Source organism: Sturnira hondurensis, unplaced genomic scaffold (assembly GCF_014824575.4).
Source record: "Sturnira hondurensis isolate 20B ecotype Veracruz unplaced genomic scaffold, ASM1482457v3 Scaffold0003693, whole genome shotgun sequence".
In the NCBI taxonomy this organism is placed as follows: Eukaryota; Metazoa; Chordata; class Mammalia; order Chiroptera; family Phyllostomidae; genus Sturnira; species Sturnira hondurensis.
Window position 1 is genome coordinate 10,223,910 of NW_028076324.1, and position 141,506 is coordinate 10,365,415.

Consider the following 141,506-nt stretch of genomic DNA (forward strand, 5'->3'; position numbering starts at 1 on the left):
TGGGGCAGAGTCTCCAGGGATCTCCAGGGCTGGGCAAACTGTATTAGCCAGGTCAATGGAGTCTCAAATGCGGCACCAGCTTGCCAGCTCTGTGGGGGAGGGCTCAGAAAGGAACAATGAATGACTTCTGCTTGCCTTGATGCCGGACACTTCGGTTTCTCCCTGTTTACCACTGGGGCCTTTCAGGCCGCCACCCCAGTGCTGGAGCTCAGAGGGAGTGAGTCTGAGTAGGTGACTCCCTGCGTGGGTTCTGTAAGAGGAACTGCTTGGGGCTTCAGGAGTTTCTTCTACTGATTGAATCTCCGCTGGTTTTTGCAGCCAGAAGTTGTGGGGACTTATCTTCCTGGCCCTGGAACCCTGGGCTGGGGGGCCTGGTGTGGGGTTGGGGTTCCTCACTCCCAACATATCCCTCCCAAATTTTCATCCACCACACGTGGGTGTGGGACCAGCCCATCTCACATCTGAGCTTCTCCTCCCTGTCTGGATGGATGTGGTTTCTTTAATGTTGACATTGTCACACTTTGATTCAGCTCGATTTGTGACAGTTCTGAGTGATGGCTGTTCTGTATTTTAGTTGTAATTTTGATGTGGTTGTGGGGGAGGTGAGCCGTGTCTGCCTATGCTGACAGCTTGGTCGGAAGTCCCATTGTGTTTCGATTACCACTCGTTTTGAAATTGGGAAGTGTGAGTCCTCCAAAGTTACTGTTCAATTTCAAGATTGTGCCATCTATTCTGGGTCCCTTGCAATGTCATCTGAACTTGAGGATAGGCTTGGCCATTTCTGGAAAAAAAGACAGTTGTGACTTTGACAGGGTTTGCATTGAATCTGTAGATTGCTTCTGGTAATGTTGCTGTATAGATGAGATTTTAAAAAATATATAATTTTATTGATTATGCCATTTACAGTTGTCCTATTTCCCCCCCTTAATTACCCTCCATCCTGCACACCCCTCCCCCACCATTCCCCCCTCTAGTTTGTGTCCACGTGTCTCAAGTTCTTTAGATTCTATATTTCCCACATTATTCTTGCCCTCCCCCCATCTATTTTCTACCTACCGACTATGCTACTTATTCTCTGTACCTTCTCCTCCTCCCACTCCCCTGTTGCTAACCCTCCATGTGATCTTCATTTCTATGGTTCCGCTCCTGATCTAGCTGTCCTCTTAGTTTGCTTTTGTTTTAGGTGTGGTTGTTAATAACTGTGTGTTTGCTGTCCTTTCACTGTTCATATTTTTCATCTTCTTTTTCTTATATAAGTCCCTTTAGCATTTCATATAATAAGGGCTTGGTGATGATGAACTCCTTGAACTTGACCTTATCTGAGAAGCACTTTATCTGTCCTTCCATTCTAAATGAAAGTTTTGCTGGATAAAGCAATCTTGGCTGTAGGTCTTTGGATTTCATGACTTGGAATACTTCTTTCCAGCCCCTTCTTGCCTGTAAGGTCTCTTTTGAGAAATCCGCTGACAGTCTGATGGGTACTCCTTTGTAGGTGACTGTCCCCTTATCTCTTGCTGCTTCTAGGATTCTCTCCTTCATTTTAGTCTTGGCTAATGTAATTATGATGTGCCTTGGTGTGTTCCTTCTTGGGTCCAACTTCTTTGGGACTCTCTGAGCGTCCTGGATTTCCTGGAAGTCTGTTTCCTTTGCCAGACTGGGGAAGTTCTCCCTTATTATTTGTTCAAATAAGTTTTCCACTTGTGGCTGTTTCTTTCCCCCTTCTGGTACCCCTATAATTCGGATGTTGGAATGTTTAAAGATGTCTTGGAGGTTCCTAAGCCTTTCCTCATTTTTTAGAATTCTTGTTTCTTCATGTTTTTCTGTTTGGTCATTTTATTTCTTCCTTCTGGTCCACTCCCTTGATTTGAGTCCCAATTTCCTTTCCATCACTGTTGGTTTCCTGTGCATTTCCCTTCATTTCACTCAGTTGATCCTTCATTTGTTCCTCTAATTTATGAGTAAAATCAACCAGTTCTGTGAGCATCCTGATCACCAGTGTTTTGAACTGTGCATCTGATAGGTTGGCTATCTCTTGGTCGCTTAGAGTTATTGGCTCTGGGGCTTTGAGTTGTTCTTGAGCCATAATGTTTTGGTCTGTTTGCACCTGTTCCATATGAGGGGCAGAGCCTTAGGTGTTCACCAGGGCAGGGCAACTCAATTGCTGGGTTGTGATGCTATATGTGTGGGCGGGGTCACAGAGGGGCAATGGCGGTCCCCTCTGCTGCTTCCCCCCCCGGGACCTGCACAGTCTGTCTCACTGCTCATTCCTTCACCTGGTTTATCTGCGTGCGCGAATGTGTGACTGCGGTCATCCAGCTGCCTTAAGCCCTCACTGGGTCCGCCCATTGCCACCTAACTTCTGGGATCTGCCAACGGCTACCTGCTCACCTTGGTGGGTCCGTGGATTTTTTCTGCGCAACCCGCTCCACCAGCCGCTGGCTCCACCCTTCTTACCGGTCTGGCTGAACGGTTCGTTGTTGGACTTCCGTATAGTTCAATTTTTTTGTTTTGGTTGTGTTTTTGTTACTAAAACTTTGTTGTCTTTAAACTTTGTTGTGGAAGGAAGCACAGTGTTTCCACCTACGCCTCCATCTTGGCCAGAAGCTAGATGAGATTTTATGTATTTGCTCCTTATCTGTTTATTCCTAACTATTATATATTTGCTTTATGCGTTTATATATTTTATAATGCAAGTACATGACTTTTTCTTTTTGCCACCTACCTGGTTTGGTCAGTGTTTTTGAGATTCACTCATGCTGTGGGGCAGAGTTCTAACACTCCATGTTCACTGCTGTATAATATTCCACTGTGTGGTCTCACAGAATTCTTCATACATTTTCCTGCTGGTTCCATTTTTTTATAAAATAAAAAACTGGTTCCAATTAAATTTGTTTATAATAAAAATGTATTATACTTGGTGCTTTCTTTTTCTTTCTCTCTTTCTTTTATTCTCTTTTACCCCCCACGAATACTCCCTCTCTAGATTAGTGTGTACATCTCCTTGGGCACATCTGCGAGAGTCAAAATTGTATCTCAGACTGGAAGTGAGTCAAAAAGTTAGGGACATCTCCCACCAGCCCGTGTGGCTCAGTTGATGGGGTATTATCACACAATGGGACAGGTGGCCGGTTTGATACCTGGGCAGGGCACAGGCATGGGTTGCGGCCTTGGCCCTGTCCGGGCATGTACACAAGGCAACTGGTAGATGTTTCTCTCTTGCGTCCATGTTTCTCTCCCTCTTTCTCCCTGCCTTATCCTCTCAAAAAAAAAAAAAAAAAGCTTATGTGTATCTTCACCTTACTGGATACTCTCAACTTGCTCTTCAAAGTAGCAATTTATTCCTCTAATTTGAGTAGATTTTCTAACGTTCTTGCATCACCTAACTCTGTCCCCATTGTGTTATCCTATCCTTTTAATGCCAATTTGCACTGTTGGTATTTTGTCAGTCTTTCTGCATCTAGACACGAAGCGCGGTGTGCAGAGCACCTCAGACTGTCCCACACAGTTTGGGTAGCGTCTGTGTTCCTCTGTGAGCCGACATAGTTTATGAAAGACACAAACCACCTCTTCCTTGAAGATTTGGCAAAACTCACCTGAAAAACCATCTGGGAAGGTGTCTCGTTGGGGGATAGATCCTCGTCCATCGTTTTGGTGATTTCTAAGGTGAAATCACTTTTGAAGGGCTCAGTTTAATTGTATTCATTTACAGACTCAGTAGTAGAACTTGCACACCCCCCGAGGCCTCTCCTCCTTATGGGTAGTTGGTTCCCTATCATCCCTAATGGCGTTTGTGCTTCTGTCTTCCTACCAAAGGTCTGCCTCTATTATGGGTGTTTCTGAAGATCCACCTTAAAAAAAAATTCTTATCTGAGGATATGTTCGTTGACTTCAGAGAGAGGAGGGGAGAGAGAGAAAAAAACCATCAAAACCACAACCAGGTGTGTGCCCCGACTGGGGATTGAACCTGCGAACTTTTGGTGTATAGGCCGATGCTCCAACCAGAGCTGCCCGGCCAGGGCTGAAAAGCCAGTTTCCTACAGGGTTGTTATTTTCCTGGTGCTGCCGCAGTTTTCCGCTGATTAATTTCTGACAGTCTCACCGTTTTCCTTGGACTTACCTGTGTTCGTTCTTTCTGTAATAGATGCTTAGTTGAAAGCTTTTAACTAGTCTGAGTTTCAGTCATACAAAGCTACATATTTGCCTCTAAGTAGTTCTTTGGCTGTTTCATTTATATTCGACGATTTTCCTCCCCCAAAACGTGCACTTGACCTTAAATTGACCTCTGAGCACATCTTCAGTTACATCCTGCTGGTCTTTACCTGCGGTGGTTTCACCATTCAGTTCCAAATACTTTGTACCTTCACACAACTCACCTTTCATTCATTATTTAGCGCCTCCAATCACAGGGACTATGGGAGCTGGATGTCATTGGTTTACACAATTTCATCACACTGTGGCTAGTGAGACTGACTGCTGGGCTTTCCTTTACAACCTAACAGGGCTTCTGTTCCCGAGAGCTGTGTTTGGACAGGCGTGCATCCTCTGTTTGCTGGGCTGAAGGCCTGTGCGTGTCTGTTTGGTCCAGTTGGCAGTATTCATCTATCTCCCCAAGGTCCTTCCTTTGATGACGTGCTCCTTCTGTTGTTGACGTAGGTTCCATCTCTGGCACCACTGTGTGTCTTTCCACTCCTCCTCATGGGTGTTTGCTTTAAACACATGTAAGTGATGCTGTTAGAGACGAAGTGTGGATGTAGGGCATTTGCACTGAACAGAACCACTTGCTTTGGTGATGGCAGGGACTCTACCCTCAGCCCCGTCCTTCCCAGCCTGAGGCTGTGGTGTGTGACTGATCCTGGCCACAGGCAGGCAGAGCCCACAGACACCTTGCACCATCTCGCTGTGGCCATGGGAAGCAGGTAGGTGCCATGACTTACCATCTGTGCCATGTTGGGTGGGAGACCTAACCTCTCGGAGTCTGTCCTTTTGGTCTGCTGTCAGAGGGACCGAGACGGTGGGAGGCAAGCACACACAAGTGCTCAGTAAACCAGGATGGTGGTGCTGTCCCGTGTTAGGCCAAGGCCCCTGGAGACAGTGTCTTGGGGGCCATGGCTGTAGGTTAAGACAATTCCTTAAGGCCCTCCTCTTCCAGGAAGTCCTCAGATAAATCCCTGCCTGCCACCACCCACTCCCAACCAGGCCAGGAGCATCTCAGTTCTGAGCCACAGAACTGAGGGTCACACATACTAACTGTACCCGAAAGTCCTGTTCACCGTTTCCAGTAAGGAGGGCACGGTGCGTCCTGGTTGGACACTTCGGCCTCGTGGGCTTAAGGAGCCCGGGGGGATGTGGGGACAGAGCGGGCGTTCTCTAGGCAGAGCAGTCACCTTGGATGACTCTGTGTGGATCACGGTCAGGTTGGACGCGGCAGGGGCGTCCAGCCCATGGCCCAGGATGGCCGTGAACGCAGCTCAACATGAACTCGCCCATTTACTTAAAACCTGAGACGTTTTCATCTTGTTGGCGTGTGTGTTTAACGTGTGGCCCAGAGATGCCAAAGGCATCTGAGAGTCAGCCCCTTAGAGTCTGACTTTCTGTCCATTTAGACTCACGGTCTGTCAGTGAAAGGACGCCGCTCCCGTTTTCACTGACTTCAGAAGTCAGGCGCGAAATGCTTTTAATTTTGTTCATGCAAAGGAATCTCAAAAATGCCGTTAGTTTCCACTTTCATCTTTATGTTTCTTTTTTTTTCCTAGGGTTTAGTCTATTATGTTCTAGTTATTTGAACTGGAAGTTTGGTTCATTTGTCTTAAGTTCACTGAATTTCTGAATTGTTTTCCGATCAGTGTGGTCAAGGTTCCATCTCTTCCTCGGGCGCCTCTTGGGCTGTGACCCACAGGCTTCATGACAAGACACGGGTCTTCGCGTTTCCCCCTTAAACCCGCGCCGTGTCCGGAAGTGCGTTCCAACAGTCTCCACTGTAGGCCTTTTTGGGGTGGTAGGCTTGATCGCAGAATCTTCGCCTCGGTGCCGAGACTGGCTTATTTTATCTGATTTGTTGCGTGGAATTTGAAAAACACGTCTGCTGCTGGAGTTTCTAAATGCTGACTTTTTACATAAATGGTCCGTATGTGTTTGAGAATTTGGGGGTTGGGGAATATAGGGTTTGATCGATTTATTTGACTAAGTTTATTAATGGTATTAGTCTCAGCTCAGACTAATATGCATTTCCGACTACTGGACCTGATGGTTTCGGAAAGGGGTCCCTCACCCTCTCCTAGGATGTCCTAAGACCACCCTTCTCTCTGCCCCCGGAGCCTCTGTGTGACCATGGGGTGGGGGATCTTTCATCCCATCCCACCTTCGGGGGAAACGGGAGAGACAGGGTAGAGACAGGAAATGGCTCGCCCTCCACCCGCCAGGGTCTGACTCTGGCTTTGAGCAGGGGTCCACCCCCCAGGTGGGAACAGTGCCCTTAACCCAATGCTTCGCCCAGTAAACTCAGCACCCTCGCTGGCCCTTCCCAAGAGGGTGGCATGGCCGTGGCTGAGACTGACCAGGGTGTGAATCCCAGCTCCATTCCAAAGTGTGTGTGTCTTGGAGTTAGTTCTGACCCCTCTCTGAGCCTTAGTTTCCTCCTCTGTAAATTGGGCTGATGATGTCCATCTCAGAGAGCTGGCTCCTGGTAGATGCTCAGTGGTGGTCCCAGTGTAATCAACAGTAATAACTATTATCAATGAGGCAGCCCCTGTAAGACCAGAAGTTGGGTTCAAATCCCAGCAGGGCCCTCAGACACTGAGTGCCCTTGGACCAGCAGCACCACCTCTCTGGGCCCCCCATCACCACCAGACTGTTACAGGACAGACTGAGAGCTCGCCGGGTCCCTGCCAGGCATGGGACAGGCAGGGGCATGACAAAGACGTCACTGACGACCGGGTTCAGACCATCTTCCTTTAATACAAAGTTGATATATCTACATACACAGAGGTGGGAAAACCACCCAGCTGCTTCCGTTTGAATAAACAGTGTCTAGAGCAAAGGCAGATCTGCTCTGGCACAAAGAGAGAAACTCGCCTGCTCGGGGGTGGGGGTGCCGTGCTTTCTGCGTTTGCCCCGCAGTCCCCGGGGAAGGGCCCCTGACCGGGGCCAGCACCCAGCCGCTCTTCCCTGCCGAGGCGAATCTCCCGTTCTGTCCCTTCGCTCGGGCTGCAGGGAGGCAGACGCCGCCCCACCCTCGGAACCACACTTGATATGTCTGAGAATTTAATCATTAAAAAGAGAAAAGAAAAAAAGAAACCAGGAGCAAAAGGACGTCCTGTTCTTGAGTGAGGCACGGCTTCCAATGGCAGGAAAAGAAAAAGCCGGCCACAGGGACAGCTGTCGGAGCGGACATGGCCAACCACGCAAGAACGCTCTGCGGTGAAAAAATAGACTGTGAAGAGAACAGGAATAAGCAACATTTTTCTTTTTAAGTTCGTTGACTGGTAAGTCACTTTTTTTGTTTCTTCTTTTAAAAAATTTGGAAAAAAATACGCTATTTAAAAAAAAAAGGAAATGTCACTGGATACAGTTACACAGAGTTTGAAAAACAAAAAGCTGAATTCTGGCCCCCTCCAGCCTGGTGCTGATGCAGGGCTGGAAACACCCGGGGGGGGGGGAGGGGGGGTGTCGAGGGGCCACGGCCCCGCCCTCCTCTGGTTGTGGGGGAAACCCCCGTTTGCTCTCCACCCCCCCACCCCCCACCCCAGAACTGCTCGTTTTGGAATTGGAAGGGAACGAGGAATGTGGCAAGTATTTCAAGGCGGCGGCTGGAGCTGGGGAGGTTGCCGGTGGCCACGTCATCCCAGAGACCGTGCAGAAATGCTGCCACCGCCGCTGGGGGTCCAGGGCTCCAGGGGCCCCCAGGCCGGGCAGAGAGAGGCGTCCGGAGCAGGTGGAGTTGGGCCAGGTGACCATGGCTTTAGGTTGCATAGTGGTCGAAGCTTCCCAGGTACTCCAGAGCTGCCTGGTAGCAGAACTGGTACTCGTCCTGCGGGAAGGGTGGGGATGGGCTGTCGGTGACTCGGCTCTGCAGCCCAGGGTGTCCACTGCACGGACTCAACCCCAAGTGCCCTGCCCTCTCTCTGCCTGTACACAAAGACATGGCTGCTCAGTCGTCCCCGTCACACGCCCCTCCAGGCCAGGAGTCTGTGACGCCAGCTCTGTCTCTCCAGAGACAGCAGAGGGAGGGCCCTGTTCAAAGGCCCAACGTGAATGTGACTGAGGGGAAGACCCTCCCCGCCCTGGGCCCCACGTCCATGCCTGGACAGCAGTGGGACCTCGAATCTGGGGCCTATGTCAGGGTCTCGGCTGAGCCACGAACTTGCTGTGACTTTGGGACTAGAATGGACCCCTCTCCGTCTGGTTCGAGGGACACTTCTCAGCTCTGGACTTAATCTCCTCTTGTGTCGAGAACTGACTAATCTTCCAGCCCAGAGCAGGAGGCACTGACGACCACCTACTCACAACACAGAGCCCACATCACAGAGGGGAGACTGAGGCCCAGGTGACACCTCTCTCTGTCCCCTCCTCACCTCCGTCTGCACCATGGCTGGCCTCTGGGTCCGCAGCATCTTCACCGTCTGGAAGATGTCCACCACGCCTTCGTACCGCATCCTCTCCAGCACAATGCTGAGTGTGATGAAGACACCGGTCCTGCCCACACCGGCACTGTGGGAGGGAGGTGGCAGCTCAGGCACAGGGTGTCTGGAACCCCCACTCCCCAGGCATGAAAAGGCCTGACTCTGATGGTTATCCTCCTGGGGCCTCAGTTTCCCCAGCCAGGAAACGGCCTGGGGAGCAACTCACCTGCAGTGGACAGAGATGGGGCCGTCCTGGCCAAACTGTTCCTTGGTCTTGTGCACTTGGCCGATGAAGTCGATGAAGCCCTCCCCTGACTTTGGCACGCCCTGCTCCGGCCAGTCCGTGAACTGGAACTGCCGAACAGTCCGGGACTGGCCATCCTGGAAAGAAGAGCCCAGTCTTGCTCACGAGGTCAGCGATGGTGATGGCTGGGCCCCGTTCCTGCCAGGACGCAATCCCATCCTCCAGCCCAGCCAACACCACCCAATGACACCGTCTCACACAGCCACCGCGCACCCCCCACTACCCAGTGGTGCTCTCTGCACATCTCCAATCCCACCCACCACAACCCACACCCAACATCCCCATTCTCTGCCGCCCTCCACCCTGCACCGCCCCGCCCCATGTCCTCGGGCAGCCTGCGCTGTCTCAGAGCACAGCCCGAACCACCCAATGGTGCCACGAGCCGATCCCCAGAGCTGCCACCGCCCCCCCCCGCTCTGTCTCATCACCTTCCCCCACCTAACAGCCCCACCCCTCCCGCCACCCACTGCTGACCAGGCCGTCCCCACCATCCACAGTTTCGCTTTCCGTGGTTTCAATTCCCCCAGTCAACCACAGTCTGAAATGTGAACTATTTCTGGAATTTTCCATGTGCTAAATTCTAAATGGTGGCGTGACGTTCTGAACAATGGGATGAAATCCCACACCACCCTGATCCATCCCGCCCAACACATGCGTCAGCCTCTGTCTGGTGTATCCACGCTGTAGAAGTCCCCCCCGCGTTGGTCACCGCCGTGGTGGCCGAATCAGTGTGCATGTCCCGGTGACCCTGGTCTTCCTTCACAGCGGCCCCCAAACTGCTCACGGAGCTTCCACAGCGGCGCACTGCTGCAGCTGCTCTGACAGACGCACACGCCCAGGAAGAGGCGGAGGATACGCCGGCCTCCGCTGGGTGGTGGGGACACCTGGATTCACCGGCCTCCCCACCCAAGGGCACCACCCAACACCATCAGCTCCTATCTCACCACCCCCGCCAGCGCATAGTCCTCACCCTCCCGCGACATCACCTGCCACTGACCGTCTCCAGCCGCCCACCCTTGTCTTCCCACGGCCCAGCTGCACCACCGCATCAGACTTCACCACCTTCCATTCTTCACGACCCAGTGGCACTGGCCCCCATGACCCTTCACTAGTAACGCATCACCCTTAACCCCCAGGAGAGCATCGCCCGCTGCTGCCTCTACAGCTCTGTGGCGCCACCCAGTGGTGCCACCCCGCCCTGACGGCCTCTGCCCTCCACCACCCAGCACTTCCCTTCTCAGCCCCACCTTCCCGCCTGTACCAGCTTCAGCGCTGCCTACTCCCCGGACGCTCACCACACTGCATTTCCGAAGTCATTTTCCATCGACTTTCTCCCCCCACCCTACTGGCTCCTCTCTAAGCTGTCCTTCCCCCACCTGCCATGGACAAACACCACACTCACCGGCCGGCAGGGCCAGCCTTCGCCAGCCCATCACCCACGCAGTCCCTCTCCGACCCGCCTTCCTCCCACCCGGCGCTGCGCTGGCTCACAACCCCTCTGCCGCCCCATCTTGTGCTGATCCTCGGCCCCATGTCCCAGCAATCCAATGGCGGCATCTCATACCCCGACGCTCAGGCCCTGGTGACACTCTTCCCCCAGCCACTGGCAGCACCTCGACAGCCTTCTCCTGCCCTCTTCTTCCACCAGCTTGGATCCTCTGTCACCCGACAGGGCCACCTTCCAGGGTCAGTCGCCATCTAAGAGCTACCGACCCCACCCACGCTGTCCTCCCCTCTCCCTGCCCACGGCGCCCATTCCCACCACCCGACCCCCACTGCATGGCACCCTCTCCACTCCCCGGCTCCAGCCTCCACCACCACCAACCCACTAAACTCCCCCCCACCCCCACAGCCCGCTAACACGACCCTCCATAGGCTGTGGCTTCCAGGGGACACCCTGCTCACTCCCTTTATAGGAGCCCTTGGGCCACATGCTCCAGTGGGGACACCAAGGGGTCAGCACAGGGACACGGTCTTCTTTTCCACCCACTGGTGATAGGTCAACTCACTCTTTTCTCCCCAGGCTTATTCCTGCCCCAGGGCCTTTGCTTCTGCCCCCAGCTAACAAAGCCATCTTCCGGTCACCAGGGAAACACAGAGACCCGTCTGGGTCCCAGCCCTGCTGCCGATCGGTCCCCACACTCACCCGGGCATCTGTGACCTTGAACTCGCGCAGAATGTACTGAGGCATGTTGTATTCTGCCATCGGGTCCACAACGAAGTACTGATAGCGGGCGGATCGCTCAGCTGGCCAGTACTGGTGACATTTTTCCTGCCAAGGGGACGGGGCTGTGGTCAGCCCTGCCCAAGCCCCCAGGGCCCGGCCCAGCCCCGTCCCCCGTGGGCCCCGCGTACTCGGCCCAGCTCCCGCAGCTTGGTCAGCATCACCACGATGGTCGAGTTGTTCTCCCACAGCATGCGCCAGAAGTCCTCCGTGGTCTCCGCCAGCGGCCCCTGCGTGGCGATGTAGGCCTTCTGCTGCCTGCGGGTGGGGTGAGTGAGTGCCGGGGGGCGGGGCGGCCGTGGCCGGGCCCGGAGTGGGCTCCACACTCCCAGAGGGTCAGGCGCAGCCAGGCAGCCACGCCTGCCTCACTCCCTGTCCCTCTCGGCCTTCCCAACAGCACGAGAGGGGCCCTCCCCCTGGGCAGCGCCGGGGCAGCCATCAGCCCCGGATGTGTTCCAGCGCCCGCCCTCTAACTCTCCGCCTCCCTCAAGGGCCAGTGAGCGACTCTCAGTAGTTGGCGTGGGCGGCACCTCGGCCTGGACGCCCCCTCCCCGGCTGTGGTTTCTCAACACCAGCATGGCTGGCACCCACCACTGGGTCGCCCTTTGTGGTGATGCACTGTTCTGGGCAATGCCCTGGCCTCCACCCACCATGCCCAGTAGTAGCCCCTGCCCAACAGGCTGAAATCACGACAATCAAACACGCCCCTAGACACTGACAAATGCCCCCCAGGGTGGGAGGACGCTGACTGACAGCCGCAGACACACAGGGAAGGCGGAGCCCCACTGTACATGGCAGCCCTCAGGGAAGCACACCCCGACTGCGCCCACACGGGACTGGCAGAGGCTGTGCCCCTTTGTCTCCCCAGCAAGAATGAAGCCGCCTGGGGACCTTCGGGGGCCCCGGTCCCGCCAGGGGGAGGTGCGGTACCTGTAGCCGTCGATAGAGCTGGCGTTGATGTAGTCGGAGCCCTCCACACCCCGGATGGGCTGCAGGCAGACCCGCGTGCTCTCATAGGGCATGATGTTCACCAGGCGGTTCTTGAACTTGTTACAAGGCAGATTGGCACTGATGAAGCGGGACGTGTGGGCTTTGGAGTTGGCCAGCCGCTGTGGGGATGAGGAGCAGGGGCTGCCATCCGAACAGCCTCCAGCCAGGGCGCACACGGCGGGGCAGGGGGACGCTGCCCCCAACTCCTGGGCCCCAGCGTCAGAGGGGCCCTCAGCCTCCTGCGCCTCCGCCCCACCCCCACCCATGCCCCCACAGCAGCCTCCGCACCCTTTCCCACCTTGAACTCGAGTTCCATGCCCGTGACGTGCTCGCCGGGCTCCACCTGGGCCAGCTTCTGGATGTAGGCGTACAGGCTGCGGGCGGGCACCTCAGTGTTGCCACAGCCCACGGCCTCCAGCAGCGCTTCATGGATGAAGCTGTACTGGTCCTCTGTCTGCACCATGTAGTTGCGCTGGGACCGCATGAGCGTCACGTGGCCGTACACGTCCACCGTCTTCTCCGGTTTGATGCGCTCCAGCATGGCGTCAATGACGATGAAACAGCCCGTGCGGCCCACGCCAGCGCTGCGGGGACAGGCATGGCGATCAGACGCCCCTCAGGAGAGGGACGTGGAGAGCGGGGTGCGGGCGGGAGCCAGGAGCAGGGGCTGGGGCCGGCATACCTGCAGTGGACCACGACGGGGCCCGCATCGGGGGGGTTGCAGGTCTTGACTCTCCGCAGGAAAGCCAGGAACGGGGTCGGGTACTCGGGCACCCCATGGTCCGGCCACGCCGTGAACTGGAACTGGCGGACCTCACGCTTCTCGCTGGAGCCGTTCTGGGGGAGCCGCAGGGAGACCGCCTGGCACCACAGCCCGTGCAGGGGACACCCGGCGCCCACCCCGAGACCAGCCTGCCCCTGAGTGTCTGATGCGGGTGTCCACCTGCCCCCTGGACACACAGGGGTCTGCACGCGAAGGTGTCACATCTGTCTCACACAAAGTGGCCAGTGTCGTGCCCCAGCTTCCTTCCCTCCAGGTGTTCTTAACAGAACTTAACTGTCACCCCCGACTCGACTCCTACACATCCAACACACCAGCCAACACTGCGGACAGCCTTCAAAGTCTGTCCCAGCCCTGACCAGACAGCTCAGCTGGTTAGAGCGTCGTCTCAATACACCAAGGTTGCAGAGTTCAATTCCTGGCCAGGGGGCATGTGACAAGAATCAACCAATAAATGTATAAGTAGGTGGAACAACAAATTGGTGTCTCTCTCACTCTTCCTCTCGCTCTTGAAACTCAATTAAAAAAAAAAAACCACCAACCAACCAACCTGAAACAAAGTAAAAAAAAGCACAAAGTTGATCTCAAACCTGCCCACTTCCCACCCTCCTCACGGTGGTCACCATGATCCATGTCATTATCGCCCTGGGACCACATGAACGTCACTTCTGCCTTGGTCCTTCCAGTCCGCTGGTGCTCCCCCACCCCCCACCGCGCTATCCTCCCCACGGCAGCCAGAGAGTGCCCATGAGCAAGCATCAGGTCCCATGCCTCCCGTGCCTACGCGACTACAGCCCTCCAGGGCTCCCACCTCCCTCCAGGAAAAAAAACTCAAGTCCTCCCAGTGGCCCACAAGCCCCACACAATCAGCCCTCAGCTGCTCCCCCTCCCCCCAGTGTTCACTCAGCCCCAGCCACGTGGTCCTTCTCTCTGCCCCAGGGCCTTTGCACATGCTGTGCCCCCTGCCTGGAATGCTCTTTCCCCGTATCTCCTCATGGCCCCCTTCCTCTCCTCCTCCAGTTCCCCCAGCACAAATTCTATTCTTCTCCTCAGCTTTATTTTAATCCTCAGCTTTATTTTAATCCTGCACGTAAGACTTCTTATCACATTTGGACCCTGGCCTCAGAGAAGTTTTTGTGAACTTCACCTCCCTCCCCAAAGGGGAGAGAAGAAAAAATAAATGGGACTGCATCAATCTAAAAAGCCTCCACACAGCAAGAAACCATCAACAAAACAGAAAAGGCAACCCACCGAATGAGAGAAGGTATCTGCGAGCGGTAACTCCACTGAAGGGCTCCTACCCAAAATACACGAACTCACACAACTCGCCAGCTGCAAAACATCTGGTTCAAGTACGGGCAGAGGACCCGAACCACTGCCCAAAGGCACACAGATGGCCACAGCTACACGGAAGGACGCTCAGTGCCACCAGCTACAGGGGAACCGCGGTCGGAACCACAACGAGGTGCTGCCCACACCGGTTGGAATGGCTGTTACCACCAGGCAGAAGCCACAGGTGCTGGAGAGGCAGCGGAGGGAAGGGCCCTGGCACACCGCCGCTGGGGACGCAGACTGTGGCAGCCACTGTGGAAAAGTGTGCGGGTCCCTCAAACAATTAAGAACGAGCTGCCACACGACCCAGCCAGTCCTCTTCAGGGTGTCTATCTCCCTGAAAACATGAATGCTCAGGCACGCAAAGATACACAGATCCTGTGTTCACTGCCACGTTATTCACCGTGGCCAAGACACAGCCACCATCCGCGTCCTCTGAAGGATGACTGGGTAGAGATGACATGGCCCCACGGCACACCACTCAGCCACGAGAAAAGGCACAAAACCGCCACTTGTGTCCACACGGGTGGGTCTTGAGAACACTGTGCTGAGTGCACTAAGTCAGGCAGAAAAGGACACGAACTGTGTGAAGCAACAGACAAACCCCCAGGCACAGACGACAGACGACAGAGTGGCGGTTACGAGGGGAGGGGGCTGGGGGAAGATGTTCAGACGGAGAGGGCTGAGCATGCCGTGACGGAGGGGACTGGGCTGCGGGTGGTGCCCACGATGGAACACGGCGAGATCAGGTCATAAACACCTGCACCTGCAACTTGCATAATGTTATTATTGACCGATGCCACCCTAATAAATTTAATTTAAAGGGATTGGCTGTTTTCACGCCTTTTGCCTGTGTCTTGCCCGCTGCATGAGCCCAGAACACTTTGCTCCCTGCTGCATCCCGGTGCCCAGGTCACGGCCGGACACATGCGTGTGCTGGGTCCGTGTGAATGACCCACGGACTGTACTCCCCCCATGCGATGACCCGGTGTTCTGGCGCTGGGCCTGGTGCGGGCTGGATGTTGAGAGGCCTGACAAGGTCCCTTCCCATCACGACAGTGAAAAACGCCCCCTGGGTCGCACACGCTGCACCCAAGGACCACTGGGTGGGAGGTGGACGGAGCCCTGTGACAGGTAGGACGCCGCTGCCTGAGGCCAGCAGGGTCTCTCCAGCCCTGTGCCCCCTCAGTGCGTGAGGCTCCTTCGGGGGGGGCTCGGACTGCCAGCACCCGGGCAGAGGGCGAGAGGGCAGGTGACACCCGGGATGTGACTGATGACAGAGGACAGCAGAGGCACCGCTAGGTCGGCTCTGCGGGCTTCGTCCTACTGCTGTGCTGGGAGACGAGAGGTGCCTACCCTGAGCCTCAGCTTCCCCGCCATAAAGCAGGCTTCCCGTGAATGCAGTCAGCCTGGGTCAGTGCGACGTTTTCTGTGTCTGACAGGGAGCCCCCAGGGCAGCGGGGGGCCCTGCCTTCCTCCTCCGCCCCGACGACCCCCACAGCCCCTGGCCCAGCCTGGGCCCCACCTTGTGCAGGGAGAGTGTCCGCACGCAGAACGTGGCCAGCTCGATGGTGTCCAGCAGTGTCACCTGGATGAAGCCGTAGGTCTCCGTGCCCCTGTTGGGCCAGTACTGGTCGCACTTGATCTGTGCGAGCGAAAGGATGGAAGTGAGTGTGAGCAGGGCGGGGCAGGGGCTCGGGGGCGGTGGGTTCCGGGCTCACCCGCGACTTTTCCTCCAGCCGCGTCATCATGACGATGGTGGCCGAGCGCTGCTCCCACACCATGCGCCAGAAGTCGCCGAAGGTCTCGGGCAGTGGCCCCTGTGTGGCGATGTACGCGTTCTGCCGCCGGTAGCCGTCCACATAGTTGGCGTTGATGTAATCACTGCCCACGATGCCTGTGTCAGGGAGGGAAACCAGAGGTTGGTGGGGGTGCTCGGGGCTGGCTCCCCGCAGCCCACCCAGAAGCCCTCCTGGAGTGCGCCCATCTGCCCCCAGGGAAATCATGGGGCGTGGACCTCGGGCACTTCCACCGCGGCACCACTGCCACTGGGGCCAACCGCTCTCCACACTGGGCCGTCCTGTGAGCTGCAGGCGTTGGGTGGCCTCCCTGGCCTCCACCCTCTACATGTCACCAGCGGCCCCTTCCTCCAACTTGTGGCCACAAAAATGTCCCCAGACACTGGCAATCGCCCCTGGGTGGCAGAACTGCCCCCAACTGAGGACCAGTGACGTAGAAGACAAATGGAAATGCGTCACGCACAGTAGCCACCAGTTAAGCACACGTCTAAAAGTCCCCAGTGGCCTCCGCCTGGTGCTGGACATGGCCTGAGTCAGGCTTCAGTTTCCCCCCAGTCCCCGAGCTTGTCCACACCAGCCCTGCCCTGTGGCCGGGAAGGTGGCGTTGGGCCTGGGGCTGCCTGGGGAGTGAGGAAGGGCAGGAGGGAGCCCGGGGCCCCACGCGCTACCTTCGATGGGCTGGAGTATGACGCGGGAGTGGTCGTAGGCGATGACGTTGGCGTAGCGGTTCTTGGGTTTGTTCACCTCCAGGTTGGAGTGCTCCCACGTGAACTGCTGGCCTGGGTCAATGGACTGCGGGGAGAAGGGGGGGTAGGAGGTCACAGCAGGTGCCGGGGCGTCAGAGGGCCCAGGAAGACGAGAGGCGGGGCCGGCTCACCTCGTACTCCTGGGAGAGCTTGAGGCTGTCGTTGGCCTTGAGGCGCTCCGTGTGCTCTGCCATGTCCGAGATGGGGACGGGCGGGTGGCTGAGCATGCCTGCGGGGAGAGCAGACCCCGCCGGTGCGGGCCGGTCACTGGGGGCCAGCCCAGAGGCTGGGAAGGGATGGGGGTGCTCTACGGTGTGAGTCTGCGATGGGTGAGCTGCTGTTAGAGGGTGGGGGTGAGGGTGGGGACCCCAGGTCTGCAGGTCTGGAAGTGGGGCACCAGAGGCTCAGATCCTGGCCAAGCCGATGCCATCCTCCCGCCCTGTCCCCAACCCAGCTGGCAGGGGGTGCCCTGGTGGACAGACTCCAAGCTCCTAGTGCCTCGTGGCAGAAAGCAGGCGGGTGACACAGAAATGAAGAAGCAGAAATGAAGGAACATTATCCCCAGGGTGGGGGGCAAACACGCCTATCTGCCCCTCTGGGATCACAGGGCCTGCCAAGTCCTGCCAGGGAGACTTGAGGGGCTGCAGGGGGGACTTGGCGTGTCCCCGTCTATCAGGGCGCCAGCTGGGGCAGGTGCATTCAGCCCATTTCCTATCTGGGACGGGGAGCGGTGACAGCCCCGAACTGCAGAACCCCCGGGGTGGCTGGGTCTGGTTCTCTGTCCTTGACGCCCAGGTTTGCCCGACCTCTGTCCGCTGCCAGACCGGCGCCGCACGTGCCCGCGTCTGCACACCACAGCCATGCGCCACCACAGAGCACAGCCTAGGCGGCATCAGCACCACCGGGCCAGCTGATACACAGCTGATGCTCTGAGTGGAGCCCCCGGGCGACCCCCAAGAGCCCGCCTCTACAGGTCTGAAGCTGGTGTCCATCTGCCCAGTGGTTCTCCCAGTCCATCACACAGGTGAACTCCTGTTCTTATGTACGTATGCCTGTGTCTCACCTATGTCCCTGTCCCCACCCCCAACACAGTCACAACCAGCACCCTAAGGGCACAGTGGACCTGACACCCCCCCACCCAGAAGCCAGCACAGGACAGGTGGGCAGAGGGAGGTGGCAGGATGGAGAAACCAAAGATGAAAACAAACGAGGGGTGGGGGGAGGGAGCCGAGAACAGAAAGACACAGGAACTAACTTTCAAAGTGAAACCCCGGCTCCCTGAGGGGGCTGCTGAGGCCTGAATCTGCAGAAACAGCAAACAATAAATAAATGAAAACACGTGGGTGGCCCCATCTCCCCCACCCCTGCTGGGTGCACGCACAACAGCTGGCCGACAGACGCGAAGGGCAGAGTGACTTCCACAGTGAGGGGCACACGGCTGCCCCCACCCCCCACCCTGACCCAGGGCCTGGGGCAGCTGCTGTGTTTCCTCTGCCTGGTGTTTGGCCATGACTTTAAGGCTCTCCTGTCAACGTGTCACCCCACGCCACTCTGGGCTTGGGTCCCCTGCCCGGGTCACTGGGGGGGGGCATGGAGGAGGGTGCAGGATGGTGAGGGAGAAACCTGAGGGCAGGGGAAGGACATGAGGACCAGTGCCGTGAACTTGAGGGAGGGAAGCAGCCATCATGAAACACGTGCTTAATCCTCATTTGGGTGGGAAGAACTGACGTAGACAGGAAGGAGAAAGGCACACGTCACAGGTGCCATGTGAGGCCTTCGGGACCCCTGACAGGGCTGCGGCCAACAGGTAAACCCGAACACTCAAAACCCTCGTCGGGGTGAAAACAGAACTGAGGCGAGACGGCCCAGCAGCGCGCAGGGGAAGGCGTCCGCGGGGAGTGGCATGGCAGCCCTCGGTTCATCACGACCGCTGAGAACCTCCACTGGGTTGGAGAGGTAACATGGCCGGTTCGCATACAGGGGGCGGAGCCCAGAGTGTGGGCGGAGGGGCAGTGCAACCACGCTGGGCTCCCCAGCGGAAGAGGGGCCCCGGCCCCATGAAACTTGTCTAGTTAGCAGCAGCCGGCAGGAGCCCATTCAGGGGGAGGAGCGGGCAGGATGTGCTCACGCACACGAAGACGACGGCGGACAAGGCCCTGCCTCAGTGTCCTACCAGCGACTGGGCTGCACCCCATCTATCTGTGGGGTGCTGTTTAGAGGCAGGAGGAGTGGAGCATCTGTGGCCATGGAGGACGAGACAGGGCGTGTGGGAGGCATGATGATTTCTCTGCCTTGCTGGGAGCACACCCCAGGGGGCGGGGGGAAAGCCCAGCAGCCTGAGGACGGGAGGTGTGCACAGCAGCACAGCTCTCCCGGCAGCAGGAACAGGTGGGGCGGGGGCTACTTCCTCACAGGAGACGGCAGCCACCAGTTAGACGCAGCTTCCGAGTCTCGTGTGGCCGTGAGCAGAACCAGCCCTGGAGAGGCCCCGGCCGAGACCCACGCAGGAGAGCGGGAGTCAGCACTCGAGCCGCACCGAGCTCGGCCTGACGGGCAGATGAGGGTCGCCAGGACGCAGCTTCCTGCTCCCCACCAGTGTCGTCCCTGGCACCCAGGATAAGCACACACCTGGTGTCTGGAAGTTAATGCGTCTCATTTCCACGGGGTCCTTGGGGTGGTGGGGGGCGAGGTCCGCGTTGTTCAGTAGGCATTTGGTGCGGGGCTCTGAGTCCTTGCGTTTGCTTCGTGGGCGGGAGGGGGAAGAATCCGTGAGTGAACACACTCCAGGCACCAAGAGCGTCTAACCCAGCCGGTGGGAAAGGGACCATTTGTGTGCCCAACTGGGGTTCCCAGGATCACCCATGCATACGTGTGCAGTCTCCAGGGGCAGCCAGGCCCCTCCCCAAAGGCTCAGCACCACCCCATTCTCCCTCCTGCCTCAGGCCTCTCTGGGGCGGGGCCGGCTCTCACCTGTCAGGTTTGCTGCTCCCAAACACAGACACGGTGAGGAGGAAAGAAAAGACAGGTGAGGGAGTGCCAGCCACAAGGGGCCTGCTCTGTGATGGTGGGTGGCTCTCGGAACCTCTCTGAGCCTGGTCTCATCCAGAAAATAGGGCCGATCCTTTCTGCCGGGCCCACCCTCCTCCCTCTCCATGCTGGGACAGGCCCCACGTGGCCACTACACCCACCTCCTGCAGTAAACTGGGCAGAGACACCTTCTACCCCGCCTTCTTGCTGAGGAGTGTGGGGCTCAGGAGTCACACCGCTGGCCTGGTGTGAATCCCGGTCCTGCCACTTCCCAGGCCGGGGGACCGGGCTCACCCTCTGGGCCTCAGTTCCCCTCTACCTTGGGGAGCTTCCCCGACGATCTTCGGAGGTGACGCCTCCCTAGACCTTTCCACAGCACCCTCCTTTCTGGGAAACCCTCTCCTCTCAGGCAGGGGAGGGCCGGGGACTCACTTCTTATAGAGCAAGATGGCAATAACGATGCAGATGATGAAGACCACAGCCAGCACGGGCCCGATCACCCAGATGAGGCCCTCCTCCCCATCCACGATGGGCTGCGGGTCTGGGTTATCCAGCTGGAAGGGGTCTGAGAAGGGGCTGGCAGCGAACGTCTGCACAGGCGGGGCAGGGAGGCGCTCCGTCAGTGTCCACCCTCCCCTGCGGGGCCACATGCGGCCACGTCTCTCCCCTACTCTGGGCACTCTGTGGCTCCCAGGAAAACGAACCCTGGGGGTGGTCTGCATGGAGTGGCCCTGGCCAGTGGGGCATTCTCTCTGTTCCCCCTCTGCTTCAGCCGCTCTGACATCCCTTCTGTTCCTATTGGACTTCCAAGCCTTTGTACGTGCAAATCCAGGGGGGCTGTCTTCTGTTGAACTCCTACGTACCCAGTCAGAGCCCCAGTTCCCAAGTCCCTGCCTCTACAACACCTTCCCCCTGCAATGGCCCCAGCTTCTGTCTGCCCAGGAAGCAAGATCTGTGTCTGGCTCCGAGGTCAGGGCCCTGGGGGCCGAGGCCATTCTGGGGCCGACCTCACTCAGAGGGTGGGGCTGGACGTGGGCAGACGTCACCTAGGACTTACGGGCTCATTCTTCTGCAGCACCGCAAGCACAAAGAGAACGTATCGGTGGCCCGGCTCCAAGCCCCTGTTGTCAAAGCCACCGTACTGCTTCTGGTCACCAGGCTGGAAGGTGGACGGCAACATGGAGAAGCGGGCTGCGATGTAGGGCCGGGGCACCTCGAGCTGCCGTGAATGCCGAAGGCTGCGCCGCTGCAGCCGCGAGATGTCCTGGATGAGCTATGGGGACAGAAGTGTGGGCTGCTCAGAGCCCAGCTGGGAGCAACCGGGCTCACGACAGCTGGGAAAGGTCTGCCCCTTGCAGGTTGGGCCCTAGCCCTCACCTCCTCCAGGTCCATGTCCTCCGGGCTGCCCAGCGGCATCACAAACTGGCTGCGAGACTTGTGCAGCGGCACCATCACAATGAAGTAGCTCCTGTCACAAGACGAAGAGCCACAGGGCTTGTCTACAGGCGTGACCAGACGGATGCTGCCTGAGGTGCGTGGGGGCCTCCCTTTCTGAATCTTCCCTTCTACCCATGCAGCGGGTCCCTTCCCTGTAGCCCCAGCCATGCTCCAACCTCCAGGCCTTTGATTGCAGTGTGCCTCTACCCGGGAGGGAAGCCTATCCCATACAATTATACTTCTTGAATTCCTACACACCCTTAAGAGCCCCTGCTTCCACACCCACACGCTTTTGTAGCCCTTAATTCTTCTCTGCCTCTTGCTGCCACACCAAGAGGCTGACAGTATGCTCGGCTGTCTCCCCACCAATCTGGGAGCCCAAACCAGTAGAAGGGCAGGCACCCAGGGTGTCAGAAAACGTCGGGGAAGCAGACGCACAGCCACATGTGGCAACTATTCCCACGGGAAGCACAGGAACTGCCCGAGATGGGGCTGCCGTGTCACCCATTTTATGGCCGGAGAGAGGGAGGACTGAGGCACGGAAAGGTCAAGGGGCCGTTCACACGTCCGCTGGCTACGGGGTGTGCGCGGGATTCTGGGGGTCAGGGGCGCCGAACGTACTGGACAGGCACGGGGCTCTGGCCGTCAGGCAGGTGCACCATGATGAAGCCGTCGTTGTTGGGCCTGGTGGCTACGCTGGGCTTGCCGTTGAGCAGATTGAAGGCTGTCCAGGCAGTGACCGTCTGCTGGAGGCCACCTAGGCTGCTGCCGCGGTTGGTCAGCACGAAGTTGTAGAAGGTGTTGGGCTTGAGATGTGTGATGAGCCTTTTGGTGGTGCGGCCATCCACATTCAGAGTGATCCCACTGTACTGGATCTGCGGGCCAGGGCCAGCTCAGTGCGGCTCTGGGCTGACCACCGACCCAGACTGGATCCCAGACGCAGCCTTGACCCTGCTCAACTGACCCCAGATGGAGCCTCAATCCCAGCTGAGCTCTGACCCAAGGCTGAACCCCAACTCTGAGTCCCAACTCTGAGCCCTGATCCCAGAATGAACCCCAACCCAATTGATTCTTAACCCCAATTGAGTCTCAACTCTGGCTTAGCTCTAACCCTAAAACACAACCCCAACCCTAGAAAGAGCTTCAGTCCCTGCTCAGCCCCAATTTTGAGCCCTAATCCCAAGCCGGGCCCTGGCCCCAGGCTACCTAAGCCCCAGCTCTGAGTCACGCAATCCTGCCTGCGCCCTAATCCCAACAAAGCCCCAGCCCAGACTGCGCCTCGGTCTTCGGGAAGCCCAGCTCTCCTCAGCCCTGAGCCCATCTGAACCCCAACACCACCCCAACAAGCCTGGACCCCAGACCAAACCCCAAATCCAGGCCCCACCCACTGGCCTGCCAGGGGGCCACACCTTGTAGGGTGTTGGTGAGTTGTAGTTGTCGGGGAACTCCCAGCTGAGCAGGACTGACGTCTTCGTGATCATCTTCACCTTAAAGTTCTTGGGAGAGACTGCCAGGTAGCAGCCGAGCGGGAAAGAGAGAAGAGAAGCCCCATGAGAGCCAGGTGTGGGCTGGGAGGAAGGGGTTGGGGCGGGGCGGCCCAGGCATTCCCTGTCGTCCGCTGTGCCCGTGGCCTTCCTGCCTGGCCCTGGCCCGGCCCTGCCTGGCCCTGTCCCAAGACCCTGCTGGGGGAGACGGCGCGGCTGCAGAGAGAAGGCAGAGGAGGAAGGGGGTGGGGGGATGGTGGTGCCACTGAGGCACGTCCCACCTTTGCCAACGCCAGAGCCTCAGGGTCCAGACTCGCCTCGAACATCCACGAGGAAGCAGAAAAGTGACCACTTACCTGGGCGGGGGAGAGGGAGGGGCTGGGGCAGGGGTGGGCACAAGGCCCAGTCCGGCTCTGGTGCGGGGGTTGCCGCGCCTACCTTGGTCCCGCAGGAACGTCCGGTAGCGGACAGGGGGGCTGTAGGGGCCGGGGCCCCGGCGCGTGTGGGCGCGCACTTGGAGGTCATAGGCCGTGTCGGGCTTGAGGCCCTGCAGCGTGAGCATGTTCTCAGCGCCGGGCTCAGCCGCTGCTGGCAGCTCGGTCTCTCGGGCGGGGCCCAGGGCACCGGCCTCCCGGACTGCCACTGTGTACTTGACAATGGCCCCGTTGCGCTCGGCGGGCACCGGTGGCAGCCAGCGCAGCAGGACAGTGCCAGCCGAGGCGTTCCCAGCCGCCTCGAGGATCTGCGGGTGGCCACGGGGTGTGTCCTCTGGGATGCTCAGAACCGCCACCGCCTCCTCGCCCAGGCCGCCTCGGCTCCGGGCTGCCAGCCGGAACACGTATGTGGTCCCCTTGTGCACTCCTGATGCCGTGTAGTGGTCCTCAGTGGGCGGGAACTCGAGCGTGGCCAGGGGTGACGAGTCTTCGCGGCCGAACTGCAGGCGGTAGCCCAGGACCTGGTCCTCGGTGGTGCTGGCTGGGGGCTCCCAGCGTGCCAGCAGGCTGCCCTCAGGGGACTGCTGCACCGACAGGGTGGGGCGGCCCAGCACTGTGGGGACACAGGGCCGGCATCAGTGACTGCCTCCCAGTCACTGATGGGGGCACAGGGTAGGGTTGGTGTTTTTAAAAGTGGGTCTCAGAGAGGCCTCCCGCAGAAGCAGAGACCTGAAGGAGGTGAGGGAGGAGGCCGCAGGGAGGTCTAGGAAGGACACGGTTCCAGGCAGAGGGAACAGCCAGTGCAAAGGGCCTGAGGTAGGACTGTGCTGGGTGAGTCTAAGGCACAAGGAGGCGGCCAGGGACTCAGAGACCCCAGTAAGGGAGAACGTCCCCTGATTTCCGAGCAGGCCTCGCCTGTCTCTTCCTCTGGTCAGTAAGCCACGCGTGTCCTGCGTTGTTCATTTGCCCATTGCTGGCACCTGGTTAATATCCATGGGACACAAAAGTGTTCAAATCCTGCCCGTGTCCCACGGTTCTCCCAGGCTGAGTGGTAATGAATGTGCCAAAAGGGGTTTCGGGGTCTGGTTAAGGAGGGGGAAAGCAAGTTTCTCCACTGCAGGTCTCACCAGGCCCTTGGAGGGGTGGTGCTGTGAGGGGTCGCTGTGTGTGCAGTGGGTTGCACTCGGCAAGCATGGCTCTAACGCTACGTCCCTCAAACGTAGCGTCCCTCTAACGCTACGTCCCTCAAAGAGGAGAAGAGAGGAGGTGGCAGGGGCACTGGGCACTGCAGGGTACACAGCTTAGCCAGACTCAGGAAACACACGGGCACGACGGGCGGCAGTGTAGACAGGGCCTGTGTCGAGCCTAAGTGTCAGGCTGTGAGGTCAGAGGTGTGGCGCCAAGGGTCCCAGAGGGAGCAGTACGTGTGGGAAGTGGGACGGAGGCCTTTCTGTGGTTTCTCGGACACACTAAGCCTGTTCCCCTCTCTGAGTCTGCCTGGGCTGTGCTCTCTTGGAACACCCCTCCCTTATGTCTGCACAGTTGTCCCTGCCCCTTGCCCCCTCTCCAAGACTTTGTGGCTGGGGAGAAAGCAGACCCTTGGCACTGACAGGAAGAGCCAGAAAGGGAAAATGAGGAAGGGCTGCTGGGAGGTGGGGCTTGAAGGTGTGGCTGGGAAGACAGGCACAGCGCCCCAAGTGACAACCCACCCAGGGTGGTCAGAGCGCACAGAGGAACAACCCGGTGCTGGGCATGCCCAGAAGGAGCGTCAAACCAAGACTGCGGCATGGACGGGGGTGGGAAGCCTCCCCCAACGAGGGAGAAACAAAGTAAAGACCTAAAGTATGGGGAGGAGACAGCCAGGCCAGAGAGGGTGTCCAGGCAGCCGGGCAAAGCCAGGAGGATGCGGGGTTAGAGTCAGCCCTTAGCTATCTGCATCTGGCTGGAGCCAAGTGGCTACTAAGGAAGAGAGTGAGGAGGATGAGATGGGGTTGGACCTGGCTGGGCCCCAGATGCCCCCCTGAGCAGCGCCCACCCCTTTGCCCTGGAGGTTCCCCCTGCCCATTCCACCCTCTCCCCACACAGGCACAATAACTCTGTGGGAACACTGTGAGGGCCGAGGAGCTGTCGGAGGAGGGGTTCTCATACCTGCTCCCTTGGTCACCACCACCTTGGGTTTGCTGCGAGCGCCATCGCCTTTCATGGTGTAGGCGGCTACAGTGATGGAGTAGGTGGTCTCGGGCTTCAGGTTTGTGATGACCATCTCCTGAAGGCAGGGGTGGGGTCAGCGATGCAATCGAAGCCGAGACCAGCTCCATCCACCCTCCTTCCAGGGCTGGGTGCAAACAGGTGGGTGTGGGACCTGGTCCCTGGGCAGAGACGTGCACCCGACCGCATGCACAGACCCCGACAGGTGCAGGTCCATGCTGATATGGGCGCACGCAGCCTGACTGCACGGAGTAGGGCAGTTGCCTTTGTCCCAGTAATCTCGCTCCTATCCCCTTCCCCTAAGTCCGTGCTTGCAGCAGCCACCAGAGGGTACCTGTGCCGGTCCTCTGCCCACAGCCCTCCAGGGCTCCCACCTCCCTCAGGGTAAAAGGCCAAGTCTTCCTCATGGCTTACAAGGCCCTGCAACACCCGCCAGGTCCCCTCCCTGCTCTCTTCTCCTCCTCTTCCCCTCACTCATTCTGCTCCAGCTACAAGGACCACCTCACTGTTCCTCCAACACGCCAGGCATGGTCCTGCCCCAGGACCTTTGCCCAAGCTGTTCCCTCTGCCTCCATTATGTTCATTGGTGTGCTAAAATTTCCTATACCAGCTCACAAGGGCCAGCAGTTTTCAGGAATTTTGTGAGTCAGTTATTAAAGCCATTATTAAAAAATAAATTATATAAACTTATAATTAAATAAAAATGAAATAACTCAAAGATATTATATATGCAACCCCCCCCATTTATTCTACTACGTTTACCACCATCTATGCTATCAAAGTTATCTTGTCTCTTGTACCTTGTGGTGCAAACCTATAGCCAGCAGCTGGAAACTGACCTGGTGGGAGCACTCTCACCACTGGCAAAGGCTACATGCAGACCAGGGCTGCCCCCACCCGCCCATCTGGAAAGCTGACATTTACACCACTGTCCACACCCTGCCTCCCCAAGAGCTGTAACTAGACATAAATCTGTGTCTCTTTCCTGTCAATGCCCCTCTCTCACACTGAACTGTGACCCCAGGAAGGGCCGGCGGGGCTCTGTCTTGGTCAGGCTGTAGCCTGCAGTAGGTGCTCAGGAAATGACTGCTCATTCAAGGAACGCCACACACCTCCATGTGCACCACTACGCTCGTGCCCGTTCCCCACACATGCACATCGCAAACAAGGCCCAGCATGCCCGGGGCTGAGGGGTGCCCCCAGGTCAAGAGCATGAGGAGGGGGGGACAGGGATGCATGGACAGAGGGTCTCCTGCCCCTGAGCCTCGAATTTCCTCCCTCTCAGGGGCCAGGTGGCTGGGACGGGCTGAAACTTCCCTATGGGAGGGGTAGGGCTGGTGTCACTTTAACATCAGACCTGGGACTCTCAGAAGATCCTGTGGCCTCCATGTTGAAGGCAGAGAGACAGCCCAGTGAGGCAGTGACTTGCCCAAATTCGCACAGCAATCCCAACTCCGGTTCAGAGCCTCTGGGGAAAGTCTGAAAGGATGTGGTGCCACCTCCTTCCACTCCCCCCCGGGTCCACTGACCCCTCTCATTACGCAAGGGCCTAGATGAAGCGGACACTTTGGATAGAGAGAATTTCGAGGTCAGGGAGGGCTGAGGCAGGTGGTGAAACGGTCAGGCCGAGTTGGAGAGTGGCCCAGCTCTGGCCTGGGTACGGCAGGGGACATAGTGGAGTTGGGGAGAGGCTTGCCCCTGCAGGGAAGGCATTCCAGGAACAGCCTGAGCAAAGGTATGACAGTGAAGACCACAAGTGAGGCAGGGGGCTTGTGTAGCTGGGAGCCTAGGGGCCATCCAGGTAAGAACATGGATGGCCTCTGCCTTGTGTCCAGGGCCTCCTTCCAGGGTCCCCAGCAGGTGCCTCCTGGGGCTGCTGGGCCCACTTGCTGGCTGATGTGAAGACCAAGACTACAAGCTCCAAGAGGTAAGGGGATGTGCATTTGGGACCCAGGGCAGGAGACCCTCTGACACAGGGTGTGCGGGAGCGGGGGTGTCACAGCACGGCAAGGCATGGCCGGAACACAGCACACCAGCGGCCGGAGAGCGCTACTTACATATTCAGCCGTGTCATCCGTCTCCCACTGAGCGTGGGAGGAGGCGGCAGGGGAGAGAGGAGGAGATGAGCAGGGTGGCCAGAGAGAGAAGCAGCAAGAGGGCAGGAGCACAAGGTGGGGCGCATCCCTGCCCACCTGGAACCCCGCCCACCCAGGCCCCTCCCCAAGCCCCGCCCACCTGGGCATCAGCCAGCATGATGTCCTTTATGCGTGGCGGCCCCCGGGCCTCAGCACCCTCCATGCGCACGTAGTGGACCTGGTAGCCTCGAATCTGGCCGTGCTGCCGGCCTGGCGCCGGTGAGCGCCACAGCACGCGGATGGCTGTGGCGTTGAGCGCCTCCGCCTCCACCTTCCGCGGAGGCGCGCTGGGCACTGGTGAGGGGAGGGGAGCAGGAAGCGGAGGGGGAGGGTGGGGGGCACCGTTACTGGGGTGTCCAGTCCTGCCCCGGGCGGCTGCCCGATGCCAGAGTGCCAAGTGGCTGCTAGTTAACAGGGCGCCTGCTCTAAGTGCACACCACAGCCAGGAGAGCATGCCTCCACCACGCCTACCCCAGCCCAGGGAGGGGCCCTGGTGGGGCAACTGAGCAGACCGGAGCCTGTGGCCACCGCCCAGGGTCACATAACTTTAGGTGTGACATCCTCACATAACATCCTCACAGCAGGCCTTCCAGACAGGGGCTCTTTTCCCCATTTACAGAGAGGAAAACTGAGGCCCAGGGCGTAATCACAGGGCTAGAAACAGGCACAACGGGGGACAGAACCCAGGCAGCCAGCTGCCTGTTTTTACAGCCCCGGGTACGCAGCTGGCCCGCTTGGAGCAGCCCCCAGACCAGAGGCCTCTCCACCCACCTGCCCCTCCCCAAAAAGCTGCTTCATTTCCTCCCCATGCTAAAGACACAACATGGGGCTGCCAATAGAACCTTCCAGCTCAATGGCTCAAAAAGCAAACCAGGTTCAAAGGGGCTTGGTTTTATTGAGGAAGCTGTTCACTTCAAGTTGACCCAGGCCCTCAGCTTTCCCAAGGTGAGTGCCCACATCACTTTGCATCTTAAAACTTTCTTTCTTGCAATTGGCTCGGGCGGGAATATCAACACCGCAGAAACTGACTAACGGTCCAAATCCACCTCCGTCTCCCAGAGAGCTGCTGGTTTAATGTTATCGGCCCACAGTCGACATGCTTTTAGGTAGGATGGTTTATAGCCAGGAAGCTGTGGATGCTGGTTCATCCTAGGATAAATCTAAAAGCTAGGTTTCTGGGGTTAGAGACCATAAATTTTTTGCAAATGCTACTTGTTACTTCTTACACTTTGCTTCCACAGTTTCCACCACTGGAGCAAACTATAGGGCTGCCAGCTCAACTTTACAGGCACAAGGCTCAGGGAGCCAACGGTGCCCAGAAGTCTAGGGCAGAGAATTCCAAGGCAAGGAGCCCGGGATTTCTTGGGCAGAGTGCTTGCTTCCTGTCTCCCTCTCATGACTGTGGTTTCTACCTTTTGGCCACCAGCCAGCCCAGTTTTCCAGGTGGGAGTCTCCAAGGCGGGACAGATGATGGACTGGGGCCTGCGGGGGATCCCCAGGTCAGGGTGGTGCTTACCGTCCTCGTCGGTGCGGATGACCACGGGCGAGCTCTCGGGCCCTGGTCCCACCTCTGTGTGAGCGACAGTCGTGATGCGGTACTCCGTCCACTTGTCCAGTGACTCCAGCAGGATCTGAGTGGTGGTCGGGGGGATGCCGTTCACCTCCTTGGGTTGCGGGTCCTCCGAGCCCAGCGGTCGGTAGCGGACGCTATAGCTCACCAGGGCCCCGTTGTGCGTTTCCGGCGGCGGCGGGCGCCAACTTACCAAAATGGCCGTGGAGCGTGTGCTGACACACTTAACATCTTGAGGGGGGGCAGACGGTTCTATTGGGGGGGGGAGAACGTGGGAGTGGGGAAGGGAGGCGGGATGGGCAGGAGGGGGTGGGGAAACAAAAGATGGGAAAGAGAAAATAAAAAAGAAGATGATAACAAACAAAACAGGACCAAAGCAAAGAGAAGTCGAACCCAAAAGAAGCGGGTGTCAACCGAAGGTGAGATGGGCGGGTGGGGGCGGGGCTGGGAGGGCTGGCCAAGAACACTGCTCTCACTCATGTGGCTGCACCTACCTGACACATAGTAGGTCATGGGCAGTGAGCAGCCACAGCCCCTGTGGAGCACACCAGTGTGTGCCAGGCATTGTGATGAGGAACAGCAATAAAAGACCCATTCATTGGGCACCCACTATGGGCCATGCACCATGCCAAGCAGAACAGCAATAAAAGCCCTGTTTACTAGGCACCTACTATGTGCCAGGCATGATGCCAAGGACTTCAAAGAATAACAGCAAAAGCATCTATTTGGTAAAACTCCCACTATATGTCAAGCGCTATGCCAAGTGCTTCACAGAATAGTACATGTACTTATTTACTGAACATCTCACTATGTGCTAAACCTTCTGCCAGAAGAATAGCAATAAAAGCCCCACGTATGGGGCACCTACTATGTGCCAGCCACCATGCCAAAGTGGAAAAGCAATAAAGCCCCATTTGTTAGGTAACTACTATGTGCCAGGCACTGTGCCAGGAAAAAGGTCCATTTACTGGGCACCTACTATGTGCCAGGGATGGGTAACAGTAAATACATTAATCTACTGGACATCTACTGTATGCTAGAGGATTGGCAGTAAAAGCTCCATTTATTAGGCACCCAGAGCTTCACAAAGTGACAGTAAAATATTTATTTACTGAACACCTACTGTGTGCCAGGGATTATGCTAGGTAATAGCAGTAAAAGCCACATTTATTGGGCATCCACTGTGTGCTAGGCATCGTACTACAGCTGCCCAGGGTAGCAATAAATGCATTTACTTACCAAACACCTACTGTGTGCCAGGGGAATAGAACATTAGGGGAACAATCGTAAAAGTCCCTATTGTGTGCTTGGCATGGTCCTAAGTTAACAGTAAAAGCACCTATTTCCCGAACGCCTCCTCTACAAGAGACCCAGAGGCTACCCCATGGCTATGTCAACCAGGACCCAGTCTAGGCCTCGCTGAAACTGACGCTGATGTCTTAAGCACCTACTATGTACCAGTTAGCACGCCAGAGGCTGTACAGAGTAATACCACAAGTGCCTGCTTATTGCATACCTACTATGTTGGTCCTAGGCTCAGAGCTTTATAGAGAGCACACCCCATATTTAGTATGTACTGTGCGCCAAGTTCTCAATAGATCAGAGTTGTTTTGAGCCCCTACTCTGCACCTGGCACCACACTAAGCATTAAAGATCAACAGCAAGTCTTATTTATTGAGGACCTACTATGGGCTGGGCATCATAATGGCCCTCTAAAGATAAAAACAGCAGTTGCCTTTCACGCAGCCCCTACATGTGCCACCAGGCACTGTGCTGAAGACTTTACCAGGTAACAGTAATAGTCTCCACATTCTAAAAAGCATGCGCTGTGTGCTAGGCACTGTACTAGGGGGTTAACTGAAAAACAGTAACGGTTCCCACATATAAAGCACCTAGTATGTGTTAGGCACTGTACTAAGGGCCTTGTAGAACATTGATAGTTCTCACTTCTTAAGCACCTACTATATGCCAAGAACTGTATTACTGGATAACAGTAGTAGTCCCCATACATTAAGCACCTACTGTATGCCAGGCATTATACTAAGGACTTTATTGGATAACAGCAATAGTTTCCTATATTAAGCACCTACTGTATGCCAGGCACTATGCTAAGGGCCTTATATACAAATGGTACTAGTTCTTATTGAGCACCAGTTACTTGGTGCCCGGGGCTTTGCAGGTAATAAGCTCCGTATTCTGAGCAAAAACCAAGTCCCGGCACCGTGTCAGGCCCTTTCAGGCTGACAGCGGCTCCCGCCCGCACACCTACTTCGTGCCCAGCACCACGCTGACTTCTTTAAAGAAAGCACCACTTGTTGTATGCCAGGCATTGTACCAAGGACTTTGCAGACCAATAATAGTAGCCCTCGTGTTTTGGGTACCTACTGTGTGACTGGAATGAGGTTAACTTTGCGACAAACTGCTAACAGCTTCGATTCATTGAGTGTCAATGATATGCTCAGGTCACAATGATATGCACTGTGACCATCTATGTTCGGATTTAAAACAGCAGCTACATATCTAGAACACCTACTGTGCACTAGGCATCATTCTAACAGTGATAGTTTCCACATATTAAGCACCTACTGTGTGCGCTGAAGGCTTTATGAAACAGTCTCCATGTGTTGAGCACCCACTAGGGACCAGACCCTGTGTTAAGGGCATTAATAAACACCCTTGAGGTTAATAAACCTCAAATTCTATGCACCTTGTGTACACCCATCACCCTAAGCACTTTACAGACTCAAAATGGATCCCACTGATCATGCCTCATTTAATATTCACGGCCACCCTGGGGAGCCCCTCCAGCCCTGCCCCATGTTACAGGTAGGGAATCAGGTTCAAAACCCCACCTGCCTGGGTTTCCTGTTATCACTGATTGAGTACCTACTGGGCGCTCTTCATATAGCACCACCCACTTTATAGAGGAGGAAACTGAGGCCAGGAAGTGGCAAGCTGCCAGCCAAGGGCATGTGGCAAGAGGCAGGATGGGAACCTGGGCTCAGCCGCTCTCCAAGGGTGACCTCGGCGTGTGGCTGGGAATTCTGACCTCAGCCTGTACCGTCTGTGAGCTCTGGGCAGTTGAGGATGGCTGGGACCACACTGCCCCTGCCGCCCAGGACACGAGTCCACCCTTGCCTAGAGGGTGACACCTTGCTGGATGTCAAGGCACAGAGAGCCCTCCCCACTGTGCCAGCCCCATGTGTTCTCTGAATATGTGTTTGCAGGGTGCTCATTACATGCCCACCCTGAGCCAGACCCTGGATCCAGAGAGGGTCGGAAGCCTCTGTCTCCAAACCCAGGCTACAAGAGACCCCAGAGGCTATCCCGCCGACCCACTTTAACTGGAGTGACCCTGCAGCCTCACTCGAGGTGAAATACCAGAGTGCCCCCTCCCACATTTCTTGACCAGCCGCCCCAATCAAAAGTGCCCAGGGGAATCAGGCAGGAGCGAAAAAACCAACCAAGGAATGTGCCAGAAGAAATGAATTCGCTGAGAAAGGGGGAGGAAAAATAGAACCAAAACCATAATAAAATATGAAACAACAGTGATGGTGATGATGATGAGGAAAACCATAATAAAAGAAAGACGCCTTCCAGGAAACTCCCAGTCTGGTTACCTACCTTCCGCTCTTCAACTGCTAACTTATATGACTTTCTTACGAGGGAGGGAATGGCGAATACTGAGCTACAAGGCCAGACCGAGCCCTGGGTGGGTCTCCAGACGCAAGCGGGCCTACAGCCCTGCTCCGGACACACTGGGGCAGTGTGGCCACGCTGCGGTTCCAGACTGGTGCCGATGAGGCGGGGAGGGGGGATGGTGTCAGGGGAGACCCACGGCTGAGTGGTCTGGCTTCCACCTACCCTTGAGTTCAGCCTAAGAAGCCCACAGCCCCGGGGGAGACACGCCTGGCCCTGAGTCTCGGTTGCCAGTTTTCTCAGACCCCACCCGTCTTGGAGTGAGAAGTGAAGAGTCCCTTCTCGCCTGGTCCCTGTCCTGGGCCGCCCCGAGGTCCGCATGGCTGGGCCAAAGCCACTTTCTCGACGGCCCCGGAGGCCGCCTCCTTCACAATCCGGCCCAACCTGCATGGCATCTCAGGAGGGGGCAGGTGTGGATGGCAATCAGGCAGGTGTGTGCAGCATCCTGTGACTCCAGATTCCCCATGTCTGGGCAGGCCACCCTCTTGGCAGTGGGGCAGGAGATTTGGGGGGCTGAATTTAGGCTCTGGACTGTCCATGCAGCCCAGAGCTGCAGGGGCTGGTAAGGGGCATGCAGGGTGGGCCGTCTTTGTGAACCTGCTTGAGACCAGCGCGTACTCACCTGGGTGGCACCTGTGCCAGTCTCTCACGTGGCTGCCCAAGCCACAGGACACCCTCACTGATCGCCTCACGCACAAGAACGCCCAGACACCTGTGACCTGCAGAGCGCTGGGCTCGGCATGGAGAAGCGTGGAGGGAGGAAGGGGCTGGGGGTGGCAGGGTGCTGTGTCTCCGAGGCCCCTGACCCCAGCAGTTCAGACACCCTGACCCGAGTTGCTGTCATTCTCGACTGACCAGTGATGCCCCACCAGGTGCACACACCCGGTGGGGGGTTGGGGAGGGGCAGCTCGAATGTTTGCACACTGAGGCTGCTTCCGGTACAAGGCCTGGATGGCTACGCGTGACTGACTGAGAAGTGGGAGGGGAGGAGGGCCACAACGACGAAGGCCACGGCAGTGGAGACCACGGCGGTGGAGGCCACACCAGCGGCCACTCGGGGCTAGGCTGAGCAGAGAGAGAGAGCAGAGGGAGGAGAGGGAGGCAGCACCAGAGCGGGAAGAGGGGCCTTCACATGCTCTCTGAGCTCAGAGCAGGCCGGGAGGGTGGTGGCGGGGGCCACAGTGTGGCCCAGAGCCAGCTCCCAGCTGCAGTGTCCTGGCCACAAGGTAGCTTGTTTGTGACAGGGAGGCCAGGCGGGCACAGCACAGAACTCTAGGAATTTGAGAGCCCTGTACTGAGCCCTGCAGTACCCCTAAAACCCAGTGTCAGCTCTGGCCCCATCACCCCTGCCCTTGGCCATGGGGACCCTGTGGTGGGGGGAGAAAGGGGTGCCAGGGGGAGCTGAGATGGTCTCCGCACCCTTTTCTCTCCCTGGGGTGCAAGATGCGACAGCCTTGTGTACCCTTCCAATCAGCCCCAAACCGGGGAGGAAGAGAAGTGCAGTTAGCAACTCCTCCCAAACTGAGGGCAAACCCGCAAAACCAGCCCCCAGGAAGACAGAGAGCAGAGCCTGCGGAACCCCGCTGCCCTGGCGGGAAGAGAGAGGACAGCCCTGGTGGATGGGCCTGAGGTCCAGGAGTGAGCAGGGGATGGGCCAGAGGCACCCCCACCCACTATGGCAGGCTCAGCCTAGGTCAATGAGCACAGAGGACATCTGCAATGGCCAAGGGTGTCCCCCCCCCCAAAGATGAGGGCGGGGTCCGAGAGACACCTACTGGACTGCAGCGTGCGCTGCCGCACCACCGAGGTGAAGGCGCCCAGGCCTTGGGGAGAGTGTGCCGCCAGGCGGAAGGCATACTCTGTGTTGGGCTTGAGGTCATCCACCACGAACATCGTGGCTGGGTCGAAGGTCCTCCTGACCTGGGAGCAGAAACAGGGGCGGCGAGAGAGACACAGAGACAGAGAAACAGAGATTTAGAGATGACAACCAAGACAGAAATGGACACAGAGGGAAGGAGATGCAAACGGGCATAAACGGAGAGATCACGGAGGAGACAAACACAAAGACACAGAGAAAAGAAATGGAAAGACACACAGAGACAGAGACACCAATGAATTAGAAACAGCGAGAGAGGGTGAGACACAGGAGAGAAGAGGGAGAAAGAAGTGGGCAGAGGAAAGAGAGACAGACAGAGACACGGAGAGATGGGAAAATCAGCAACACGGGGCAGAGAGAGGAGGGGAGAGGTGTTGGACGGAGCCAGCAGGATGGCAGCAGCAGCCCCTCAGAGTGGGTGAGGGAGGCCCTGGCAAGCGCCTCCCAACCCCGCCTGGCCCCCCAGGTACCTCTCTGCCATGCTCGCCTTCCCGGAACAGGAGCTCATACATGACGATGCTCTCTTGCCTTGGGGGGCTCCACGAGAGTCCGATGCTCGTCTCTGACTTGGCCTCGGCCCGGAAATTCATGGGCTGGCCAGGCACTGGGGTAAGGGACAAAGAAACAGAAATGGGGAGAGGACAGAGAGGGGTCCACCCCTGGCACGCTTAACCTGCCAGGTGTCTGCATTCTCCTCACAGAGCCCCATGGAGCTCAGGCTGTTTGTCTCCAGATACTTCCAGAATGCTCTCCTACTCTTCTTACTACTCTTTGCTTTCCAGGGGGACTCTCTGGTGTCAGGTGTCCACCTCAATCCCCCCATTCTGCTTCCAAATCCCCTCATCAAATCACCGCACCGCCTCCCCGCCCCCCATCCAAGTTCAGTGACAGAGAAACTGGTGGGGACCATGTTTGGAGACGAGGATCTCCACCCGCTCTGCTACGTGGAGGCCGAGTCCCGACCCCCGTGTCACTTCGCTTGGGTTGCCTGAGTCGCCCTAGATTGGAGGTTTGGGAAGCCTGCACCCGTGAGGGAAGGACCAGAAACCTGCAGAGAGCGGGGTCCCACCCACCAAGATGCCCCCCACCCAACGACCCCGGTCCTTCAGCTTGAGTGCTGCCTCTGGTCACGCGTGTTCCATTGGTTACTTCAAAATGGGCAGCGTGAATCTCTTCAACAAGAGCAGCCAAGAGCGGTGCTCAACCCAGATGCCAGCGGGCCGGGCAGCTAATGGGAAACGGCGGCAACGGGAAAGGGCACGCCTTCATTCAGATGCAGCCAAGGGGACCTATCTGCATGCCTGGTTACAGCCCCATGGGCTTGCCAAATCAGAGTCCCAAAGGGAAGCCAGAAATCTGGGTTTTCTGGGACAACTTCCTGCTTTGAAACACTAGTGTGAAAATGTTTTAAAGTGGGACAAATAAACCACTTTGTCACTTCCAGGCAGGATCAGCCAGTCGCCTGAGAGGGGCAGGCACACCACCGTGCCTGTGCCTGTGCCTCTCCCTCTGCCGGGCGGCCCCAGACCCTGCGGCCCCTCACCTCCTGGCTGTGTCTTGACCTGGATGGGGTCTGAGAGGGGCCCGTCGCCCACGGAGGTGAAGGCAAGCACGCGCACGGTGTAGGTCTCGTCCTCCAGCAGGCTGCCCACGGTGGTCAGCAGGCTGTCGTCCACGTTGTGCTTCTGCCAGTTGCCCACGGGGTGCTCGGGCTCCATGGTGTAGTAGATCCTGTAGCCCCGGATCAGGCCATTGGGCTCCACGGGCTCCTCCCACTGGATGATCATGGTGGTGGCGCTGAGCATGCGGGCCTGCACGTTCCGCGGCGCGCTGGCCGGGGCCTGCTCGCCCGTGCGGGTCACCACGGACTCGCTGGGGGGGCCCTGGCCGATAGAGTTGACCGCCGACACCCAGATTTCATACTCCGAGTTGGGGCTCAGGCCACCGATGCTGTACCGTGTGGTGGTGATGTCCTCTTTGATCTGGTACGGCCCGTCCTGGCTCTTGGACTTGTACTCGATGACGTAGTAGGACACAGGGTCTGGGTTACCTGAGTCCCAGGTGATGGTGATGCTTGTGGCTGTGTTCTCTGTCACCACGGGCGTCCCGGGCGCTTTGGGAAGAGCTGTTGGGGGAGGGGCATCGGCACGGTCACATGGTGGCCTGTGTGCCCTGAAAGCTGTGTGACTGTCAGCTATACAACTGCCCTCTCTGAGCCTTGATTTCCCTGGCAGTGACCAATGACTCCCATCCCATCACCTATAGCAGGGGTCAGCAAACTGTGGTCCAAAGTCTGGCACTTGTTTTTGTGAATCGAGTTTTATTGGAATACAGCAGCGCTTATTTACTTACTGCTGGTGGCTACCACCCCATCACAGCAGAGATGAGGAGGCCTGGAGAGCTGAGAACATTTACTTAAAGAAAAATTTGCTATTTAAGAAAAATACGGTTGAAGGAAACGTTGGCCCACAGCTCTCTCTGTGGCTCACTCTGCTTGGCCAGAGGGCCCTTCTGTGTTCCCACTCCACACTCGCTGTTCCGGTGCCTCAGACGCTCCCACGGCTACGGGGCCAGCTCTGGCCGACACGGTTCCTTAAGGCCTCATTCACCACCGAGGCCAGAGGTCCCCTGGCCCAGTTCTTGTCGCTGCCTACGGTTCCCTCATTTTCACATTCTCCCCAGCAGCAAGGCCCCATTTTGTCTATAGCCATGTCCCAGCACCTGGATAATTAGGATTTTCTTTCCTGCTTGCCCCCAAAGTCTCATCCAGGCCCCTGGAAGCGTTCATCAGTTCAGCCCCTCAGTAAACAGCCAGCAAACCAGCTGACACGGACACTCCCACAGCCCTGGGGCGGGGCTCCTCACGCTTCCCCTGGAAAAGCCCAGACACTACACACTTGCAGCTCTCCAGGCCTCTGCTGAGACTACTTAGCTCTGCCTTTGTAGCCAGAAGGCTTCCACTGACGAGCCGTGAACAAACGAGTGTGTGCCAACAAAACTTTATTTATAAAAACAAGTGGAAGGCCAGATTCGGCCCGAGGGCTGTAGTTTGCTGCCTCCTGTTTTAAAGCTGGAGAAAACCTTTGTGGCCACCTCCCTCTGAACCTCACGACCCACTTGAGACATAGGGAGACTCTGTAGTCCCCACGCCTACCCTCCCAATCCCTCCGAGTCCTGGCACTGGCTATTCTTTTTTCTTAGAACTGTGCCCCATCTTCTTCAGCTTGAATTCCCTCTTGACTTTTAGTCTTTCCCTGGCCTCACTTTCTTGGGAGGTGGGGCCTTTCCTCCAGGAGTGTAAATGGTGCTGCACGGCCCCCTTTGAGGCCCTGGTCGGCCCATGTCACAGCTCCGGGGCTACACAGGCGCCTCTCACTTTGGACTGTGGGATCCACAGAGCAAGACTGTGTCTCATTCCATGGGGCCCAGAATAATTTGTAACCAATAAATATAGATCCACAGAAAGGTGCCCCTTCAAAGCCACAAGTGTCCACAGCCAAAACTCAGGGGGTCTGCACCTGTACTTCCGCGCCTGCATCTGGGGGGTCAAGGACCACCCGCCTCCCCTGCGCCCCCTGCTTACATTTCACTGTGATCTGGGCCACAGCCTCGATGACGCCCAGGCTGGACATGGCTACACATGTGTAGTTGGCAGAGTCTTTGACGTCCGTGAGCTCCAGCACGTTCCGACCCACGGGCATGTCATCTTCAGGTGTCAGGTCCTCAGCGCCCTGCATCCACTTGACGTACGGCATGGGCGAGCCCACGGCTACACAGGTGATGTTCACGTTGCCGCCTGGCATGATCTCATGGCTCATAGGCAAGATGGAGAATCGAGGAGCCACGCGGCGGACTGGGGGTCACGAGGGAGAAGCACGAGGTTCGGGGTGGGAGTTGGGGGGAGAGAGAATGCAGAGGCAGGAAGGAAGGAAGGAAGGAAGCAGGAAGAAAGAAAAGAAAGACAGAAAGAAAAAGAAGGGGGAAAAAGTGGAAGACAATTTAAATATAAACAAGGCTGTTTCCTTCCCCCAGTTAAAAATTTTTTTTATTCCAAATGAAAAGAAAACAAAGAAACCAAATTAAAAAAAAAACAAATTCCAACACAAAGAAACCAAAACTTCAAAGGAAGGTACTTCACAAACAATAGAGATATATCGATATATAATCAGAGACATGAAGCATTATTTCATAGCAACAGGGTTTCAGAGACCAGAGGGGCTGGTCACAGCACAGTTACGAACACAAAAATTTATCAGCTGTTTCTCATCTTTGATGACAGACGTGGCTTCAGGGGGCAGACCCTCCGGCCTCGCTCCCAAGTGGGGGGGGCTTTGGAAAGTCCCGGCTGCATGTGGGGGCAGAATGGAGCTCGGAGCTCAGGGGAAGAGCTGGAACCAGGAGGCAGAGGGGGCCGGAATCTGGGCCCTCCGCCCTTTGCCCCCTCTGGTGACCCAGGGACCCCGCCCATTTCCCCGGGAGCCCTCCAGGAAAAGATGAGAAACTCTAATGAAATTTTTGTGGTTTTTGGGTATAGAAACCCTTCTAAAAGCTTCTGTCGGATCTCACAAGTTTCCATTGATAAATGCAGCTCTCAGAGTCACAAACAGCATGCAAGAGAGACTGGTGGAGAAAGACAGAGAGACAGAGAGACAGAGAGACAGAGAGAGAGAGAGAGAAGAACAGAGAGAGAGAGAGAAGAACAGAGAGAGAGAGAGAGACGGAGAGAAGGAGAGGGAGGAGAACAGAGAGCGCTAATGCATCGAAGAGGCCCGGATCTCAGGGGCCTTAGTGCACACTCACGGGGGTGCCAGAGAGGAGAGATAGGAGAGGCGAGAGAGAGAGAGAGAGAGAGAGAGAGAGAGAGAGAGAGAGAGAGAGAGAGAGAGAGAACACAGGGAGAGGGACAGAGACAGAGAGAGGAGGAGGAGGGAGGGGGCCCACTTCAATGCTGCATATTAACTCTAGCGGATGTGACCCAATGTGACACGCCACATTGTCACATCCTAGCCCTGGCAGGATACAACAATAATAGTCATAGTCATAGTAGTAGTAGTAATAATAATAATAGTAATAAACGGGGCAAATGAACTTGAACGCTGGGAAAACAGGGACATGTTCTGTGCATTTCTTAGCAGGGAAGCAGATGCAGCCTTCTGTCCCCCGCTTGCAGACTATGAAGGCAGCAGGACACATTTCGGGGGCTCCATTTTCGGAAGTTGGACAGGTTTCTTGGGCTAGGGGTGAAAGGGGCTGATGCTCACGGGCCCCTGAACTTCCAAACGGCACTGTGGCCCCACTAAAAGCGGTTTAACCGCAGTGGGAAGGACTGGGGACAGCCTAGTAAAGGCTGGCCTTCTGGCCAGAAAGAACTTGTCCCTGGCTAAGATCTTAGGGCGTCAGGAAGCCACATGGGCAGGTTCCCAGCTCTGGGCAGGTCAAGGAGTCTTGTCTCTAACTGTAGACCGGACAGAGTGGAGTCTCAGAAGGCAAACCAGGGACACTGTGACTTTCAGCATTCTAACCTACCTCTAATTTCCGCATGGTATTAGGGGTACAGCTGCACCCCTAAGAGGGTGTTTGCAGGGGTGTGGCCTGCCTTACAGAGGAGGGGGCGATAGAGGGTGAAGGGAGGCAGACTGGGCTCCCAGCGGGAACCCCAGTCTATGCTCTCTGAATCCCTGAAGGGAAGCAACGAGAAGGGGGAAGCCCTGCAGGGGTGGGGAGGAGGGTTAAGGAGTCGGCACCCTTCAGAAAAGGGAGCCCCACGAAAAGTCCAGAGTCACAGTGGAGACAGGATGGAGGAAGTGGAAGGTGTCCCCTCAGGGGTGGGGTGGACAGCAGGGAGGAGGGGAGGAGCCATGCAGACAGTCGTGGGATGATGGGTGGGCGGGGGGGGGGGTCTGAGATGGGGGGCGGCTCTCTGGCAGGGCGGGGGCGGAGGGGGGTGGGGGGAGTCAGGGGAAGAGAATGGGATCTGCCCAGCCAGTGAACGTGGTCCAGGCCAGCCGCCGCCACCGGCATCCACAGCGAGGCACATGAGTGGGATGCCCAACGCTGCGTTGTCATGGAAACAGAACATGATGGGGGATGAGCGTGGGGAGCTAATTAATCAAGGACAGAAAACGGCATCAACGTCCAAAACAAAACCAGGAGAAACAAATGAAGAAACAAAGCGGAAAAAAAGAAAAATCCAAAACACCAACCAAACACAAAAACCTTCCAAAAGCAGGAACAACAAAAAAGATGGAATGGGTGTGGGGCTGAAAATCGGGGTCTGAAAGGAGAAGGGCTGTGGCTTCCCCGGGGGGTACCCCCCCCACCCCTGGCAGAACACAGGGTCTGACCCCCCCTACCTGGCACCCCAAGAGCCTTGGCAGCTACTGAGGTGACATCCTCGCAGCGCACGAGCCTTCGGGGCAAACCAGCCCAGCCCCACAGGAGCCCCTCTCTTGAAGCCCCCCTAAGGCTGCTTCTCAGCGACACCCTGCCTGTTGCTTAGGGCAAGACAGGCAGAGGCCCGACGCTAACGGGACTGAATGAGCCCTGTGGCCTTGGGAAGAGCCCTCATCCGCCTGGAGCCTCAGTTTCCTCATCTGTAAAATGGAGGCAATTGGTGACATGCTGAGGCCATTAAGCTGCCTGGGACAAGGCCTAGGACAGAGAGGTTGCTCGGCCTGGCATGGGACTGGTGAAGTCTCCTTCTGGACTTCCAGGGTGCTGGGAAGGAAAGTCAACTACATCCTCTCCCTTAGGAGAGTCTGGGGAGGAATTAGAATTAAGTTTAAAAAAAATGAAACAGCAAGAATTTCTACTGAATCCGCACGTGGCTTCACCCCTCCCAGCTTTGAGAGGCAAATGTTCTTATGCCAGCTTGGCAGGCGAGGGAGCAGAGGCTCGGGGAGGTGGCGGGGCTGCTGGGAGGCACGAAGGCAGGTCCAGGGAGGGCATGGTGGGGCTAGAGGGCACACCCCAGGGTGTGCCAGCCTCCTCTCCTCTCACCACGGCGAACAGCCAGGATCACGGGCAGGTGTCCCTGTTTGGAACTTGGCTGCTCCGCACTTGTGCCTCCTTACCCACTGAGGACATCTATGAGGGCAAAGGCACCCATGTCCTGTGCACGGCTGCCAGCCCGGTAACACCCGGTCGCCACCAGTGGCCCACTAACCAGCAGCCATGACAATCAATGTCCAGAAGCCTCCAGTAAAAGGCTTACACCAAAGGGATTGTCGAAACATCAGAGGGAGTAAGAGCCGGCTTCAGAAGCAAAAGACCACGTATGAGCCTGGTTTATCCCCCTGTGAGGTTCAGCGTCGCATCCAAGAGACCCTGTTCGCATCTGATCCTAAAAGATCTGCCCCTAGGAAGTGTCACAATTTGGAAGGCACCTTTCGTCAGAAGGAGACGAGGCTTCTTGAATATGGAAAAGACTTGCTGTGCAAGGTTGTTAACTGTAAGTCAGTTAAATGTGGGTGGGCAATCATCAACAGAAGCAATTTTAGTGCGTATAATCCCCAACGTGGCCGGCAGCCATCGGCTGAACGGATCTGCCAAGAGCCGCGCAAGCTGGCACCTGGGACACTTTGCCCACTTGCTTTCTCACCACCCGACTCACTTTTGAGGCTGTGGGAAGAGGGCTGGTTTGCCACAAGTTTGGAGGGGATGGTGCCCACCAGCACTGGCGGCTCAGAGCCCCCTTGGGGGTCTCATAAGGCTTCCAGACACCCTCCTAGCTGGCAAGGATGGGCGGCTGACGCTGTGTTCTGCCCAGTTTGGTGCTGGCACCCACCCACATCATCTTTCCACCCCTGGCTGCAAGTTTGAGGTGCGGGTGAGAAAGTAAGGTGGGCGCGGAGCCCATGGGACAGAGTGGCCCCACAGGACCCCCGCCCCCAATTACCGACCTGAATGGAGGGTCCAGGCAGGTTATAAGGGGACCACACCAGCCTTGGTCCTCAGCACGCTCCGGCTGGCTCTCGTTTCCAGCTCTTCTCGTCACCGAGTAGCCGGGGGTCCCAGCGGGGGGACCCGCGTGGGTGAGGGGGTCAGGAAGGTGGGCGGTGGGGGGGTTGACGGGTTTGGGATGGGGGTGGGTCGCTTCAAACCCCGATTCACATGGAAAAACAACTCAAAAGCCGTCAAAGCAACCGGGAGACGACCCCTCCCCCAAACAGGAAGAGGCATCAACTCAAAAACCAAAAGTGGGGTTCAGGGGAGAAGGGTGGGGAAGGGTGAGGGGGAACTGAAAAGTGAGGTGATCTGGTTGAAGCACTAGGCAGGGGACTGGACAGTGTCAGACATCTCGATGATTCAGCAAGCCGCAGCTCCGAGGGGTGGGGCGTGGGGCTCTGGGGGGCATTTTGGGGTGCGAGAAGCTAACTGGATGCTCCTCTGGACTCCAAAATGCGGACAGGGTGGGGAGGGCAGGGGAGAGATGCCAAGAAGTTCTGCAGCCTCCACGGGTTTAAGCTTAGATTACACCTGTCGGGAAGGGAGGGGGTCCGAGGCCTAATTTCAAATCCGGTTTCTCAGCCCCTCCGTGGAGCCCCCTCCTGTAGCCCAGGGAGGGCGGGCACCACCCCCACTGGCCTGCCTTGATATCTCCCTCCCCCCAGCCACCTGGCCTCCCTCCTCCCACCACCAGCTCCCTCCGCCATCAGATGGCATGCAAGGCCTGGAGGGACCTGGCTGGACCTCCGGCCCACAGGCAGACCAGTGGCCTTGGCAAGTTGGCATTTTGAGCTGGACATTTTGGTTCACTTATGTATTTAAATATCCTCTCTCTCCCCACTTTAACAAAGTTTTTTGTTCTACCAGAAAGCAGGATGACATCTTGCCAATTAACGGACACCCCCCTTGCCCCCTCTGCTGCCACTGGAGAGGCGGGGCTTCTCAAATGACAAGGTGTAATCTAACGTCCCCTCACCCCCCACCAAACAGCGGAGACAGCAAGGCACAGAGTGAGAGGCAGGCAGCAGGCGAGAGGTGTCTGGAGCTCAGTGTTCCTGCAGGGCGCCTCCCTCCCCGCCACCCGCCGTGCCTGACAGAGGGGGCCTGCCTCCTTGCCAGGGAGCCCCCTCCCCCCTTGGGGTGAGGGTGGGATGAGGAGAAAGGCTGGGTCTTGACTTGCCACCACCTAGCCCCAGGGTGGCATAGCTGGGTATGATGAGCAGAACGGGGGTGGGGGGGGGCTTGCCGGCACATCCCTGTGGAAGCCTTCCTAGAGATATAGGAGGTGACAGGGGTTCTGGGCCCCAATACCTTCATCTACTCCTGTTTTGGGGGTCCAGGAGGTAACGGGAACACTTAGAAGTCATATCCACTAATTACATGGCTTTAGTGCTAGAAATTTAATTTTAAAGATGATTTGTCTCCTAAGATTCCAGGCTACGAACTGCTCTGAAAATACCGAAGGGATAGGCTGCAGATAAAGGGCCATGAAGAGCAACTGGAGACTGGGGCGCCCCATCCGCCTCACCGGCTGGTGACGGGCACCGCGTCCCGGTTCCTTAGTTCGGTGTTTGAGACCGGGCCTCAAATTATCCCAGCCCCGCATGGCCTCCTCCCAATCCCTGATGACATCTTGAGGGTAAAGGTGGGAAGTTCTTCCCCACGTCTCCAGCTTGCTCTGAGTTCTCCCTGCTCGTCCACGCAACACAGGTACGAGGCTCACCATTTAACTGGGTCCTGTGCATCGAGGTTCAATAATGCTATGGTGTTGGACCAAGTGATCAAGACACCATCTTTAACCACTAACTTGCACCTAAAAGGCTTGTAATTTTAAAGAGACAAAAAAAGAACATTAACAGGGAGCATGGAATATGATCATCTTCCCACCTCATCAAAAGCCTGAGCTGCACCTTCCCCAGGGGAGTTCTGGGAGTGTGGCTGCCAGTGCGGCTTGGTTTTGACTTTGCCCTTTTGGGTCTCAGAGATAAAGTTCAGGAGAAGGATACGTCTGAATATTCTGCCCCCTGGAAACCCAGGATCAGCAAAACGGAGATCATGAGTTGAAGAAGAGTTAGATTTGGGGTGGAAATTCCTTGCACTTAACTCCCGGGCCTGGCTGCTGTGGCAACAGTGTAAACGCTTGTAGCTGTCAGGGCAGATCATGCCGGGTGGCCCACCTCTTCGGGAGGCCTGGCACTCATCTGCAAGGGTCACCTAGCACCCAACTTGGGCCTCTTCTGCTCCCCTCTGATGCTGTGGCCACAGAACTGCCTGGGGAGTGGCCAGGAGTGGGATGAGAGGCGTCGCTCCAGGGAGGCCCCTGATCTCACAGGAACAGGTTTTGAGCCAGGGAAAAACAAGACCACAGTATGGCCTCAGAAAAGCACTGGTGAAAATAAGATCAGAGCAAATGAATGAGCCTCTGCCCTTTTCAAAGCAGTTTCCCACGGGCCACACCATCCAAACAGTGGATCTGTTAAATAGGTAACAGGGAAACTGAGGTCCCCAGTGAAGGGAAGTGACTCGTCCAGGTCATCTGCTTGAAGTCTCTACTTCCTGTTCTACAACAACCCCACTAACAGTTTTTTTTGTTTTTTTTTTTTTTGGTGCCATGCACTAGAGGAGCATTAATTAGCTTAATGGAATCCTCCCAACTACCCGGTCAGCTAGGCATATTAACGATCCTTATTGTTCATATGAGGAAATGGTGAGCAGCCCAAAGCCATACAGCCCAGGAGAAGCAGAGGCAGGATTTGAACCCTGGTCTGCTAGAGCGTAGTTGTGCTCTCATCACTAGGATACAATGCCCTCCAAGTCCGAGTGGTCTTCGAGACCCGCAGCTGCCTCTCAGTTCCAATCTACTGGGACCCTGCTTTGGTGGAGGGGCTGGGAGGCCCCTCTCTTCCATCTTTGGGACTTCCCTGAGGGCCAGCCCGACAGCTCACACGCTGGGTTAAAAAGGAGACAAGGGAAATGTACCCCTTCTTTCTGCATCTAAACTCCCCTTGCCAACTTGGCCCCAGACTTAATAACTGGGAGTTCAGTGAAGGCAGATAGGGGAGAAGAGGGCAACAGGCGACCCCCAGAGAGGTTGACCTCTGCCCTCAGTGATCATCTATGGTGGGTAGTGGCTGGGGGCTGGAGATCAGAAATCCAAACAGACTTTACTGGAGGCTGGTTTGGGGGTTGGAGTGGAACTCTCAAGGGCTTGCCTTTACTCAAGGGAGGGAGCAAAGGAGGGGAGCCTGCATCTCCAAAGGTTTGCAGGAGTGAGAGAGACAGAGAGAGAGAAGCTGAAAGAGAGAGCGAGGCAGAGAGAATCGGGAGGCAGAGGGGGGAGAGGCTGTGTCCAAAGTTCCCCTGGGTTTTCTCCGGAGTCCACAGTTCTGATGCTCAGGGACTCAGAAAGTGACCATGCAGTACTGCTGGACAAAAGACACCTGTACCTAGACCCAGAGCCTGGGAGGGGGTGGGGAATCAGCCAACATCACCTGGGAGGTGAAGGCATAACACTAAAAGGCAGGATAGCCTTCTAAGTATTTCTTCCAAAGTCTGTCCTGCTACATTTTCTGATGGGCGTTCTGTATTTGTGCCCAGCCAGGACCCACAAAGTCATCACACCAGCTGCCATTCTGAGTGCTGCCTGTGTGCCAAGCATGCATGATTCTGGGAGGACGGTCCAATTTAAGGTGGCCACTTCCCACATTTGGACTTGCCACTGTAATGAAAACGAGAACTCAAAGTGCTGCCGGCCCATTCCCGGGGGGTGGGGGTTGTTTGGGAGGGTGGGAGGCGGTCTCACACTGAGGCAGAAGAATGGGAATGTGCTTTTGCTTAAGTCCCCTCCAGCACTGCTGCCTGACAGGGCCAGGCAGAAGGGGGCTGGCCTGCGAGGGCAAGCAAAGGGGGCCGCCCTCCCCGCACACCCCACCCCGGCGATGACCACTCCTCACCGGCTGCCTATGCCCCCTCCCTCACACCCTGGAGCCCGGTGGTCACTTTCTGCCCCAGCATCCCAGCTGTGGGACCCCTTCCGCCCTCCCAGATAGTAGTTGGGACAGGAACACTGGCTTTGAAATCACAATGCGTTTGGAGAACCACCACAGAACAGTTCAGCCCAAGAAACCGAAACCAAGTAGCACGGAAACACAAGACAGAACCGAAGACAAAACGCTCTGGAGGAGAAAGGGGCTGGGTGAAGGGAATGGGAGGGGGAAAAAATAACGAACGGATCGGTTTTTTCCCCCCTAAAATGAAACAAAACAGGAAAAAAAAGCCCTCGTAATTAAACAAAAGGAGTAACGAAAGGAAAATGAAGAAAACCAAAAGAGAAAAACGTAACAGAAGACAAAAAACACTCCAACAGAAGGCGTTGAGAATTCACCAAACCGAACTGACAAGAGTGGCATGCAGAGAAATTTTTACATTCTCCCAGCATGCATCAGGCCCAAGTTACCATGACGACGAGGAGTGCAAAAAACTTAGCAACAACATTACCAACGGATGCAAAGAGGCGACCACAATGCAAGCATCGCATGTGTGCGGCCTGCCCTAGGCCGGGCTGGGCGCGGCTGAGATTTTCGTGTCTTTCTGGGTTTTTGCTCCCGCGTGGCGGTTTTTTGTTTTGTTCTGTTTGTTTTGCGCGTATTGTTTATATTCCATTGTTTTTACTTTTTTTAGTTCATTTTTCTATCGTTTTCCACGTGCGTGTCTGTGCTGTCTGTGCGCGTGTCTGTGTGTATTTCGTGTGTGCGCATGTCACTTTCAGAATGTAAAAATGTGGGTAAAGAAAGTAAAAAAGAAAAAAACACACCAACCTTCTCGAAGCTCTGAGGGATGTAAAGGGGGTTTGATGCAGAACACAATGACATGGGGAGAAGAGAAAAAATAGGGGAGATACAGAGAGTAAAAAGAGGACTTCCCAAGGCTAAAAGCTGCAATAGTTTGTTTTTTTCTTTAAACCAAAAAAAAAATTAAAATTAAAAAATAGAAAAGAACAGCAACGACCTTTTCCCTTTCCTCCACTCCTTCCTTGACGAACAAGGTCTACATTTGCCTTTCACGATTTTTTTTAAAATTCAATTTTGGAGCATCTGAGACCCAGTTAAAGACTGGGATGCTGGACCCCCCAGGTGGACAGAGGCACATGCCGGGCACCCCCACTCCAGGGGGCTGAGGACGCAGACGGCCCCCTCCCTTGTCATACGCTTGCTAGAGGCCCCGCCCCCACCCCCGCCCCGCTCCTGCCATCCATACTGCCCCTGAGCTCTGCCAGACTTATCCATCCCCATCCCAGGTGTCTGCAGCAAAGTCAGCAGGTTAGATGAGACCAGCCGGTCGGAGTCGTGGACGCACTGTAACTCACCAGAGGGGCTGTGGCAGCAGATCGAATGTGCCCCCTGCCCGCCTGCCCAACCGCGTCCCCGTCCCCTCCCTCCATGCAGCCTCCTCCTCAGACACCAGATGCAAAACCCAAGGTGCAGAGCCAAGGAGCTGCGTCAGGGCCGGTGGGGCTGTGCCTGGTGGGGCGGTGGGTAAGGGAGGGGCTGCCCGGCTGGTTATGCCAAATGGGGGAAACTGAGGCCCGGAGAAGGAGCATGATGGAGTCAAGTGTACAGAGCCAATGGGAAAGCCCCGGGGCTTGAATGGGGCCATTTCCGGGCAGGCAGAAGCTGTTTCTGCCACAAAGAGGACCAGAAACACCCATCGGGAGGTAGGAGACAGAGGAACAAAATAGTGGAGGATGGGGCAGATTAAAATTTCTGAAGGGGCTGAAGAGAACCAACGAGGGTAAGGGGGTCAACAGATGCATCTAGGGGCAGGGGAAGCCCCCAGGACCTTTGCGGGGACATCATGGGACCCCAAAAGAAGTGTGTATAGAAGCTCCCTGGGGCTTCCCTGGAGGGTGGGGGGTGGGGACTACAACACCCACGCCTCTGGGAGGGACAAACCGGGCCGCCTGGAGAGAGCACCAGGCGTAGGGCTCGCTCTGGCCTACTCCAGTCTTTTCTGAGGGTGACCAGGAGAGAGCACCGGGCTCCGGGAAAGATGAGGGTGCAGGGCCAGTGGGGGGGGCACCCTCGCAGACCTGTCCCCAGTTCTTAGATGGAGGGTGCTGGAGGGGGGGACAGTGAGGCGAGCTACGAGGCCACGGATTTTGGAGAAGCAAAGCGAGCACATGACAAGGGGAGGCACGCACAACACACCACAGAAGAAGCTGACTCGGGTGGGCAGGTGGGCGGGCGGCGGGGTGGGGCAGAGGCCTGCAGACTCCCCCGGGCCTGCAGACTCCCCCGGCCCTGCAGGCTCAAGACTGAAGCCCTCCCCGGTCCTGCCCTCCTGCCACCACCCCCAAGACCTGTACCCCACTTGGGTGTCCATCACAAGGCACAGGGGTAGGGGGATGAAACTGCCCCCATTTTGTTGGCAAGGACACTGAGATCTGGAGAGGGATGCCACCTGGCCCACAGTCCCACTACGACTTGGCAGAGAGGCCCTCCTGCTCAGGTCTGCAGGGGACAGGGGAGCCCGGAGGCTGTGAGCCTGAGGAGGGATGGGGACGGGGATGGGGTGGGGTGGGTCCCTGCCTCCGACCTGGGTGCGGCGTTCCCTACCTCGCACGTAGAGGTTGGCAGGGGAGGAGTAGCGCACACCAGCGTTGTTGGTGGCCACACACTCGTATTTGCCCTGGTCGGTCTCCTCACTGCTCTCAATCTGCAGAGCCCCTGTGGGGAGAAGGGACAAAATGCAGCCAGTCAGGGCAGGCCAAGGGGTGGGCCGGAAGGGCTCTCCCAGAGGAGAGCTGGGCCAGAGAGGCAGGTGAGAGGGTCGAGTTAGCCTGGAAGCCCCGGCTGGGCCAGCGTCTCCCTGGCCCGTCTGGCCCCACCCAGAGTCGAGCCCCGGACTGTTCTGAACACATCACGTTCCCCAGACACCGTGCACTGTCACTGTGAAAGCAGCTGGTCATGGGGCTGAGGCTTCACAAACGGCCGCGGAGGGGAACTAGGAGCTGGGAGGAGTGTGGGCCGTGAAGGTGCGTTTGCAAAAGCTCCGAGGGCTACTGCCCAGGCAAAGGGGAAAGGAGGGGCTGGCTTTAACACCGGCAACGGTCTCTCCTGAGACCCTGGGTCCTAACAGCCCAGGGGATGCGCCAGGTCAGGGAGCTGGTGGGGGCGCTGATGGTTCCGCCCAGGGCCCATGTGGAAGTGAACACGGGTCTGGGTTCCCCAAGTGTGTTTGGAATCATGGGCCCCAAAGCCCGCACCGCCTGTAAGTCAACCTAGGCAGGGCCGCAGTTCGCCACAGGTGTTTGAACCAAGTTTCAAACAGGACTGGTTGCCTGTGGTGACGGCTAAAGTCAAGGACATCGAGACTGACATACATCAAGTCTAACATCATAAGCCTGGATCAAAGAATTTGTTGGCCAGGTATGAATAAAAAGTTAAAGAAGAGGCCAATTTTCTCCAGCATATTTAAGAGCACCAGCCCAGATCACAGACCTCAGCAGAGCCCGTGAGGCACATGAAAACAGGACTGATTCCCCCTCAGCAGGTGAGAAATCACAGGCCCGAAGCAGGCTTCTCCGTGAACACAGAAGAAAGAATGAAACTTCTCAAAAACCTGGAAGCACCGGCCGTGATCGAGCACGACAGTGCCCATGGCAAAGTGAAATGAGCCCAGGATTTTCCCAAGGACACCCGAAACCAAACCCTAGGGCAACCCCTCATCTTCACAGAAAATAAAGATGAGTGAACGCCTCTAAGTACGTCTGAACTGCAGGCCTGGACTCCAGTGCTGGCTGGCCTGTGAACAGAAACAAGTGAGTATCTCCAAGTGGGTCAGAGTCACAGGCTTAGGCCAGGGTCCCTGGCACCGAGTCTGAAAATCCAGTCGGGGCTGCCAGACAGACCCCTCCTCCCAGCTTTGTTCGAGGTTGCCCTGTGGGAGTTACAGGGACACTTCCCTCAGAGGTGGCTGAGGGTCTGCCCCACACAACGCTGCTACTTTTCCCCTGACCTCGAGGCTCTGGGGAGCAGGAAGGCAGGTGCTGCTATGGAGGCCCAGAGAGGGCAGAGCGGCTGCTCTGAGCCACACAGCATTTTGTGGCGATGCCAGGAGGAGACGCTCACTTTTCCTCGGGTCTCCTGTCCAGGTCTACTCTAGTCTGTTCTCCGGGGCAGTGCCCAGAGGCTGAAGTCAGACCTGGCCTCTGAGACTGGCTGACCCCCTGCTCCTGCACACCAGACCCCACCCTGGACCACAGCTTCAGAGCTGGGAGAGCTGACCTGACCTGACCCCCTTCCACACACTCGTTTTACTGACAAGAAAACCAAGGCTGGAGACAGACGATGAGGGCTGAGTGCAGAGCAATGCCCACACACCCGGCTTCCAGCACTGCGGACGGGCACGGGAGGCGCTGCCCTTCCTGCAGCCAGGTGGCCTGAGGGGCCACTGCAGCCAGACTCGGCCCCCGAGCCACAGACAGCCACACAGACACAGAGAGCAGATGAACACTGGGCAGGGTGGTGGGGACACTTGGAGGGGGGCCTGAGGCAGCCCCTCCTGGGACCTGGGGGGCTGGGTGGGCAGTGAGAGCATGAGTGGGTGGGCGGGTAAAGAGCCTCTTACCTTGGATCGGAGTGCTTTCTGTAAGGGAAGCAGAGAGAGTCAGGTGAATGACAGAAGGCAGTCCTGGGGGGCCGGGGGCCCCTAGGAAGCCAGGCCTGTCCGCTCTGACCCCGGTGGGGCCAGGCCAGCCCAGGTCTACAGACCCTGCAGACCTTGCTGAGGAAGAGGAGGCAAGGCTCCCAGGAGCAGGGTGGGTTTGAGCACTCGTCAATCAGGAGGGCTTCCTATAGGCGAGGCAGGAATCTCCTGGGGACGGAGGGGCATCACTGTGCCCCAGGAAGTAGTCTATGGCCTGGCCCGGCCCTGTTGGCTGCCTTCCTTCTGGGCTGAGGGAGGAAGGTCTAGGACCTTCCTTCCTTCTTTCGTTCTTGGGAGGGACAGGAGCCCCAGGGATCTTGGGAATCTTGTTAGAGACAGTGGGAGACCGGTTAGTGCCCCAGGGTCGGGCATTAATACAGCAAGGGTAAGGCGTTACAGACGGGCCAGGTAGGAAAGACAGGGGAGGGCAGTGAAAGGGATGGAGGGCAGAGGGAGGGCCCTGCAGCCTCCTTTACTTCCAAAAGGAAAAGAGGAAAAAAGGGTTATCTGTGTGTCCACCTGGGTACTGGGGGCAGGGCCAACTCAGTCAGACAGGAAAAGGAGGTCCCAGACTGGAGTGTCACACCCTCAGCTCGCCTTCTTGGGCGCCATCTCCCCCCTCCCCCACCCCGATGACAGCTGATAACCCTGCCGAGGACGAAGGGACCAAGGCCAGGGCAGAGAAGCTGTCAAGGATGGAACAAACGGTTCCTTTTCACGGCCCAGGCCCACCTTACAGATGGGCCAAGGGAACCGTCACACTGTGAGTCTGAGGCGGGGCTGGGCCTTGGATCCAGCTATGCAGCCTACCAGGCTGGGGACCCTTGAACCTGAACTTTTTGAGCCCCCACATTATCTCTTATAAAATCTTCAACCCAGCAAGGCCACTCTCTCCTCTTTACACAGAGGAGATGGGAATTTGCTAAGGCTGCAACGTGAAGAACTAGAATCCCGGGCAATTGGGACGCTGGGTCAGCCCCTGTTTTGGGATGATTCACTACATGTGGATTATGATGATAGAAGCTAGAGGCTAGAGAACAGGCCTTCTTCCCAAGATGGCCAAATAGCCCACAGCCACTATATTGAGAGGAAAAGGAAGACAAGGAAAAATCATGGGTCGCTCTCAGTCATTCTCACCTTAGTAAGAATTAATCCAGCAGTTGGTCTCAGGGAATTCAGGTTAGGCACTGGGGAAAAAGAATGAATGATGCCCAGTACCAGACCTGCTAGAAAATTCCCCTCTGGGTCCAGCCCTGACCCCCAAAACTTCTGTCACTTCATTGTTTTCCAGCAGGGTCACAACCCAGAACGGGACAGGTGGACTGATACATGCAGAGAGCAGGATGCCCCTGATTTCCCCTCAGCCTCCATCCTGGGGTTGGAATGACCTGGTGTGGCCTTGCCTGTTTCCTCTTTTCCCTTTGGGGTCCTCTCTCTGTAGCTCCTCGGTGCCTGGCTGGGAAAGACTCAGTGGCCGGTGGGGAGTGCCGGCCGAGAGGACTGGGTTAGTAAACATGCCACGTTAGAGTGGGTCAGTTACTGTCACAGTGGCTGTTAGTCTGGGGGGACAGGGCAGGGGATCGAAGGGGGGACGTTAGTCGCTGACACGGTGAAGAAATGACTTACCAAAGGTTTCTGAACGTTTACAACGGAGGGACAAGAAAGAGAGAACAGGATCATTAATGCGCGGTTATGCAGAAGTCTGTACACCCATGGGAGCAGGGCGGGGGCGGAGGTCAGAATAATCTGGTTTATTATGATCAATGAAGCAGCTTCTGTTCACTGAGCCCCCATCACGTGCCAGGCATTCTGTCCTGGGCCCTCACAGTAGTCAGGGAGCAGACACATTTTACAAGGATGCGGAGACCCAGAGGGGACCGTCCTAGGACACGGGTGACATCTGGCCTGGGCCATCCGGCCCTGAGGCCTATGCTCTCAGTGGTATCACTGTTCTGGGGACGGGGTAGTGGGTGCCAGCAGAACAGCAACTGGGTTCCCAAGGGTGCCATCATCCCCCCAGCGGACCCCCAAAGCTGCGAGTATCCCCAGACAGATCAGGAGGGGCCAGGCTCTCCCCCCAATGCGGAAATTCTGGGCTTAACGTCTGCCCTTCTCCAGAGCTAAGGTCTTCTCTGGGGAGGGGAGCAGAAAGCACAGGGTGGGCAGAGAGGCTCCTCCCAGACGCAGCTGGGCTGTGAGTCAGAAGGCGAGTGAGGGGCACGGGTGGTCCGAAGCAGAGTCCTCAGAGGAAGGGGAAAGAGAAAGTGAAAAGAGACACGCTCCAACGAGGGTACTCACAACAGGCCGAAACACACGTGAGTACACGTGGCCACAACCCTACTGTGTGTATCTGCACACACAAGGACTAGGGGTTGTGGCCTACGGCATGTGCATGTGGGGAGCCTGCCCAGGGAGGAACGGTGACGTGGGTAAACGTGTGGCTGAGACCTGCAGAGAGAAGCTCTGCCCTGCAGCGGGGCGGGGGGGCGAACCCACGTGCGGACGGCACGGCTGGCATGTGCCCACAGATTGGACCAGCACAGGGGGCCCAGACACACACACAGACACAGCGTGAAGCAGGGGGAAAATGAACACAATATACACACACAGCAACCCCCCAACACAGGGACTCACAGACGGGGCACGTGGGTGCCCTGCTGAGACACAGCTGTGGAACCACTCATCCCTGAGGTGACCAGGTCACCGTGCTCTGTCCCAAGGCCCTCTAGCCCAGCCGGGGCCTAGACAAGCAGGCTAGGCGGCCTGTCTCCACCCCATAACTTCCTCAGCAGCTTCAGTCTTGGGGACACTCTACCCCTGCAGCTCTCTATGGCTCCCCACACCTTATCTGTCTATGGCGCACTATCTCCTCCAGAGATGTTCACTACTTGAGCATGGAGGACACTCTCCCTACTCCACCTCCCATGGCTCTCCAATACCTTGACTGCCCCGTGTTATAAACCCAGTGGTTAGGCACTGAAGATAGCTCCCCATCACCTCTGGTTGCCTGTCCCCCTATGTGCCCCCACTGCTGGGACATTGCAGGAAGTCACCATCCTCTGTGGCTTTCCATCAGCTGGCACTACCTGTGCCTTGCTGGGAACCCACTGCTGGGCGCTAGAGACACTGTGCCCCTGGGGCCTCCACCGCCCACCACTGGGCACCACTGGGCCCACTGTGTGCCCACCCAGGCATTAAAGAACTCTCCCCCTACCATCGACCACAGCTCTCCATCCCCCTGGCCAGTCTATGCCCCATCACAGCCACATGCCCTCTGGTTCCGCTCTGAGGACACTCGCCCCACCAGCAGCGCCTCCACGGCCGCCCGTCCTCTCTGCCTTTCCATCTCCTGTTAGTGCACGGGGCTTGAAGCTTGGAGCTGCTGCCCTCCCCCTGCTGCCTTCTGTGGCTCCCAGGTGCTCCTGCCAACCTGCACTCACCTGATCTCAGCTGCTTGATGCGCCCATTGCTAGCACTGGGGTCCACGGGCAGGAAGTCCTTGAACCAGGTGATCTCGGGGTCAGGGTTGCCACTGGCAGCACACAGCATCGTGGCCGTCCGAGTCCGCTCCACCACCTTCAGCTGGGGGCCCATGTCGATGTTGGGGAAACCAGAGGGCAGCTGGTCCTCTGTGGGCGGAGACAGAGAAATGGGGCAGAGGCCTGGTTATTGCATGGCCACCCCTCCATCGGAGAGCTCAGGGACGGGCTGCCACGGCCAGGAGCCACAGCAGGCACCGCATTTCCCCAGTGGAGTGAGTGGGCTGTGGTTGTGGCCCACGCAGGGCTTGCTGCACGGAGGGCAAGAGGCCCCAGTCCCATGTCCTGGACGCTAACTATGTACTAGCCTGTGCCCTCCTCAGACAGGGGGCTTACTTCAGAGGGGGAAACTGAGGCTCAGACAGACACACGCCTGCCCCAGGTCATACAACCAGAACACACAAGGCTGGGATTTGCACCCAGGCCTGGCTGCACCAGGAGAAGGCTGGGATGGTAGCTGCAGAACCCTCAAACTGGGCCCAGACCTACCAGGGTCTGAGGGGGCAGCAGGACCCTACCTGAGGTGATTCTCCTTCGTACTGAGGACATCACTAGAGGTTAAGACCAAAATAACTGGGCCTCAATTCTTGGTGCTCAGGGCTGGCCTGTGCATGCTGGAGGCCAGGTCTGCCTACATTCCTCCGTGCTCCTGTTTCCTGTGTGCATGCTCGTGCACCCATGCATGCACCCACACCCCACACACGTCCCATGTGTATGTGATTCCCGTGTATGTGCAACTCTGCTGGGGTCCCCGTGAGCAAGTGTGGGTGGCACCCAGCCAGGGTGGGAGCAGGCGCGTGGGTGCTGGGGGAGGCCGTGGCTGCCTGACGTTATTGCGAGCTCCTAATTAAACAAAAATGTTCATCGCGTACCACATTGTGCCCTATTCCTCGGAGTTTAATTAAAACAACGGCGTGGGAGGCGTGAGCGGAGTCCACAATCAGATGGCAGGGGAGGGAGGGAGAGGCAGGGAAAAACTGGGCCCAGCAGCTCAGACCGTCCTCGTTCAGCCAGGGGTGGGGACTAGAGCCCAGGGCTGGAGCTGGGGAGGCTGGGCGTTCCTGGGTCAAACACCCTGGGCAGGTGCCCGGCCCAAGCACCACATCCTACTAGCAGCTGGAGCACAGATGGACACCAAGGAGGCCTCGATGGGGGCCAGGAAGCAGACATGTAGCTTTCCTAGACACCCAGGGCAGTTAATAGATTCACAGCTTGTTCTTTTAACTCTCCGAGCCCTTACAGTGGCGGCCGGCACTGGGCAAGGGAAGGCAGAGTGTTCTATCTGTGCCCGGGAAAGGTCAGGCAAAAATATCTGCTGTGAGGGGGCCAGGCTGCTGACTCCTCCCCGCTGCTCCCTCCATCCCCCGCGGGACGGGCTCCAGGACCCACAGAAAATGAGACTATGGGGCCTCCGGTGAAAACATCATTAAGAATTTCTATGTGGCCACAGCAGAGCTTTCTGAGAGCGGGACCCCAAGAGGCCACACACCAGGGTCTGGGACAAAGTCTCCCTGGGACCAATGGGATGCCTCTTCCCAGGGCTCCAAGCTGACCACAGCTCTGAAGCCCTGGAGGACACTGGAAGAACGCCACCATGGGGGCCACACGCGGGGCCGCCTCCCACCCACGTAACTGCGAGGTGGCCCACACTTACAGAACAGGCAGGGTCAGGGCACCCCTGCAGGTGACAGGGGCAACCCGCCCACCTGAGAGCTGCAGAATGATTGGTGGCCATGCTGCCTTGCTCACGCCAGAATGACACAACAATGACAGTAATAATCACATCAGACAGACAGACAGACGTGGCCAAGTACTCATTCCCTGTGGAACACTGCGGGAGTCCCACGCCGGCACTGTGCGCGCATCTGGTTCGTGAAAAACCCCCCTTGCGCTGAGCATCACCACCCGGCTCCAGGAGAGGAAACGGCAGCTCCGAGTTTTGTTAATTTGTCCAGCGTCACACAACTTCAGAGTGGCAGTGCTGGGAGTGGAACTCAAGTTGCAGGCACCCCCTGCCCCACCCGGGGGTCAAATCCACCTTGCAATACAGAAGGCAGCAGAGAGCAGCTGGGTGGGAATTTGTGGCAGGGCTGTCTGATGCTGCTGTTTTATAATGAGGAAGAAATTTTCCAGTGCCCCAACCCAACCTCAAGAGGACCACAAATGGCCCAGTGAAGCTGTGTTCCCAGAGGACCCATGTGAGTGTAAAGGGAAGTGGGGGGCAGCTGTTTCTGCCTGTCCAGCATCTATTCTGCTCGATTACTCTGGGGGAACCACACCTTACTGACACTGTCTAAGGGCTGACACACCCTGGACTCCAGGGAGAGCTCTGCTAATTAGAATCCTCTGATTGTTCCTCCAGCCACAGTAACTGGCTCAGGCATGGTCAAGCTGGCCCAATGTGCCCCAGTCCTGGGTCATGTGGTTCTCCCTTTTGGTTAGTGGCTTGGAAGCCTGGAGGTACTGGGAGGCAGCTCGCTGAGGATGCAGGTGATGTAGAAAAAAACAAGCCTAGAGGCAGAGAGAGTGGGCTCTGAGAACATTGTCTGAGCTCCTGGATTCAGCTGGACCTGAAGCTTGCGCTCTGCTTACATTTTAATTCCATGAACCAATTAATTTTCTTTCTTATTTGAACCAGTTTGGGTTTGGTTAGCCTCTTGTAATCAGAAAAACATGATTCATGTAAAAAAAGAAATGAGGATGACTCTAGTCTTTTAACACTCCTCTTTGCTGCAAAGGCCGGCTAAATTCTATCAGTAGGTTCTGGGCTCAGTGATGTTAGGGGTTAGAGAAGGCAGACTGAGGTCTCTCAAAGAGAAAATCCGAAGTGAGACTTCCATAGATGCCTCTGGTGTTTGTCCCTAAGGCGGAGAGCCCCATTCTCCCCACCCCGCATGGGGAATCTGGTACCTCGGAGGACAGTGAGCTTGGCGTGAGCCACGGCATCCCCGACTGAGTTCTGAGCCACGCACTCGTACACGTTCTCGTCCCTCGGCGTCCGCAGGGGCTGGATCCTCAGCACGGCCCCTGCACTCCCGTCAAACTCGATCGTCTGCCATGGGCAGGGGAGAAATGTCAAGGCCAGGCTGGGGCCCCAGGGGTCCAGGGAGAGGCACTGGGGGGTGAGACATACCCTGCCCCATGGGTATGCACTAGCGGCAGAAAGCTGGGCCTAGGCGCCGACCAGTAGAGTAGCATGTGCTCGTGGGTGTGTGACCAGCACGGGAGGTCTGTGTGACGGGCTGTGAAGGTGTGTGGGAGGCAGAAAGACGCACATCTGCTCACGTGCACGTGTGCCAAAGCCTTTCTGTGAGCACTGGTGTTGGGTGTGACTCTGTGTGAGTGTGAGATAAAACTCAGAGGAGACAGGGCCCTGCTTGGGGCCGCAGGCTGTGAAGGTGGCGGAACAAGCAGCCTGGCAGGGCCCTCACTGAGCAGACAGGGGGTCGAGAGGCAGGGGATGGGTGGGACAGGGCCCTGGCTGCCCACGTTACGCCAGGGGGATGTTCCTGCGGCATCTTCTGTGACTGAGCTGCTGTGGCCCTGTCTGGAGGGCACTGGCCCCAGGCTGCCCCCCTCACCCTGACTCACCTCAAAGCGCTGCGAGTTGACCTTCTTTCCCTTCTTGTTCCAGGTCACTCGTGGCTTGGGGTCGCCCGTGGCCTGACACACAAAGGAGGCCACGCCTCCCGACACACCAATCTGGTCTTTGGGTACTTTGATGAACCTGGGGAGCTCTGGGGATAGAGCAGGAAAAAGAGGGGCTCCAGTGGGCCCAGGTAAGTGGCCAGGACCTCACACGCAAACATACACCCCATCCCCTGCCCAGCCACGGAGTTATCCGTGGGCACAACAGACGGGCAGAGGGAGGAGGAGGACGAAGAAATGCTGCCACTGAATGGCCCCCTCCCCGCCAAGGCACCTACGTTACCCCGGGGTCTACACAGCCCCACCCCTGCCCAGCACCACCGCCTGGACATCGCAGCCACACGTGCTCCTATGTGGACACAACCTCATAGTGGAAGGGGAGACCCCCAAGATTCTGAGGTCCCCAAATTCAGCACTTGGAGGTCCCCAGTGGCAACCAGCCAAACTCTGAAGGGTCCTTAGTCCTAAAAAGACTTAGAAGGCGCTAATTTGATCTAATCCCCTGGTGAGACACATGGGGAAACTGAGGCACCAAGCAAGTTGGTAACACTTAAGATCAGTAATATACAATCCTTCTGACAACACTGAGGAGCAAAGCCATCACAATCCCCAGTGCACACACGAGGAAACTGAGGCAGTGACCAGACAAGGCACTTGCTTCAGACACGCAGCCAGCCAGTCGGTGTCTGCGGAGGGACTGGAACCGAGCTGGCTCCTGGGCCCACGCTGATTCTTTGCCTCTCACAATGATCTCACATAGTCTTTCCAAGAAAGTGTCAAGTGGGAATTACTATGTCTTGAACGTTTCCAGACAGACAGCCTCAACTCTGCACCTAGCACAGGCTACATGTCCAGCCAGGGTTTGATAACATTGTTTCTTTTTTATTGACTTTTCACAGTAACCTTTGAATTGCTCAAAGGGATACTGGATTTCTCTTCAGTCATGCTACAATGTAGCCCATAAAGTGAATTTGGTTACTTCTGAGATTTTTCCCAGCAGACTTAAGGGCTGCAACATACATCCAAAGTCTGGAGGGGAATGATTTACGTATCCAATCCAAAGGGAATGATTACACGAGCACTGGGCTGTTAATAAAGTAGAATACTATGCAGCCGTAAAAAGGAACAAGGATGTGTTTCAAATGAACCATCGGGGGAAAAAAAACCCAAAACACATCATGAAATGAGCCCTGGCTGGTGTCACTCAGTGGATTGAGTGCTGGCTTGAGAATCAAAAGGTTGCTGGTTTGATTACCAGTCAGGGCACATGCCTGGGTTGTAGGCCAGGTTCCCCTGCTGGGGGCATGCAAGAGGTGGCCGAATGATTTAACTCTCATATACTGATGTTTTTCTCCCTTTCCCCGTATCTCTAAAAAATTAATAAATAACACCTTAAAAGGCAAACAAAAAAACCCATATCCCAAATTGAAAAAGTGAGTGGTAAAAAAAAAATTGCAGTAGATGCTATTGTTTCTTTGGTAACAAAAATGATGAGGGGGGAAAATGGACTAAATGTGCCATGTGTGTTTAGGAACAGTGGCTGCTGGCCCTGGCCGGGTGGCTCAGTTGGTTAGAGCGTCATCCTGACAGGCCAAAGTTGTGGGTCTGATGGCCGGTCAGGGCACATATAAAAATCAATCAGTGAATGCACCAATAAGTAGAACAACAAATCGATGTCTCTCTGTCTCTCTCTCTCTCTCAAAACCAATCAACCAACCAAAATAAAGAAGCAGTGACTGCCTCCAGGGACAGAAACCGTGTGGCTGAACACAGGTAGAAGTCTAGAACCATTTAAAGATAAATTTAAAATAACTTCTAAAAGATTTTATTTATTTTTATAGACAGAGGGGAAGGGAGGGAGAAAGAGAGAAACATCAATGTGTGGTTGCCTCTCGCACACCCCCCACTGGGGACCTGGCCTGCAACCCAGGCATGTTGCCCTGACTGGGAATCGAACCTGCAACCCTTTGGTTCCCAGGGCCGTGCTCAATCTACTGAGTTACGCCAGCCAGGGCTAAAATATTTTTTAAAGGACTGAGTAAAAAGGTGAGCTGATTAAAGAAACCACTGACTAAAAGTTTGGGGTCTGAGGAGAGGCAGAAAAGGGGCTGAACAATTCGAACTGTAGCAACACTGGGTCTGAGCCCTGCAAATCAGCGGAGAGTCACAAGGGTTCAGCTAGAAACTTCTAGCTGTTCAGAAGCACCAAGAAGCTCAAGGGAACCTCGTGTCCCAAGTCTGGGCACCCACAGGCCCCAGTTTATCCCACCCATGGCTCAGCACAGGCTTTGAACAAAAGAGGGTATCCATCTTGGTAATCTGACCAGCTTCACCTCCCTCACTTGAGGCTCTGCTCTCAATGATGTGACCATGTGTCCCCATTGGCCATCTCTCTTAAAAATCAGTAGACCCACTGCATGCGGCCTGTGTGACCTCAGTCAATTCCTGTGTATCCCTCTGAGGCACTGACTGCTGATCCCATTGTACAGACGGGACTGTACAGATTCAGGAAGGTTAACAACCTTGCACAAGGTCACAGAGCTGGGAAATGACGCACTCAGATTTGAACCTGGGTCTCTCTGTCCCCAAGACTGCATCGGTACTCCTAATCACCTCCAGGCCTTCAGCCTGATTTAGATGTTTTGCTCCACACTGAGCCAGGGCTGGGCCTGCCTCCCTGGCTCTGACTGTCCACCACTCCTACTCTGAGCCTCAGGAATGGCGACTGGAGCCATATGGGTACCCAGCCAAGGTCACGGGGAAAGTCACTGTGGCCAGGTCTGACTTCTGGGACAATACTCCCTGAGAGCCGCTGGATGGAAGGGCAGAGCAACTGCAGGAGACACAGCTGTTATCAGAGCCAGGAATACACCCTACACCCCCCAGGCGGGGAAGGAGACTCACCATGAGCCCTGCTGTTCCTTCCTCCTGAAGTCCTTTCCTCCTCCCTCATCTGGCAGCTCCACCCTTGGCTGGGCCAGCATCTACCCTGGGAGGCGCCTCAGGTTTCAGCAGGCCAGGTCAGGTCAGGAGCCGCCTCCGCCTCCACCACTGCCTGGATGTCCCCCATCAGGGCCCTGATCCCACTGGGCTGAAATACCTGACTATGTGCCACGTGGCAGGGAGCGTGCAGGCAGCCCCATTCCCTGGCACCCCATCATACCTCCTCTCTGTGTCCAGGGACCCTTGGAAAATGGGGCTCTTGACTTTGATGCCTATTAACACCAGGCCCAGTGAAGCTGTCCACTCACTCCTGGGCTCCCCTCTCTTGGCCTCTCTCTCTCCAGAGGGCTCCAGGATCCCAGCCAGGCCAGGAGAACTCTATCCACGCCCCCACTAGAAAATTCCTTGTGGACACTTGGATTCTCTCACTCTCCCCTTTTTCCTGGCAAAGGAGCCCTGGACACCAGAAATACACACTGGGTATGGCTGCAGTTTGTGCCAGCAAGTGCTGCCTTTGTGCTGGGCCACCACAGATGGGCAAAACTGAGGCTCAGAGGGGTGAGTGACCTGCCTGGGGTCGTCCAGCTCGTGAATGGCGAAGAGCTAGGGCTCCAACCGGGTCTTGCCCGGCTCTCATGCCCTTCGAACAGCACGTTGGGTAGAAGGGGCTCTGGGTCCCGAGAGTGAGAGCGCTCGAGGGGTCCCCACTTCTTGGGTGAAGAGACGGAGCAGCAATGTCAACAGCGCAGAGGCTGGGGAAGGCCTGGCTGCAGTCTCTCCATTTCAGATTCTGCAGAGAAGAGTCTGGTGCCAGACCCGAGACCCACCCACCCGCCATCCCCTCAGCTCTGCCTGGACTGGCCCCTCAGGATCAGGACCCATCTCCACAGCAGCAATAGCTTCTCTTGGCACTGGCTGGCGCTTCAGTGGCTCCCCCAGGCCCTTCTCAGCCTCATAGCCCCACCTGAAACGGCTCCCCCAGGGACCCGACCACTCTCTGAAGCTGGCAGTGCCAATCACGGTGCCCATAGCTCCCTGCTGGGCCCCAGATGACAGGGCTCCTGCTAAACAGACCCACCCACTGCGACCGAGATGCCCGAGCCCTGAAGATGGAGACCTGGGTTTGACTCCAGACCGCTATCAAAACATACAGTAATGCAGTCACAGCAACTAAGGGACCACAGAGGGAACACACACTGAGCCAGCTTCCACTACATGCCAGGTTCTGACATCCTAGGTCACACCCCATCATTACCCACCTAGTCTCTCAGCTCCTACCGTCACCCACAATGGTCTGTCCTCCCCAGAGGAGCCACCAGAGGGTGCAAGTGAGCACCTGAGTCAGGTACAGCCCCTCTACCACAGCCCTCCAGGGCTGCCACCTCTCCAGGAGTAAAAACCCAAGTCTTCCCCAAGCCCGCACAGCTCCGTACAACCTGCTCTGTCCCCTGCCCTGCCCTCCTGTCCTCTCTCTGCTCCTGCAGCAAACCAGGCTGGGTCCCTCTGCTTGGGACCGTTCCCCCAATACCACTGAGTGCACGCCTCAGCTCCCTCAGGCCTGCTCAGATGCTGCTGCTTGCCTCGGTCTCCCCTATGGCCTCCCCTCCCATCCGGCTGGTCTTTGTCTCAGGCACGTCCCCCACCCAACACCCTCAGTGTCTCTCCCTTAGGAGATCAGCAGCTCCATAAGGGGTGAGATGTTTGTTTTGCCCTTAGGTCCAAACCAGTGCCTGGCACACAGTAGGTGCTTACATGAATGAGAACACAGCCCCTACCATGTCACACAATTGAGCCAGGACTAGAAATCTGTGATCTCCGTCCCTCATCACAATGGCCACTTTGGGGCCTCATTTTCCCCACCTGAAAACAGGGACGATCTCAGCTCCACCACAGCCAAGGCTGGAAGGTACGAGTAGAGCAAGATGTCAAGCAGCAAATACACTATTTATTCAACTGGGGGTGAGACGTTTTTGTCTGGGGACATCTGTGGTTATCACTTTGGGGCAGTTCCTGGCACTGAGCGGATGGGGCCAGGGATGCTGCTCAGCTCCCTCAGTGCCCAGGACGGCCTCTCCCACAGAGAATGACCAGACCTCAAAGCTAGCAGTGCCCATGGGGAGAAACCCTGTGTCAAATACTAAAGATTCTGCCCTGGCTGGTGTGGTTCAGTGGATTGAGTGCAGACCTGCAAACCAAAAGCCTGTGGGTTCCATTCCCAGTCAGGGCACATGCCTGGGCTGCAGGCCTGGTCCCCAGTACAGGGCACTCGAGAGGCACCTTCCTTTCTTTCTCCCTCCCCCTCTCTAAAAAAATAAATAAAATTTTAAAACAACAACAAAACCCCAGCTGCATATCACTTAAAAAAAAAAACACTAAAAATTCTTAGTATCTTTAGTACTAAGTCCACCATTCCCACCTTAGGGACGGGCACCTGGACAGGTTGCAGCCCAGCTGCACCTGGCCTCGGGCCTGGGGCCATTTCATACCTCGGTCAGGAACTCGGGCTCGGGGCCAGGTAGCCCTGGCTCAGATCTGACCATGGCCCCTTCCTGGCTGTGCTGTAACCTGGCCATGCCTCAGTTTCTCCATCAGTATAACAAGGATGACGATAAAAGCATTCATCTCTTCAGACTGTGGCAGCTGATCTGAACGTGTCGAGGCAGGTGTGCGTGTCTCGGGTGTTCTCACTGAGCAGCACTAGCTGCTATGCTTGTGGCAACATGGGACTGTGCGCACACCCTGTGCCAGGCAGTGAGCAGGGTCTCACCACATGTCCTTGGCACAATAATGCTGGGAGGGGATAACGTCCGTCCTGAGTCCCCTTCAGTCAAGGAAAAAATGGCAGCTGAGTCGCTCGCCCTAGGCCACAAAGCAGGTATTCAGCAAAACCGGCCTGCTCAAAGATCCCAGTTTCTTTCCCTTCTGGCCTGACCCTGTGTCCCATGGGGCTCAGTGACGCCTCCTCTATGCCCCTCATGGTGAGCTGGGTCTTGGTGTCCAGCCCACAACTGATGCTCATCCTCTCCATGTTACTGTCAGAAACACAGCCCTGCCCATCCCCAAACTCTATGTGCTAACACCTTCACCAGGAATACCCTCATCAGTGAACTCCTACACACCCACAATGCCCCACCGCTAATGCCCTCTCTTTCCTAATAAGCCTCCCCTGGCTCTGCCTGGAAGGTCTGATGCCTGTGTGTCTGCCATCTGGGTGCTGGTTTTCTATCTGTGGTGAAGGAAGTTGAACACTGGCTCACTCAGGGACTTCAAGGTAAGTGGCTGCCTATTCTGAGCCTCAGTTTCCCTCACTGGAAAATCTGGAAGGTAAACAGAACTGGCATGCTGGGTTTGGGGAGGCTGGAGGAAGATGAATCAGGTAAAGTCTGTATTCAGCACTGGGTTTGGTGCAGAGTTGATGCTGGGGAAGCAGATGTCATAATCATCATCATCACTGTCATCGCTTTATTAATTCCGTCATTATTATTTACCCCTGAATTTCTCAGACTCAGTGCATAGTAGGCATTTTACTCAGTAACATTCATGGAGCACAGAGACTCCATTGGGCAAAACCAGGAGCCCTGGAGAGGCCGCGTGTTCGTTCTCTCTCTCTCTCTCTCTCTCTCTCACACACACACACACACACACACACACGTGTACTCAGACACATGCATACCCCGTGCCCAGCTCTTACCTTCTGCTGCGCAGCCTCCAACCAGCAAGACCACAAGGAAGCCCACGGGGCCAATCACAGACGTCACGCCAGGGCCCCAGGCATGTGCCATGTTTGGCAGTGACCTGCAACCTCCGACCTCCACCCTGGAGGGGGGGATGGCCCCAGTCCCTCACAGAGAGGCCTTGAGCCGAGCGTCAGACGAGGCGGCGTCTGTGGAGACAACGGAGGGGCCATGAGACTGGAACAGGGAATCTGGAGGGCCTTCATGAGGGAGACGGCAGGAGGATCACAGGGGAGTGGAGAAGAGTCAGGGGATGGGCAAGATGGGGTTATAGGACACCCAGGGAGGGTCACAGGGTGACGAGAGGGTGGGACGAAAGTGCTGAGCCTCTACTACAGACTGAATGTGTGTCACTCCCCCAAACGCACGTTGCAATCCTGACCCCCAGTGGACGGTATTAGGAGGTGGGGCCTGTGGGAGGTGATTGGGTCATGAGGGTGGGTTAGTGCCCTGATAACAGAGGCCCCAGAGCACCCCTCACCCCTTCTTCGAGGTGAGGACAGACCATGAACCAGGAGGCGCACTTTCACCAGACACCAGATTTGCCAGCACCTTGTTCTTGGACTTCTAGCCCCCAGAACCATGTGAAATAAGTGTCTGTTGTTTATGAGGCTGTTACAGCAGCCCAAACTGAGCCCCCCAAACCAGACAAAGCCTGACTCCAGACAAGCCCCAAACCCGGACTGGACGCTGGCTCTAGAATTCGCTCTGAAAACCCAGTCTCTCCCCTCACAGCCTGGAACTCCAGAGGGTCACAGCCCCAGCTAACACGGCCGACGGCTGGGTCTTCCAGCACAACCTGCTGGTCCCTGCCCTGCTCCAACCCCTGCTGTGGCTCCTGTCGCCCCCAGACGAAGCCACTCCCGCTGCGAGCCTTTGCCCCGACTATGCCCTCTGCCGGAAGTGTTGTCCCCCTCCTCCCCACTACCACATGACGAGTCTCTACTCAGTTGTCACCTTCTCCAGAACGCCCTTGCCACTCGTAGGTCAGCCCTCCCACCTCATTCTACACCCCACAGCTTAAGAAATGACTGAGATCATCCTCCACAACATACACCCCAGTTTGTAAAGTAAATGGAACGATCGTTACTCAGTGTCTGTTTTTCCCACAAGAATCTACACTCTTCTAAAGGCAGAAGGGTCCCCTGTTGCACGGGCAGAACGCGGGGCTGGCCCCTCCCCGGGCTCCGCTTTGGTTCGTGTCAGGGCGGAGGGCTAGGGAGGGGCAGGGAGAGACTCGGATAAGGCCCTCTGGCCAGGTCGGCCCTGCGCCCACCCCAGGGCATGCCCTGGGTGGGTCTGAGCCACAGCCACAGGAGTGGGTGCTGCATAATGACGGGGCAGCCCCTGTCATCTGGCTCCCAAAATACCCAGCTGTGGTCACCTCGCCCAGCCACGGAGCAGCCCCGGGGGAAAACTGGGTGGTAGCCAGGTCATGACCCTGGGTGGAGGGTGGGAAGCTGGGCTGGGGGGCTGGGGTAGGGGGGCTCAACCTGCACAGTAAGTGATATGCAGTCAGACCAGACCCTGAGAAGGATGCCCAGACAGGCACGGACATGCAGTCGGACCACAGACAGGTGGGGTGACCAGAAACAGCCAACAGATGTGCGCACACAGTCAGACTGTAAGCGCAGACTGGCACAAAACCAGACCTCAGATACATGCAGAGTGAGACAAGAGAGAGATACACACAGGATCATGGTTAGGCAAACAGTCCAGCTGCACGACTGAGCAGCAGGCAAATGTAAACATGGAGTCGGGTCAGAGTTCTGTGGTGCACATGCACGTAAACTTAACCCAGGCCCCAGACCCTGCCACACGCACCGACGCACGCACGCACGCACGCACGCACGCACGCACGCACACCACAGAGACAGGCCTTGCAGGCAGCAAACCACACTTCCAGCAAACCCGCAATAAACCCAGACATGCAAAGCCAGACCCCCACATCCACACAGAGGCGGACGGACAGGCGTGCACAGACTACAGATGTGCACACAGACACGACCAGCTGGGGACTGGGCAGTTGGGGAAAGTGGAACCTTGAGCACAGCCCCTCACCTTACACCCCAGCCATGGGCCCTTTAAGAGGGAAAGTGGTTAACGAGGAAGGTGGAGGCCCGGCTGTGGCCAGGGTGACCACAGCGGCTGGCCCCACCCACAGATGCACATTGGCTTGGCCACATCTGAGAAGGGGGGGCTCTGGCCCAGACTACTTGGGATAGCTGGGTGAGCCCTCAGAGAGCCTCTGGGCAAACCGAGGCAGCAGAGCAAGCCTACAGCACAGAGAGGCTCAAACCCAGGGCTGCCCAGCCTCCCATGCACTCCCAGGGGAGTGACATCCCTATTCCAGTCTCAGTCTCCTCACCTAGAGCCAGCACGGGCAGGGGCCACCTGCACGGAAGGCCTGGGCCACAGCTTCTCCCCACACTCTCCATGCCCCATGGGAGCCAGGGCAGTGCCTTCTAAATACGGCAGCTCCAAATTACCCCCTGGCTCCCGCAGCCCTGGCCTCGCTGGGCCCATGCCTGGGCAGGATTGGGCTGAACCAGGTGCAGGCAGAGCCAGGGCATGAGCCCCTGACTCCCCCAAACCCAGCCTGCTGGAGTCTGGGTTCAGGGGTGGGGAAGGAGAGGACACAGTGTTGGGGGCTTTTTCAAGGCCTGGATGACAAAGCTGAAGTGGGGCTGGGAGGCATGGTATAGGCTCAGAGAGGAGGGCCAGTCACCACACAGAAGCTAAAAAGTACCAGTGTCTCTTAGGCCCCATGCACCCTGGAGGAACTTGCTATGACAGCGGTAAGTCCCCGAAAGCCCAGGACCCTCCTGCCAACAACCGCTTTCTAAAAGACCCTCAAGTGTGGAGTCTTTTGTAAGGGACCAGAGGAGAATAGTAAAAAGCCCTGTCAGCTTTTGTCCCAATTTCAAAATTTGTCCCCAATCTGCCTAATTGTTACTTTTTCCTCTTCTGCCTCTACCTGGCCCAGCCCCATCACCACCTCCCGGGCCGATGCACTCCCACCCTCACTCCCCAGTCTGTCCTAACCCCGAAGCCAGAGGGCACCTGTGAGCACCTGAGTCAGGCCCCATCCCTCCTCGGTCCACAGCCCTCCTGGGCTCCCTATGGCCCTTGGGGTAAAAGCCCAGGTCCTCCCCCAGCCCATGCCTTCTTGCACAACCTGCCCCATCCCCCCCCTGCCCTCGCCCCTCTCGCCCCCCCCCCCCGCCCCTCTTGCTCACCTGCTCCAGGCACATGGGCCCCCCCACTACTGGTCCAATCAGTTAGGCACAGTCCTGCTTCAGGACCTTTGCATTGGCTGTTCCCTCCGCCTGGATCTCTCTGCCTCCAGATTTAATGTTAACATTTCTTGGCTAAAAAGTAAGCATGAATGGGAATGGGGAGGTGTCACCCACACAAGGAAACAGCAAGAAGCAGCATCTAGATGTCCTGGGAGGGAGAGAGGGAGAAATTAGGGCAGGGACACAGGACGGCAAGGAGCCCTCGGCAGCTCTGGGCAGGGAGGGATGTGGTCGGGTGGGCATCTGGCCAAGCCTCCTCCCTGTTCCTCTTTCAGGAAAGTGGCCTAGGACGCCGGCCCTGTGCTGTCAAGAAAGGGAAACCGAGGCAGGTGCATTGGTCTGCATGGGGCTGCAATCCCTGAGTTCCTGGGGGACCTTGTGGCTGTAAAGAAGGGAACAGCCACCCACAGGGTTGCAGAAAATATGGGGCTGCAAATGAGGCTGGGCTGGGGGTGGGGAGGAAGGAAAAAGGCAGCTGTGGGACCTGGAACCCAGGAGCCAGGGAGGGCCCCGCCCAGAGCAGAGAGTTTCCTCTGTGCCAGGTGCTGGGCTATTCACCATCTGCTCCCAGTGGCCAGCTGGGGCAAGGCCACTGAGGGTTCCAGAGGAGCCCCTGGGGACTTGCCCGAGGCCCCGAGCTGGGTCCTGGCTCCTCTGAACCCTGTGGTCCAGAGCCCACATTTAATCAAATGACCGTGTCGTTCCTTGGCCACTGTGGGATCTCGGAAAAGTGGATGACCTTCTCAGGGCCTGGTACAGCTTTGCTGGGCAACCACTGGGGGCTCCTGGACTGTGCTAATGGGGAACGAGTGGGCACCCATTCCAACCGGGCACTGGGGCACGGGTCACGCGGTCCCAGAGCTGGCTTTGTGTACCCACGCAGAGCAGGGAATATAAAGGCATGATTATGACCCAGAACCACACAGCAAACAGGCTGTGTCACCCGCATGAGGCGGGGTCTATGGTGGCCAGAGGATGCCCTAGGGCCACCCCCCCACTCCCCCACCCTCGCCTAAGGATCATCCTGTCCTAAGGGGTCTGGGGGCTAATTTGCGAAACTCTGACCTTCAGGAGACTCCCCCTGGCCTCAGGCCATGGGCAGGGAAGGTGGTGGTACTGGCAGTGGGGCTTCAGGACAACTAGATGGACCACCTCTCTGCCCTCACACCCACACCCCACACTTACCCCTCCCTACCGCCTCACTTCTGGGCCAGCAGCCTTTCCCGCCACGCAGAGCCTCTTTTATAGGACTTCGGAACCTCTCAAGGGAAGGGGCTGGGCTCCCAAGCCTCACCAATAACTGTGCTGGGTCCCCAAAGCACCCAGCAGGGTCCAAGCTCTAGCTCGGAGTCACCAGTGGGCTCAACAGGCTCCAGCCAGGCCCTTTTCCCTCTCAGGGCCTCAGCATACCCTCACAGGGAAAAAGACTCAGTGAGGGTCGCCCTGCCACCTTCCTGGAACAGGCTGGGACTGGGGCAAGGGCTCTGCCTTTCATTGAATATCGATTTGTGTTAGGTGCTGCCCCAAACCCAGGAGTGGATGGATGGGCAGGGCAGATAGGGAGCCAGGCCCAGCCCCAGAGGGAGAAATCAGTAATCTTAGCAGGGTGGCCCAGTATGCCACACCCTCTTAAATGCTCCTTGAGCTTCTTTATGTTTCTCTTCTTGCCAGATGAGAAAAAGGAAGCTCAGAGAGGGGGTGCTGCTTGCCAAGGGTCACACAGCATGGAGGGCACCGGGCTGGGACTGCAGGTTGGAGACCGGTTCTCCTTCAAGCCCAGGGTCCACACTCCCCAAGTGCCCAGGCTGCCTGACTCCCCCACGTTGGCTTCATGGGGGAGCCTGAGATACCAAGATCTCACCCTCTCCAGGGGGCTCTGCTCAGCATTCTAGGACCTTCAGGATCTGACTGTAGGCTCACCCTGTGGCCTCTTTCCAAAGGTTACTGCCGTTTCCAGAATGCACTGGTCTGCCTGGGGCCTCTGGACCTTTCTCAACATGAGTCTCCCTAACAGGTAGACCCTTCTCCAGCTGGCCCACCTGTCTCCACACATCCTTCAAGCTGAGGCCACAAATTCCCCCACCCCAGGACTGTTCCTTAGCTCAGCTCTGACCGACACCCCTGGGCTGGGAGTGGCTGCGTCTGACTCTGTCCCTCCTCTGCTCTAAAATCTCCATGGCTCTCATCTACATCCATTAAAATCCTGACCCCCAACAGCCTCCAGAATGCTGACCCCATCATGTCGCACCCCCAGCGCCCTGCTGGAAACCTCCTGCCCACTGGCTCACACAGGAGTATTTGTACATGTTGTTCCTTCCCCCAGCACATCCCTTTCTCCTTTCCCACCAAACCTCAGCCATCACTCCTATCATTAGGTTCGGCAGAGCTGTCACCTCCTCCAGGTAGGCCCCCTGGATGTCCCAGGCTGGATCAGGAGCCCCTGTGAGCTACTCCAGCACCCTGTGTTTCCTATCACAGCTCTGTTCCCATTAAGGGCCTGTCAACCTCTAAGCTAGGGGCCTTCTCCCCACCATGGGATCATGGCAAGGCCCCTGGCACAGCTTGGTGCTTCAACCCACATCATTCCTATGACCACATCCACTGCAGAAGGGGAAACTGAAGCCAGAAGGAGACACTGCAGGCAGGGGAGGCCAACACCAGTGTGCTGCCAGCTGCAACATATATCTGCGTTGGCGGTCAGCTTGAGCCTCAACGGGTAGAAGTGAAACTCCAGGAAGGGCAGGCAGGATGTGGGGGGCTGGACCCCTTACTGGGGAGTTGCAGGAAGTTCCTCCGGAGTGGACCAGATCTAAGAAGGAATCTTGGGAAGCACGACTCACAGGCAATAGGGGTTGCCGAGGCATGGGTTTGGTGGGTGATAATGGGATGTACGATGGCATGGAGGTTGGGGACACAAGTGGCCGGTGAGTAGGTGGGCACTGATATGCCTGGCCTGACTCCCCAGTTTATTAAAGCCTCAGTCAGACACAGCCTCAATCCGGGGTCCACAGGCCAGATGGGCATGGAACAAATGGAGAGTGGGAAACCTTCCCTAAGTTTTAGGGGGTGACTAAGAGGAGAGATCCCAGCTACCTATCCCCCACCCGACCCCCAAGGCTCGCGGCCTCCTCCACGGACCGTCCCGAAGGAAGGATCAGAAGCCCCCAGTCTCCCAGCAAAGCACCCTGGGGCTGGCAGCTAAGGCTGCCCCCGCCTAGCTCCGCCCCCAGGAGGGGGGAGGAGAAAAGGCTGGGGGCCAGGCGGGGGAGGGGACCCTACAGAGCATAACGGTCAAGAGTTTTCCAGAGTGAGAGCTACAGGCTTGAACGGGGAAGCGCCAGGCAGTGTTGGGACTAGAGCTGGCCCTGGAGCTTGCTTGGCTGGGCCAGGCCCGTGCAGGAAGGGGGCGATTGGGGGCCCGCGAGAGTACCCCCTCACCGGAGCCTAGAGCAGGGACAAGGAGGGAAACAAAGCCCAGAGCAGACTGGCCCTAGATATGGGAGATCCCAGGTGCACTCACCCAGTGGCTCAGAAACTGGGGCCGAGCCCCGTTGCAGCTGGTCCCTCCGTCCCTCGTCCACCCCGAGCGCTACAGCGGCGCACAGGGAGGACTTGGGAGAGGCCGGGGCCCAAAGAGCTCGGCCTGGGGGCGAGGCCGGGGGCGGGGCGGCCTGGAGGCGGGGCTCCGGACGGAAGTGGGGCGGGGGACCAGAGGGGGAGCCCCATCTGGGGGCTCTGGAAGCCTCCATGGGGTTCCTGAGTGGGGAAAGAATTAAAGCGGGGTACTGAGCCCTGGCACAAGCACAAGCATGAGGGAGCGCCCTGAGGCCCGCCCTTTCGTAAACCTGACGACAGAGGGAACCCCTATCCTTCTCCCCCTCCCTTTCCAGGTGCTGGTCGTGACCATGGCAACAGAAGAAGGGGCTTGGATGCCAGACTCCGTCGCAGAGGGCTCCCCAAACACACCCAAATACAGGAGGTCGGATAGGGGGCAGGAGTCCCTCCCAGCCGGAGTAGGATGGCAGAGGCCTCGCCCCCTAGACTCTCAGAAAGACCCAGGGGGTGGGGGAGGGGCGCAGGCACAAAGAGGCTGCCCTCCTGCTGGGATCAGGTAGGGGTCTGGGGAAATGAATGGGGGACACGGTGGCAGAGGCCCCCACCCTAGGCACAACCCTAAGGAAGGGGGCGGAGAGCGCAGGCCCAGATTGGAAACAGATGGGGCCACCATGCCAGGCCGGAGACACTCGATCCATAGGGGTGGGTGGAAGGGAGGGGGGTAGAGGGAGGGGCGGCCCCACCCAGGCAGCCAATCCGGGCCGCGCTTCTGCCCCGGTGAGAGTTTGAAAACTCCAGGGTTGAGGCAGGGAACTGGAGGCCCCTCGGGTTCTGGGAGCTTGGGAGGTGTTCAGGGAGGGGCGGAGACCCGGACGGAGAGCCAAGGGCCACCGCAGGGAACCGACTCCCCCATCTGCTCCTCTCCCTGGTGAAAAATGCCACTTGAATGAATCCCGTAACATGTATTGAGCTCCTAGTGTATACCAAGCTCTGTGCCTGCTGAAGTCACACCCGCATCACCCCCGTTCTGCAAAGGGGTTAGCAGTGGAACAGACAGGTTGCTTTCCCAAGGTCGGGAAGAGCAGGGGCTGGAAGCAAGGTTTGGGTCCAGAGGATGAGTCCTTACCCATAATGCTGCAGGAAGCCTGGAGTAGGAAAATGACAAATGGAGAAATTGCTACAAATTTAAAGTATCTAGGGGCAAAGGACGGGGGCTTTGATAGGGACACACAGGCAGCTGTGGGAGCCCAGAGGAGGCCCTGATAAGGTTCAGGGACAACTCACTTCCCATGGTGGCCCATCCATACTCTGCTATGGCTTCCGTGGAGGATCCATTCCCCACCTCTCCCCAGCACCATAGGCTTGGTGATCTGCCCCTTCCTGACATGTGCCTCAGTTTCCCCCCTCTGCAAAACAGTGTATAATGCCACCTCCCCTAGCACTGGGGAGGGCTGCACTGGAGTTCTCAAAGAACCAGGGGCCCAGTAGGTTTTCTGTGAATGTCTGGATGTGGATTCTACAGAGCACACAGTGGGTGCTGCTAAACACAAGATGCTCCAGTACCTCCACTCCCCCACAGCCCCAACTGTGGGAGGCACACAGGTGCTTGAAGTAGGTGCTTCAACAGGCACAACACCTGGAAGCCCAGCACTGTGTGGAACACACAGGAAGTGCTCTGGGTCAACCAGATCTGGAATCGAGCAGTGTTACCTTCCCCAGCTTAGGAGGGCACACAGTGGGCCCTCAGGAAATGCCACCAGCACAGTGGGTGCTTTGCTTGCATTAATGGGTGGATGGCCCAGGTACAGGGCTCATACGCACCCAGGAATGAATCCAAGCACACCCCATATGACCTCAAGGAAGAACCTGCACCTCCAGGCCTGTTTTCCTATCTGTAATAAAAATGAGGTACACGACAGTGCTCGAGGAACCCGAGATGTCAGGACATCCAGGGCTTTGTGACCTGGGGAGGAAGTGCCTGTCTCTGGGTTGTCTAGGACCCAGGGGATGCTGGCGAGGACCTGCCAGGCCCTCCCCAGCTGTCCCTGCCTTCTCAGGGCTGCTACCCATGTCTGCCTGAAGATGACCTCCTGCCTCCATGCAGTGGCAATGACCACTGTGGGCTGGGAACAAAGCTACCCCCACGGTAGGGGTGGGAGAGATCTGGGCCAGGAATGAGGCCTGCATCTAGTCTGCCGCAGCTGGGTGCCCCGCCTGCACAGCCCCTGGAATGCCCCGCCCTCCTCATGGCTCTAATCACCCCATACATTAAATACCTGGTCACAGGCCTGCCTCTGCCACCAGACTGCCACCTCCAAGGGCTGGGCAGGGTCTCCATCTTGATCAGAGCACGCACAGTAACCCAGGACCCAGCAGAAGGAGGTTCTCAGCAAACCTCCACATAAACAGCCAGGCCCCTCCGCACCCAGGACAGCCTACTCCAACCTTATTCTCCCCTGGGGGCGACAGTGTGCAATGCCCTCATCACAAAGCAGGTGTCTTCACCCACCCTTTTTTAAACAAAAACTGAGTGCCCGGACTGGCTGAGGCACACAGTGACTAGGCCTGGCAAGGGTCCCCGTCCTCGCAGAGCCCAGGCTCCCTCTGTGGAGGGCGGCAGGAGGGAAACAGAACCAGTAAAATACACCAAGGGTCAGTGAGTACTGAGTGCTACGAAGACGGACGAAGCAGGGGGTGGGTGAGATGCAGTCTGAAAAAGGGAGGCCCAGGAGTGAGGGGGTGACATTTGACCTGAGAAGAGAACGTAAGAAGTTACGACAGGTATTTGGAGGAAGGGCAATCCTGGCCCTGGGGCAGAATCATGCTTGGCCTTCAGGAGGAACACGAGGGGGGCCTGTGTGGCTGGAGCAGAGTGAGTGAGGGGGAGAGAGGGGAGGTGAGGGCGGGAAGGGGGTGAGGGCGGGAAGGGGGTGAGGGCAGGTCATGCAGGGCCTTGTGCCCCACCCCCAGGGAAGGACTTGGGCTTTTATCCCTTGGGAGCTAGGAGCCCCAGAGGGCAGTGGGCAGACGAGGAGCAGGACTTGACTTGGGTGCTCACAGGCACCTCTGGCCACTGCAAGGGCACTCTGGGGAGTAGGGGACAGGAGAAGCAGGAGGGGAGGTGACTGCACATACTCAGGCCAGCGATGAGAGGGACATTCTGGACAGATTAAGGGCAGATCCAACGGAATTCCCCGAAGGACCAGTGCTGGGGCATAAATTAAAGCTCAAGGATGACCACAGGGTTTTGGGCCTGAGCAAATGGAAGGTTAAGGGCTGCCACCTCTGGGAAGCCCTTCCTGACTGCTCTGCCCACCCAGTGCCCTTGAGGGCTGACCCCAGAAGCCCCCAAACACTCAGCGGATATGTCCTCTATTTACAGCAGGAGGCAGCTGCCCTTGGGGAGAAGCATGGGGCTAGATCACATCAGCCTCTACAGCTGGGACATTTGTGGGTAATTGTTTTTTTCAAAATAACTTTTATTCTAATTATAAAATAGGCACATGCAGCAGAAAATGAGAGAAAAATCGGCCGAAAGAAGAAAATAAAAGCTGCCCATAATCCACCCCTTTCCTGGAGAGAAAATGTGAGCATTCATTTTTTCTACAAACATTTTTTGAGTACCTACTATGTGCCACGGTAATGGGGACACAGCAGTGGGCATGACAGAGCCAGCCCTCCTGCCCTCAAGACGAGTGAGGGAAGGCAGACACTCATAGGAAACCATTACTGCCAAATACGTAATGCTGGACAGAGCTAAGAGATTCCAAAAAGAAAAGAAAATGCACAGTGAGGCTCTAGAAGCCTGGAGGGAGCGGGGCCTGAGGTACTGCTCGGAGGACCTGGAGAAGTCAGCAAATCAGACATACAAACACCTATGAGAACAGTGTTTCAAGCAGGAGAAACGGCAAGTGCAAAGGTCCTGAGGCCAACTGCTTCCCGTCTTTCTTCTTTGTGTGCAATTTGGTACTTTCTGAAATGGAGAGCACCATTATGAGACCATTTGCCCGTGTCCCACCCAGAGTTTAATCAGTTCCCACTTGTTCGACGTTACAAACTGACACACTGAGAGGAGCGTCCACACATGAACCTGTGGCCTGTCACTTCCTACACAAAAGTTCCAACCCATAGGTGTCTGTCAGGCCGTTCTGCAGCCTTTGATACCTGCCCTGATGTGGCAGCCTTGGGTAAAACCACACACACCTGGGTAGGACACCCTCACTCCCATCCCCCTCTCAATCTGTCCCACTGTCCTCACATTTGGGGCCAAAATCTCTCAGAGTTTCACTTACAGACCACCACCAAACTCTATACCCTTGGGATCCAGAATGAGGGAGACACTGGTCAGCAGCTCCATGGACCCCTCCCTTCCACCCAGCACAGTATCCATGACCCAGGGAAGTGAGTGTGTGCCAAGCAGCCAGGAGCCCTCCTCACCCACACTTCCAGCACGGTCCTGGCACCACGTATGCCAGCCGGCTACCCCTCAGTGGGCACACTGCCCACTGCAGACATGTCCCAGCTCCTCACCTGCCTTTTTCACCTTCCAGCTCCCCAAAGGCCAGCTACCTTCCTTTCTTTCCAGAGAAACCCAGGATGCCTTCAGGCACAGCTGGGTCCAGATGCACCTGCTCTTCCCAGGTTCTCCCCTTCTCGGATGATGGCAGCCCCGTCCTTCCAGAGGCTCAGCTGAGAACCTCGGGCCAGCCCCGACTCTTCTTCCCTCTCCTGCACATGTTGCTGGTCTGCAAATACCCTCAAGTGTCACTCTTAAATTTCTCATGCATTTGTCCATCCTTCTCCATGTGCCTTCTTACCCTGTCTAGCTCCCAGTACTGCCCCCCTGGACCAATCGTCTCTGCCCTGGTCCCCCAGCTCTTGCCTTCACTCCGCACAGTCTGTCCTCCCCACTGTAGCCAGAGGGCGCCTGTGAGCACCTGAGTCCGGGGGCCTGTACCGCCGCTGCCCACAGCCCTCCAGGTCTCCCAACTCCTTAGGGATAAAAGCCCAAGCCCTAGCTGAATCTCACAAGGCCCCTAACAGTCTGCCCCCATCCCCTCCCACCCTCACTTCGTCCCTCTTTCCTCCTTGTGTACTCCACTCCAGCCACATGGCCTCCTCCAGGCTCCTCCAACCACCAGCCACTGTTCTGCCTCTGGGCCTTTGCACAGGCTATTCTGTCTGCCTAGAATACCCTTCCTCCACATTGTCACGGCTCTTTCCTTCTCACCATTCAGGTCGCACTCAAACATCACCTCACAGACACCTAACTGCTCACTCCAGTTCAGACAGTAGTCCCTGTCATCCTTTATCACACATCCCTCAATTGTTCTTTCTTTTGGGGCACTTTTATCTGAAATTACAGGGTGGAGCCAAAGGTAAGTTCACAGGGTCCTGACCGGCGTGACTCGGGTGGTTGGGTGTCGAACCACAAAGTGAAAGGTCGCCAGTCCCCTTTCAGGTCAGGGGACACGCTGGAGCTGCAGGTTCGGTCCCCAGCCGGGCTGCGTCCGAGAGGCAGCCTATCAACAAGAAGCAGCCTATGGATGTTCCTGTCCCTCTCTCCCTCCCTCCTCTTCTCTTTAAAAATAAATAAAGTCTTTTTAAAAAGTAGGTTTACACTGTGAATACGTGAAACACAGAGTTTGTTCTTATATTCTTGTATTATTTTTCACATAAACAACTGCAAACCTACTTTCGCCCCACCCTGCAGTCTCCTCTTCTTTACTGTCCGAATCAGTCTTGTCCAATAGGAGACCGACAGCCACGTATGACTAGTTGAACAAAATGAAACAAAATCCGAAATCAGTTCCTCAGTCACGATGGCCGAGCGCCCTGCACACAAGGATCTCGGTCACAGTAGTGACATGGACAGAGCACTTTTCTACCTCCACAGAAAGTTCCGTGGACGGCTCTGCTGGAGGTGGAGCCAGGAGGGTGGGACTGCGTTGGCTTGGTCATTGCTGGGTCCCAGGGTCTGGCACACAGAAGGTGCTCAATAAATGCTCTCCAAATAAATGAATGAACAAATGAATGATTTGCAGAGCCTGGAGGGGCTGATTTGCCGGACAGGGCAGAGACCGGCAGGTGCCACCGTCAGCCACAAGTCCACGAGCTGGGATTTGCAGCTGGGTCTTCCTAACTTGCTGTCCAGGTGCTCTCCAGGGTGACTCCAGCCCCAAGGGCAGAAATTTGTGAAAAGCTCCCCTGGGCCCTGGCTGGTGTAGCTCAGTGGGTTGAGCGTGGGCCTGTGAACCAAAGGATCGTGGTTTGATTCCCAGTCAGGGCACATGCTTGGGTTGCAGGCCAGTTCCCAGTGTAGGACACACGAAAGGCAACCACACACTGATGTTTCTCTCCCTCTTTCCTTCCCTTCCCCTCTGTGCTGCAGCCCAGTGCCAACATGCGGACAGAGCCAGAAGCAGGGGGCAGAGGGGCCAGGTCCCCTGCCAGGTCCAGTCCTCCAGGGTGGGCCCCCACCAGGCCCACCACCATCCCCCACCTTGTGCCATTGTTGGCTGCTTCCCTGGCTCTGGCCACATCCTCTCTGCAAAGTGCCTCTGTGATCACCAGGTCCCCAGTGAGTGCATGGTGCTGCCCACACCCTCCCCTCCTTGCGCCTGACTTCTGGCACATACCAATCGCCTCATTAATCTTTCATTCAACCGGCTCATGCCTTTGCCTTAAACCAGAGATTTTCAACCAGTGGGCCCCAAGGATTTTAAAACATGCAATAGCTGACTATTTAGTCAGGGGCACTGACCTCTTTTCCTTCAGATTGTCAAATAAAAAAATGACAAGAGCCAACACAACAATAACCATTTGGTGTGAATGCCCTGTCTTGAACCGTAAATATATATTATAGGTCATAAAATATAGTTGCATCTTATCGGTCATGTTGCATAATAAGATTGTGTCTAGTTAATAATACTTGGTAGTGAAAATCCTCATATACATCCTCATATCCTGATTTTTGAAAAACACTTTGGAGCAAAAAGGGTAGGTAATTACTATTATTATTTTTTGATAAATCAATCAAAATTATACCTATTTTTTGTCAGACTGGCAAAAAAAATATAACACTTTTTTGGTGTGCCACAGGGTTTTAGTGATTAGTTTATGTGTGCCATGAGATGAAAAAGGTTGAAAAGCACTGCCTTGAACTAATTTCCTTTAAAAACTAACTCGATAATGTATAGCTCTGCCTAGCCTTGAAAGTCACCCGAAAAACTGTTACAATGAAAATGTGAACAGCGTTCTTCCATTTTCCCCGGATACTGTTGCTGAAGGCAGCAGCCCGAATGGGATCTGGTTATGAAGAGGCTGTCAGATGTTGGCTTGACAGATCCCCACACCTGAGTCTTCCTCCATGTGAACGGAAAGGGGAGTCGTTGCTAGCCTGTGCAGCTATGTGTCAAGGGACACCCCTCCACAGGTCACCCCAAAACAGCTTCATTCTGGGGGCAGCCCCACAACTTTAGAAATCACGGCCCACAGAAGACAGGCAGACAAGGTCCTCGACCCAGCTCTGTCCCCAGAGAGCTATGTAGCCCTGAGCAAGTCCTTGATACTCTCTGGGCCTCAGTTTCCCTACCTGCACTGAGGAAGATTGGGTTTTTTAGTGCCTAAAGTTGACTTCTGTGGCTTCAAGGCCTTTGAAATCCTACAAACTGAGACACAGGCCAGTAAGGGCCCCAAGGCAGGGCTTGGAGCAGCCCCTGACAGACTTCTGGAGTAAGTCTTGGTCTTGGTCACCACGCAAACCACCTCAGCAGCCACCTTGCACCAGGCACTATCCTAAGTTCCGGGGACACAGCAGGGACCAAGGCAGACAACCTCCCAGGGCTTCTCTTCTAGGGAAGGAGAGTGGCAGATGAAGGCAGCCATGCAAAGACAGGGGTGAGGAGGGAAGGCTGGGCAGAGGACACAGCACATGCAAAGGCCAAGTTCTAGGGAAAGAGAGGTGCCTGGTAGCTGAGAAATGGTATTACAGGGGTAAGGGGTGGGGGGCAAGTCGTTTGAGGAACGAATATATTTGAGGCATGAACAATCATCACACTCCTGTAAATACTCTCCTTGCACGCCTCACCTGCTCTTACAGAGCCCCTGTACACCAGGCTCCAGGCTGAGCACCAGGGGCACGGGACGACCCCAGCAGTCCCAGCCCAGTCTTAAGGAGTTCACCAGCCTGTGAGGGAGCGACACGGGGGCTCAGGCACTTAGAGATCAGAGCTGTGATGGGGGATGCCTCTGGCCTGCAAATGCCAGGAAAAGGAAATATCTAAAATGTGAAGAAAGTAGAAACTGGGAGAGGAGACCTAAGTAGCGCTAGACGAAATGGAAGAGGTGAGAACAGAAACCTCGGGCTGAGTCCCAGTCACATCCCACAGGGGAGAAGACAGGGACTAGGGAGCTGGCTTCTAGGGCCAGGGGTGAGAGGGACAGACCTGCTGTGCAAATGCAGGTGACAACTTTTCCACTCCCCAAGCTCTCAAGAGTGGGGAGAAGGTGACATGTTTAGACAGGGGTTTGGATCTAGACCCAGTGCCACTTCTTCTGAGACTTTACTAAAAGCACTCTCTAATTTAGCATTTAGTATGGGAAAAGCATTCAGAACTGAGCCAGGCACATAGTAGGTGCTCAAGGAACACACTGGCCATTATTCCTGACTTTTCCTGAAGGCCAGGCACACATAAGCAGCTTGTTGATTACCCTCAATAAATGGTATGAGTAAATGATAGTATCTCCCCCACTTTTCAGTGAGGGAAACCTCTCACCACTAATGAATGGCAACCTGAACTCAAGCTGGTTCTCAACCCCTCCCAAAACCACTCATCTGAGCCTCAGTTTCCCCTCCCCAGGCCTCACCCCTCTGCTTCCCTTGGAGATGACAAGGTCCCAGAATTCACGGCATCTCACACTGAGCCCACCTGTGACTCCCAGTCATCATATGGCCAGGGGCTGCCAGCCCCTGGAGGCACAAGGATGGACCACGGGTCTCCCAGACATAGTGTTTTATCATCATTATTATCAACTATTCTCTAGCAGCGGCCCCTGGCGTTGGGAGCCATAAGGAAGCACAGGACAGGCACGGGCAAGGATGGTGGCTTGGGCTCAGCAACTGCCCTGAGGGACTCAGCCCCAGGCCTCTGCGCTGTCCCTCCCTCCGCCAGCGCCACTGCCCCCAGAAACCCTTCGCAGGTCACCTACCCTTGCCAGGAGGCCTCCCGCATCCCCTACTTAAAATTCCACCTTCCACTCTGGTTCTCCCCCTTCCCCTTGGCTGAGTTCTTTTTCTTAGAGTGACGTCCTGCCCTGACATTGGACGTGGTTTTTCTTCTGTGCTTCGTTTATTCTCCACCTCCCCAACTAAACTTCAAGCTGCAAGAGGACAGGGACTTGTCCTTTTAGATTCCTCAGGCCTGGAACAGCAAGCAGCTGGCACATGGCAGACGTGCACACTGTGGAAGGGAGGGTCCTCTCGCCCTCGGAGTGCCCTGTTGTCGGCCTGTGCCAAGCTCGGCGGAGCTTTCCCACGCACTCACAGACCAAGGGTAACACTCGAACGCAGATGGACTTTAAAGCGGAAATTGTATCATCCTGTTTGTGTCGTTTCCCGACTTGCATTTTTTCCACATGACACTGTACACACATTCCTGTGTGTGGGATCCCTCTTTTCACCTGCCTCCCAGCCCCCGGTGACAAGGCTGGACTATTCACTGCGATCCCCAAGGTGCTCGCCCACGGTGGACCTCCGCACCCATGCCTCCCAGGCCCTCGGGGAAGCATCCGTCTGGCTCAGTGCTGAGAGGCGGACGGCTGCCTTCACATTCCCTTTGTGGCTTCACATGAGCTGCAAACAGCACCTCCAGAAACTTATCTGACAGACACATTCCCTGAAATGACACATGTAGAAAGTTGTCAGAGCAAGGCTTGAAATAACACAAGTGCCTATCAATGGTGGATCGGTTCAGAACATGACGGTACAATGGACCAGATAATGCCACAAAAAATTAGTATCTCTTGGTATCATGAGATTAGTACCACAGGTGTGAAAAGGAATGGGGAAGCTAGATGTACAATCGTGAAGTTACTTTTGAGATCCTGCATTTTTAAACAAGGAAAAAATACCCTCACCCAGGGACAGAACAGTGCGTAAAGGATGCTACCATTTGCTTAAATGAAGGAGTGGAACTCTGCCCACCTCTGAATGTTCACAGAACAGCCTCACATACCTGCGCTGGCCAAAATGGCACCCATTGGCCACGCGTGGCTGTTTACATTTAAATGGAATGAAGTAGCCCTGGCTGGTGTAGCTCAGTGGATTGTGTGCAGGCCTGCGAACCAAAGGGTTGCCAGTTCGATTCCCAGTTGGGGCACATGCCTGGGTTGCCAGCCAGGTCCCCAGTTGGGGGCGTGTGGGAGGCAACCAATTGATGTTTCTCTCCCTCTCTTTTTCCTTCCATTCCCCTCTCCCTAAAAATAAATAAAATCTTAAAAAATAATAATAAAATAAATGGGATGAAGTAGAATACAACTTAAAATTCAAGTCCTCAGTTGCACTGGCCACATTTCGAATGCGTAAGAGGATGTTTGGTTAGTGCCTACTTTACTAGAAAGGACAGGTAGAGGACATTTCTATCAATGCATGAAAATTCTACTGGACTGATGCAAAACAGGGGCGGCAAGCTAAAACCCACAGGCCAAATCTGGCCCACCAACTATTTGTGTAAATAAAGCTTTATGGCACATGGCCACACCTATTCATCCCCTGTTGTCTCTGGCTGCCTTCTTGCCATAAGAGCAGGGTTGAATAAGTAGTACAAGCAGGACCCCCCAGCCCTCAAAGCCAAAAAGATTTACTATCTGGCCCTTTGCAGAAAAAGCCTACTGATCTCTGCTTCTGGGAAGGAGGGGGGAGGGCTGAGCATCTGGGGGGCAGCGGAGGCTCTCCACTATGCGTGCTTCTGCGCACCCTTAAAGGGGCCCCACACGTGTGCACGATCTGGCCAGAAACATACATCACAAATAAGAGAATGCAAAGTGGCAACGCGTCTTTATTCTCCTGCCCGTGGCACCCAGAGAGCCCGGACCCACTGCTGCCGTGCCGGATGTTACCAGCTCCAGACCGCTGTGCCAAGGGGATGGGGAAAAAATGGTTATCTTGCTGTTTTAATCTGCATCTCCTGGGAATCTTTCAATATAGATAAAAGCCCGTCCACTCATCCATCAACCACAGTCTCTTAAAGAACAGAGAGCAGGAACCCCGTCCACCTCAATCGCCACACAGTCCCCTGCATCCATGCTGGGTCTGGTAAACACTTGAAGCCTAATAAATGCACATGAGGACTGAGGGCACTGGGCCTGAGGATGGGGCTGCATGACAAGGCTGGCCGTGGGCATGGAATGTCAAGCCAAGCTTCCCCAAGGCCATGCCGCCAAGGGACACATGGCCAGCCTGGCCCCCGGGGCAAGCCGGAACAGCCCGTCCCTTGGGCAGGATGCCTCCAGGTACATCCTCCGGGGCGGGGGGCGGGGGGCAGCGCTCAGCGGTGGGGAAATGGGCAGGGGGGGCTGGGGTCTTGCTGCTGCAGGGGTGGCGGGACCCTCAGGCTCCAGACCTGGAGAGAAATTATATATTCATCAGAATCTTAAACAAAAGCCCCACAGCAGCCTGTCAGCCAGGCTCTGGCTTTTATGGTAATCAGCGATGAATTACCCACAATGCCCGGCCAAGCACAAGTGGTTCTTGGCCCAGATCCTAAACTAATTTTTATATGTTCGTGTGTATATAATTTCGCTCCCTCCCATTCCTCTTCCATCAATAGTGGGGCTGGGGGTTGGGCAGGGGCAGAGGGAACCCTGGGTGCAAGGGAGAGGGTGCTCACCAAGTCCCTTGAGCCTACCTGGCAGCAGCCCCGGGCCCGGAGCGGGAGGAGAGGGGAGGCGAGTGTGAACTGGAGCCAAAGGGAAGCCTGGAAACCACCAAGAACCGAAGCTGGCGAGCCCGGGGGTGGAAGACACGCAGAAAAGAAGAAAGAGGAGCCAGGAGGGGAGGACAGGGAGCACAGGCCCCTGAGGGGGGTCTAAACCCGGCCACATGCTGTGTGGCCTGGGGCAAGGGCCTTGGCTTCTCCGGGCTTCAGCCTCCTTGTCTGCAAACCAGGCCCCTCTTGCATCCCAAACTGGTGGCCTCCATGAATCTGAATTTCTGCCCCAGTAGAGCCCCAGTAGAGCCCCAGTAGAGCTTAAAGCTGGCAAAGCCCCAACCCAAGCCCCAACCTGCCCCAAAGGTGTAGCTGCGCGCTATTCAGAGTGCTTTCAACCTAAGGCTGAGGAAAGAATGTGCCTTGCCGAGGGCACTAGCTTTTTTGCAGCACAGGGACCTGGGCCCCAGATCATACCCACCACTTCCAGGAAGCCCACACCAAGCCTCCAGGGAGAACCAGCCCCTCCTGGCTTCTGGAAACTGGTGGCTGTTCTAGAACATACAGGGCCGCACGCCTGCCCCTCTCATCCTTGTAGGCGCTCAGGTCAGAGATGCAGGGCTCATCCTTGGCTCCTTTCACTCCCACCCTCACCCAACCGCTTGACCAATCCCACTGGCTTTCGTGAAAAGTCCTTCCAGAACCCATCCACTTATTCCCCCTCCTATGCCTCCATCTGGTTCAGCCCCCACCATCTCCCACCTGGACTAGTGTAGTCGGCTCCACCCTGGTCCCCCTGCTCCTGCCCGTGGCTCCACAGTCTGTCCTCCTTGCAGTGGCAAAAATACACCTGAGTGCACCAGGCCAAGTCCCATCCCTTCTCTGCCCACAGCCATCCAGGGTTCCCACCCCGCTCAAGCTAAAAGCCCAAGTTCTCCCTGAAGCCCACAGGGCCGTGTACCACCTGCTCCACCCTCTCTCCCCTCATTCACTCTCTTCCAGCTGCCTGGACTTCCTCGCTGTTCTTCCAATGACCCAGGCACGGTCTAGCCTCAGAGCCCTCGCATGGACTGTTCCCCCTGCCAGGAACACCTTTCCTCCAGAACTCCACACAGTTCACTTCCTCACCTCCTGCTAGTCTTTACTGAAATGCCACCTCCTCAGAGAGGCCTGCCCTAATTCGGTAGGCAAAATAGCCCCCCCTTTATCACCCACCCCTCTCCCTGCCTTCATTTTTCTTAAAGGCATGGCATCCAGTAGGCCCTTGATAAATGTTTGGTTTATTTATTTGTGTGTTGTCCTTCTCCCTGCTGTACTCCATGAGGACAGGGCTTTCCTGTCTTCTGCAGTGCTGTTCCAGGGCCCAGCACATAGGAGGTGCTCAGTCAATACCCACTGGGGAATCTAGACCCCCAGCAGGGTCCTGGGCCCAGAAAAGGCACTGTGACTGTTGCCTCAACTCTCAGAAGCTTATCTCCGGGTTCAACAGAAAACTTTAGAGCTGAACCGTCCCCTGGGGGAATGGGTGGGCAGCGGCGCTCGCTGCCGCAACTGGCTCAGTGGGAGCAGCCGAGAGCAGCCAAAGAAGAGAAACACGCCTGTCCCACAAAGCTGTCGCAGGCAGGCCTGCACTGGCTCACTGGTGACCGGAGTGAGGATAGTAAACACTCTTGGTAGGTGACCAGGCGGAGTCCAGTGAATGCTGATGTGGGCGCAGGACATGCGGAAAAGGGAAGAGCAGAACAACAGAGCTCTATTAACTGATGCTAAAGTAATAGTAGCAATAAGGAGAATAATGGCTAATATTTGAAGACCATGTATTACGGGCTAGGCACTGTTCCAATTGCTTTACACGTAACATCTCACCTAATTCTCTCCCTTTTACGAACGAGGAAATCAGTGTCTCAGAGAAGGCAGGACACTTGCTCAAGATCACACAGTTCAGATGTGGCAGAGCAGATTATGTGGTGGCAAAGCCTGCCAGCAGCCAAGCCCCATGCCTGGAACACAGTAGGTGCCCAATAAATGTCATGGAGATGTCCAAGGGCAAAGGGAACTGAGGCAGGGCGCACAGCTACATGTGGAGACAGAGAGTGTTGGTGGGCAGTCAGTTGAGTGCTTGCTGGGAGGAGGAGAAGGGCTTGAGCAGGCAACACGCACACACAGGGAACGGGGCCTCAGGGAGCAAGGCGGCTGGCTCGGAGGATAACAATGGCTGCCAGTCTCAGTTCCTCCTGTGACAGAGATGGGCAGGCCTGGCCAGGGGCCCATGGCTGGCTGAGAGCCAGGGTCAGCAGGGACCTCCCCGACCTGTCACCTGTGATGTGTTCATCAAGAGCAAGGGGAATGTCATAACCATCTGGGGTGGGTGGCAGACAGAAGGAGGCACGAAGGGGCACTTCTTGGGTCGGGGAGGGAGAAGGGCAATGTAGCCCCCAGCAAACCCATTTTCCTTCTTTGCTTCAGCTGGACGGACCCACATTTAACCTGTGTTTACAGAGAGTTGTATGGTGAGAAGTCCAAGAACACAGGTTCAATGAGTTCAGTTCTAGGCTCTGTTCCTTGCTTACTGGGTGACCTTCAGCAAATCAATTCTCATCTATGAATCTCAGTTTCCCCATCTATGAAATGGAATTGTTACTCCCTGGCCTGGGACAACCTTCCAAGCCACAGACTTTACATTCACAGCCACCCTGAGTCTGAATTTTGGCTTAACCCCCTCCTAGTTCTGTGGACTCAGGCAAGTGTTTTAAACAATCTGGGTCTGCTTTTCTTCACCTGTTAAAGGCTCCTTGTTTGCACCCCTGGATCGAGCTATGCCTGAAGCCGGTATGTGCCAGCACCCGCCTTCTCTGTTACAGAACCAATCAGCTCATCTGCTTTTATACTGAAGTTTGATTTGGGTTTCTTTTCCTTTCTGGCTGCTGGCCCACTGTGTGTCTGAGGCTGAAGCCTCATTACTAGTCGGGCAGGGGACAGAGGGTGTGAACCTGCTCAACGGTCAACGTGTTGAAGGGCTTCAGACAGACCCAAACCTCCAGGTCTCAGGTCTTCCAAAACAGAGTCGGCAGAGAGCAACAACCACATGGGCAGCAGCATCCTGATCTGGGACTGAGAGCAGCATGAGATGCGAGATTGAACCACCACTCCACCTGGAGGGCCCACTGTGACTCTGTACACAAAGGGAGGCCTGCCCACACTGTTCCCTCTGCCTCGAACACCCTTCTCTCCCCACCACTCAGTTAACTCCTACTCAACCTCTACATCTCCAATCAGCTGCCACCCCCTCCAGGAAGCCTTTCCTGACCTCCCCTCCCATGTTTCCTTCCCTTCCTCCATCCTAGTTCCCGGTCTGGCAATTTCCATACTTCATTAAGTTTAGGGTGTATTATTATTTTACGTACCAACAAGAGAAAAAAAAAATGTTGCCAATTAAACTGGACATGACTTCTTTATTACAGAGAATTATCACTTGATAGCTACTGAGTTTTATAAACCTCTTTGAAGAGAGATTCTGATCACATTTCTCTCCTGAACTGGGTACGAAATGGAAAATGTAAGTAAAATTTAAGGTTCAAGTTTTCCCAAAACTCCTGTGTCCCAAGCCCAACTCTACTGAGCTGCTTTCCAGCCCAGACTTGCCAGTGTGGGGTCCGCACACAGCACCGACCCCGAGCTGCCAGGGCCCAGATCCTGGCATCTCCCCGGAGCGGCTGCCCCAGGCTTTCCCTCCGAGCTGCCGACACCCCCTGAAGGTCTCCACAGAAGGTACCGACGACGCCTGGGGTTCTGGCTGACACTCAGGTGGCCTGAGCACCGTGGTTTGTCTCCCGATGCTGGAGGCTGCACTGACCAAGGCAGGAGTAGCCACTCTGACTAAAACTGCCTGGTGCATAGCAAGCATTCAAAAAAATATTAGTGGATGAGCAAACAGATGTCACCGAAAATGAGAGTTCAGAGAGGTCAGGCACTGGCCACAAGTCACACAGCTCAGCAAGAGGTGAGGGCAGACTGGAACTGAGGTCTAAGAGAACCACCAGCTCTGCACTGGTCCACGCAGCTTACAGCCCTACAACGTGGCTCCTGACCTACCTCTGAACTAAGAAAACTAACCCCACACAGCCTCCAAATGCATGTGGTTGATCTACAAATTAGGAAGAAGCGATGGCTGCTCGGTGCCTGGGGAGCAAGCTGTCCCCTAGTCAGACCCAGCAGCAGGTCAGCTTGGCTGGCTACCCCGCCACCATGCCACATCGAGCTGTGCAGCACTTGTCAGGTGACTCAGCCTCTCTGGGCCTCAGTGTTCTTATCTGTTAAATGGATGTAAGAGTCTCTCCCTCACAGCTAATGTGAAGGCGAAACCCACAAAAAGTACACAAGAATTCTGCCTGCAAATTCTATCCCAAATCTGACTTCTCCCCTCTCCTGTCTCCACCTGATTCAGTTTCATCATCACCTACAGGGACCAGCGCCATCCCCTCTGTCACCTCCCTGCCAGGTCCCCCCACCCTCCCACCCCATCTTTACCACCCCCCACCATCGGCTGTGCTCCCCCAGCAGCCACCAGAGGGCACCTGTGAGCACCTGAGTCTGGACCCATACCTCCTCTGATCATAGCCCTCAGGACTCCTACCTCCCAAGGGGGGAAAGCCCAAGTCCTTCCCCACAGCCCACAAGGCCCTGCACAACCTTTCCCTTCCCCTGCTCACTCACTCTCCTGCAGCCACATGGGCCTCCTCACTGCTCTTCCAACATGCCAGCCACAGTCCTGCCCAGGGCCCTTTCAGAGGCCATACCCTCTGCCCAACACATTCTTCCCCCACATATCCACTTGCTTCCGTCCCTCACCTCCATCTGGCCTTTACTCAAACTGTCACCTCCTCAACCAAGCGGTCTCTACATCCCATTTAAAATGACAGCCCTCATCTCTCCACTCCCAAATCCCTTTCTTCCTTTCTCTTATCACCATCTAACATGACACATTTTATTCTGCTCATTGTCTCTCTGTGATCAGAACATGAGCCCCATAAAGGCAAGCACTTCCTTCCCAGCAGGTCCCAGCAGGGAGCCCAGCACACAGTAGGTATCCAAGAAACTCCCTGGACAACCGAAGGCACAGGTGTGGGGGGAGGCAGTGGCTGTAGCGGAACCAGCCACTGGGCCTGCTAGCATCGGAAGCGTCCACGCCTCCTCCAGTTGGGGCCCTTCCTGTCCCCGTTTCTGAGCCTTCAGCCCCGGTCTGAGCCACCCTGCAGCCCAACACCTGCTGAGCAAACACAGGAAGCAGGGGCCCCTGCATGGTGACTGGGCTGGGCATGTCCCTCCGGCCAGTTTAATCCCTGCCCTGCAGAGAGAGAGCCCTGCGGTTGATCCAGGACCTTGAAGTGGAACGAGCAGGTGGACTGGAGAAGCGTCCATCTCACCGACTCCATCCCTGTCCCCAGAAGAGCCAGCCCACAGAAGAACCCAACGAATAGTAATCAGATAAATGTGCCATTCACAGGCACCATTGCACCCTCACTCTGAGCCCAGGGCTGCTCTCAGGGGTTCACCCTTAGTAACCCACTGGATCCTCCTGAGGACCCTGGCAGGCAGGGGTCATCAATACCCCCACTTTACAGACAGGGACCTGAGGCTAGGAGGTGAAATCACAGCAAGGAAGGAACAGAGCCGGAACTTGAATCCAGGCCACCCAGCCCCAGGGTCCAGTTCTTCTCCTTCTTCTTTTTAAAGATATTATTTATTTTTAAGGAGTGGAAAGGACAGAGAAAGAGGGAAATATCAATGTGTGGCTGCCTCTCATGCACCCCCTACTGGGGACCGGACCTGCAACCCAGGCCTGTGCCCTGACTGGGAATCAAACCAGAGACCCTTTGATTCGCAGGATGATACTCAATCCACTGAGCCACACCAGCCAGGGCAGGGGTCCAGTTCTTAACCACTAATTTACACAGTCTCAATAAGTGACAAGAATAAAACATAAGAAAATGCCTGTAACTTCTACAGAGTATTAGCTGTGTACTGAGGCTCAGAGAACTTAAGCCATTTGCTTAAGTCCTGAGATGTCCCCAGTTCACAGATAGGTACACTGAGGCTCAGAGATGGTCTGCGTGTGCCTGAAGCCTAACAGCCTGCCGGGACTCACACTCAGGGCTTCCCGGCCAGTCTTGGGAATGTGGGCCTGAGCTGGCACGAGCCCACCTACAGCAGGAGCTCTCAGCTCTGCATAGAGGCACCCCCCCACAGCTGTGCCTCCATGGAATGGCCACAGGGACACACAGAGCAAAACCTAAATGACAAGTGTCGGGGATGGGAAAGCAGTCCTCTGGGTGACTGGGCTTCTTCAGGCATAAAAGAGGGGTGAGAAAACCACCTAACACCAACTATATTTTCAAAAACCCCACAGCAGTAAGGAGACTGGCCCGTCAGCAAGGCGTCACGTCCGTGGGCGGGCAGAGGCCCCGGAAGGCTCACAGGGACACGGCTATTTTAAAGGGGCTATTTCTGGAGGCCAAGGTGAGAACGTGGGGGCGGGAGCAAGGATCTGGAGCTGGCCTGGGCTGGCCGACTGGTTGGGGGCAGGGTGAAAAGGGAGAAGGTGGGAGCCACCTGCTCGGTGCAAGTGCAGGCACTGCCTCCAGCCCGGTGGACGGCCCCCAGCCTCGTTTCTCCCCCTGTGAACGAGCTCGAGCTGTTCTCCGCAGGAGCTGCTGTGGACATAGCAGAGAAGATGGGCAACAATGGCCCCCCAGGAACTCCCAGCCAGAGCAGGAGGCAGATGATGAGTAAGATACACACAACACAGCGAAGGTGACAAGGGCTCTGAGTAAAAGCAGAGCAGGAAAGGGCAGATGAGTAGCTGGGGAGAGAGGCACATTTTGCAAATCTTAAGAAGGTCGGAGGAAGCTTCATTTAAAAATAAGCAGTGCCCTGGCTGGTGTGGCTCAGTGGATTGAGTGCCAGCCTGAGAACCAAAAGGTCGCCGGTTCGATTCCCAGTCAGGGCACATGCCTGGGTTGCAGGCGAGGTCCCCAGCTGAGGACACACGGGAGGCAACTGATCGATGTATTTCACACAAATCGATGTTTCCCTCCTTCTCTTTCTCCCTCCCTTCCCCTCTCTCTAAGTATAAATAAATAAAATCTTAAAAGATGAGCAGAGACCTGAAGGAGACAAGAAAAGCACCATTTCCTAAAGCCTGTACAATACTGCTGTTAGGATCAAGTGGGGCTGTGGGTGCAAAAAACTCGCACAAGAGGCATAATTTCTCTCTTCATATCAAGTAATCACCTAGGTTGGCCTTTCAGGGCTATTGTGTCCACCTCACAATGATTGGGGCCCATCTCCTTCCATCTCTTTGATTTCCCCATTCTTATCCATGATTCTTACCTCATAGTATAAAATGGCTGCCTGAGTGCCTACCATCCCTTCCATATTCCAGCTGGCAGTCGTAGGAAGGAGCATGCGCCACCTCCCTCGAAGGCATTTTCAGAAAGTCTTGCTTATTTATCCCACCAGTCAGAATTGAATCATAGAGCACAGACATGCAAAGTACATCGGAAAATGTGGGGGGTTTTTTCCCACCAGGTAGCCTTGTGCCCAGATAAGTCATAGGATTCGACTGCTGTGTAGAAGAGAAGGATCACTGAGACACCCCACCACAAACACATGGCCCAGTGGGGTCAGGTCTTAGGTTCCAAACCGGTGAGTCTGGGACACTTTGGCCTGAGAAGTGGAGATAGACGTCACTGGAGCCAGCTCCCTGCCTCCGTGCCAGGGTGGTTTCCATGCATCCCAGGGCCCGCCTCCCCCAAACTACAAGGTCAGAAACAGTGCCGGCAGCCCAAGCTCAGGCTCTGCGTCTGGGGGGCCTCCAGACAGCAGGACTGCACCCCTAGTCTATGCTCCCCTGGCACCAGGGCCCCCGGCACCAAGCATCCCCCACCCTCCCTCCTGCCAGCCTGGTGAGGACGCCTGACCAATTCATCTCCTTCTCCTCAGTAAACAACTGTCAGGGAAAATAAATAGTTTTTAATAGGCTCATTAATTGAATTCAGGGAGAAATAACCTTCTCCCCAGGCTGTTAAGAAGGAATACTCAGACGCAAACAAGAAAGTCCAAGCCACGCAGTGGGAAGTCAGGAGGGGACCTGGCCTCCCCAAAGGCTGGGAAACCCCCAAACGGTTCCAGCCACATTCAGTCACAATGACTGAACTGAAAGGGGGCCATTCCTGCCCTGGGTGCTTCCTTGCCTTCTGCAGGTCGAAGTCAGCAGGGGGTCTAACTTGGCTTTAATGTCCCAGTGGCCCTCGGCCTCTGCTCTAAGCCTGTGGCAAAAGCCAAATGATTAAATGGTTTTTTCCCTTCTCCCATCCCTTTTTTGTAAGGTTCCCCTGCTTATGTCAAAGATCTACCAGGTTCTCATTCACAAGAGTAAAACGTTTTCTCTTTTAAGTTTTAAAAGAGAATGAATGGATTTAAAAAAAAAAAACTTACTCTGCCCTGGCTGGTGTAGCTCAGTGGACTGAGCAAGGGCCTGTGAACCACACGATTGCGGTTCGATTCCCAGTCGGGGCACATGCCTGGGTTGCAGGCCAGTTCCCAGCAGGAGACTCACAAGAGGAAACCATACATTGATATTTCTCTCTTTCTCTTCCCCTCTAAAAATAAATAAATAAAATATTTTTAAAAAATTAAAAAAAAAACCCTACTCAGTCATTAGGAGGACCAAGCAGCCAGGGCAAAAGCACATGTCACAGTGAATGCCTAAAATTTGGGTGGTGTCCAGCAGAGCACTGCACAGGGAGTCCAGAGGCCGCAATAGAGCTGGCAGGGTGATCTCAGAACAGACCCTCCCCAATACCTGCCAAGGCCACACTGGTGTGACTTGGTTTCTCCACCACAGTCCAGGTAGTTCCGGGGACGGCCTCCTGCCAGCGTCAATCACGGCGTCAGCCTGGCCTGCAGTTTCATCTGCCCAGGGCTTGGCACTGGCTCCCTGGCACTGGCTCCCGCCAGCCCGCTCTTGGCACTGCAGCGGGAGGCTCAGGCATGACTCCACATCCTTGAGAGAAACCAGACTTGGCCCATCTGCTCCTCGGCACCCCCAAACCCTACCCCCAAAGCCCTGTACACAGGCCCCCCAATTCACTCCCACAGGGCGTTAGTCATCACGCTGTACCACATGACGTTTATGGCCACACTTCTAGGCATGCTGTGTGTGGATATTTCAAGCCACCAAAGAGACAATCCCATACCCCTTTTACAGACGGGCAGACTGAGGCCCTAGAAGGTGGATCCACTTGCCCAAGGTCACACTGTGCATGAGGCCAACCTGAGACTCCAATGTGGGTTCTTCAAATGTCAAATTTGACCCCCCAAAGAAAGCCTAGCCTGTTCTAGGGGGCCTCTTCAGTGTCTTCTCCAATGATCTGGCTGGACACAAAGTATACCAAATGAACATCAGAGTAATTGTGTCTTAAAATTACCTGGCCCAGCGACTATGCACTTTTGGGGTCCCAACTCCTTTGGGCTTCTCCCAAGAGACAGGAAATGTCACGGACTGTTTCAGGGTTCCCTGGCCCCCATCCTCAAAACCCCTGGCTTTCAATGGTCACTCATCACTGCTTCTGTGCCAGACATCTCAGACACGCAGCGGCTCAGAGGTGGCGAGTGAGTAGCCCAAGTCACACAGCAGCACCTGCAGTTGGGACTGGGTCTCCTAGCCTCCTTGCCAAGGCAGAGTAAGCTGGGCAGGGGTGTCTGAGCTGCTGAGGCAGGGCTTTCCCATCCAGTGAGTTAGGGCCTACCTAACTGGGACAATTAGTGTGGGACACTGGTGGCTGCAGAATGAGCAAGAGGGAGAGAGGCAGGGGGAGAGGACAGGGAGGCTGGCAAGGACTTTGCTGCCAAGCGAGGAGTTTGAGTGTGCCGTTCAGAGAAGCAAAGCGACTTCCCCAAAGCCACCAGCTTGTGAGAGGCAAAAACAGATCTGGGAGCAGACCTGGCCAACAGCAGCAGCCCCCGCTCCGCTCTGCTCACAACCGCTGTGTGGGAAGCAGCCTCCCAGCTCCATAACCGCTGCGTAACGGTGGGGCCCAGCGCAAACTCAAACTGCAGGGTAATCAGAAATTAAGAATTTCAAGAAAATAACAGCAGAGCATTAACCCAAGTGCAGACCCCTTCGAACCTCCACAAGCACAGAAATGACACCTCCGTCTGGCCGGGGGTGGGGCAGCCCTGACGAAAGGCTCCACCCATTCCAGTTCCTTGTCCCCACCAGTGCCTCGGCCTCCCCATCTGCAAGTGGGACAACAGCTGCCACCTCTCAGGGCTGTTCTCAGAAGAAAGAGAAAATGCATACAAAGCTGGAGCCCAGGGCCAGGCAGGCAGTGCGGCTCCACGACAGGTCACCTCCCCTCCACTGTAGTTGCTGGGAAATGGTAGGTATGGGGCTCCATCCTCATCCCCCTTATTTTTCATGGAGGGACGGGTGGCGGTGAGAGGACACAGTCATTCAGCCCCTGTGTGTGCACCCAGCATGCCTGGCACCATGTCATCGTGACACCATTTAATCCCCAATGATACAGCAGGCAAGCTCTGTTCCCATCTCACAGATGGGAAAACCAAGGCTGGGGGAAGGGAATAACGGGTTACCTCACCCAGCTGGGAAAGATGGGGGTCAGAATTCAAAATCTGAGAGCTCAGGCTTCCAAAAGCCCTTCCCCAGTGGGGACAGAGTCTAGGGTCCCAGGGCCAGGTGGGACAAGAGAGGCAAAAACAAACCTGGATGTAACAGCCCCTCCCTTTCCCGATCCAGCACCTTCACCAGAAACCCCGGCTGTCCCCGACTTCCAGAATCCACACATCAGGGGCGATTACCCACTTCTGATAACTGACTGGGCAGCGGGCCGGGACAGGTGCACAGGGAAAAACCCATCAGTAATCTCAGCGTTCAAGTCCAACAGGAGCCCTCGGGCTGTGGGGGGTGGACATCCACACACAAGTGCAAATCCGGCCACCACGGGTCCTGAGCATGAATTGGGGTCTGTTCATCAGCGCTGCTAACACTGGGATTGGGCCATTCCCTGTGGGGGGCCATCCCAGGCACTGTGGGGTGTTGAGCGGCATCCCTGGCCCCCACCCACTGAATGCCAGGGGCACCCCAGATGTTCCCAGACATTGCCATGTGTCCCCCAGGGAGCAAAATCGCCCCTGGTTGCAAACCACTGCAACAAATTCTACAAAAGACTCTGCCGACCCCTACACCCGAGCCTCAAGAGCAAAAAGGTACATTCCAGAAAAGACAAGAGTGCGAGGAACAGGTCCTGCAGCCAGAAGATAATTCACAGCCCTGCCCCGCGGGACCAGCGGCTTTTTCTGCACAGCATTTAATTTAAGTCAAGTTTATCATTATGACCAATATTAATATAATCAGAGCCAACATTTATTGAGCGCGGATATTGGCCCAGGCCTTTCTCGGTCCTCCCATGAGTTATTGGGCTGGTGCCACTAAAGAACCCGTCGAGGTGACTTCGAACCCTAAATCCATTCTCCAGCCCAGGAAACAGGCTGAGCAATGGCAAGTGAGGTGATTCAAGGTAACATGGCCGGCAAATGGAGGTGTTTTAAGAAAAAGAAAGATCCAAAGATGTAAAATAGGGCAATTTCATAGGAAATGTAGATTTCTGGTTTTTCTCAGAACACCTGGCAGATCTGGCTGTGGAGCCGTTGGGGTGCCCAGGAAGCCGAGGGGGGCACCACTGCCAGGACCTAGTGGGCACTGGGGTTTGAGAGTGATGGTCCTGCCACATCTTTCTGCCTCAGTTTATGCCTCCAGACTGGTGTGAGGGGACCCAGCCCACTCTGCAGTGGGGCCTTCCACCTCTCGGCTCTGCTTCCCTCACCCGCAGCCACAAGGCTGCAGGGGCCTCCTGGCTTTGTACTTGCTGTCCCCAGCACCTGTTCCTCTGTCTTCCTTCAGATCTCAGCTCAGGGGCAGTCTCACAAAGGTCCGCCTTGTCCCCCCACCACAGACAAAGTGGTGGCCAGGGGATGCACTCGGGGCCACTGGGTTTTCAGTCTCAGGACCCTACTGTAGTCAATTTTTTTTCTGTCTTATTTATGTACTATCTCCGCCAACACACTGCAGGGTCCAAGGACCCAGCTTCCCTTGTTCACTGCTATATCCCCAGAATTTCACTTTTATTTGGTATTATTTTTTAAAAGAAAGAGAAAGTACTTACAAAGCACTTTCTCTCAGCCAGGCTTAGGCAATAATCCTATCGTGACCTGACACAATGCCAAAACACCCATTTTACAGATGAGGAAACTGAGGCACGGGACAGCTACATAACTAGCCCGAGGTCCCATAGCCGGTGAGCAACACAGACCTGGAATCGGAACCCAGAGTCTGGCTCTCAAGTTCTCTGGCAGCTGCTACTCTGCAAACACCGACTGCCTGAAGGAATGAATCGGCTAATGTATGGACGGATGGATGCCGGCACAATGAGCTTGTAAACTGACTCTCTCCTGAGCACCCTCAGTCGGAACATAGACCTCACAGCCATGGGGCCTCCCTGACCTCCCCCTGGGCACTCGCTCAAAGCTACCACGGATCCTGGCAGTGGGGGGGCCACCGCCTGGGTTCCAGGATCACCCAGAGCCTTCCGAGGCAGCCTCCCCGGGCCTCCCATGGCTCGGATCCTGCCAGGCGCCTGGCTCGGCCCTGCTGCAGAAGTGGGGCGGCCTTGATTAGGCAGCCAGTGACGAGGAACGCCCCAGTTTGCGGTGGCTGAGTCACCACAACATGTCTTCCACGCTGGACCCCATGGAGGGATGGGGGCTGCTGGGGAGCCCCTGTCAGGCAGGTCCCACCAAGGAACAATGCACAACTTTCCACATATTAACTCACTTAAACCCCCCAACAACCGTGCGAGCTGGGTACCATTGCTCTCCATCCGACAGATGTGACAACGGAAGAAGCACAGAGAAGTTGAGCGACTTGCCTCAGGTCACAGAGAAGAGTGGCCGAGCTGAGATTCAAACCCACGCAGCTGCAGTGCAGGATCCATGCTCTTCTGTCACCCTCTGAGGAAAGCAGCTGGGAGCCCCAGAGCCTCCACAGTGACTCGGAGGCGCCCCCAGCAGGTGAAATGCCATCAAAACGACTTCTGTGTCTATGGAGCAGAGCACCCAACTCTGCATCAATTAAGACTTTGGGTTCTGGCATCCGAGCACCCTGGGCCCATGAAGACCCTCCCTGTGCCTCAGTTTCCCTCTCTGAGAAAGGAGACTCTGGATACCACAGCTGAGCTCACAGGGCATGTGAAGGTTAAAGGCGCGAGGGCATGCCTTACGTGCTTACTCAGTAGAGGGTCTGGCATGGGGCGCCAACTCCAAATAAGTTGGAGCAGCTATTATTATCCCCCCGACATCCCCTCATTTGCTGATCACAAGGTTAATTATAAACGGCATTAAATTATACACACACAGACGTGTCGGCCTTACTTTCCCAGAACCCCTACATTTCCACCAACACTCAATTACCCACACGACAGCTCGACAATACGGCATCTTCCCAGCCCCTCTCCGCCTCGCCGCCCCCATCCCGGGTCCCACGCCTCCGGGCCGCGCTGCGATGCTGGACCCAGCACCAGAGGCACAGCCTCTCGTGCCCCAGCTTGACAGGCAGCAGGCTGCGACCGCCCTGACCTGGGAGATGAAGCAACACAGCGGTCAACTCACCAGCCCAAGGGTGCACAGTCCAGGTCGGGCAGGTGCTGGCAGCCAGGCCTCCGGCCACGAGTCAGAGGCAGAACTTCATTGTGCAAGTGAAACAGGGCAGAGGGGAGGCTCCTCAGAGAGGGAGAGAGGAAGGCGAGCAGTGGGAGAAAGACAGGGATTTTCAGTTCCCCCAGCAGGAAGGCAGGGGACCCCTGGCCTTCCTATAAGGAGCTAACAGCAAAGATTTAAAAAAAAAAAAAAACCCTCAAAAGTCACAGGAACCACCCAGGGAGTTCTGAACAAAATCTGTCCCTCGGAAAGAAAATGACACTTTCAATTCAGGTCCAGGGAGGCATTTTCGGGGGAGGGGTCACCAGAACCCAGAAACCCAGGCTCCACACCCCCCACCACAGTGGGACCCATAGGACCGAGAAAGGAACCAACAGGGATGCAGAACAAAAAATTGGGAGGCTTTTCATGTCTGGGATCTCTCTGGCATTGGCAGGACTTTAGGGGTGCCTTGATTTCAGAACAGAAAAGAAGGGATTCCAAAACCATGTGGAAATGTACCAACCCCCAGGTCCAGCCTGGCCAGGCCAGGGGGAGGCGGAGGGGGCCCAGGACCAGCAGCTCCTCGGAGGATGGGGAAAAGGAGACAAAAATAAAGCAGGGAGAAGTCCAGGCCCTTCCCGTGAGTCACTCCCACCCGCTCACTAATTTTCGCCTTTGCAGGAGTGTAAGCCAATTGATTTTTTTCATATTCCCTGTGCACCCTGCCCCCCACTGCCACTTCAGAAATATCAGCCAGAGACGAGACAGAAATGGTACGCCAGGATTTTTTTCTTTTTTTTTGAGTGTCTTTTTTCCCCCTTAAAAAAAAAGGAAAAAGAAAAAAATAAACCCACACATTATACTCAGTACCCTTGAGCTTCTAAAAAGCAGAGGAGGTGACAAATTGAACCGCGGGGCTCAGAGATCCAGGTGTCACTACTTCCTGTGCCTCTCACAGCCAGACCTGCCTGTCTCTGGGCTGTCTGTCTGCCTTGTAACGGGAGCACCGGAACCTCGACTCCTGTTCAGCACCCATCTTCCCCAGCCTACAAGCCAAGCAGCTTTCTGGTCCCAGACCAGGTGGGAATAAGACAAATCTGAAAAGCCCTTGAACCCTAGTTCTCCCTAATACAGGCAGTGATGTGACTTCATCCACGCACCCATGGCGGGTTTTTGTCAGCCTGACACGTGGATCCCATACGGGCATGGCAGTTATGTCTTCATCCTGTCCCCACCACTGGAGGCTGAGCCTCCCTGCCTGGTGGGCGGGGGTCTCTCCAAACACCCCCCCCCCCCGATATCTTTTGTTGCACAGAAGGACAGAGCAAGGACGGCTGCCACCTGCTCTGTGAGAGCACATGGCAAAGGGGATGCCCACCACGGCAGGTGTGCCAGGAGGCTGCCCTGGATGAACAGTCCATGCCCGAGACTCTGGTGTTTCGGTGCCCCTGCCTAGCCTCCCCCACCCAACCTCCCTCCAGAAGCACTCGACCCTCACAAAAACAGCCCCAGCTTGCAAGGCGCCCGCCAAGACCCACACTCTTCAAGAACCTTCAGCTGGCTCCAAATAACTCCACAAATGGAGCCTAATGCAGTCAGGGAGGGAAATTGCTCTCAGCTGAAAACATTAAGCTTCGTCAATTATTCCCCAAACCTGCTGGGTTTATAAATATCCGTTTTTATTTTTAGGGTTTTCCTCCCCACCCTGAACTCTCTCCATGATATCCCTATATTCCCACACACACAGCCGCTGTAGGTACTAAAGTGACAGCTCGCAGGTGACTGCAGGGTAGAGGGCGCCCAGCCACTCAGTGCCTCAGAGCCACATCATCCCTGCCTGTCCCTCCCCAGCCACCTCACTCGCTGGTCGTGTTCAGGCCGTGCGGCCGCCGGAATAACCAGCAGAGCCACAGGTCTCCTGGCGCCTGGATGCTGGGAGCAGCTGGAAGTCCGCACCGCACCCCAACACCTGTGCAATGCTGCGCAACGCGGACCCACAAGACAGGAGGGGAAACTGAGTCATCCCTGGACATCCATTTGCCCAGCAAAGGTGGATCTGTCTCCTTGACTGGGCCCAAGTCCGGGAAATGCCAGGCAGAGTCCCTCGCTCTGTTCGACCCAAATACAGGAAAACCGGGTGGAGAGTGACGGCTCCAGAACCACCTGCCCAGACGCCACCACGACTCCCTGATAAAACCCAAGGGGCTGCTCCCCTTCCACCTGATCCTCGCACCTGGGCCCTTACAGGCAAGTGGAGGTGCACGGAACCCCTGGGAAGCAGGGATAAAAGAACGGCTCTGAGGGGAAAGACCAGAAGCGTGGCCAATGGAGGGTGATTTTTGTGTAACGTGCAGCAGGCAGGCACTGGCTTTTGGTGACCCTCGCTCCTCGCCCACCACATGCCCAGCCCTCGCCCACCACATGCCCAGCGCAGGGGCCTATAAGGAACCTTAGGGAAAGAGGGTTCCAGGGGGAGCCCAGCCCACCCCGCCCCCAGGAATGCCCTCCAATGTCACACCTCAAGGCCATGCCAGAACAACCCATCCCCCATCTCCTGAAGGGAGTGGGCCAGACTACCAAAGTCCACAGACTCAACAGTACGGGCCCCTCATCACCCCTGGGGGGCCGATGTCACCGGCCCAGGTAGCCCAGCTGGCAAGAATAGAAAATGCATGAGCTCACCGGGCAGGCCAGGTCTCCCGCGACGTTTTACTTGCCTGAGCCCAATTATACCAACTCTCAGTGTGACAGAGTATGGCGGGTGGCAGCCCCCAAGGGGCTGGGGGGAGCTGGGCCCAGGAAGAAGTGCACTGTCATGGTGAAGGTGCCCCCCCCAAGGGCCCTGGGGATGGGGCAGAACAAAGCTTTCTGGAGAGGAAGAATGGAGAGCTGGACAGACAGCGGGCAGCACAAGCAGTAAAAGATGCCCAGTGCAGGGCAACGTGGGGGGTAGGGATATGCAGCCAGAGACAGGCCCAAGGTGGTGGGCTCCGGAATTTGGGGGCACAGGAAGCAGCCGTCCCTAGCCCCAACTGCCTCCCTTCCTCAGCCAAAGTATCAGCTGGCAGAGGAAGAAGAAAGCTGAAGGACAGAAGGCAGGCAAGATAGGCAGGGGAAGGGGTGTACAAAAGAAAGAGACCCTGGGAGGGGGAGGGAAGCTATGCAAATGGCAGAATCAACTGGGTTCTTCAGGCATTAATAAAGGCTCCGGCGGCGGCAGCTGGTATCACAGGAGTAGCAGGGAGGGCTGATTTCCTCTCGTCGAAGGCGGCTGGCGGCTCCAAGAGGAAAGCAGGGCACCCCAAACAAAGAGGGGCCCTCGCTCCCTGCACCCCAGGGACAATGACGACAGGGGATATCAAGAGAAGGCCAGAACCCCATCGACCAAAGTCTGGATGGAGGCCACTGGGGGCCGACAGCGGGTGGGTCCCTATGGTGGAGACCCTCCAGAACCCTCATGCTTTGTCCCGTTTCTTAAGAGTCCCAACGCCCAGTCTGGACACCTCAGCCACCTGCTTCACTAGCGGCGTTGCCCGGGCTGGTTTTTCAGGGATTTGACCAGCGGCAGAAGGGCCCCGTGCTCAGAGTAGGGACTCCCCCTAATGGAGATGGGGGGAGGCAGGGGAATCCCAGCTGAGCCCACGAGAGGGAGGGGAGGAGCCCCCCAGATGGAGGCGCTGGGGAGGTTTGCTAATTTGGGGGGATGAGCTCCTAAGGGGTGACTAAATTTGAAGAAAGGTTGCAGAGAAAGGGGTCTCAAAAGCTGCATATTTACGGAGCTACTAGAGGAGGATGTGAAATCGGAAAAGGGTCGCTTAGGAGGAGGTTCCAGATTGGGGGGGTGTGGCTGAAAAAAATCCAGTTTGCGGGGTGTTCCCTGATTTGAGAATTTTGGAGAGAAAACGGCTAAGAGGAGTTCCCCGGTTTAGAGGGATTTCGTGGGGGTAAGTGTCCTGAATTTGTAGGGGGAGTGCTAAGGAAGGTTCCTAAATTTGAAAGATTTCCATAAGGAGCAGTGAACTTGGCCGCAGCCTAGCCTAAACCCTTGCGCCAGGGCTCGAGCACTCTAACTGAGGGAGCCTCCCCTCAGGGTAACCCCCACCCCCGCACGCCCCCTTCAACCTCGTTCAACGACTCCGCCCCCGGGATGACGTCACCGACCCTCCCCTCCCAGCCCCCCCAGGGGGCTCCAGGGGCTTGCAGAACCCGCGGGGCTGGCGGATCTAGGGGCGGCTTCCCTTCTCCCGGGACCCCCTGCGCCCAGTGGAGGTCGGATGCCGGACGCGCGTTCGTCCGCCCGCCACAGTCCCTGGGATTGGGGGCTAAGACTCGCCTCGCCCGGGGGGCTGGTAGGGGACGCCAGGGCCGCAGAAGGGTGGGGCAAGGCCAGGGTGATGGAGGGGCGCTCCCCTTTCAAGCCAGAGAGGACAAGAAAACGCTCGAGGGAAACAGCGTTGAGTCAGGGGTCCCAGGGGACGGAGACTGGAGACGGAGGCGGCGGGCAAAGCAGCCAACCTGGGCGCACCTGCCGGTCTTCTCTAGCTCCCACCTGGAGCCACTGGTCCCGGGCTGGTCTCCACTCCAGAGCGCCCGCGTACCCCCAACCCCAGAACAGCGCCCCCTGCCTCCAGAACCCGCCTGGGGTCCCTGGCCGGCGCAGCCGGGGCCAGGACCCCCTCCGCACACTCGCACGTCCCCCCAGCGCGCCTTCGCCCCGCCCGCAGCCCCGGGTGGTGCAGCCGGCGGCGCTGGGCAGCTTCCAACGCCGCGCGCCGGGCGAGTCCAGCCCAGCCCCCTCCACAGCCGCGGCGAAGCCCCGGGCCCCGTAGCCCCCCGCCTAGTCCAGCCCTCGGGGTCATTGTTCGGACGCAGCTGGCCAGGCGCAGAGACTGGGCGTGCAGCCGGCTGCAGCCTAGCGTCCTCAGAGCACAATGGCTGTGCAGGCTTCCCCGGCACAAAGCCGGCGCGCTGCCCACTCCGCTGCCTCCAAGACCCTGATTGGAGTGCCTGCAATTTTATGATAATTCAGAATTTTTGTTCCCCCTTTACCTGGAGGCTGGCTGGGCTGGGCTCCCCCGGCACTGCTCCGCTTCACATCCTGGCTGTTACATGGGATCCGAGTGGAGCCCGAGCGCCAGCGGCTCGCGGCGTGCGCGCGCCGGCCGGGCTGCCGGGCGGGCGGCGCGAGGACACTCACTGCGGCTCCCGCTCCCCTCGCGCCGACTTGCGCGCCCCCCTCCAGCCGGTGACGTCATCCCTTCCGCCAGCGCCGCGGCGGCCGCCGCCGGCCGCGGGGCGGGGCAGGCCTTCGTATGTCGCTGCGCAGCCGCGCTGCCGCCACGCCCCCCGGCCAATGAGGCGGTACGACTGAGCCACGTGGTCGCAGGCATTTAAAGAGCCGCGGGAGCACGTGGGGAACGGAGCTTCGTGTGACACGTGGGCAGCGATGTTAGCTCTAGGGACTCCTCCGGCCATCGGTTCGCTCGTAAGCCCCAGGACACTCTGCACAAAGGCTAAGGTGCTTGCCGTGTCCAGCTCTAAACCTTGTCGAGGTTCTGCAGTGCCTCCTTCGTATAAAATTCAGACATCTCGCGGCATTCGCATCCACCACTCTGTCCCCAGAGTTCCATGCTCCAGACAAGCCAGCTCCTTAAATTCCCAACAGACTGCTCACTCCTGATCCAGGGCCTTGCTTCTACTGTTCCTCTGCCTGGAACAGTCTTCCTCCAAGATCTTCAAATTTCTCCTCAAACAGGAGCTCCTCGGAGAAGCCCTCCCTGACCCCAGTCACTAGCAACTTCGTGCTCCATTCTCTATCCATCGTCCTGGTTTTGTTCTGGTCGCACTAGGTGTGACTCTGTGGGCTCTGAAGTCCCTGTGTATGGGGTGAATGAATGAGGGATCGGATAAAGGCGCATTTCCGCAGAGTAAGCACGTTACAAACATACCACCTAATTATCATCGCCAGCTGCCCTGGAGTCAGGACAAGGCACTGTAGGAACCCCCTGAGAAACTGACTAGCTGTGTGGGGCCCTGAGCCTCGGTTTTCCCACCTGCTAACTGGGTTTTCCTCTTTAGTTCTCAATTTTCCATCTGTGAACTAGGGCAAGGTAGCCCCGGCTCACATGCGGAGGGTAAGGACGGATTGTGATAATGGGCCTGCCTAGCCTGTAGTTGGTGCTTCAGAACTGGATAATAAGAAGAGACAGGAAAAATAAAATAAAAATACAGAGTCACCACGGGAGGTGTCAGTGCTCCAACACCAAACGTTACACGTGGAGTCATTGTGTCCTGAACATATTGAAAGAGTTTTATTTCTTCAAGGTACATATTGGAGAAGGCCTCATACCCACAAAAGAACTCAGGTTTAGAATTTGAGAGATTTTTTTTGCTCCAAAATCATTGATTCATTCATTCTGGGCCAAAGATACAGATGTAAACAAAAAGCATTGACCGGGGAACAAAATGAGAAGGCGGAAGTCATAAATAGGAGAAGAGAGAGGAGAGAATGAATAATTAATCAAGGAACCTAAATTAAGCTTGGAGTTTCCCAGCGGCCAGTGCAGTGGCCAGGTTTGCAGAGCCTATTTTGTCCTTCCTGTCTGCATGACCCTGACCTAGCCATCGGCAGTCTGGCTTTGGTTTTTTCATCCAAGCCGTGGGGGACACAGCCCTGCCTGGAAGGATCAAGTGGGATAGTCCCGCAAACACTGTGCATGGTTTCTCCTACACAGTAGGTGCTCATGGCCTGCATGCTCAGTGAAGGCAGAACTGAGCATGCCTTCACTCACTCTGAAGTGAGTGAAGATGAACTTCAGAGTGAGTTCATCTTCACGATGAAATGAGATTGCAGGCTGATGGGTGTGGCATGAGCCCCAACTCTACCACCTATTCAGGGGAGGAACCTTGAACAAGTCCCTCTGAGCCTCAGCATTCCCGTTTGTGAAAAGGGGACAACCACCTCTAACCTCTGAGGATTCTTTCGAGGAACAAAGGAAAACAGGTGTAAATATGGTACAGGATGTGCCTAGGAAACCCATCCATTTAGGCCATTCATCTGTGCCCCAGGCTGTTTTAAGGTCTGGGACACAGAAATAAATAAAACAGGCTAGAAAAAGTCCCACCCTCCAGGAGTTAATAGTCCAGGAGAAGAGATTGACAATCTCTTGTCAACTCTTCAATAGAAGAGCACCACTCCATGTAAAGACCCAAGTCTTCCATGAAGCCCACGAGGCCCTACACTACCTGTGCCCATCCCCTCCTTCCTCCACCTGTCTCCCTTGCCTGCTCCACCCACACTAGCCTCTTCAATGTTCCTTGCACACATCAATCAGTCTAGCCTCAGAGGCTTTGCACTGGCTGTTCCCTCTGCCTAGGATGCTGTTCCTTCTATTTTTGCCAAGGCTGAATCCTCCTCACCCTTCATCTTGTACCAGATTACTTATTATAATTTGGAATTATTTTGTATTTTGGCCAGTTTGCTTATTTTCTGTCTGTCTCCCCACTTCACCTGTGCCTCTGTTTGACCACTGGTAAGTGGGGGATAGTAATAGTCTCTATCTCCTAGAGTTGCTGAGGGAATGAAGTGAGCTGGCACATAACGTCAAGCACCTGGCACCACGTGCAGTCTCAGGAACGGGTTGTTTGATCAATGTGGCCGCTGTCAATGGGAAAGTCAGGATGGCTAGCCAGGTGGCCATAAAAATCAATACAAGGAGAACAGAACATTGTAGTCTGACACTGTCATAGCCTCCAGGCAGCCCCAGGAGGTTGACAAGTGTCACAAAGGCACTAAGGATTTAGTAACACCAAACTGAGACTTCCTGTAAGCCAGAGCTTGAAGAGAACCAAGGAGAGAATGTTCTCCCTGGGGAGAAGGGGGGCATGGCTGAAGCCTCCCAGCACTGTACTGTAGAAAACATTCGAATTGGGCGGTGGGGCTCCGTGGGCTCTGGGTCTCTGCCAATCTGCACCTGGCAAGCAGTCGGTGTGGCTCATTGTCGGGTGAAAAGTTTAATTAATGAACATTTGCATCTTCTCCTGGGAGTGGGGGGCTCTCCCACCCTCCCAGCCTTCTCCCCGTCCCTTCCGGCCCAGCGTGCCCACCCCCACCCCCCGCCAGTGTCTCCCAGAACCTGGTGATTAGCTCTGGTATGCTTCTGTTGGGACAACTCCAGGGGAGCCATCAGCTGCCCAGTACCGTATCCAAACAGGACGCCTCATGCCAAGTTCAGCGTTGTCTGCATAGACCCAGCCTTAAATCCCTGTGCGACAGGTCCAAGACACTCCCGTATAACTTTGTCCTGTGCCAGAGAGTCTACCATCGTTACACATTCCTTCAAATTAAACATGGTGTTCTCTCTCCCCCTTTCCCTAAGTTCACTTCCGATGCCGAAGAGAAAAGGGGCACATGGGAACACCCCATTTGCTGAACGACAGCTCCTTACTGGTTTCCATGGGCAGGGGGTGGTCCCTTGGGATACACTGACTCAGTGTGTCAGGTAATTGCTGGGGCCTGGAGTCGGAGAGACATAGGCTTGAATTGTGACTATGGCACTTGACCAAATTCAGCATCCCTTCCCCAATAAGATCCTCAACTAGACAGGCACACAAGGGCACTTCTTCAACCTGATAAAGGGTACTGCAGCTCACATAATGAATACTTAATGATGAAAGACTGGATGTGGTCCCCCAAGATCAAGAGCAAGATAAGGATGTCTGCTCTTGCCATTTCTATTCAAAACTACTAGAAGGAATACCCTGGCAATTAGGAAAAGAAAAAGACAAAGAACAAAGAAAAGGCATCCAGATTAGGAAGGAAGAAGTAAAACTATCTCTATTTGCACACACATAATTTGGTGTAGAGACAATCCTGAGGAATCCACTACAAAAATCTATTAAAACTAGTAAACAAATTCAGCAAGGAAGCAGGATACAAGATTAATGCAGTGGCAACAAACAAACAAAATGAAATGAAGAAACCAGTTCTGTTTACAATCGAATCAAATGTTTAGAAATACAGTTATCAAAGAAATGCAAAATGTGTACTATAAAAATAACAAAAACAGTGTTGGAAGAAAAGAAAGAAGACCTAAATAAATGGAAAGGCACCCCATGTTCATGGATCAGAAGATATAACATTGTTAAGGTGGCATTGTCCCTAAACTGATCTACAAGTTCGACTCGATCCCTGCCAAAATCCCAATTAGCTTCTTTTGCAGAAATTGACAAGCCGATTCAAAAATTCATACGGGAATCCAAGGGACCCAGAATAGCTAAAACAGTCTTGAAGAAGAACAAAGTAGAGGGGCTCACACTCCCCAGTTTCAACATCGTTGCAAAGCTGTGGCCATCAAGACACTGTGGTCCTGGCATGAGAATGGACATATAGATCCAGACTGGGCCTCACACCCGCAATCAGCTGAATTCCACACGGCTGGGAAGCCAGCAGGGCACAAAGGGTCTTTTCAACAAGTGGTGCTGGGAAAATTGCATGTCCACATGCAACGGAATGAAGTCGGACCTTTACCTCACATCATANAACATTGTTAAGGTGGCATTGTCCCTAAACTGATCTACAAGTTTGACTCGATCCCTGCCAAAATCCCAATTAGCTTCTTTTGCAGAAATTGACAAGCCGATTCAAAAATTCATACGGGAATCCAAGGGACCCAGAATAGCTAAAACAGTCTTGAAGAAGAACAAAGTAGAGGGGCTCACACTCCCCAGTTTCAACATCGTTGCAAAGCTATGGCCATCAAGACACTGTGGTCCTGGCATGAGAATGGACATATAGATCCAGACTGGGCCTCACACCCGCGATCAGCTGAATTCCACACGGCTGGGAAGCCAGCAGGGCACAAAGGGTCTTTTCAACAAGTGGTGCTGGGAAAATTGCATGTCCACATGCAACGGAATGAAGTCGGACCTTTACCTCACACCATATGAAAAAATGAACTCCGAATGGATCACAGGCCTAAGTGGAGGAGCTAAAACTGTAAAACTCCTGGGTAAGAGCATAGGCATAAATCTTCGGGGGATCTCGACTTAGGTGACGGGTCCTTTTGGGATTTCTTCTGGGATAAAGAAAATATTCTAAAATTAGATTGTGGATGGTTGATGATGACAATGATCGTTCGGGAATATATTAAAAACTAATGAATTACACACTTCAAATGGACAAATTGTGTGATGTGTAAATTATATCTCAGTAAAGCTAAGAGGCTCTGGGAGGTGACGTCACTGGCCCAGGGATTCTGCAGAAGCTACGCCCCTTCCTCCTCTGATGGTCCTACCTCTGCATGATCTCCCAGGCTATGCCTGCTTCAGACTTGGTCTTTCTGCCACTCCATATTTTTCCTAACTCCTACAGGACACCTGCTGACTCTTCCAGTTCACAGCCCAGGTCCTATTTAAATCACTATGACAGCTCATTTGTTAACCGGTCCCACAGAGCCAAGCACACCCTGGGGCTTGCTAAATACCTGCTGGGTGTGTAGGACATTTCTGAGTGCAAAGAGTTAACTCACTTTATTTGCATACTGTGCCCAGATGCATCTTGGGAATAGATAGCAGCAAAGCTTCAGGGCACAGAGGGGAGTCCTGGAGTACCCAAAGAGGGGAAAGGGCTAATTCTGGGCAGGGCTCAAAGGCTCTGAGCTGGAGGGTACAGGCAGAGATGAGGCACAGATTGCCCTAACTCTTGTAGGGTCAGAGTTACATTTCCTTTCCCTATGAGTCATTAGTAGGAGAATTGTAAATGTCCATACATATGTATAAATGTCTATGTATATATTTACTTAAAGAGGTTGTAGATTTGTCCTCAGTATTTCCACCCCTGTGTTGTACACTTAGTAATATTTTCCCCCAAGACTGGATGAATAGTGTTCATTGTCAGGTGTTTTATCTTAATCTGTGATAGTTACTGTGCTTGTCTGTAAGTCAGCTGATAGACACCCAATAGCATCCTTTAGTTGTGTGTGGTGATCAGGGAAGCACCTGGCATGTAGTAGGCACTTAATAGAGGCCATAGTGGTATTTCACACCTCCAAAGAAAACCCAGCCTTGGGGAGGGGGAAGCTTGGCAAGGAGTGAGCATGGACGTCCCAGCAATGCCAGAGCTTAGCCCTCCACCTGCCACCTTCCATGGCTCCCACCCAACCACGTGGCTGTGAGTGGGATGTCCTGGCAGCAGAGATGTCTGCAGGATAAAACTGGAAGTGCTAAATAAATCAGCTCGCCTTGTGTCCCAATTACCCGTTAAGCTCCTCTCCAGGTGCCTGGTACTCTGGGGACCTCGAGGCTGCTCTTCCTGTGCCCCAGAGATGCACAGTGTTTCAGAAGCAGCACATGGAGCCCCCAACCTAGGGTCACTGTCCTTGTCCCTTAAGGGGACATGACTTCTCTTGAACCAGGAAGAAACCAAAATATCGGGACATTTCTAAGCTAGGAGCAGGCTGCTGAGGGAAGAGGGAAGGTCATGGACATAGGACAACAGAAACTTCCATCTGATGAGCACCTACTGTGTGCTGGGTTGTGGGCTGAAAGCTTCCCATGCAGCTGAGCAGCTCCAGGCTTCCCCAGGGAGTAAGATGGCTGATTTCTGCCCGTTTTACAGCCAAGCAAACTGAGGCTCAGAATTTTTAAGGATGTACTGCATTCGTGTAGCTTGGGAGAGACAGGGCTTGGCTTCTGGCCCCAGGTCTGATGCAGCTCATTCGAAATGTATGCATGCATCTGACAGACAGTTATTGGGCACCCACTGTGTGCCAGGCACTGGGGACACAGCAGGGTACAATATAGGAAATGACCCCAGGCAGACTTCTTAAGAGACGACTTGGGCATGAACCCAGATAAAGAAATCCATGCCAAGAAGTGCTTAGGGGAATGAAGCAGGAGAGGGGAAGGACTGGGAGGGCAATTTTAAATAGGGTGGTCAGGGAAGACCTCACTGTGATAGTTGAACATCACAGGCCTGAAAGCAGTGGACGGTAAAGAACATCCCAAGCATCAGGGACAGTCATTGCAAAGGTCCTGGGTCAGGACTGTGCCTGGCATGTTGGAGAAACAGTGAGGAGACCCATGCGGCTGGAACAGAGTAAGAGAAGGGGAGAGGGGCAGATGTGAGGGTAGGTTGTGCAAGGCTTTGTGGGCTGCTGGGAGGACTTGGGCTTTTGCCACAAGGGAGGTGGGTGCCCTGGAGGATGGGCGAAGGAGGAAAGGAACCTGGCTCAAGTGCTCACAGGCGCCCTCTGGTGGCTGCTTCAGGGAAGACAGGCCACAGGTAGGCAAGGGCAGGAGCTAGGGGACCAGGGTGGAAGTGACAGCGTTGGCCCAGGTGGGTGGCAATAGGGTGGACCAGGGTGCAGACAACTTAGGGGAAGAGGTAGCTAAACTGGGGACAGAATTGGGAGACAGAGTGACCGTCAGCAACACTTTCTTTGCAGTCTTTCTGGGGTCTAAGTGACCTTCAGGGACTAAGGGGGACCATATTTGTATCATTAACCCAGGTGACAGCGTCCTAGGACTCAGCTCATTGGTATGCACTAATCCTGGTTGGTACACACAGCCCCTGAATCCATGCTGAGGCACACGAGCCCCCACCCCCAGGCAGAGCAGCCTGTGCCCCCAAAACTCAGTAAATGGTTGCCCACCCCACCCTGAGCACTTGAGCAGGAGTCTGCAGAGAGTTGGCTTGGTAACAATGACATCACTCCCAGAGTCCTGCTGGCTGTGCCAGCCCCTCCCAGTGTGTGCCAGACCTCACCCAGGCCTTAGCAGCAACCACAGCCTCCTGGACGACCAGAGTTCAAGGTGTCACACCAAAAGCAGCATCTCCAGAGTGCACTCTGTTCCAGACACTGTTCCCAGTGTTCTTCCCGGGAGCTCCGTGCCGCTATGACACCCTTTAACTGGTGAGGCGCAGAGAAGCTGAAGGCCAGCCTAGGCCCACACAGTGGAAGCTGGACTGGAACCCAGGTCTCTGTGGATTGAGTCGTGCCCAGCCAAGGCTGTCCTGGAGTCTTAGGTTGGGGCTCCCTCTGCACTCCCATAACAGGCGGTAGGAGAGGGGAGGGACCTGGGGGGTCGGGAGAGTTCTCAGAGAGAAACCCCTCCCTGACGCAGCTGGCCTGCATGTTTCCAGCAATGGGACCCTCATTTCCTGTGTGGGGGAGCCTCCTTCGTTTTGGGTGATACTAAAGGGTAGTTTTTTTGTTAATCTACTTGTCGCTGTCTCCATTTCACTTTTCCTCGGGCCCTGGTCCTCCTTCCTGGAGGTTGCTCAGAAACAGCCTCCCTTCTTCACTCTTCATTCTTCCTTCCCTCCTTCTTCCCCTCACTCCCTTTCTCTCGTCCTCCTCCAGGCAGCCCTTCAGCTTTCACTCTCAGGTCCAGAATTGGACGACTCCCAGGGTTTAGAGTCAGATATACCTGCTACTTGGCATCTCTGTGGCCCCAGGAAATCCATGTTGTCTGCTTGCTCTTTGGTTTCCTCATCTGTAAACACAAGGGCACCTTCCCCTGTCTTGATTGCTCCTGTGGCCTCAGCACCTAGCTGAGCCTGGCACACCACAGATGCTCAAGAAACATTTGTTCCATGAATGTTTTCCCTCTCAATTATTGGTCTGTTGAATACTCCTCATATGCTCCAAATCTGACCCTTCTCAAGAAACTCCCAGGATTCCCAAAGTGACACTCACCCTCTCATCTGGACCTGAAAGGCCCAGCCAGCCTCTCTTGCTCCCCACAACACCCAGCTCCTTCCTGACTCACCACCTTCGCATGCGCTGTTCCCTCTGCCAGAAATGTTTGTCCCGCTCACCTGCTTTGCTTTTCATCCTTAATTCAACAGCAGAATTCAGAGGAGGTTCCCCTTCTGGGATCCTTCTCCTCCTGTGTCCAAGGGTTTACATATAAACTGTGATGGTTCATTATGTAATTAACCACTTAACTTCTGTCTTTCACACGTTATCTGTGTCAGGAGGGCGGGGCTTGTTCTCTGCTCTTTCACACTCATACAGTACGCAGCCCCTTCACCTTAGGCTGCGCCTGACACCCAGTAAGGGCTCGATAAATGGTTTTGAGTGAAAAGAAATGAATGACACAGTACATACTATCCCACCACACTCCTCCCTATGCTCCAGTTTATCACAGTTTTCTGAATCAAACACGCTCCTCTTAGCAAGGTTCCAAGCAGAGAAAGTGGCACAATCACCTCCCTATTTTTGTTCTCCATACTCCTGTTAATACAATCAAAATGTTTTTCACCTTTTTTCTCTCCTTTTTACTCTTTTCTCATTCAGGAGAGGAAAATGTTAAAATGTGTTGATGTAGTCAGAAGTGTTTTAAGCCTTCAGACAATTCAAACTTGAGAATCAAGTGATGGCGGAAGAGCTAAAAAAATGCATTCTCGTTTATTGGAGGAAAAATAAAACTCCATATCCGTATGACAGAGGCTCGTTAATGCCGGAATATAAAGATAGACACTTCCTGTCCTCGACATGCAAACTTCAGCCACAGCTGTTGGTGCCAGGCCCTTCAGAGTGGTTGGGGCAGACTCGCCACAAAAAGAACGTAATTGCTCCGGAGTTGAAGCCCCGCGTGTTCCTGGAGCCCTGCCCAGAAGGAGTGAAGGTCACAGGGGACGCTGCAGGGCAGGAACTGCCCCTGGGGCCCCGAACTGCCCTTGGGGCCCTTTCAGGAGATGGGAAGGCCAGGCTGAGCCCTGGCCCCCCCATGTTCATTTCCTGTTGTGGATTACATCGAGTTGGGGGCCTTTCTCCTAAGGGTCAGGTCTTGAAGGAACGCTTCTCCTTCTGGGGAGGGAGGTTTCTAGTGAACATCTGAGTACTTACTGTGTGATCTTGGGCACACTGCATTCCCTCTCTGCCTCAATTTCCCCACCTGCCAAATACAAACAATATTTAATATGACAGTTTTAATGCTAGCTATGGTTATTTGCTATGCTTACTCACTTTCCTTATTGTTTTTGTTATTGCTTTTGTAACCCATCTGGGATGCCTGCCCAGCCCTTGGACTTTTCCTGAGAATTGCCCTGACCCTCCACCCCACTAACACAGAGCTCCCTGACTCGTCTGCAGTGTGACCCCCACCTTGCTGCCTGAACGGATTGGACCTGGGCGTAAGCTGAGCCAGTCAGACTCTTTCCTCTTAGAGCTGGAAGTGAGGACCCCAACACAAGACACTGCAGACCCCACACCCCTGCCCTGTGAGAGGGACAAGCACACTGAGTAACACAGGTATGGTTGAAGATCTCAGCAATTGCTACAAAGAAACAAAATCATGGTAACATAATGAAAGGGTAGATGTTGGGGAGACTTTAGCCAGAGTGGCTGATTGAAGGGGGGCTCTCTCAAAAGCTAAGAGATGGCGTGGAGGGCAGAGAGAACAGCAAGGTGAAAGGCAGGGTGAGGAGCTTGGATTTCATCCTTGGGGCAGTAAAAAGAAATGAAAGGGACTTTTAACAGAGAAGGGATTAAATCTGTGGCTTAAAGCTGTCCATCTGGAAGATAAAGAAAAGTTTGTCAGCCTGTGTGCCCCTCTCTATTCCTACTGCACACTTGCTCATTAGTGCAGTTGCTGCTGATTGGCTGGATTCTAACCTGTGTCCCAGTTCTGCAGGGAAAGGGTGCTGCAATGGATTAATGATGCCTGGGTCTTGTCTCCTTGGGAGAATTCTGTTATTGATTGGGGATACCTGTCATGGACTGAACAGAAACAATATTGTGGTCTGTATGTCACATGTTTGCCACCTGAAGCTTAAGGGGCTGCTTCTGCTCAGAGAAAACCCTCTACACCCTCCTGCAAAGGACAGTGGGATAGATCCTAGACTTGGACAGATCACGGTTCAAATTTTGGCTGGACTGCATCTTCCCTGTGTAATTTTAGGCAAGTTGCTTCCTGTCACCGAGCTTCATTCCGTCCTCTGCAAAAGAGTGGACAGACATCTCTCCCTCGTGGAGTTGCTCTGGAGATTGTGTGGAGAAGCATATGTGACATGCCAGCAGGCCGTCCTGCTCCGCACGCTTGGTGTCGGCCCCTCCAGGCCTCTCTCCCTGCAGCTGACTCAGTTTTATTTCCAGACTCAGCTCCAGGGTTGGCTCCAGCTCCACCCTCCCGACCTGGCAGATACCCTCGGCTGTGTCTTGCACCTGGGCTTTGTCTCAGAGCTGTCAAAGCCTTGGCATCCACCATCCACGTTTATTCCCCCACGTGGTGGCAGGGCACATAAAACAAAGCGGGCACCAGGACAGATGAGCTCAGGACTCTCACGGGGAGGGGTCCCCACACTTGGCCCCCACTCGCTTCCCTCCACTGGGGCCGGCCAGGGACGGTGCTCCTTGCCAACCACAGTGGGGGCTGTCCCTATGCTTGGCTGCCTCCCAACCCTTGCCCTGGTGTTCCACACTCGACATTGATGTCTGCAGGTGACTGGGATCCCTTTGCCTCCTTTGTTGCCTGGCATGGACTAGAGGGACTTTAGGGAACTGTGATGAGGAGAAGGCACCTCAAAAGCATCTTGCCAGTACCTGACCCAGGGTGACTTTGGGAAGCAATAAATGCACAGGATGAAACCTGGGGCCCAGGGGGCAGAAGTGGCCTCTCTCGGCGACTCAGTTCACAGCTGACCACGAAACCCCCCCTCCCACCTCTCACTCCAACACTCCATCCTCCGCTCAGCTGCCAAGGGGAGCATTTCCAAACACGAACCCTATCCTGTTCTTATTCAGCTTAGATGTTTCTTTCAGTAGCTGCTTTTGCCCCTGGGGAAATGAATAAATGGATGGATGAATTAATTAATTAATTGCACTTGTTAGCCTGTTTCATGCGTGGAGCCAGAGAAGCCTCTTTAAAACTTGAATCAGAGTATCAGGTCACTGGGTCCTGCCTCTCTTCCATGGGTCTCCAGGGCTCTCTTAATAAAGTCTGCATTCCTCCACACGGCCCACAAGGCCCTGCTCAGCCTGTCCCCATCCCTTCCCTGCCCTCGCCACCTCCCTCTCTCTCCCTCACTGTGCTGCAGCCTCATGGGCCTCACTCTTCCTCCAACCTGCCAGCATGGTCCTGCCCCAGGGCCTTTGCACAGGCTGTGCCAGTTGCCTGACACACTGTTTCCCAAACTCTTCTTTAAAATATATATTTTTTATTTTTTAATTACAGCTGATGCACAATATTATATTAGTTTCAGGTGAACAATCCAGTGATTAGACATTTATACAATTTACAAAGTGATCACCCTGATAAATCTAGTAACTATCTGACACCATACATAGTTATTACAATATTTTTTACTCTATTTCCTAAGCTGTACTTTACATTCCCATGACTGTTATATAACTACCAATTTATACTTTAAAAAAAAGATTTTACTTATTTACTTTTAGAGAGGGGTAAGGTAGAGAGAAAGAGAGAGAAACATCAGTGTGCGAGAGACATTGATTGGTTGCCCCTTGCACGTCCCACACTGAGGACCTGGCCCACAACCCAGACACGTGCCCTGTCCAGGAATCGAACCAGCGACCCTTTGGTTTGCAGGCTGGCACCCAGTCTGCTGAGCCACACCAGCCAGGGCCCAATTTATACATTTTAATTTCTTCACCTTTTTTACCCATTCTCCCAACCTCCCTTCCAACTGGCAACTGTCAAAACGTTCTCTGTATCTGAGTCTGTTTCAGTTTTCCCCTGAATGTTTGTTCATTTTGGTTTTTAGAGTCCACGTGTGAGGGAAATCATCTGGCATTTGTCTTTCTCAGTGCCCTCCAGGTCCATCCGTGCTATTGCAGGTGGCAAGGTGTCATTCTTTTTTATGGCTGAGTCATGTTCCAATGTATATTTATATGCGCCACTTCTTCACCCACTCGCCTACTGATGGGCGCCGAGGCTGCTTCCGCACCTTGGCTACTACTGTAAGTAACGCTGCAGGGATCAGATGGGTGAGTATATCTCTCCAGTTTAGTGTTTGGGGTTTCTTTGCATAAACCCCCAGAAGAGGAACTGCTGGGGCCTTCCTTGTCTCTTGATAGAGCTTTGGTTTTCAAGTCTGTTTTGTCTGGTATAAATATGGCTGCCCCAACTGTTTTTTTTTATTTCTACTTTCCTGAAATATTTTTTCCATCCCTTTACTTTCAGTTTCTGTGAGTCTTTCGATCTGAAGTGAGTCTCTTGTAGGCAGCCTGTGTGAGGGTCTTGCTTTGTTACCCTTTCAGCCACCGCGAGTCTCTTGATTGAAGCATTGAATCCACTTGCACATAAAGGAATTGTTGAGAGATAAATGTATGTATTGCCATTTTATTATTCATGTTTTTATCTTTTTGTTTTCTTCTTCTTAAAGAAGTCCCTTTAACATTTCTCGTAATACTGGCATGGTGGTGACGATCCCCTTCAGCTTTTTCTTGTTTGGGAAGCTCTTTGATTCTGGTAGATTGCTTGTCTTCATTTCATTTCACTCTTTTTCTGGAGTTTCACTCTGTTCTTTCATTTGGGCCATGGTTTTTTTTGTCTCCTTGTCCTGTCTCAGTTCGGGATAGCTGCTGTGTCTCCCAGGCCTCACGCAGTAGTGTCCTATAGCGCCCGGTGACACAGCCTCAGCAGTCACCTAAGCCGGGTGCTCGGGTACACCCCCTGTGTGGGCGGGGGTCACCCTTCCACCGGCGTTGAGCCCTGACTGCTATTGGTGCATCCGTGGGAGGGATTTACCCCCAGACCAGTGGGCCGTGAGGACCGGTCACAACCACTGTGGAGGACCTGCTGCTCAGGGGCTGACCCCACAGAGCAGGACTAGCTTGATCAGGGGGGCTCTGGGGCCTCCTGGGAGGTGCAGACCAAGGTCAGCCACTGTCTGAACCGGGCCTGGGGACAAAGTGATCTGCAGATGGCTGCTACTTGTCCTGGGCTTGGAGATGCCCAGGAGAGCCAGAGTTGCCAACCAAGGCTGGCTGCTACCAGTGCCAGGAGTGGAGCCACTTAGTGAGAGGTACGTGGCGCACGGAAGCCAGATGCTGCTTGTTTGGGAGATTTTAGGGAAATCCACAGCATGAGCTGAAACAGGCTGTTTGTATGGAAAAGCCACGGGAAAGGGATTGGGCCTGCAAGTCTCAGGGAATCACCGGGGGGGACGCACAGTGTCACCCAGATTGGCAGAGACTCAGATGTGGCGCCTGTCTGCTGTCTCTGTAGGGCAGTGCTCAGCAAAGGAATAATGAGCTCTGCCAGGACCTCTGTCTGGGAGAGCACTGCCCTTCCAGAGCTCCCTAGACAGTTCAGTTCCTCCCTGTACATCCCTGGTGCCTTTCAAGGTGCTGTGAGTCAGAATAGGTCCCTGCACAGGCCCTTAAAGAGGAACCGCCTGGGACTCCAGAAGCCCTGTGTCACTCAGCCATAGTCCCCACAGCTTTCACAGGCAGAAGTTATGGGGACTCCTCTTCCTGGTACTGAAGCAGGGGGCTGGGGGGCCTGGTGTGGGGCTGGGCCCCCTCCCTCCTCAGGGGGGACCTCCACAGCCTAACTGTCCCTCCTGATTTTTACCCGCCCCATGTGGATGTGGGACCAGCCTGCTGCATGTCTCTGCCCCTCCTACCAGTCTTGATATGGCTTCTTATTTAATTCCCTAGTTGTAGGACTTCCATTCAGCCAGATTTCAAGTGGTTCTGAATGATGGTTGTTCTGCAGTTTAGTTGTAATTTTGATGGGGTTGTAGAAGGAAGTGAACACAGCCTTTACCTATGCTGCCATCTTGACCGGAAGCCTCCCAAACTCTTGACTGGAATCCCCACCTTCTCCTCCTCGCTGAGCCCTGATCACCCTGTCTGAGCGCACGCCCAGCTACTCTTTGCCCCTATCAGGTCCTTCTCAGTTCCAATCCCCCTTTGTTAAAAATTAATGCATTTTTTCAGGGCTTATTTACCTGTTCAATGCCTGTCTCTCCTGCTAGAATTGTCGCCTTGGGCAGGTCCCTGCCTATCCTTGAGCCTCAGTTTGCTCATGTGTCAAATGGGAGTATGAGCCGCTAGACACTGAGACCACATTTGGCTGACTCGTTGCCTGCTGGGTCCTGGCACCGAGGGCAGCATCTGACACACAGTAAGTACCCGGCATAGATATGCATGAATGAAGGAACAGACCGAGCAGCAGAGTCATTCGCTCTCTCGGGCCCAGCACTGGCTGCCTCTCAGAGCTGCCTTTCTGGGTCTGATGAGCTGAGTCCAACTGAGGAGGCACAGGGGACAGATGTCACTGTGGCATTTGTGTGTCTCCACATGTGTCCATGCTCCTGCCTGTAAGGGGTGGTGTGTGGGCTCACAACGTTCAGTGTATCTCAGCCGCTACTTCCCTGTCTCAGCAGGTGCCCAGGCCACTCGTCCGAGGGCACATGTGGCCGTGTGTGAGGCTGTTCCCTCTTGTGTGCCAGGCCCCACGTGGCCGCCTGGGCCCTCGTCACTCTGTGAAATACCAACCCACACCCCTGCCACATCTTCTCCTCCCTGCCACCCCGCATGCCATCAACCAGCTGCCTCCTGGCTCTTGAGTTTCAAAAGCTGCCACTCTGAAGGGAGCAGAAGCACAAAGACTTTCTGGATTTTGCTCTGAGGACGAACCTTAATTGAGCACTTACTGTGTCCAGGCCCTACTCCAAGCCCTTTATTACAGTTTTCTCGTTTAATTCTCCTACAGTCCTATGAGGCAGGAGGTATTGCCGGCTCCATACCACAGGTGGGGAAGCAGATGCACGGAGGGGCGAAGTGACTTGCCCACGGCACAGAGCTACCAAGAACGCTGACCGCACTTTGTCGGCAATGGCAAACCGAGAAGGGAAACCACGTCAGCGTCCATCCGCAGGGACTGGTGATGACAGTCTAGTTTAGTCCCCCAGAGAAGTGCCAACAGGCGTTCCAGTGAAAACTTGCACGTGCGTGTTCGTGGCGGTGGTTTTCACAATGGCCAAAACGTAGAAACAACCCAGGTGTCCAGAGACCAATGAACAGATAAATCCAACGTGGCCCATCCAGACACTGGAATTCAGCCTTAACAGGGAAGGAAGTTCTGACCCCCGCTGCTACGTGGATGAACCTTGAGGACATTGTGCTCAGTGAGAGCAGCCAGACACAGGACAGACACTGTGTGATCTCACTCACAGGTGGTCCCTGGAGGAGTCAGATCCGCAGAGACAGGAAGTAGATCATGGGGGCCAGGGACTGGGGGAGGGGGTGGGAGTCAGTGTTCAATGGGGACAGAGTGTCAGTGTGGGAAGGTGAGAAAGTTCTGGGGACAAATGGTGATGATGGTTGTGTACCAGTGTGAATGTATTTAATGCCACATAACTGGACACTTAAAAAGGATTAAGATGCAACCTGGCTGGGCAGCTCAATTGGTTAGAGCATTGTCCTGATATGCCAAGGTTGTGGGTTCAGTCCCTGGTCAGGGCACATAGAAGAATCAACCAATAAATGTATAAGTAAGTGGAACAACTAAGCAGTCTCTCTGTAATATATCTGTCTATTTATCTATATTAGATTGAGTAATAGCATATTTTGTTATGAATATTATACCACAGTAAAAGTTGTGTTTGGGGAGATGGAAAGTTTCTGGAACCTGAGAGTGGGGAAGGTTGGTACCACACTGCGAATGTACCTCATGCCGCTGAGTTGCTTGTTTTGGATGGTTGGAAGGGTAACTGTGTGCTGTGTGTCGTTCAGCATATTGAAAGGGCCTGGTTTACTCTCTCAGAGGAGGAGCCGGCAGCAGCACACACAAGGCAGACTCCGGGTACGACTGGGCGTGACCTCAAAGGTGTGTCGCTGAGTGACAGCAAGGGGAGTGCAGGGCAGCATGTGAGCACACACACGTGTGAGAACAGCAGGTAGGTAGGGAAGCACACCGGTGCATTTGTGTGCACACACTTTCCCTGGAAGGAACAGGCACCTGTAACAGTGGCTGCCTCTAGGGATGGACACTCGGTGGCCAGGCCCAGGGTGGGGAGGGGAATTTTTTTTCTTCCTGAACTCTGGCACCTCGAAAGGCAGTGGCGAAAAGCCCAGCTTTGCCTTTGACCAGCTGGGTGACCTTGGGCAAGTCACCTAACTTTTCTGTGCCTCAGTGTCATCACCTACATAACAAAAATGGTGATGGGCCCCTCGGAGAGCTGTTTGGATGAGGAGATAATGAATTACTACAATCAGGTGCTGAGAATCGGGTTTGGCAGAAAACAGGTGGAGGCAAAGCACCGCTCTTGACTCCTACGCCCTGTTCCACCCTTCCCCACCAAAGAAATATGTAAGACTGAAATGTTTGAACATTGAGTGAAAAGTGAACGGCGAGTACTTAGTGCCTGGCGCGTGGCCATGGTTGGCGTCCACCGTCTCCAAACTGGTGAGCTCACCCCTCCCCCTCCCAGTTCCCGTCTTCGGCCTCCGGGGACCCAGCCTCAGAGCAGGTGACGCAACCTGGGGAAACCGAGTCCCTGAGGCGCGGGAGCTCTCAGCCTGCTTCGGGACTGGAGGAGGGAGTGCCCTTTTAGTTCTCTGGGAGGGTTGAGGTTGGGAATCCTCCCCTATTTGCCTTAATTAGCATCTCGAAGGGGACGGTTGCCTTGACTTCGGGCGGAAGTCTCTGGCTGGGGTGGAGCCCGGCCCGGGCTGCCCCGAGGGCTGCCACGCCCGCTCCCTGCAGAGGCCCGCCTGGCTCGCCCGCGGGGCCTCTGAATCCGGCTGATCTGGGGTCGTATCCAGACTTGCTGTTCACCGCACGCCACTTTTCCTCTTCTGTGAATGAGGACTAATAAAAGCATCTACTTTCTAAGCTGTAGGAAGAATATCATGAAATCTAAAATGTCCAGCTCTGAGTTAGGAGACCTAACTATGGTTGCAGTTATCATTTCCTTGGGAGAAAGTAGTTTTAAGTATATCCCACTTTGATCCCCAAACTGTTTCTACACATAGAAAAATATCTGAAGACCACACGGCACCCTGTCAGTAGTTCTCATGTCCAGGGCTGCGACATAAATAATAATAATAGCTGGTACTTAGTCAGCACCTATATGTCCTAAGCACTCATTTAGTCATGGGTGTGGGGGACTACAACCCCACTGCACAGGTGAGAAGCTGAGGCCCAGAGGGGGAGCAGAGCTTGCCCACAGAAAGCCATGGAAGAGCTGGGCTTCGAACCCGGGTGGCTGACTCCAGGGGGCTCTCGCCCACTATGGGCTATGAGTAACTCCCGTTCAGTGTCATTTTCACTGAGGTCCTGTCTATAAACACCTCCCCAAAGGAAGATGAGAAGGCTACTCGCCAAGCACCAGCTGGGGGCCGGCCCACAGGGTGGGCCTGTCCATATAATCCGAGCTCCTTGTGAAAACAGAGTCGTTGCTTCATTCCACTGTTGGGGAAACTGAGGCCTAGACTGGGGATGATGTGTCTCAAGGTCATGCAGTAAGGCGGGGCCAGGCTGGGACTAGACTCCTCTGGGCGGGTCTCCACTCCCTCAGTTACCCAATTCTGCCCTCTCCTCAGCGGCTGGTGAGAGAATCAGAGACAAGACACAGTGATTCCAAGTCAGGAAAGCTGGACGCTGGTGCTGAGAGGTCCTCTGATCAAGGAGGACGCCAGTGAGCAGAGTTTGGGGCGCATGGGCAGGCCGGCTCCCTAACCTGGGTCCAGGGCCAGAAAAGTTCCCCAAAGGAAAATTTTCCAGCTGGTATAAATGTTGTGAATCCTGAGACGTGGACCCCGGAAATGGTCCTTCAGAGGAAGGCTCCGTGGGAGGGAGCCGCATGTCCCACCCTGAGCACAGCCCAGAGCTGGGGAGCAGGAGGGGCAGTCGGCGGGCTCCGGTCCATTCAACAAACTCAGGTTCGTGATGGTGAGCGATGCCCAGGATTTAGGGGAGGAAGACAAAAAACCAAACCTGGTGCTGCTTTGAAACTATCAAGAGAATGACCAGAGTGGGTAGGGGAGTTAGCAGGACAGGCTGAGATGGAACAGAACAGAGAGCCCAGTATGCGCAACACAGAAAGGTTGAGTGGGAGAATGGATGGATGGATGGCTTGGTGGGTAGGAGGATGATGGGCGAATGGGAGGATAGATGATGAATGAATGGAAGAATAGATGCATGGATGGATGCACAGGTGGGTGGGTGGGTGGCTGGCCGGCTGGCCGGCTGGCTAGAAGCATGGATGAGTGGGTGGCTGGGGTGGATGGATGGATGGGCAGACAGCACTGCCACCAGTAACAGCAGCTCAGTGACGCCAGCCCTGCCTTACCAAGTGGAGTGTGTGCTGAGCACATGACTTCACCAAATCCTCACACGGACTCTGGTGGGGGGGGGGTCTCACTGGCACTTCCACTCTAGCTGCGGGGTGTCCAATCCCGGAGAGCCAAAGTCCCTCTTTAAAGTCTTAGGGGTGAGCCCTTGCCAGCATTTTTCTGAACCTTGTCCAAGTGACCTCCAAGTCCAAATACAGTGGTCACTTCTCAGTCCCCATCCTGCTCTCACTCCCAGCAGCGTCTCACCTGGCTGGTCCTTCCTCCTCCTGGAACCAAGTCCTTGCTTGGTGCCCGGGAGCCTGCTCCCCGCTGGCTCCCACCATACTCTCTGTCGGACCCTCAGTCTCTGCCAGCTTCTCTCCCACTCTCCTCAGTTCCTAACACAGGACGTCCCACGGGCGTCTTCTCTCTCCCCCACCCTCCCGTCCGTCCCCGTGGATTCAGATACATTTCTCCTTCACCAACAGACCCATGTCCTCATAAGGTGTCTCCCCAAACTCCACACCCCAATACCCAGCTGGCCCCCTGACATCTCCAAGTGGGCGCCCAGCAACACGACAGAGCCAAATCTCCACTCTCACCCCTCCCCCTCCCTGCCCCCCCCCATGCTTCTGGAGCTCCCACGCAGCCCCAGCCTTCCAGGCACACAGGGCAAACACGGCATCATCCCCAGCTCTCGTCTCTTCCCACACCCTGCAGCCAGTCCTTTAGAAAATTCCATTGGCTCTGTCTCCACAGTCTATCCAGAAGTTGCCCACTTTGTCCCCTTTCTACAATACATCCTCTGATGCAGCTTCATCACCACCAACCTGCACCCTAGTCCCCAACTTCCACCATCTTCCCCCACAGTCTGTCATCCCCACAGGAGCTGGGAGGAGAGAGTGCCAGTGAGAACCCAAGTCAGGTGCTGCCCTGTATTTTCCCTTCTGTCTTCCCAACAACAGCCAGAGGGCGCCAGTGAGCACCTGGGTCAGGTACCTTTTCTCATCTTCTCAGAGCCCTCCAAGACTCCCACCTCCCTCAGAATGAAACCCCAAGACCTCCCTGTAGCCCACGAGGCCCTGCATGACCTGCCCCCAGAATATCCCCACCTTCACCTCTCCTCCTCTCTCCCTCGCTCATTCTGTTCCAGCCACATGAGCCTCCGTGCTGTTCCTCCAATGTACCAGGTCTGGTCCTGCCCCAGGACCTTTGCACAGGCTGTGCCTGAAGCCTCACCCTCCCCTTCTCCCTTCAGTCTCTAGTGTGCAAATGCTATCATCTCACTGAGGCCTCCCCCAAACACCCGGTATAAAATTTGCCTGCTCACAACTCTCTGTCTTCTTTTGCTGCTTGAGTTCTTTCCTTCGCTCTCACCACCCACTGCAGTTTTAAATTAAATTTATTGGGGTGACACTGGTTAAACACTGTGTGTGTTACTTGTTTACTTTGTAACACACAACATCGGCTGTTGGAAATGGGGACTTTCATTCTGTTCTGCTCACCACTTCCTCCCAGAAACAGGACAGCGTCTGACATTCCATTAATATTTGTTGAAGAATTAAATACTTAAGGGAAGCCGAATCCATTGAATGAGTTTCTACTATGGGTAGACCCTGAAAAATTTGTCCAGGAAAACAGAGAAACAATGAAAGGCAGGCAGAGAACCCCTGAAGAGACCACACTCAAAACTAGTGCAGTGCAGGTTCTCCTGACCTTGGCCCCAAGACCAGGCCACAAGGGGATTCCTGCGCCCCAGACCCTCTCTGGGGGCGGAGACACGTCTCCCAGCCCCTGGCCTCAGACCCTCACCCGCAGCCTCTGCTCTTCCTCTTACCTCTAGAGTTTCTGTCTTTGAAGACGGTTCCCTTCTGAGAACGTTCACAGAACCCTTTCACACCCTGGGCTGGCAGCACGTGAGCCTGGGAAAAACAGAAAGGTCAATGTCTATAATTGAATTTTCCCTGAGATAAAAATAGCATCTTTGTAATCGTTTAAATGGTTCTGAGGGAAGAAGGGGGAGAGGGAGAGAGGAAGGGCTGCCTGCAGTTAAAAATTGCAGACTTTGGTTGTCAGCCCAACTCAGTGCCATGTACCCCTGGCTGAGTGACCTTGGGTAGGTCATCGGCCCAAGCTTCTTGTGCCACAGCGTCTTTCCATATGGACTGGGTGTGTGTCTGTGTGTGAACATACGTCGAGAGAGCTCCAGGGAGGTGCTGACTGTGTGATAAACTGGAAATGGGGCTCGACCCGGGGCGTGGCCTGAATGAATAGACAGTGTGTGGAGGCCCCGCGGGCGACACGGGGAGGGGTGAGGTGGATCTGTGTGCCCTCCCCCGGGCGTCAGTTTCCCCTCCCTACACCTGGTGTGGGACTGGTGTTCTCTCTCTGCCCTTCTAGAGAGTTCGCCCCTTGCTCTGTTGAGTCTGGACCCCCGTTTTGTCTCCACTCCTGAGCCACCCCACCTTGTGCGTGCCAAGGGGAGGGAGAGAGGCAGGAGAGGTGCATCCACGTGCCACTGAAATAAGAGGCAGTCCTCCCTCTTCATTTTCGACATGGGGAGATTCATCATCACCGCCCTCGTCTCTCCGCAGAATTGGCCGTCAGTCAAAGATCCTCCTTTCTAGTCAGCGTGGGTCACAGGCTTCTCACCTGGAGCCCCAAACTCTTGCTCCCCTCATTGGGCCTTTGTTTCTCTGCTTAAGCAAGTCGCTTCCCTAGATCAAGCCTGTTTCCTTACCTGTCAAACCAACCCCCAGGGCTGGTTTGGATTATCAGGACAGGTGTGGGAGCCTCCAGCCTTGGTCTGGCATGGGGTCCACTCCCACTGAGGGGGTTCTGATCACGTTCATGCACCATCTGCTAGGCCCACCTCCAGGTCTTTGAGTAAGCTGTGTCTCCTGCCTGGCTGCCCTCTCTTTCTTCTCACCCCTTGAATGATTCCCTTCTCCCACCTAGCCTCAGTTTTCCTGCTCTGTAAAATGGGTTTGGTAATAACCCTGCCAACTTTACTAGAATGTTGTGATGGTCAAAAGGGATAATGTGTATGCAGCACATAATAGGTGCTCAATAAATGGTCCCTAAAACAATACCTATTGTTATTCTCGATCTCGTGGGGCTGCAGGACCTGGGTTTTCAGCAACAGAGTGGGCCTCAGGGGATGCAGCCAATAATCAAAAGGGTGATCAACAAGCTACTGAAACCATGTGACTACAATCTGCAAAGTCCCAGTCAAATGTCACTCGTCCAATACACTGTCCTTTGAAAACAAAAGGGACCTTCTTGTTATTATTTTGTTGTGGCTCTTTAGGCAGATGTTTCCCCCTTTCTGGGCCTCGGTTTCCTCAACTGTAATGGAAAGCAGATTAGATGTTTCCATAGGACTCTTTGGTGACATTTGGAGGGGCACCCTGAAGGCTCCCTTCAAATCACGGGGGCACCTGTTCCCGAGTTGGGGCTGATCACGCTACATCCATACTCATGTGCTCAGGGAAAGGCCCCATAATGTCAGCACGCTGGGCTGCAATGTAAAACGAGTCTCAAGATACTTCCCACGATTAACCCACCACGTATTTACCGAGTCCTGTGTGCCAGGCTGTTCTAGGCACCAGCGACTCTGTGGTGTCCAAGACCAAACGCTGCCCTCGCTTTAGCGATTAATCAAATTGGATTTGTGATGAGGGGAAAAACGGAAGCAGGCACAGAGGGACCAGGCGCCCACATCCCACAGGCACAGAAAAAAGGCTGGAAGAAAACACATTGAGTCGTAACTGGGGTCCCCCGGGAGCGGAGGGATGTCGGAGCCCCGGGGAGTCTGCGTGGAAAGGGTGCACCCCAAACCTGTGATCACGAGGTGAATTTCCCCTTGATAAAAATAAAAGCAATGAGAGCAGCCCTGGAGACAGATGCCGATGGCGAAATTGAGAGCACAGATAAAAACCTCAGACAATGAGTTTTCATAGGAGGACGTCCTGGATCCACCTACAAGTCAAGAATCAATAAGGGAACGATGTATTTCTAAGGGCAAAGAGGAAATCAGGGTCACTCCCAGCAAAGCCTTTGTCACACGATGTACATGTGCTTCGAGAACCTTCGCCCAGCCCGCTTTGCCGAAAGAGCACGTGTCACTATTCTGGGGCTTTTTGTATGTGTTTGTGGGTGAACGTTGACTCGATGCAAAGAGGTTTACGTAAGCATTCTAACAAAGTTGTTTTAAACTAGTAAAAGAGGAAAGATGGCAGGAAGAAAAGAAGGAGTGGTGGGAGGGAGGGAGGGAGGGAGGGACACCTCACAACCTACCTGCCCTCCGGTTAGTCGGCATTCTAGGACGTTTTCCCAAGAGAATAAGTGTGAGAGTGAACACACATGCAGCGACGAGGGTGTTGTTTCCTGGCCTATAATAACAACCCATCAGACGCAACCCAAACACTTAACAGTAGAGTCAATTAAAAAAACAGGTGTTGCCATTAGACAAAGTATAATGTGCATCATCGCATAGAAAAGACTAAAAGGGCACGCTTACACGTCGGCTCTCTGGGGCCGATGGCAGCCCAGGTTTCATACTACATTTTACTTTGTTCCGTGACTTTTCTGTGGTCAGAGCCGAAATGAAGGACATCAATACATTCTTGTTCTTAAAGAAAGAGGGAAAAGGGAAACCCAGGTAACACTGGGGGTGGGGCGCGAGTAAGAAATGACCCTGGTTGTTTCACCTGCAGAATGGAAATGATATAAGATGCCCATGACTGCAGAGTTCAAGGTGAGGATTTGACAGGACCAGCCATGTGGGACATTACAGACCCTCCCAGGAAGCTGTCAGTGAGTCTTGTCCAGAGGGCATCTCAACCTCCTCTGGCCTCCTGGCTCCCATCCTGCAGCCCAAGGGAGTTTTTTGAAAGAAGTCACAGATTAAATCTCTTTCTTCATCACCTCCATTTGACAAATAAGGAAACTGAGGCATGGGGATGCTAAGCACCTGTAGGGGCTTCTCTGGACCCCAAATCGCCCAGCCACTGAGGAGCAGTTCCAGGATTTGAACTCCAGATGGTTTGCCTCCCAAGGCCTACCCACTGCGCCCCACAGCTTGCCCCGGCCCCTCCCTGCCCTTACTGCCTTCCTCTCCCAGTCTCGCTCACTCTGCTCCAGCCTCACACGGCTCCTCCCTGTTCCTCCAACATGCCCTGCATGTCCCGTTCGCCTCAGGGCCTTTGCACGGGCTGCTCCCTCTTCCTGGAGTGCTTCCCCACCCCCAACCAGATACCAACCTGGGGCTCTACCTCCCTCTTCAAATTTTTGCTCAGATATCGCCTCCTCAGAGAAGCTTCCCTGCCCACTCCACCTAAAGGGGCCACGTCCCCATCACTTTCTAAGCTCTCTCCCTGCTTTATTTTTCTTCACATCCCTTTCAAAACCACTTGCCATTTTCTACATTGGCTATTGCCCATGACCTCGTCAGGTTGTTAGCAACTCAACAGTGATTTTATCTGTCTTAGCCACTGCTACAAGTTGCAAGGCCTAGATAGAACAGGACTTGGCATAAAGCAGGTGCTTAATAGACTCTTGTTGAATGAATGAATGAATGGATGAATGAGTTCCGGGAAGCAGGAAGCTGTTAATACTCCACGCACAGGTTATGGACATAGTTCGGGGCAGGGAGAAGACATCGCCTATTCAAGGTCCAGTGGCAGTTAGTAGAAATGTCCGGAATAAAGCCTAGCTGGGTAGCCTCAGTTCTCTCTCTCGACACTCCTGGGGGCCCTGGGTGGGGGCGCTGCCGAGCTGCTGCTGGCAGCCTAACCCTAACCCTCCCCACAATCAATGAACGGACACAGGCTGCTCCAGGGGCACGTCTCCCAGTTTAAGCGGAACCTCCCCCACCCGTGATCACAGCGACAGAAGGGTTGAGGGAGGATGGAAGGCCCTGGCAGCAGCTCACAGCACACACTGCAGGCCCCTCTCCGGCCTCCTCCCCCTCATTCTGGGCCGAATTGCCGTGCTGGCAGGACGTGCGTGACACCTGTGTTGTGTCTGTGGGTGGCAATGGCCACGTCTTTTGGGCACGTCCATTCTACCAAGAGGAGAAGGAAGAAAAGTCATTGCAGTCAAGGAAATGGAAAATCGAACCAGAACCAGATCTCGCTTTGCTCTGAGCAGGTTGGGAGACAATGAAAGGAATCGAGTATTGATGAGGTGAGAGAGACAGGACTCACGCACGCTGGTGCGCAGCCAGACAGCGTCAAACTACAGGGCAGCCACTCTGCTTCTCCATCGTTAACTCAGAGACACGTCTGCACGTGTGTTCAAGGGTGTGCTCTGCAAAGTTGCTGGTGATAGGCGTCCATCGAGGGGACATGGTAGATGAACCACAGAACATGCATGTATGGAAATGTACACCACTAAAAAAGAAAGAGGCCGGTCCATGAGTCCTAGCCTGGTGGGCTCTCTGAACTGAAGGTTATTGGGTCCTACAAGTAGGACACCAGCTTTCCCATAATAGTTGCTCATTTAGCGAGGCCCAACTAGTGGTCGGGCACAGTGTGAGGCACGTTTTGTGGATTATTTCATTAGACTCTCCTGTTTTACAGATGGGGCCATGGAGATGCAGAGAGGTGAAGTGGCTGATGCAAGGTCGCACGACCAGTGTGCAGCACTGGGGATTAAGGAGTTCTGTGATGCCCACATCTGTGCTCTTACCCTCTCTGTCCCTGTCTGTTCACTTATCCACTCAAAACACAGGGATGAGCCCTGTGTGCCCACAGAAGTGACAATCTTTCCCGCCCTCCTTGAGCTGCTGGAAGCCAGACAGAGAGAATGCGCAAATGAGCCAACAAAACAGTCTTTTCAAACAGTGATACATGATAGGCAGAATTCAAGATGGGTGGTGTAGAATTGGTGGGTGGGAGGGGGCAACTTCAGCTGCACTGGTTAGGAGGGCATCTCTAAGGTGGCATTTAAGCTGAGACTTGAAGGATGAGAAGGAAACAGCCACAGGAGCCTGTGGAGGAAGGGTGTCCCATGCACAGGAAGCAGCTCGTGCAAAGGCCCTGAACAAGACAGTGCCTGGCACGTTGGAGGAACAGCGAGGAGGCCCATGTGGCTGGAGCAGAGGGAGCCAGCAGGAGAGAGGGAGCTGAGGGCAAGGAGGCAGCAGGAGCAGGTGGTGCAGAGCCTTGTGGACTGCAGGGAGGACTTGGGCTCTTACCTGAGAGGAGATGGGAGTCCTGGAGGATTGTGGGTAGAGGAGGGGCAGGACCTGACTCTGGTGGTTGCAGGTGCCCTCTGGTGGCTACCACAGGAAGGACAGACCATGGGGGCATAGCCGGGGGCTGTGGAGCAGGTTGGAGATGGTGGCACTGGTCCAAGTGAGTGATGATGGGGCAGAACCCAAGTGGATGCACAGGATGGGAAAGAAGTTATAAACATTCCAGCCTCATCTCCCGCTACCCTGAGTGGCTCATCCCCAGGGAGGTGGCACATCTCCTCCCCAGGACTCCTGATGGAGAACTCCCATAGTCATACCACTTCAGCTGCCACACCCTCCCAGCCAGTGGTGCCCTTTGAGGCCCAGAGATGCCCAGCACGTTCCCCAGGTTATCCAGCAACCCAGATGCAGGGCCAGACTACCATGCTGGCTCAGCTGTGCTCTGTCACCTCTCCAAGGACAAAGACTAGGAGTTGGTTTGCTGTTATTTTTATTAATTCATTAACAAGTGCTCAGCAAAAAGAAAACACACTTGGTTCAGGTGCTTCCGTGATATCTAAATGTGTCCCTTCAGTGACCCCAGGCACATGGGCCAATGGCTGTGAAAACCTTGCTGTTTGATCTTTTTAGATTTTTTTAAAATATTTTATTTATTTGTCTTTAGAGTGGGAAGGGAAGGAGAGAGGGAGAGAAACATTAATGTATTTTTGTATCTTGTGAGTCCCCTGCTGGGAACTGGCCTGCAACCCAGGCCTGTGCCCTGACTGGGAATCAAACCGCGGTTGTGTGGTTCGCAGGCCCGCGCTCAATCCACTGAGCTACGCCAGCCAGGGCTGATCCTTTTAGATTTTTTTAAGCTGTCAAAGGGTGCACGACTCTTCCTGGACTCCCCAGAACTTTCCTGCGCCCCCGCATCACAGGGAGCGCCTGGCAAACCAGGATGGGTGGCCATCTTACCGTCACGGGAAAACTGTGAGACATGTACTTACTTACACACACTGGGGAGGGGGCGGGGATTGGGGGTCTGCAGCCGGAGTAGACGGCAGGTCCTACCCATACAGTTTTGTGAGGAGTGATTTGTAATACTGTCCTATGATTGTTTGGGGCTGTGTTAAGGTACTTATAATTGGACCCTGCATTTGGATCTGAGCTTCTTAGGGGGAAAAGGGAAAAGGAGACATAAGTTCTTATTTTACCTGAGAAAGTAAATGTTCTGGTACATAGTTAGCACTCAATAAAGTCTGGCTCTTACCGGGTGGCAGCCGGACCAAGGGCTTCTCAGAAGGGCGCCTATTCAAGGCAAAAGTGTGCTTCAAGCTTCTTCTAAACCGTATTAAAGCAAAAGCAACCAGAGACATTCCTGCCCAGAATGGAAGGCAGCTCACGCCAGGCCCCAGTGGATCTTGTGAATGTCACGTGCAGCTCTCCTGTCATCTACCGCCTTGATGGCTCCCAGTGCCCTCTGGAGCCAACCCGACACTCTCCCCTTCCTCCCAGGAGCCCCTCCCACCACTTAACAGCTGTTCCTAGAGGCTCCTGCTGACCTTGCTGTCCCGCTCCACCAGGACCCTGACCACCCAGCCACCCAGAGAAACCCTATTCCAGTCTGGATGGGACAACTCCTATTTCTGCAAGCCTCTCCACATACCCTGGGACCCCCGCTCTGTCTCTGCCTTTGAGCCTGGATGCAGCCATGCGGGAACCATGAGGAACATGTCAAAGTGGATGACAGTGGTGAAAACACTGATGTTCCTGACAACACTAAAACAGCAATGAGGTAGCCCATTTCTTCCTTGTGCTGGCCCCGCTGCCAAGTGCTTGTGGGTAACATCTTATTGAATGGGGAGATGTGGGGATGATAAGCGCACCCGCTTCACGGAGGCTCAGCCCGGGGAAAGCCCCTCCCACACTGGCAATACCCGGGCTCAGACTCAGGCCTGTCTGCTTCACAGCTGCCAGACGAATGCCCCCAGAGAACACAACTCAGGGCAAGTCCGCGTGGGGACGGCGGTCATAAGGACTGGGACAGGGCGCGGGTATCCCCCTGCCTTCCTCTGCATTGCACCTTGTTAGATTCTCCCAGCCTCTGTGTCCAGCACTTAGTTTTCATTACATGTGCGATTCTATTCTCGAATCGTGCGATCTGGGTGACTCTCTTGGGTACCCCAGGACTTAGCCATGAGCACCTCCTAGCGGCCACCCTGCTGCCGTTTATATGGTAATGATCATGCGTACCGGGTGCTGTGAACACCCCCACTTTACAGATGAGAAGAATGAGGCTCAGTGAGGGGAGTCTCTTTTTCGAAGTCCTGCAGGGAGACTCGAGCCCAGGCAGCCAGACTCCAGTCCCCAAGGTTGCGCCACCTGGCTCTGTGCCTGGCTGCACGATGGCATTTTGCTTTGTCATTTCCTGGGTGCCCCGTTAATTGTCCAAACCAAGCGATTAGCCCATCCTTTATATATGGCCCGATGTCTAATTGTCCAGACTGCAGAATTGGTGACTCAAAACCTCCCTTCCTAATTGTCTTCCTTGCATAGTTAGTCCCTCGTTATACATGGCTCTGTGGCTGCCTGAACTTCTGTAGTCTACCAGCCTCGCCGCTAATTGCTCAGACTCTGTAATTAATGCCCGGTGCTAGGGCATCCTCTCCTCTTGCGCAGTTACAGCCACACACATTCTGGGAGGGGGCGGCTGGCGGGGCCCACGAGAGGAAAAACGCAGCTCCTGCTGACGGGGAGACGAGCAAAGGGAGGGTTCGTGAGGTGCTTGTGGGAGCCACAAATCCTGGTTGGGGGGGGCACGGAACAAGTGCCATGTGCCAGAGGAGGTCCAGTGGAGGCTGGGTCATGCAAGATGCATAGGAGGAGTTTGTGAAGTGGAAGGGAATTCTGAGCAGAAGGAACAGCATGTGCAAAGGTCTCGATGTTGGAAAGAGCTGGGCACTGAGGTGGGGAGGTAAGAATTGGTGAAACGGTCTGACTGGAGGGTGGAATTTCGGCAGGGAAAAATCTAGGGAGAAAAGAAAAGATTTAATGGGGGTCCTACCCTAGGACATTGAAGACCAGGTTGAGGGGCTTAGATTTTATCTTCTGGGGATACACAAGAGGGTTTCAGCAGGAGAGAGACCTGACAGGTTAAATGTAAAAATGGAAAAAGAAATAATCTCTCTAGATGCTTCAGGGAGAGTGAGAAGGAAGAGGAGATGGTGGAGGCCACAGGCCCAGAAAGGAGGTAGTTTCTGTTGTCCAGAGATAAGATTAAGGTGCACTGAGTGGTTCAGAGGCTGTAAGGATGGAAAGAAGGGAATGGATGAGAGAGATATTTAGGGGATAGAATGGGCAGGGTGTGGAGACTGATGAATGATGGGTGAGGATGTGGGGCAGGGACAGCAGACCCCAGGTCTTTGATCAAGGGGAAACGAGGTGGGTGATGGGACCAATCCCAAGATGAGAGCATGAAGATTTGTGATAAAGATGGAAAGTTCCGTTTGACTCCTGCCTGAAGGGGGAAATGCTGGCTCTCTGGTCTAGAGCACAGACAGCAGTTCAGGGTGGCGTTCGGACTTGGCAGGAATCTCCAAAGCTGATGAATTCACCAAGAGGGGGGAACCGATGTTTGTTGTTATAAGCCACTGAGATTCAGGGGTGGTCTGTTATGTGGCAGCATCCCGGCATCAGCTGACTGCTACAAGTGTCTCTTAACAGACTCTGAGCTCCCTGAGGCAAGGCTCCGTCTGATAAACGTGGAAACAGAAGCCCAAGACATGCTGGCCACAGCCCATCCCAGGTGCTGCAGCTCCATCTACACATCTCAGAAATCCCTAACCAGACAGGAATCTGGCCTCCTGCAGTTGCTCCTTGAATTAAGAAACCCAGGGGGTTCCAATAGGTTCTGTGGTAAATTACCCATGAAAGTACCAGGGAAAACCTTGCTCAGGGGAGAAGAAGATGTGCGATGATATATCTACAGGAGAAAAAGATTTGGGAGCCCAGCGGCGGAAGGTTCTTTAAGAACCCTTTAAAAGCAAACACAGGAGACATGAGCAGTTTTTAAAATGACAGACAATACAATGGAAGATAATATATTTAAAACCCATATCAGTTGTTAACAGACCGTAAAACTACAGCTACATTAATCTGAGCTGTCTGTCACAGGCCCTCAGAGCAGCTGTGCGATTTTATAGTTTCTCTCCTGGAGGTTTCCTTGACACTTGCACAAACACATCTCAATTTATTTGGATAAGGACAATAGAAACATTGAGCTTTCCCCCCTTCCTTCTTTTCCCTCTTCTTCATATTGGCTTGGAGAAAAGTTTCTGTTGAGTTCCGGTGCCCCCTAATTTCAGAGCTATGGGGAAAGGCCAGGTTGGTGCCTACCGTTGCTGTGCGTCTGCAGACGAACGCCTCGCCTTCTCTGAGGTCTGCTGGAAAACGTCCTGCACACACCTGCAGGTTCTGTGTGTCTTGGGCTCTGTGCAGTGAGCGCTCCCCATGCACGGTTAGCCCCACACCCTTATAGGGTCTCCCGCATCCCACTGTCACTGCCACCACCACAGCCACGGCTCCCCTCTCGGCCCTCACTCCTCCCTCCCTCACCTCTGCGGTTCTCACTCAGTCCGAGCCACAAGGGCTTCCTTGCGGTACTGCCAACATGCTGGACAGTTTTGTTCTGCCTCAGGGTCTTTGTGCTTGCTGTTCCCTCTGAAATGTTCTCCTCCTATTGGGGGCTGGCTCCTTCTTCCTGTTTCAGCTCTCAGTTCAAATGCCACCTCCTCTGAGAGGCCCTCCCTGACTACCCCAGCTAAAGAAGCTCTCTTAGTCCTGTCTTTCATATCACATCATATTGTTTCCTTCCCAGCACTTACAGTCTTTTAAAATATTTTGTGCATTTGTTCATTTATCACCTGCCTTACACTAGACTGAGGCCCATGAGATCAGGGGATTTTCTGGGGTGGGTGGTTGGGCCTATTTTGGCCACTGCTATCTTTCTGGTGCCCAGAACAGTGCTTAGTATACGGAGGAGGTGCAATGGAGGCTGGGTCGTACAAGATGCGTAGGAGTAGGTGCTCACTGCATGCTTGTTGAGAGAATGAATAAAAGGAGCAAGCAGGGGGGATGTCTGGGCAAAGGTTTAGAGGTAGGAATTTGCAACTGGGATTGTGAGGCCAAGTGCCTGGTAGGGGACCCCTGGCTTTCGCTTTCTGGAGAGGGATTTATGTCTAACAATGCGAGCAGTGCAACCCTATCTCCAACAGCAGTTCAGCCACGCTGCATTCTGCTGCCCATGTGTCCCCTCCCTGTGAGAGGTGGTGACAGCCTCCTGGCCCAGAACAAAGGACCCCCTCTTAGCCCCAACCCCATCTGCTGCCTCCCCATCCGAGGCACCACAGATGTCATACTGCAGACGAAGCCTGCTGGATGCGGGGGGAGGCCTGGCACAGATGTCCCCGGAATGGAACATCTGGACCACATGTTGCCGGCAGCTGGTGGGATTTGGGAAGCCACGAAGTGTGGCAACATCTCCCAGAGGCTGGGTGGCCCTGAACGGCCTCCTGGTCCCGCCCTCAGTCTGCAGCCAAAACTTGCCTGATGATTTCTTTTGGACTGGGAGGAGAGAGCCCCAAACCTGACTGTCATCCCTAATTCTTCCATTTTCCTTCCTTCCTACTTTCTTCCGTCAGCAAAACCCGGGGCTTTAACTCCAAATTACGCCTGGAATCCAAGCACTTGTCTCCATCCGACTGCCACTGCCACCGCCAGGCCCAGGCAACCATAGCCGCTCGCCTGAACTAGTGCAATAGCACCTCTTGGGCCGGGTTCTAGCTACTTCCCAGCCCTCGCTACCTCTCACCCTGTTCCAGCCACATGGGCCTCCCACTCTGAGCATAGTCCAGCCCCAGGGCCTTTGTCTGTGCTGTTCCCTCTGCCAGGAACACTTTTCTCCCCAGATCTGCTCAAAGGTCACCCCCTCCAAGAAGCCCTCTTAACTTTTTTTTGCATAGTCAGTCTCTGCCTTAGACCGTTGGGGGTACTTTACAGACACCATAGGCCAAGGGGCTTAAGAACAACAGACATTCATTCCTCATGGTTCTGGAGGCTGGTAGTTCAAGTTCAAGGCCCTGGTGGATTCAGTGTCTCCTGAGAGATTCTGGTTCATAGAGATAAGGGATCTCTCTGTCTCTCTTTCATAAGGGCACTAATGTCATTCAAGAGGCCTCCACCTTCAAGACCTAATCACCTCCTAAAGGTCCCACCACCTAACACCATCACACTGGGGGTCAGGTTTCAATAGACCCATTGGCAGGGGGCGGGGCGGGCACAGACATTCGGTCTATAGTAAATCTGCATGTGCTCCCTGACCCCATCACCCCTCACTCTGCCCCCAGCTCATTCTGATCTAGCCACATGAGCCACCTGCGACTCGCCGTCCTGCCCCAGGCCCTTTGCCCTGGCTGTTCCCTCTGCCCAGAACCCTCTTCTCTTTTGGCTGGCAAATTCCTACTCACTGTCTAGGTCCAATTCCAATGTCCCTTGTCGAATGTTACCCCTTTGTCCAGCTCCAAAGTTCCCCTGTCTGGAGCCCCCTGACTCTAAGCTGCCGGGTATGTCTGTGTCCAGCTCTGTCTACTCACCATCCCGGGTCCCTTGGTAACCTCTCAGCACAGGGCTGAACACCCAGCTGCCCTCCTAAAATATTTGTTGCTCTGAATTCAATTTTTCTTCTTGACCCCTCTTGGCCTGGGTTTCCTTCCAGAACTTCCATAGATCAGGGGCCAGCTGCAGCGTCTCTTCGGGACAGACGTGGTGGCTGGGGTCTGAGAGGACTGTCTGGAGACCGGGTTTGCACAGGAGCTCATTCTTAAGCTCCAGTTGTCAGTTTCCTTGGGGCGGCTCCACAGTCCCTGCTGAGGACTTTGGGAGGGTCTGGGAACCCCTGGAACCACACCCCTCGACAGGGCCCATCTCTCCCTCTGGCTAGCCAGGGTCCCAGCTCCCTCCTGCCAGTCCCTGCTCAGTCCCAGACCCCTGCCCCATCTCCCAGAGCAGATGTCCCCTGCAGTCACGATTATTGGAGGTGCTGAGAGCCTGGTGGTAGAACTGCTGGTTTTGGAGCCACATGGCCTGGGTTCAAATCCATGCTGCCACTTCCTATTCATTCTGCGTGAACTTCAGCAAAGCATTTGACCTCTCTGGGCTTCAGTTTCCCCATTGCTCAAATGGGCATACTGGTACCTACCTTGTGTAAGGATTAAATGAGTTACTATGCATTTGTATCTAGAACAGGATCTGGCACACGGGAACGGCCTTCACAAGCATGTTACCTGCTGGTACATTCTTCCAGTCCCCTAGGGCCCAGCCACACTCTCCTCTGCTCCTGAGTCCAGTGTCCTGGCCCCCAGCCTCTGTTCTGCAGCAGTCACCACTGTGTGGAGAAGGTTCTAGAAGAAGACCTTTAAAGGGGCTGCCTGGTGGCTCCTCTCAGCACCACATGAGTAGAACGAGCCTAGTTCATTGCCTCACATCAGAGGTTTTTTCGGGGGAAGCTTTTTGGGAGAATGTTTCTAAATGTCTAGGCCCCACCCAGGTGACTTTGAGACTCAGCCCCAGGAGCAAATGGGTTAAAAAATTGAGATTACCCACTGGACATCCCACTTGCTGGGGACCTTGAAGAAACCAAGATCTGGACCCTAGAAGTGACCCCAAGGGTGACCTTTGCCTGAACGCTCAGCTAGCCAATGAGGAAGCCTGCTGTGGGTGCCTGGAAACTGTTTCCATGACACCCAGGAGCCATGGTCCCTGGAAAGGCCTGGTCTGAGGATGAAGGGCTGGCTGGTGGGGGGTGGGGAAGGCTTGTGCAGTAACCATGGCAACGCCAGCAGCTGCGGGAGGCAGGCCCAGCTGGCACAGAGACACCTGCCACTCCCTACCCCCATTCCAGCATTGTGGCCACCCACTGGATGCCCCCCCAGCACCAGGCACAGACAGGGAGACTGAGGCCCAGAGACACCTCCCATTTGCTCTAGATTGCCCATCTACAGTGGGAACTGCACTCCGCTTATGCCAGCGTGAGGGGTCTCTCATCAGAAACGATGGGGCTTTGGAAGGTAAAGCAGAAGCCCTATAGGCTTGGCCAGGGCAATCTGTGAGGGCTTCCTGAAAGAGAAGAGAGTTTTCCAAGTATCATAGGTAATGCTTGTTGCCAAGTAGGCACCCCACCTGTCCCAGGATTTATTTAAAAACAGTCTCTGTTTCTTTCCTGGAAATGAGAGCCAGTTGCACCTGCCACACATAGAAGGTAGGCGGCAAAACGCATGCGAGGGAAACAAAATATGATTATTCTCTCTAGTGAGGTGCTGCTGCCCACCACGGCTCAAGCCTGCAGCCTGCTCTCACTTTGCTTGAAAGAGCACCAGCGAGAGGCAGAAAAGCATTAAAACCCAAGGCCCCAGTGGCATCTCTCACCTTTACCTCATCAGAGGGCATGAAAGAGGATTGGAAAGGGACTCAGTTCTCACCCTGCAAGTTCATGCTATGAATTTCATAACCCGCAATCACTCTGGGCCCGGCACTGGGGAAGCCCTGACCTGCAGGGTGCAGATTTGGTTAGGTGAAGAGCAAAAGGCAGTCTAGGCGGGGAGCACAGCATGGGCAAAGGCCCAGAGTGAGGACCGTGGGCAAGGAGATGCTACAGTTGTGAGATTTTCTCCCCCAGTCAGAAGGAAAGAGACTGTCTGTTTTTTCCCTCAGGTTTCCCAACAGAGGAGGGGAAAAAAGCTGATGAACAATGAAGTCCAGGTGGGCAGGCGACTGGGGCTCTGGGTTCAGGAAGGGTACGGTGTGGGGGCTTTCTGGAAGAACAATGTAGTACCAGAGAGGTGATTCCAGGAAGCAACAGATAGGGAGGGGGATGGACACTGGCAGTGGGAGGGGCCAACATGGGGGCACCTATGGGCAGTGGCTGTTGTGGCCATCTGGGCTCAGCCCTGCTGGGAACCCCTGGGGGACTGCGCAAAGCGAGCCCCAGAGTTGTCTCGTTCGTATGTTGAAGGCTCTGGCAAGTCCTGCAGAGGAGACATCTGTTGAACAGTTTCCTAGATGAGCTCAGAAATAAATTTTTCTCTACAGTGGTTCCCTGGGCACATCTTTAAGGGCATCTCATCATACCACTACCATCTCTTGGTCATCCCTTGTATCTAGACTGTGATGTGAAAGAGACAGAGAAGGGTTAACAAAACGGACAAGGAAATAAAAATTAATAATAAATGTTATTCTTTTCCCCAAAGGACATTGACTGGCTTATATATCTGAAAATTCCAAAGGTGTCTGCTTTCAGGTATGGCCGGCTCCAGGAGCTGAAATGATGCTATAGATATTATTTTTAAAACCTATGCCTTTATTGAGGCATAACTGACATATAAATTGCAAAAGTATACACTTTGATAGGTTTGGACATATGTACATTTCCATGAAACCATTACCACAATCAAGATAATAAATATATCACTCTTGTACCTCTTTATAATGCCTGCCCAGCACACAAACAAAGCCTGGCGCCATGACAGGACACAGACTTCGAGGGCAGGAATCCTGGTGCCTCAGATTGTGAGCAGTGGGACTTAAACAGATTTGAGAAATAAAGCAAAACAAAAGGAAATGACAAAAAAAAACACATATAAACAGATTCTAACAAATTTAAAGTCCTGCTACCAGCTTCAGGCATAGCTGGATCCAGGAGTTGAGATGATGTTACTAGATCTAAGAGTTGAAATGATGTTATTAAAAGTCTGTCCCTTTCAGTGTCTCAACATGGCTTTTCTCTAAGAGGGCTTTATTCACAGTCAGGACACCCCCATCTGTGGGGTCAAAAGAAACCCCAAGGTCCAGCCTCATTTTTCTCTTCACAGTCAGCAACCCAAACAGAAATGGAAACCCTTTCCTACTCTTAGTTTCTGCAAAGTTTGTGGCTAATTCTAATTGGCTTGACTCGGGTCATGTGGCCACCTCTGAATCAATCACTGTGACCAAGGAATATGATATTCCCACTAACCAGCTCAGGATCACCTGAGAGCCAGAAGTATGAGGGGTAGGGTTAGTCAGAGAGTCGGGAATAGGGGTTCCCCCAAAGGCAGAGCAAATATTTGTCACCCCAGGCATCAGAAGAAGCCCAAAGAACAGGGTTTAAACCTCGGGCTCACCTCGATGGGCTGTGCAACCTAGGGAAAATGGCTTGCCCTCTCTCTGGAAGTCTGTTTCTTCATCCACAAAAAGAGAGCCTGCAGGTCCATGAGACCTGGGGTTGTCGTGTCTGGAACCCCCAGGAGCCTGGAGAGAACCCTGCCTCCCCCCTGCCTCTGTCCTGCAAGCCCATGACCCACAGGCAGGGTTACCAAGCGTTTACTCTGCACCTGGCCTCGTCACATGGGTCCACACCGGGGCCACCCCCACGTGGCGGGCCTCAGCCCATCCTAGAGTCAAATTCACAGACAACATAACCAACCTACATGTGCAATTTCAAAGAACATAACTTGTTACTTATAATACAAAGGAGAAATAAAAAGAATATTCTTGATAATAAAATTCTATGTATTTCAATCTGTAAATGATCCAGCATGACCATAATAGAGGACACAGCCAGGCTGGCTGAGGTTGTCTCTGCCTGGAGGGTCCCATCACCACCTCCCAGTCCAGGGCATTTACCTCCATTCTGGTTCGCGGCCCAGCACCACCCCTCTGGCCCCACAGCCTGTCCTCTCTGCAGCAGCCGCAGAGGCCTCCTGTGAGCATCCGAGTCAGGTCCTACTCCTCTACTCACAGCCCTGCAGGGCTCCCACCTGAAGTGGAGTAAGCACTCAAGCCCTCCCCGCAGCCCACAGTGCCTGGCACCACTTGCTCCTCCCCTTACTGCCCTCACTGCCCGCCTGCTTGCTCACTCTGCTTCAGCCACACAGGCCTCCTCACTGTTCCTGTAATGACCCAGGTATGGCCCTGCCCCAGGACCTTTGCATGAGCTGTTCCCTCAACCAGGACCCCTCTCCTCCCAGACACCTCATCTTTGAAGTCTCAGCTTAAATGTCACCTCCTTTTACAGCTCCTTCCTGACCCCCAGCTAAATGTCCCCCGCCCTTCTCCCTCCACTCCTATCACATCCCTCCACTCTCTTACTGTCCCTGCATAGCACATCCCGATTTTTCTTTAATTCATGTGTTCCTCTGTGTCTGACCCTTCCCCACAGGTCTAGACAACCCGAGGGAGTCAGAACAACACCAGGCATGTGACAGGCATCCAGTATGTGCTCATTCCCTGAATACAAATGAGTGCCCCTTCTCGGCCCCTTCTCAGCCCCTTCTTGGCTGAGGAACGGGGGGGCAGGCTGCCTGGATTGAGAGCAGGGCTCAAGACCCTCCATGACTAGCACTGTCAACTCTGCCGCTGAACTCCCCCCCCCAACCCCGCTCCTCCAGGACCCCGAGTGTGAGCAGAGAGGAGGGCAGAGTGGCAGTGAAGGAGTTAACCCCCCACCACCGCCACCACTTGAGTCACCAGGCCTGGGTCACTTTGTGCCTCAGTTCACACATCCACAAGCAGTTTCTGGCTCCCTTGGCTCATTGCCCCCCAGGGGGAAGCATATTCATTTCCATGGCAACCATATTGTCTCCTGTCTGACTAGGGCTGAGTGACAGCCATTGGGGCCAGATGAAGTCACTTGCCACCCACACGGAGAGAAGGGAGGTGGCCCAGAAGTGCCAACAGCAGGGACAGACTCAGGGGTTTACTTTACCCACAGGTGGGAGCTGGAGGGGAAAATCTGCCCACTGCCTGCCATCCCACCATCACAGCTCCGTGCTTTGGTGTATTAAGACTTCCCTGGCTCTGGGGCTTCCAGGAGAGCTTAGACCTCAGGTGTGCTGGACTGAGTGTCCCAGAGGAGAGACCATCTCTGACCTGTTTTTACAACCCCCACTCCTGGCACTTGGCCTGACTTGCAACGGGTACTCAATAAATGCTTGAGAAAGACAGGAGGAGGGGAGGCTGGGAGGAGGGATTGTCGGCACTTCAGTCCTTACCTAACAAGGAGGCAGCTATCGGCCAGCACTTCCCTTATCAGTTAACCTTGCAGTTATCAGCTCACGCGTCAGCTCTCCCCTTAGTCAGCCAGGTCCAGAGAAGGCTGGAGGATGGGGCGGAGAGCCTCAGAAAGCAGGGTTCTTGCTCTCAGATCCCTTCCTCCCAACCAATGGTTCCCCGGAGATGGGGGCGAGGGTGGGGGGAGTGACCTGGTTGTGCGGGAAGCAGGGGAGGGATGGTTCTG

At 55.1% G+C, this 141,506-nt stretch overlaps 1 protein-coding gene across 8 annotated transcripts; it reads right to left on the bottom strand.

The window, feature by feature from the left end:
• Nucleotides 1-6,934: 6,934 nt before the first annotated feature.
• Nucleotides 6,935-102,929, bottom strand: PTPRS (protein tyrosine phosphatase receptor type S). 8 transcript variants are annotated; one of them, XM_037042638.1, is made up of 36 exons: nucleotides 72,001-72,117; nucleotides 65,139-65,330; nucleotides 58,448-58,593; nucleotides 57,767-57,908; nucleotides 54,758-54,946; nucleotides 49,226-49,336; nucleotides 38,248-38,517; nucleotides 36,208-36,789; nucleotides 35,135-35,268; nucleotides 34,564-34,708; nucleotides 29,283-29,341; nucleotides 29,036-29,150; nucleotides 27,620-27,813; nucleotides 27,442-27,468; nucleotides 25,325-25,442; nucleotides 23,181-23,789; nucleotides 22,668-22,765; nucleotides 21,880-22,133; nucleotides 21,199-21,289; nucleotides 20,879-21,094; nucleotides 20,254-20,411; nucleotides 19,765-19,776; nucleotides 19,423-19,535; nucleotides 18,050-18,097; nucleotides 16,926-17,023; nucleotides 16,717-16,840; nucleotides 15,971-16,146; nucleotides 15,775-15,894; nucleotides 12,819-12,973; nucleotides 12,435-12,720; nucleotides 12,077-12,255; nucleotides 11,278-11,404; nucleotides 11,069-11,194; nucleotides 8,845-8,999; nucleotides 8,571-8,706; nucleotides 6,935-8,026 (listed from the first exon to the last, which is right to left on the bottom strand). In XM_037042638.1, exons 2-36 carry the CDS (start codon nucleotides 65,227-65,229, stop codon nucleotides 7,958-7,960), a joined length of 5,673 nt encoding a protein of 1,890 aa, XP_036898533.1. In that variant the 5' UTR covers nucleotides 65,230-65,330; nucleotides 72,001-72,117; the 3' UTR covers nucleotides 6,935-7,957. The 8 variants fall into 8 exon arrangements, with proteins under 8 accessions (XP_036898533.1, XP_036898528.1, XP_036898527.1 ...); XM_037042633.1 differs by lacking the exon at nucleotides 72,001-72,117 and adding an exon at nucleotides 102,788-102,929 and having other exon boundaries at nucleotides 29,036-29,341; XM_037042632.1 differs by having other exon boundaries at nucleotides 29,036-29,341.
• Between the last annotated feature and the right edge of the window lie 38,577 nt (nucleotides 102,930-141,506).

Coding starts and splice junctions, on each gene's coding strand:
- PTPRS (XM_037042633.1), bottom strand. CDS start 65,229: ATGGCACATGCCTGGGGCCCTGGCGTGACGTCTGTGATTGGCCCCGTG. Junction 34,709..35,134: donor AAGGCGAGCATGGCAGAGAG/GTACCTGGGGGG, acceptor TTCTGCTCCCAG/GTCAGGAGGACCTTCGACCC. Junction 8,027..8,570: donor CAGCCATGGTGCAGACGGAG/GTGAGGAGGGGA, acceptor CCCTTCCCGCAG/GACGAGTACCAGTTCTGCTA.